At 45.4% G+C, this 121,896-nt stretch overlaps 2 protein-coding genes across 8 annotated transcripts; one reads left to right on the top strand and one right to left on the bottom strand.

The window, feature by feature from the left end:
* Nucleotides 1–710: 710 nt before the first annotated feature.
* On the top strand, nucleotides 711–56,716 carry LOC121552806 (kinase D-interacting substrate of 220 kDa B). 7 transcript variants are annotated; one of them, XM_041865857.2, is made up of 30 exons: nucleotides 711–929; nucleotides 11,658–11,822; nucleotides 12,151–12,249; nucleotides 12,436–12,534; nucleotides 12,772–12,870; nucleotides 13,032–13,133; nucleotides 13,269–13,367; nucleotides 13,710–13,907; nucleotides 14,082–14,180; nucleotides 14,500–14,598; nucleotides 14,722–14,820; nucleotides 20,424–20,601; nucleotides 22,688–22,852; nucleotides 25,924–26,103; nucleotides 26,707–26,872; nucleotides 27,316–27,467; nucleotides 28,217–28,506; nucleotides 28,801–28,941; nucleotides 31,566–31,803; nucleotides 32,477–32,565; nucleotides 39,543–39,687; nucleotides 40,825–40,987; nucleotides 42,078–42,256; nucleotides 42,748–42,983; nucleotides 43,557–43,682; nucleotides 46,441–46,470; nucleotides 47,879–48,016; nucleotides 49,579–49,677; nucleotides 49,938–50,168; nucleotides 53,100–56,716. In XM_041865857.2, exons 2-30 carry the CDS (start codon nucleotides 11,691–11,693, stop codon nucleotides 54,315–54,317), a joined length of 5,289 nt encoding a protein of 1,762 aa, XP_041721791.1. In that variant the 5' UTR covers nucleotides 711–929; nucleotides 11,658–11,690; the 3' UTR covers nucleotides 54,318–56,716. The 7 variants fall into 7 exon arrangements, with proteins under 7 accessions (XP_041721791.1, XP_041721789.1, XP_041721792.1 ...); XM_041865855.2 differs by having other exon boundaries at nucleotides 31,566–31,824; XM_041865856.2 differs by lacking the exon at nucleotides 711–929 and adding an exon at nucleotides 8,308–8,391 and having other exon boundaries at nucleotides 31,566–31,824.
* Nucleotides 56,717–57,285: 569 nt separating this feature from the next.
* Nucleotides 57,286–59,670, bottom strand: LOC121552361 (DNA-binding protein inhibitor ID-2). The gene is made up of 3 exons (XM_041865226.2): nucleotides 59,120–59,670; nucleotides 58,581–58,644; nucleotides 57,286–57,733 (listed from the first exon to the last, which is right to left on the bottom strand). Exons 1-2 carry the CDS (start codon nucleotides 59,516–59,518, stop codon nucleotides 58,600–58,602), a joined length of 444 nt encoding a protein of 147 aa, XP_041721160.1. The 5' UTR covers nucleotides 59,519–59,670; the 3' UTR covers nucleotides 57,286–57,733; nucleotides 58,581–58,599.
* Between the last annotated feature and the right edge of the window lie 62,226 nt (nucleotides 59,671–121,896).

Raw genomic sequence — 121,896 nt, 5'->3', positions numbered from 1 at the left:
GTTTAAACCCTGATAGCACTGTTTGAATGGCATAGAGTAGGCCAGTCCCTCCTCACATAGGCAACTGTAGAATACTTAATACTGCTGGCAGGTAAACTGTGAGTCAGAGTTTAGAAATGTGTTACCTTGGCTTCATACCCCGAGGGAGAGTAGGCCTATTGCTTTGCACCTGCCTCTGTGTCATATGCAGTGCAGATTATCAGATGGCATTGAATTTTTCTGGTGGCTATAGCAGCATAACAGCTCAGCACCTGCCCTTTATGCTCCTCATAAAATGTTGTACTTTGACCCACCATATAATAATTATTAGTCAGCCTGGTAAAAGGTTTTGAAACATTGTTTTCCTCAACACAACAGCAACTCCTTTGCAAATTAAGATATCGAGAATGAATGTGAAACCAAACAAGGGAATTTATAAATAAGAGCAATAACCTGAAATGTGGTAGGCTATAAAGCGCAATAAATCCACAACACACGAAGAAAGCTTTTACATAACTTTCACATTAAATATTTTCAAGTCAGGTAATAAAATATGATAATTATTGACGTTGCCGTTTTCGTCAATGGCAAATTCAATTTGTACATTAGTAGCCTAGTAAATGAGTGCCTCAGTTGGTAGAGCATGGCGCTTGCAACGCCAGGGTTGTGGGTTCGATTCTCACGGGAGACCAGTACGAAAATAAGAGCGTCTGCTAAAATGTAAATCCAGCATCTCAGAGCTCCATCACGTCACAGTTTGTAGGCGGGGAAGATGATTTTTGACGGACAGCGGGGAGGAAGCCACCCTAGTAAGTGCTGTGTTTTTCTGGACCACTAAAATGGCTGTTGTCGAGGATGGGGAATAGCCTGTGAGCACTACACGCATATAAGGGGAGGATTGAGAAGACTACACCGAAGTGTGGAACATTTATATTCGTTTTATTCTAAAGGTATGTCAATGTGAATTGCCGTTTCTCACGTATAAGCATCGAAATGTGTCCTCCTTTGATCGACGAAGTTTGATTGACAGCTTGAGTCCATCTGAATGTTCTCTTGTCTGACTCTGCTAGCTAACGATAGCAACTGCTGTCGTCTAGCAAATATCATATTCGCTATCAAACAGATGTTATCAACTAATTAGGATCGTTGCCATTTATTCAAAATACTGCAATCAATAATGGTCGCAGTCAGGCACGGAAATAAAAAAACAATTATTTCATAAGATGTTGTGATATCTCGTGCGCTCTAACGTTAAGCTAGCTAACAGTCGATGGTTTACTGAACATTCGATATGGCTAGCCAAGTGAAATAGCAGCTAGCAAGATATAAATGTTGTTGTAAATTGAAATGAGCTAGCTACCTTATTATTCACTAGCTAGCTAGTGTAACGGTACCAAGGTTGTCCGCTTATTACGGTGTAGCTCAATAGTGTGCAACTGCAGCCCGCAATTCGGGGCGTTCCCACTCGAGCCTCCCATTGGTTCCTCCCTCCATCCCCCCCTCTCCCCATAGCATTCCATTGGTTCCTGCATGAACTCTGTCGTTAACAGAACTGCAGGAAAACCGTGCCTGACAGGCGGGGGCGAAGGACACTGTCTACCGGTGTACAGCTAGCTACCGCCCTTTCTTCTATGGGGTTTATTGGCTGGCATCCAACGTTATTGTGTATTAAAGCCACCTACTGTACTGGAGTGCCCCCGCCTCCCACCTGTCCTAGATTGAGTCTTAGTTAAAAAATTGACCAATAGAAGTACACTATATATACAAAAGTATGTGGACACACCTTCAAATTAGTGGATTCGGCTATTTCAGCCACACACGTTGCTGACAGGTCGAGCACACAGCCACGTTGCTGACAAACACTGGCAGTATAATGGTCTTACTGAAGAGCTCAGTGACTTTCAACGTGGCACCGTTACCTTTCCAACCATTTTTTTTATTTTTGTTATTTCACCTTTATTTAACCAGGTAAGCCAGTTGAGAACAAGTTCTCATTTACAACTGCGACCTGGCCAAGATAAAGCAAAGCAGTGCGATAAAAACAACAACACAGAGTTGGGGTAAACAAAACATAAGTCAAAAAGACAAACAGAAAATATATATACAGTGTGTGCGAATGTAGTAAGTTATGGAGGTAAGGCAATAAATAGGCCATAGTGCAAAATAGTTACAATTTCGTATTAACACTGGAATGATAGATGTGCAAAAGATAAAGTCAGCTTGTCAAATTTCTGCCCAGCTAGAGCTGCCCCAGTCAACTGTAAGTGCTTTTATTGTGAAGTGGAAACGTCTAGGAGCAACAACGGCTCAGCTGCGAAGTGGTAGGCCACACAAGCTCACAGAACGGGACCGTCGAGTGCTGAACATTTTTTGTCTGTCCTCGGTTGCAACACTCACTACCGAGTTCCAAATTGCCTCTGGAAGCAACGTCAGCACAATAACTGTTCGTCTGGAGCTTCATGAAATGGGTTTCCATGGCCGAGCAGCCGCACACAAGCCAAAGATCACCATGCTCAATGCCAAGCGTCGGCTGGTGTGGTGTAAGGCTCGCCGCCATTGGACTCTGGAGCAGTGGAAACGTGTTCTTTGGAGTGATGATTCACGCTTCACCATCTGGCAGTCCGACGGACGAATCTGGGTTTTTGGTGGATGCCAGGAGAACGCTACCTGCCCCAATGCATAGTGTCAACTGTAAAGTTTGGTGGAGGAGGAATAATGGTTTGGGGCTGTTTATCATGGTACGGGCTAGGCCCTTTAGTTCCAGTGAAGGGAAATCTTAACGCTACAGCATACAATGACATTCTAGACGGTTATGTGCTTACAACTTTGTGGCAACTGTTTGGGGAAGGCCCTTTCCTGTTTCAGTATGACAATGCCCCCGTGCACAAAGCGAGGTCCATACAGAAATGGTTTGTCGAGATCAGTGTGGAAGAACTTGACTGGCCTGCACAGAGCCCTGACCTCAACCCCATGGAACACCTTTTGGATGAATTGGAATGCCGACTGCGAGCCAGGCTTTGTCGCCCAACATCAGTGCCCGACCTCACTAATGCTCTTGTGGCTGAATGGAAGCAAGTCCCTGCAGCAATTTTCCAACATCTAGTGGAAAGCCTTCCCAGAAGAATGGAGGCTGTTATAGCAGCAAAGGGGGGACCAACTCCATATTAATACCCATGATTTTGGAATGAGATGTTGATGAGCAGGTGTCCACACACTTTTGGTCATGTAGTGTTTAAAGAGGCGTTCCTGCAGATGCAGGAATGCCCACATACAGGAACGCCCTGAATTGCGGGCCGCAATTACAATCTTCTCTTGTAGGTAGCTAGTAGCAGCCAATGATTGGTAGCAGCCCCTATTGGTCGAACAAGTATTTTTTTTATACAGTGAGGGAAAAAAGTATTTGATCCCCTGCAGATTTTGTACGTTTGCCCACTGACAAAGACATGATCAGTCTATAATTTTAATGGTAGGTTTATTTGAACAGTGAGAGACAGAAAAACAACAAAAAAATCCAGAAAAACGCATGTCAAAAATGTTATGAATTGATTTGCATTTTAAAGAGGGAAATAAGTATTTGACCCCTCTGCAAAACATGATTTAGTACTTGGTGGCAAAACCCTTGTTGGCAATCACAGAAGTCAGACGTTTCTTGTAGTTGGCCACCAGGTTTGCACACATCTCAGGAGGGATTTTGTCCCACTCCTCTTTGCAGGTCTTCTCCAAATCATTAAGGTTTCGAGGCTGCCGTTTGGCAACTCAAACCTTCAGCTCTCTCCACAGATTTTCTATGAGATTAAGGTCTGGAGACTGGCTAGGTCATTCCAGGACCTTAATGTGCTTCTTCTTGAGCCACTCCTTTGTTGCCTTGGCCGTGTGTTTTGGGTCATTGTCATGCTGGAATACCAATCCACAACACATTTTCAATGCCCTGGCTGAGGGAAGGAGGTTCTCACCCAAGATTTGTCGGTACATGGCCCCGTCCATCGTCCCTTTGATGCGGTAAAGTTGTCCTGTCCCCTTAGCAGAAAAACACCCCCAAAGCATAATGTTTCCACCCCCATGTTTGACGGTGGGGATGGTGTTCTTGGGGTCATAGGCAGCATTCCTCCTCCTCCAAAAACGGCAAGTTGAGTTGATGCCAAAGAGCTCGATTTTGGTCTCATCTGACCACTACACTTTCACCCAGTTCTCCTCTGAATCATTCAGATGTTCATTGGCAAACTTCAGACGGGCCTGTATATGTGCTTTCTTGAGCAGGGGGACTTTGCGGGCGCTGCAGGATTTCAGTCCTTCACGGCGTAGTGTGTTACCAATTGTTTTCTTGGTTACTATGGTCCCAGCTGCCTTGAGATCATTGACAAGATCCTCCCGTGTAGTTCTGGGCTGGTTCCTCACCGTTTTCATGATCATTGCAACTCCACGAGGTGAGATCTTGCATGGAGCCCCAGGCCGAGGGAGATTGACAGTTATTTTGTGTTTCTTCCATTTGCGAATAATCGCACCAACTGTTGTCCCCTTCTCACCAAGCTGCTTGGCGATGGTCTTGTAGCCCATTCCAGCCTTGTGTAGGTCTACAATCTTGTCCCTGACATCCTTGGAGAGCTTTTTGGTCTTGGCCATGGTGGAGAGTTTGGAATCTGATTGATTGATTGCTTCTGTGGACAGGTGTCTTTTATACAGGTAACAAGCTGAGATTAGGAGCACTGCCTTTAAGAGTGTGCTCCTAATCTCAGCTCGTTACCTGTATAAAAGACACCTGGGAGCCAGAAATCTTTCTGACATTTTTGACATGCGTTTTTCTGGATTTTTTTGTTGTTATTCTGTCTCTCACTGTTCAAATTAACCTACCATTAAAATTATAGACTGATCATTTCTTTCTTTTTTTTGTGTCTTTTTTTTTGGGGGGGTTGTGGATCAGCTTAATATTGCAGATAGATTGTATCTTCTATCAATGTAATTGTCTGCATCACTTCCAATCCCCCATGTTTTTTATATATACACTCCCCTTTATTACTTTTCAACCCTGCCATCCTTTCCCTACTTGGAGTAAATTAGTGAACAACAATGCCCAGGCCTCTACTTCCGGTCTATACTTACTATCTACACCTTATGGACACAGTTAATTTTACAATAATTATATTATATATATATAATTATTATATTTTTTGCTCCTGAACTTCTTCTACTCTCAACCTCTCCAATCATTTTCATGATGTCCATCCGGTTTGCTTCTATATTCTACCTAGCTGTGCTCTTTCCCAAAAGCTCCCAACATACAACCTATATACTTATTATGGACACAGTATGCTTACATTATTAGCTATCTTTGTTATTATTTGTTGTTATTTGTTATTAGTCCCATCCTTCAACTCTATTCAATACCTCCCATCTATCTCTTAACACCATCCATATAGGATTTCTATTTGCCATATATATTTCAACCGTACTGTGATGTTTTACAAAAGTTCTGAACCTTTCTATTCTCATTGCTTCTACAGATTGTGAATTAAAAATAAACATTTTTGCTAAAAGTATTATTATATTATTGATCGATTGACTATGACTTTTCAGATCACCCAGTAATGCTATCTGCAAGGTTAGCCCCAGGTAAATATTGCAATCCTTTAGCCAAAAACAAGCTACAAATGGACAGAACCAAAACAAATGATCTAATTATTCTGTCTCTTCACAGCAAAATCTGCAGAGCTGGGAAGATTGTATCCCCCATATAAATAACATTCTATTGGTAGCAAGAATTTTATATAATAATTTAAATTGAAAGATTCAAATTTTTGAATCCGGTGTCGTTTTGCGTGTCAGTTCATAAACACTATGCCATGGGATCGGTATGTCAAAAATCTCTTCCCAACTATTTTGCAATCTATATGGGACGGCTGTCAATCCTTTGGTCCTTAAGTGAAACTGATATATTTTTTTATTTATCACAGTTTTCCTTAACCAATTATGTTCTTTAATGCAAGGCCGACAGACAAGTTCCTTACTTTCTCCCCCTTCCACTTTCCTCTTCCACTTTTGCGGTAAGGCTGCAATTATTTGGTTGTAATTTTGGGTAGAGCAGACATTTCCATATGTTTTTGTTAGCTGCATGTGCGACATAACTCCACCAGTCCTACCGATGATATTATTTACGAAGATTATACCTTTTTTAAACATTCTATCAAAAAATAAAGGTTTTTTGTCAATTAGTATATTTGAATTTAACCACAATATTTGTTGCATTATTTGTTCTGTCGTTTCTGGAGGATTAAATTGAAATTGCAACCAACTTTCTATGGCTTGTTTTAGAAATAGTGATATTTGGGAGATTATTTCCTTTTCAAATAACTGTAAATGAGTTGTTGTAATCTGAATAAAGGGAAAAAGGCCTTTCTTGAACATTGGTTGAGACAACCTTACTAATTTGCTTGAGAACCATTTCGGATTTAAGTATAACTTTTGTATGACTGAAGCTTTTAGTGATAGGTCTAATGCTTTAATATTTAATCATTTCTGTCCTCCGAATTCATATTCATTATATAAATATGCCCTTTTAATTTTGTCTGGCTTGCCGTTCCAAATAAAATAGAATATTTTTTTCTCATATAATTTAAAAAACTGTTCGCTAGGCGTAGGCAAGACCATAAGCAAATAGGTCAACTGGGATAATACTAAAGAGTTAATCAGGGTGATTTTTCCACAAATTGACAGGTATTTTCCTTTCCATGGTAGTAAGATATTATCTATTTTTGCTAACTTTCTATTAAAATGTATTGAAGTGAGATCATTTATTTCCTTTGGGATATGTATTTCGAGTATATCCACATCACCATCAGACCATTTTATTGGTAAACTACATGGTAATGTAAAAATTGTATTTTTTAGTGATCTAATACGTAATATAGTACATTTGTCATAATTTGGCTGTAATCCAGAGAGGTTAGAAAAGGTATCTAGATCCTCTATGAGGCTGTGGAGGGATTCTAGTTCATGTTAAAAGAAAACATGAATCATTAGCGTACAATGACACCTTTGTTTTTAAGCCCTGGATTTCTAATCCTCTGATATTATTATTGGATCTGATTTTAATAGCTAACATCTCGATGGCCACAATAAATAGATATGCCGATAGTGGACAACCTTGTTTCACTCCTCTTGACAGTTTAAAACTTTCTGAGAAATAGCCATTATTTACTATTTTACACCTAGGGTTACTATACATGATTTTGACCCATTTTATAAGAGATTCTCCAAAATTGAAATGCTCCAGGTATTTATATATAAACCCCAGTCGAACTTTATCAAATGCCTTTTCAAAGTCTGATCATTTCTTTGTCAGTGGGCAAACGTACAAAATCAGCAGGGGATCAAATACCTTTTTCCCTCACTGTACATCCTGATGGTGATAACTGATGATGATGATGGTGTAGCCTAATCTAATGCATCGTATCAAAGCAACAAGCGGTCACTGCATACACTGAGTATACATAAACTATGCATAATTTTGATGTAAATCCCACATTTAAAAACCTTGCATTATTATTTGAAGTGATTTTGAGGTCACCAATCAAGCTAGCCGATTAAACTCAACTCCACGATTTACGATGGAGTTGAGCGCCGACCAGTGTGTGCGGACTAGAGTTCCGACATCACACACAATTACGTTTTTATAAACAACTACTGATTTCAGCACCCAAAGAATAGCCCGCAATTACACACTACATTGTTGTAAAAACTTAATTTTATGTGACGTCGGAGCTCCAGTCTACCCACACTAGTTGCCGCTCAACAACATCGTAAATCGTGGAGTTGAGTTTAGTCAGCAACAACCAAGCTCGCGCAGATGTAATTTCTGTATGTTTAATTTTCAGTACTTTTGCTTTGGTACAGAGAAGCACAACACATACATAGATGTAGCCCAGTCTGAACAGACAGCAGAGAGTGGTTCCAGATTTTGACCTATAGCCTAGCCTACGTATCCCTTCTATATTCAATGCATACCACAGATACTGTACTATAGCTGTTCCATCTAGGCCTATATTTGTTGCACACCACAGATAGAAGGGAAGGTCTTAAAGGTTCAAACCCTCCTCATACTAGGCCTACATCATATGAATGATGTAATAAGAGCTTTATAAAATACATTTGATTGATTAATATTAGTCTCTAGGTCAGTGGTGCTGCTGGCCTATATTGGGCCTGTTTTTCTCCACTGTTCCTTGTCCTCTGAGCATGTGCCAGAGAGGCTGGGTGGTACCTCATCCTCATGCATAATTCAATATCAGCAGCCACAGCCAGGGGGAATAGCCTAGTCAATAGGGCTGGCCAGGACCGCTGTATGTGGAGGCATATATTACAGAGAGAAGAGACAGCAGGCAAAAACAACCCACAGAGAGAACAGTATTATTCCCATAGGTAAGATTGCTCAGTTGTATCAATGTAATAAGTGCGCCATGTCTTCTGTCTGTGTGCGACAGCCGACAGATTAATGGAATTGGCAGCAGTGCAGCACACGGCGATGTGTTTTGATGTTTAGCTGCCTTGCCTCGTGTGGTGGAATGCTGGATGGCGTGTGTGTGTCTGTCTGTCTGTGTGTGTGAATGCTGGATGGCGTGTGCTGCGCTCTGCTCTGTGGGGATGGAAGGAATGCTTTTAACTGGCAGTCAGCCTGCCGGTAGGACCAGGCTAGTTAATCTAGTCATTCTTTTCATGTCACACAGAAGGGGTTTGTTTTTGTGGCTTGACTGACCAACGCCCACACCCATGTTAAGGTCATAGGCTTGGCTGGCTGACTGAATTGTAAGCTTATATTGTCTGTGCTTGTATTGTGTTGGATAGGAATGTAGTTACTGCAATAAAACTGACCCGTTTTCTGGAGAAACACATTATCGCTGATGATTAATAAACTTGAGTTAATGCTTACAGGTAGACAAATCACTTAGCTACCTAGTCTATACATCTGGCTCAAAGAGCCTGTGTTAATAGTTGTAAATATGTGATTATAAACATACAGTACCAGTCAAAAGTTTGGACACACCTACTCATTCAAGGGTTTTTCTTTATTTTTACTATTTTCTACATTGTAAACACATTTATGAAATAACACATATGTAATCATTTAGTAACCAAAAAAGTGTCAAATAGCCACCATTTGCCTTGATGACAGCTTTGCACACTCTTGGCATTCTCTCAACCAGCTTCATGAGGTAGTCACCTGGAATGCTTTTCCAACAGTCTTGAAGGAGTTCCCACATATGCTGAGCACTTGTTGGCTGCTTTTGCTTCACTCTGCGGTCCAACTCATCCCAAACCATCTCAATTGGGTTGAGGTCGGGTGATTGTGGAGGCCAGGTCATCTAATGCAGCACTCCATCACTCTCCTTCTTGGTCAAATAGCCCTTACACAGCCTGGAGGTGTGTTTTGGGTCATTGTCATGTTGAAAAACAAATGATAGTCCCACTAAGCGCAAACCAGATGGGATGGCATATCGCTGCAGAATGCTGTGGTAGCTATGCTGGTTAAGTGTGCCTTGAATTCTAAATAAATCACAGACAGTGTCACCAGCAAAGCACCCCCACACCATCACACCTCCTCCTCCATGCTTCACGGTGGGAACCACACATGCAGATATCATCCGTTCACCTACTCTGCGTATACAAAGACACGGCGGTTGTAACGAAAAATCTCAAATTTGGACTCATCAGATTTACACCAGTCTAATGTCCATTGCTCGTGTTTCTTGGCCCAAGCAAGTCTCTTCTTCTTATTGGTGTCCTTTAGTAGTGGTTTCTTTGCAGCAATTAGACCATGAAGGCCTGATTCACGCAGTCTCCTCTGAACAGTTGATGTTGAGATGTGTCTGTTACTTGAACTCTGTGAAGCATTTATTTGGGCTGCAATCTGAGGTGCAGTTAGTTGCCGATTTCTGAGGCTGGTAACTCGAATGAACTTATCCTTTGCAGCAGAGGTAACTCTGGGTCTTCCTTTCCTGTGGTGGTCCTCATAAGAGCCAGTTTTATCATAGCGCTTGATGTTTTTTTTGACTGCACTTGAAGAAACGTTCAAAGTTCTTGAAATGTTCCGTATTGACTGACCTTCATGTCTTAAAGTAATGATGGACAGTCGTTTCTCTTTGCTTATTTGAGCTGTTCTTGCCATAATATGGACTTGGTCTTTTACCAAATAGGGCTATCTTCTGTATACCACCCCTACCTTGTTACAACACAACTGGCTCAAATGCATTAAGAAGGAAAGAAATTCCACAAATTAACTTTTAACAAGGCACACCTGTTAATTGAAATGCATTCCAGGTGACTACCTCATGAAGCTGGTTGAGAGAATGCCAAGAGTATGCAAAGCTGTCATCAAGGCAAAATGTGGCTACTTTGAAGAATCTAAAATCAAAAATATATTTTGATTTGTTTAACACTTTTTTGGTTACTACATCATTCCATATGTGTTATTTCATAGTTTTGATGTCTTCACTATTATTCTACAATGTAGAAAATAGTACAAATAAAGAAAAACCCTTGAATGAGTAGGTGTGTCCAAACTTGTGACTGGTACTGTATGCTGTTGGGTTTCTTTGCAATATATTTTTGGCTGTATTTATATGCCATCAGTGTTTACCTGTGAATTTATAATATGACATAGGCTAAAATCAAATGTTTAACTATGCCAAAAACAAATGGATAATTACAATGCAATAGCACTTTATATAGCCTAGTACCAATAACAGCAAAGCACATGCTTTGAGAAGTCTAAAAACCTAATTAGACTAACTGCCATTTTGTGTGCCCGTAAAATAGGAAGAAGACTGTGTGTACACGTGCATTGCCAAGCAGAGGCTATTCTCTTGAGTGAGAAAATAAATACTGTACATGTCAGACGATGATAGCAGCCAGGAGGACTTTAATAAACCAAGCAAATATTTATTTCAACTCTTGCTGCTGTGGCTGCCTGCCTGTGTCAAAATCCTTTCACCAAAGCAGTGAGTGAGTGGCCCATTGAAATCTGTCTCTGGCTTAATTCTCTGAGTCTGATGTTCTTTAAATGTCAGGCGATAGCTAGGCCTAGGCCCAGGCCCGCTGTGCTGCGGGAGCCAGATAGCACTAGAGTGAGTCGACCGACGCACGCACGCACACACACACACACACACACACACACACACACACACACACACACACACACACACACACACACACACACACACACACACACACACACACACACACACACACACACACACACACACAGTAGTCGACCCACTTGCTGGCTGCCAGGGTCAGATAACTAGGCTATGTCCCCTGTTCTAGCTCTTTCTCACACATTCACCAGACCCCCCACTGTTTCACACTGCTTTTTAATCAAACTCCAGATATAGCATAACCTAGCCTAAGTTAGCCTATAACTAGTGAGGGAAAAGCATGTTTTTTGCTGTTATTGGTGCAAAGCTAAATAAAGTGTTTATTTTACTGTTGTTAGCATCCCATGCCTTCCCACCAATGTTATCCCACCCTAACATCCCTACTGTCCTGTATCTCTCCCACAGAACTAGAACGAGTAGAACGGCATCCCCATTCAAGTCAATGATGCCATAATGTGTGGTTTGGCAGCCATTTTGAGTGTACTCATGCCATAGGATTAAAGCATTCTATTTCTATGATCTCTCCCCATGCAGGTGCCGTGGTGGTGAGGGGAAGTAGCTGCAGCCATGGACACCACCACCTCCATCAAGATGACCACTCTGGCCATCCAGAACCTCTTCAGCTACGTGGAGGAGGAGAACCTGACAGCGCTCAAGGCCCACCTGGACAAGTTCAAGGAGGTGGACGGCAGGAGTGACGTGAGTATCCTCATACTATCTATAGGTATTATATATAAATGGCTAAATGGCATATTATATATAGGGTGCGTCCCAAATGGCACCCTATCCCCTATATAGTGTCCTACTTTTGACCAGAGCCCAATGGGCCCTGGTCAAAAGTAGTGCCCTATATACAGAATAGGGTGCCATTTGGGACATACAGTCTAATAAAGGTAAAATATAGCTTAGAGAAGTGTCTGTTGAAGATAAATGGGAAGATTGGGTCTATTACTGTACAAAGAAATATCATTCATTGTGTTTCTAGTAGGTTTTTCTAAATGCATGCCTTTTTTCCCCTCCCTAACAGAATGGTCAGACGCCCTTGATGCTGGCTTCAGAGCAGGGCAGTATTGAGATTGTACAGGAGCTCATCAGGAGAGGAGCCAATGTTAACCTGGATGATGTGGTAAGAGAGATGGATCATTAACCCTCTCTGTCTTTGTTCCCATTCATTTCAAAGCCTATTATGAAGACATTGATAGTCATTGTGAATGTGCCAATCATTGTGAACTCTGCCTGATGGCTCCATGGTAACGGTAGTCACCGTTGTCTCCATGGTGACCGGTGTGATGTGCTATTCTCTCTCTCTCAGGACTGCTGGTCTGCTCTGATCTGTGCTGCTAAGGAAGGCCATGTAGAGGTGGTGAAGGAGCTGTTAGAAAGCAGTGCTTACATAGAGCACAGAGACATGGTGAGACACTCAATAATTTCAACTGGCCACAATCAGTAATAAGCTATAATGTTTTGGTGATTGTATGAACTTGATTTGTATGCTTGTCCCAGTCCACTTCAGTTAGTGCTTTCAATAAAAACGCAGAACTATTCAATGGACAGGCTATGCTTGTAATGTTTTTGCATGCAAAGCCCTGAAGGTACTGTAATGTGTGCAGGATTGTGTTTGTGTACAGTAATTAATGTTGTTCTGCAGGGAGGCTGGACGGCCCTCATGTGGGCTGCCTATAAAGGCCGTGTGGAGGTAACCAAGGTTCTCCTTGACAACGGAGCCAACCCCAACACTACTGGGCAGGTAATGACATTCAATCAAATACCTATTCATGACGTATTCCTTACACGGGTAATGATGTTCGTATACTTGTCATTCATAAACCCTCATGGCTAAGGAGATGCAGTACATCACAACCCCATGTATTGCATGTATGCAGCCTTACTCTCTGTCTTCCTCATCAGCAATACAGTGTATACCCCATCATCTGGGCAGCAGGCAGAGGTCATGCTGAGATCGTTCAGGTCTTGCTGGAGAACGGAGCCAAGGTCAACTGCTCTGACAAGGTGAGACAACCTATTGGGACGCATGGCTGGGCAATGCCAGCCTTTGGGTTAGTGGTGCCCCATTTTGGCCAGAAATAGGGACCTGTGCCAGTATGGATAACCCTGTGTGTGTGTGTGTGTCTTTCTCTCTCTCAGTATGGTACCACCCCTCTGATCTGGGCAGCCAGGAAGGGCCATTTTGACTGTGTGATGCACCTGCTGGAGAACGGCGCCGACGTCGACCAGGAGGGGGCAGTATGTCTCTACGCCATAGAAATAGAATAACATTCTAATGAACAGACATTCTAATGAACAGACATTCTAATGAACAGACATTCTAATGAACATTGTTGTTCTGCAGTCTACACCTCTCACTCTGATATCACCTGTCTAAAGTCATAGAGAATGGCTCTGTACATCAAACATAGTTCCTTTAGATGAATGTAATACCATTGTAATAACACTGCTCTCTGCACTCCTCTTCTCATTCTTTCCCTTGCTCCTGTCCTCTCGCTCTCTCTCTCGCTTCTCTCCCTTTGTTCTGTTCCTCTACATCTCCCTCCAATCTTCTCTCTCTCCCTCTCCCTCCCCCCGTAGAACTCGATGACAGCTCTGATCGTGGCAGTGAAGGGAGGTTTCCCTGAGGTGGTGAAGGAGCTTCTGAAGAGGAACCCTAACGTCAACATGACAGACAAGGACGGCAACACGGCCCTGATGATCGCTGCCAAGGAGGGCTACACTGAGATAGTCCAGGACTTGCTGGACGCTGGCACCTACGTCAACATACCAGACAGGGTGGGCAAGGGAGCGCAAGCATACACACACACACACACACACACACACACACACACACACACACACACACACACACACACACACACACACACAGATTCTGGATTATAAGTGCTGTATTGAAATGTGGATGTAAAGTAAGCTGTGTGCTGACCTGTGTGTGTGTGTGTTGTACAGAGTGGAGACACGGTGCTTATCGGAGCAGTGAGAGGAGGCCATGTGGAGATAGTGAGGGCTCTGCTGCACAAATACGCTGACATCGACATCAGAGGACAGGTAGGGAGTCTGACACCTGACTACTTATATATATGCCATTTAGCAGACGCTTTTATCCAAAGTGATTTACAGTCATGCGTGCATACATTTAATTGAACCCACTATCCTGGCGTTGCAAGCGTCATCCTCTTCCAACTGAGCGACAGAGACACATACTGTGCGTCCCAAAGGGCACTCTACTGCATGTATAGTGCACTACTTTTGACCAGGGCCCACAGGGATCTGGTCAAAATTAGTGCACTATATAGGGGATAGGGGCACAGACATTCAATACTACATTATTGATTGAAATAAATACAATCCACCTCACCTTCTACAGGACAACAAGACAGCCCTGTACTGGGCTGTGGAGAAAGGCAACGCCACCATGGTGAGAGATATCCTCCAGTGCAACCCCGACACAGAGACCTGCACCAAGGTAAGAGAAAACAACCACCTTACAGTAAATGTAACCATATCTCAACTATCAGCAGACTCACACACACAGCCACCTATTCTCTTTAAACGCTTTCTCACCTGTGTTTATGTGTCCTGGTGTCAGGATTTAGAAAGCCCTCTGATCAAAGCCACTAAGATGAGGAACATTGACATAGTGGAGCTTCTGCTGGACAAAGGAGCCAAGGTGTCTGCTGTGGACAAGGTACAAGTCTTTTAACTGTCTATACCCATATAAAACATAATATATACACTGAGTGTAGAAAACATGCTCTTTCCATGACTGACCAGGTGAATCCAGGTGAAAGCTGTGATCCCTTATTGATGTCACTTGTTGAATCCATTTCAATCAGTGTAGATGAAGGGGAGGAGACAGGTTAAAGAAGGATTTTTAAGCCTTGAGACAATTAAGACACGGATTGTGTATGTTTACCATTCAGAGGGTGAATGGGCAAGACAAAATATTTAAGTGTCTTTGAACGGGGTATTGTAGTAGGTGCCAGGCGCACTGGTTTGAGTTTGTCAAGAACTGCAACGCTGCTGGGTGTTTCATGCTCAACGGTTTCCAAATGTTGATCCATTTTGTTGCCAACTAACCAACCCCCATTAACCGGTTAACAAATGGTTAAATTCGTTCCAAACAGTAAAATGAAGTGACGAACAGAAAACAGACATTTTAACATACGCTCTTATCCAGAGCGACTAGGGTTAAGTGCCTTGCTTAAGGGCACATCGACAGATTTTTTTCACCTAGTCGGCTCGGGGATTAGAACCAGCGACCTTTCGGTAACTGGCACAACGCTCTTACCCACTAAGCTACCTGCCGCCTTTCAAGAGCTTAAAAAACATGTGACCATAGCAAGCTTATCCTCTCATATTATTGAACATGCAGCTAAATCAAATCAAATCTTATTTGTCACATGCGCCGAATACAACAGGTGTAGACCTTACTGTGAAATGTTTACTTACAAACTACTGTAATGAAGCAGAGAATGGAATTAATCATTTTCAAACATTTGCCAAAATGCAATTTGTGGGAAAACACTGTTCTAAAAGACACACCTGATGCAACCCCTCACGTGACAGAGATCAACCTCCTTTAGAAACAGAAAGAAGGAAAATGTAAATATGCCACAACTAGGATGGGTTCTACCTCTCCCACTGCGCCCTACAGCCTGTGTCTGTGAGTTGTCTAGCAATGAGTCTTCGCTGTGGCTTGCGAGCGGCCGACTAGAGACAGCCATATAGATGACGTAAGAAAGATACTCTCTAACTCTATAAACTCACTGTACATTACTATTTTCGGCAAAATAATAATTCCGGTCGACCAAGATACTGTACCGGTTTTATGACTGGCGATTTAGTTAAATTCTGACACCAGTTTAATTCCACTAAATTATGCAAATTAACCTATAGACTGATAAGCATGACCGGCAAATGTGTTTTCAGCTGCTAACCAACTAATGGTTAACCATTAACATTCCTATTTACCACCCAAAGGACATGTAACCAACTTGACACAGCTGTGGGAAGCATTGGAGTCAACATGGGCCAGAACCTTGTAGAGTCCATGCCCCGACAAAGGTGTTGTTAATGTTTTGTATACTCAGTGTATACATGGGTGAAAGTAGATTTCATTTCTTACTGGTACAGGTCACCTAAGTGCACGCACACATTTTTTTTTATATAGGCCTAATACAAAAATTACAGGGTAGCCTACTCTGCTGACTCACCGGGGATATGGCCGATGTTCTCCTCTGGTGCCAATAAGATGGGCAATTGTTTGCTCAATTAAGTTAAGAATATTGATAACTAAAAGACAAATTGGAGTCTTTTCATTGTCATCAATAGCCATTTGCTTTCCAAACAGTTTTTTGGCGATTGTATTTTTAAATATTGCAATATGCCTGGCTGGGTCTGCTTTTCACTGACAGTCGCAACTCAACAATCTATTTGGTATTTGCAGCGCGCATTGCCCGTTTTTTTTTTTTAGCTAATGATCCTCTGGCCAAATCATGCTTTCTGGTGTGGTAGCCTATTTTGAATGATTGTATTTATTTCCGTATATACAGGAGTAGGCTAATTAGGCTGTATAATTTTGGCAATTTAACTCAATGTACTTTAGGGACAGCTTCCCCTAGCCTTATGGGCATGCCGCCTACGCCTTCTAATGTGCCATTAATACAACCAGTCGTGATGTTTTCATCTGATTGTCAGACAATCACTTAACAATGGCGCTCCTGTAGCCTACCGGCGCACATTGGTTCACTCACAAAATCATTTCAGCATCCAAACCCCAACAGTGCAACCCGCAATTGGATGAATGGAAAGAGACGTCTGTTACAAAACACCTACGTGTATTGGAATGACATTCAGCGATTGTCATTAGGCCTACACTTGTAGCCTGAATTGATGCATCCACTTGTCTACGCGCTCGGTCACTCATTTCCGCCTTGACAAAATGTGTCACGACTCTCGTAGTACGGAGTAGACCAAGGCGTAGGCGGGATGAACGAACATATTTATTATCTTTAGTGATAATACAAAAACAACAAACGATACGTGCAGTCCTAAGGTTAACTCAAACACGGAACAAACCAAACGGAAACAAGATCCCACAAACACTAAGGGAAAACAGACGGTTTAAATATGGTTCCCAATCAGAGACAACCAGCCACAGCTGACACTCGTTGCCTCTGATTGAGAACCACACTGGCCAACATAGAAATACAATACTAGAACACGACATAGAAACACAAACACATAGAAACTACACACCCTGGCTCAAAATATAGAGTCCCCAGAGCCAGGGTGTGACAAAATGTAAGTGTTCTCCTCAAACCACTACGCAGTTTGGAGCGTATACTACCTGGTTTACAGTCAATTCGCAAATGTTTCATGCGGCAGACATGCAGTAATGTAAAATAATGCTGTAATAACCTATCGTTTTTTGGGAATGTTGTATTCATTGTGATAGCCTCATGTTTTACTGGTAGGGCGTACCCACACTATTTATTTTGCCGGGACTATACCACCTTACTTTCACACCAGTATATATGTATATATTTTTTATATATCATTTAAAAAAAGAGAGGGGTAAAAATTATTGGTACCCCTGGTTTCAATATTCTAGCACCCTCCCCTTGCGAGGATAATGACACTGAGCATTTTTCTAAAATGTTTTATGAGATTAGGCAACACATTGGGAGGGATCTTAGACCATTGCTCTATACAGCATATTTCCAGAGCTCTATTTTCATGTCATCTGACATAGCACCAGTTCCAATCCAAGTGCCAATGCTGTTTATCAAACTCCAGGCGGTGCTATGGTCAGATGACATGAAAATACAGCTCTTTGGCCACTTGGACAGAAGCATATGCAGAAAAGTATCTCATACCTACAGTAAAATATGGTGGTGGATCTTTGATGTAATGCGGCTATTTTGCTTTCACTGGTCCTGGGGCCCTTGTTAAGGTCAATGGCCACGGGGGGCCAGTATGAAAATGTATGCACTCACTAACTGTAAGTCGCTCTGGATAAGAGTGTCTGCTAAATGACAAATAATAATAATAATAATAATAATGGCATCATGAACTTTACCAAGTACCAGGACATTTTAGCCAAAACCTGGTTGCCTCTGGCAGGACGCAAGTGGATCTTCCGGCAAGACAATAATCCCAAGCACTAATCAAAATCCACAAAGAAATTGTTAATTGACCACAAAATCTACATTTTTCAATGGCAATTCACTGGACTTGATCCCCATTGAAAACTTGCGGTTTGAATTGAAGAGGGCAGTCCATATGAGCAGACAAAGTATATCAAGGATCTGGAAAGATTCTGTATGGAGGAATGGTCTAAGATCCCTCCCAACGTGTTCGCCAATCTCATAAAACATTTTAGAAAAAGGCTCAGTGTCGTTAACCTTGCAAGGGGAGGGTGCTAGATTATTGAAAACATGGGTCCTATATCTTTTTTAAAAATATTTATTTGTATTACTTGTTAAACAGAATTTCTCTGAGCAATTGTATTAGTATAAAATAATTAAATGTTTCCGTTTTTTGGAGCACATACAGTGGCTTGCGAAAGTATTCACCCCCTGGCATTTTTCCTATTTTGTTGCCTTACAACCTGGAATTAAAATGGAATTTTTGGGGGGGTTTGTATAATTTGATTTACACAACATGCCTACCACTTTGAAGATGCAAAATATTTTTGTGTGTGAAACAAACAAGAAATAAGACAAAAAAACAGAACTTGAGCGTGCATAACTATTCACCCCCCCCAAAGTCAATACTTTGTAGAGACACCTTTTGCAGCAGTTACAGCTGCAAGTCTCTTGGGGTATGTCTCTATAAGCTTGGCACATCTAGCCACTGGGATTTTTGCCCATTCTTCAAGGCAAAACTGCTCCAGCTCCTTCAAGTTGGATGGGTTCCCCTGGTGTACAGCAATCTTTAAGTCATACCACAGATTCTCAATTGGATTGAGGTCTGGGCATTGACTAGGCCATTCCAAGACATTTCAATGTTTCCCCTTAAACCACTCAAGTGTTGCTTTAGCAGTATGCTTAGGGTCATTGTCCTGCTGGAAGGTGAACCTCCGTCCCAGTCTCAAATCTCTGGAAGACTGAAACAGGTTTCTGTCAAGAATTTCCCTGTATTTAGCGCCATCCATCATTCCTTCAATTCTGACCAGTTTCCCAGTCCCTGCCGATGAAAAACATCCCCACAGCATGATGATGCCACCACCATGCTTCACTGTGGGGATGGTGTTCTCGGGGTGATGAGAGGTGTTGGGTTTGCGCCAGACATAGCATTTTCCTTGATGGCCAAAAAGCTCAATTGTAGTCTCATCTGACCAGAGTACCTTCTTCCATATGTTTGGGGAGTCTTCCACATGGCTTTTGGCGAACACCAAACGTGTTTGCTTATTTTTTTATTTAAGCAACAGCTTTTTTCTGGCCACTCTTCCATAAAGGCCATCTCTGTGGAGTGTACAGCTTAAAGTGGTCCTATGGACAGATACTCAAATCTCCACTGTGGAGCTTTGCAGCTCCTTCAGGGTTATCTTTGGTACCTTTGTTGCCTCTCTGATTAATGCTCTCCTTGCCTGGTCCGTGAGTATTGGTGGGCGGCCCTCTCTTGGCAGGTTTGTTGTGGTGCCATATTCTTTCCATTTTTTAATAATGGATTTAATGGTGCTCCGTGGGATGTTCAAAGTTTCTGATATTCTTTTATAACCCTGTACTTCTCCACAACGTTGTCCCTGACCTGTTTGGAGAGCTCCTTGGTCTACATGGTGCCGCTTGCTTGTTGGTGCCCCTTGCTTAGTGGTGTTGCAGACTCTGGGGCCTTTCAGAACAGGTGTATATATACTGAGATCATGTGACAGATCATGTGACACTTAGATTGCACGCAGGTGGACTTTATTTAACTAATTATGTGACTTCTGAAGGTAATTGGTTGCACCAGATCTTATTTAGGGGCTTCATAGCAAAGAGGGTAAATACATATGCACGCACCACTTTTCCGTAATTTATTTTTTAGAATTTTTTGAAACAAATAATTGTTTTGTCTATTTTGTGTATGTCCATTACATGAAATCCCCCAAAAAATCCATTTAAATTACAGGTTGTAATGCAACAAAATAGGAAAGACGCCAAGGGGGATGAATACTTTTGCAAGGCACTGTAATATACTCCAATAATTCCCCACTGTATATACACTGTACATGACATATACGTAAGCTGTGAAAGGCAAAAGAGTCAGTAGGTATACTATCTGATACCAACCGTGTCTCTCTAGAGAGGTGACACCCCCCTCCACATTGCCATCCGTGGGCGGAGCCGGAGACTGGCGGAGCTCCTCCTTCGTAACCCTAAAGATGGCCGCCTGCTCTACCGGCCCAACAAGGCTGGCGAGACACCCTACAACATCGACTGCAGCCACCAGAAGAGCATCCTCACCCAGATCTTTGGAGCCCGTAAGTTTCCTTACTCTCTGGCAGCTCAGTCACTTTCGCCAGTTAAATTAAAGGAAAATTCCACCCAAAAACGATTTGTTTCATTAGTCAATTGACATAGTCCCAAAATGTTTTGATTGTCAGCAATCATGTTTTCAAAATATGTAACTTTCAAAATAAAGAAATCATCCCCTTATTATGCATTTTTCAAGATATGTTACTTTCAAAATACAGATTTCTGTTGAAAGTTACATACACTGCAGGTCAAAAGTTTTAGAACACCTACTCATTCAAGGGTTTTTCTTTATTTTTACTATTTTCTACATTGTAGAATAATAGTGAAGACATCAAAACTATGAAATAACACATATGGAATCATGTAGTAACCAAAAAAGTGTTCAACAAATCAAAATATACTTTATATTTGAGATTCTTCAAATAGCCACCCTTTGCCTTGATGACAGCTTTGCACACTCTTTGCATTCTCTCAACCAGCTTCACCTGGAATGCCTTTCCAACAGTCTTGAAGGAGTTCCCACATATGCTGAGCACTTGTTGGCTGCTTTTCCTTCACTCTGCGGTCCGACTCATCCTAAACCATCTCAATTTGGTTGAGGTCAGGGGATTGTGGAGGCCAGGTCATCTGATGCAGCACTCCATCACTCTCCTTCTTGGTAAAATAGCCCTTACACAGCCTGGAGGTGTGTTGGGTCATTGTCCTGTTGAAAAACAAATGATAGTCCCACTAAGCCCAAACCAGATGGGATGGCGTATTGCTGCAGAATGCTGTGGAAGCCATGCTGGTTAAGTGTGCCTTGAATTCTACATAAATCACAGACAGTGTCACCAGCAAAGCACCCCCACACCATAACACCTCCTCCTCCATGCTTTATGGTGGGAAATAGACATGCGGAGATCATCCGTTGGAACCAAAAATCTCCAATTTGGACTCCAGACCAAAGGACACATTTCCACCGGTCTAACGTCCATTGTTCATGTTTCTTGGCCCAAGCAAGTCTCTTCTTCTTATTGATGTCCTTTAGTAGTGGTTTCTTTGCAGCAATTCGACCATGAAGGCCTGATTCACACAGTCTCCTCTGAACAGTTGATGTCGATGTGTCTGTTACTTGAACTCTGTGAAGCATTTATTTGGGCTGCAATTTCTGAGGCTGGTAACTCTAATGAACTTATCCTCCACAGCAGAGGTAACTCTGGGTCTTCCATTCCTGTGGCGGTCCTCATGAGAGCCAGTTTCATCATAGCGCTTGATGGTTATTGCGACTGCACTTGAAGAAACTTTCAAAGTTCTTGAAATGTTCCGTATTGACTGACCTTCATGTCTTAAAGTAATGATGGACTGTCGTTTCTCTTTGCTTATTTGAGCTGTTCTTGCCATAATATGGACTTGGTCTTTTACCAAATAGGGCTATCTTCTACCTTGTCACAACACAACTGATTGGCTCAAATGCATTAAGAAGGAAAGAAATTCCACAAATTAACGTTTAACAAGGCACACCTGTTAATTTAAATGCATTCCAGGTGACTACCTCATGAAGCTGGTTGAGAGAATGCCAAGAGTGTGCAAAGCTGTCATCAAGGCAAAGGGTGGCTATTTGAAGAATCTCAATTATAAAATATATTTTGATTTGTTTAACACTTTTTGGTTGCTACATGATTCCATATGTGTTATTTCATAGTTTTGATGTCTTCACTATTATTCTACAATGTAGAAAATAGTTTTAAAAAATAAGGAAAAGCCCTTGAATGAGTAGGTGTTCTAAAACCTTTGACCGGTAGTGTATCTTGAAAAATGCATCTTACGGGGATGATTTCATTATTTTGAAAGTTACATATCTTGAAAACTTGATTGCTGACAAGCAAAACATTTTGGGACTATGTCAACAATGGACTAATGAAACAAATTTCAAAAGATAGTTTTTGGGTGGAGTTTTCCTTTAATAGTCTAACTGGTATAACCTTTGTGGTGGACGATAGTGTGTACAAGATGTATAGAAATTGAAAAAAATGTGGTACACACAAATTAAATGTTCTCCATCTCGAACTGTGTTGACTAACCTCATCCTATCTTTCTATGTGTCCCTCCCAGGACATCTGTCCCCTACTGAGTCCGATGGGGACATGCTGGGTTATGACCTGTACAGCAGTGCCCTGGCTGACATTCTCAGTGAGCCCACCATGCAGCCGCCCATCTGTGTGGGCCTGTACGCCCAGTGGGGCAGCGGCAAGTCTTTCCTGCTCAAGAAACTGGAGGGTAAGGCACTAGGCAGTCTGCTTGTCAAGGCTTCACTCACTTCTTTTTATTTTTTATATATAATTTTTTTGTATTTACCCCCTTTTTCTCCCCAATTTCGTGGTATCCAAGTGGTAGTTACAGTCTTGTCCCATCGCTGCAACTCCCGTACGGACACAGGTCGAGAGTCGTGCGTCCTCCGAAACACAACCCAACCGAGCCGCACTGCTTCTTGACACAGTGCCCGCTTAACCCGGAAGCCAGCCGCACCAATGTGTCGGAGGAAACACTGTACACCTGGCGACCGAGTCAGCGTGCACTGCGCCCGGCCCGCCACAGGAGTCGCTAGTGCGCCACCCATGGGTCTCCCGGTCGCGGCCGTCTGCGACAGAGCCTGGACTCGAACCAGGATCTCTAGTGGCACAGTTAGCACTGAGATGGGCTTCACTCACTTCTATACAGGAGTCTGAGCGTTTATGATACTGCTCAAATAGAACAGAGTATTTAGTCAGCCACCAATTGTGCAAGTTTTCCCACTTAAAAAGATGAGAGAGGCCTGTAATTTTCATCATAGGTACACGTCAACTATGACAGACAAATTGAGATTTTTTTTTCCAGAAAATCACATTGTAGGATTTTTAATGAATTTATTTGCAAATTATGGTGGAAAATAATTATTTGGTCACCTACAAACAAGCAAGATTTCTGGCTTTCACAGACCTGTAACTTCTTCTTTAAGAGGCTCCTCTGTCCTCCACTCGTTACCTGTATTAATGGCACCTGTTTGAACTTGTTATCAGTATAAAAGACACCTGTCCACAACCTCAAACAGTCACACTCCAAACTCCACTATGGCCAAGACCAAAGAGCTGTCAAAGGACACCAGAAACAAAATTGTAGACCTGCACCAGGCTGGGAAGACTGAATCTGCAATAGGTAAGCAGCTTGGTATGAAGAAATCAACTGTGGGAGCAATTATTAGGAAATGGAAGACATACAAGACCACTGATAATCTCCCTCGATCTGGGGCGCAAGATCTCAACACGTGGGGTCAAAATGATCACAAGAACGGTGAGCAAAAATCCCAGAAACACACGGGGGGACCTAGTGAATGACCTGCAGAGAGCTGGGACCAAAGTAACAAAGCCTACCATCAGTAACACACTACGCCGCCAGGGACTCAAATCCTGCAGTTCCAGATGTGTCCCCCCTGCTTAAGCCAGTACATGTCCAGGCCCGTCTGAAGCTTGCTAGAGTGCATTTGGATGATCCAGAAGAGGATTGGGAGAATGTCATATGGTCAGATGAAACCAAAATAGAACTTTTAGGTAAAAACTCAATTCGTCGTGTTTGGAGGACAAAGAATGCTGAGTTGCATCCAAAGAACACCATACCTACTGTGAAGCATGGGGGTGGGAAACATCATGCTTTGGGGCTGTTTTTTCTGCAAAGGGACCAGGACGACTGATCCGTGTAAAGAAAAGAATGAATGGGGCCATGTATCGTGAGATTTTGAGTGAAAACCTCCTTCCATCAGCAAGGGCATTGAAGATGAAACGTGGCTGGGTCTTTCAGCATGACAATGATCCCAAACACACCGCCCGGGCAACGAAGGAGTGGCTTCGTAAGAAGCATTTCAAGGTCCTGGAGTGGCCTAGCCCGTCTCCAGATCTCAACCCCATAGAAAATCTTTGGAGGGAGTTGAAAGTCCGTGTTGCACAGCGACAGCCCCAAAACATCACTGCTCTAGAGGAGATCTGCATGGAGGAATGGGCCAAAATACCAGCAACAGTGTGTGAAAACCTTGTGAAGACTTACAGAAAATGTTTGACCTGTGTCATTGCCAACAAAGGGTATATAACAAAGTATTGAGAAACTTCTGTTATTGACCAAATACTTATTTTCCACCATAATTTGCAAATACATTCATTAAAAATCCTACAATGTGATTTTCTGGATTTTTTTTTCTCATTTTGTCTGTCATAGTTGACGTGTACCTATGATGAAAATTACAGGCCTCTCTCATCTTTTTAAGTGGGAGAACTTGCACAATTGGTGGCTGACTAAATACTTTTTTCCCCACTGTATGTTAAAAATATGTTATACATGTTAATAATAAGATAGCTGTTAAGGCCAGGCACCTCACCCTAATAGGGTAAAATGTTTTTGTGTTGGAGAACAAAACGTTCTCCAACACAATCACAAGACTAGATACATACATGTACGTTACATTCTGTACTTTAACAATGCAATAATACAACCAAACTTCACCAGCAATGCAAACAACACACAGATATAAGTTTTTTTTATATTACAATTTTTTTGAAATATTGTATACAAATATACAAATTAGGTGATATCTCATTAAATGTGCATATTTGCATATCACACAAATCAATTTTTCTGGACACTGGATGAAGTCAGCCTAATTTAAAATTGTTACAATTTGTTAAGACACTCCAGGACCGGACTTATACATAGCATATTGTGGATAAATACTTCTTTCTATCTGTAAAATACTAAAGAAAGGTACGTCAAATTCATTTTTGGCAGATTTTCATATATAATAAAAATGTGACAACATATCAACAATTCCCTATGTATAAGTCTGAAGAATAAGTTAAGGATAACCACGCAACATGCTTCTGAGGCTGAGAAAAATGAGTTGGCGTGTGGGTCTGATTTCCGGGAAATGGCAGTTAAAGACAAGTACACTGAATTTAGACTTCCAAATACCAAACAGCTATTTAGATCTCTTCAAAGTAAGTTACTACATATAGTCCTGTTTGTTACATTCTCCATGAAATGGGCTTTTAAATAATGTGTGATTCAATGTAGTGCTTTGAAATTATGGATGTATGTCATGAAATTTTATGACGTTAATATGATAAACTAACAAAAATATACATACTTTTTGACATTGTTTTTTTTCTTTTTGAAAAAACTAATATTAATGGAATAAAATTTCATTTTTGCCTGTGGTGCCTGGCCTTAATATTAACAGATTATTTTATGAGATACTTGATTGACCTACCGTCTCTTAAGTATCTCACTCCTCCTTTATCCTCCTTCCATCTCCTCCCTCTCTTCAGATGAGATGAAGACGTTTGCTGGCCAGCAGGTGGAGCCGTTGTTCCAGTTCTCCTGGCTGGTGGTGTTCATGTCCCTGCTGCTGTGTGGTTCTGTAGCTCTGGTCCTGGGCTTCACCGTCGACCCCAAGCTGGCCATCGCTGTCTCCCTCAGCCTGCTGGCCTTGCTCTATGTCTGTTTCGGTGAGACCATCACTCTGTCCTCCATTTTCTATGGTCCAGTAGTCTAGTAGTGCTATCTGTGATCTTTGGGACTTTGGGACTTCCCTACCCCATTTGACGTTGAAATGTAAAATGTTTAAGCAAAGGTAAGGGCTAAGGTTAGGTAAGGGTTATGGTTAAGGTTAAGGTTAGGGTAGGGGTTAAGGTTAGGGTTTCCCAAGGATCCCATAGTCTAGTAGCCTATGCTGCAGATGAGAAGTTATTTTCAAGTGACACACTAGAGGGAGGTATTATACCAGTAACAACATTGTAAGAGCTGGTAACACTGTAGTTATTGATAGCAGAGAGCTGAGAAAAATTATTAATACTTTTGACTGGACTTAATGCTTGAATAAACAGTATATTAACACACATAGCTTATGCACTATACTGACTGGTTTACCAAACACTGTTAATGATCCAGTTAAGAGATCATTCTAACTGTCTGTCTCTCTGTCTTTTCCAAACACTTTCAATGACACAGTAAGAGTTTGACACAGCAACTCTGTCTGTCTTCCTTTGTTTTGTAGTGGTGGTGGCTGTTAATGATCCAGTTAGGAGATAACTGTATCCCTCTCTGTGTAGTGGTGGTGTACTTCGGCAGTCGTCGTGAGGGTGAGAACTGGAACTGGGCTTGGGTGATCAGTACCCGTTTGGCCCAACACATTGGCTACCTGGAGCTGCTACTCAAACTGATGTTTGTCAACCCCCCTGACCTGCCAGAGCAGACCACCCGTGCCCTGCCCGTCAGGTACACACAAGCACACATACACACGTGACCACACTCACTCACACGCAAGCATGCACGCACACACACACCACCCGTGCCCTGCCCGTCAGGTACACACACGCACACATACACATGTGACCACACTCACTCACACGCAAGCATGCACGCACACACACACCACCTGTGTCCTGCCCGTCAGATACACCCCCCCTGCAAAACAATCACTACCAAACACTTCTCGGCAATGCCAGGAATCTACACTACAATCAAATGCCACATTTGGCAAAGTCCTGGGTGTAATGACACTAAATATAGTATGACTTGGTTTATCAATTATTTGTGAATTATTTATGTAGTGCTTATGGAGACTTTAGGAATGCCATATAAAGCATTTATAAGTTGTAGTTTGTGTTTGACCGATTATTTAATATCCACCCCTTCCCTTTACTGTTGCTGCCCTGCAGGTTCCTGTTCACGGACTACAACCGTCTGTCCAGTGTGGGAGGGGAGACCAGCCTGGCAGAGATGATAGCCACGCTGTCTGATGCCTGTGAGAGGGAGTTTGGCTTCATGGCCACCCGCCTCTTCAGGGTCTTCAAGACAGAGGAATCACAAGGTAACCAATGACCAGAAGAATCACTAGGTAATGACCAGAGGAATCACTAGGTAATGACCAGAGGAATCACTAGGTAATGACCAGAGGAATCATTAGGTAATGACCAGAGGAATCACTAGGTAATGACCAGAGGAATCACTAGGTAATGACCAGAGGAATCACTAGGTAATGACCAGAGGAATCATTAGGTAATGACCAGAGGAATCTCTAGGTAATGACCAGAGGAAATATTAGGTAATGACCAGAGGAATCACTAGGTAATGACCAGAGGAATCACTAGGTAATGACCAGGGGAATCATTAGGTAATGACCAGAGGAATCACTAGGTAATGACCAGAGGAATCACTAGGTGATGACCAGAGGAATCACTAGGTGATGACCAGAGGAATCACTAGGTGATGACCAGAGGAATCACTAGGTAATGACCAGAGGAATCACTAGGTAATGACCAGAAGAATCACAAGGTAATGACCAGAGGAATCACTAGGTAATGACCAGAGGAGGACAAATTAGTCAGGTCAGTTTTCTTGATTGAATCCCCTTGGGCAAATGTGTTTGACTTTAAATCACTGTCGGTCACTACATTCATAAATACATAAACCAGATACTCGGGTGGTTTTCAGTAAGAACTAGGAACAAAGGGCAATGGGAATAAATATTGTTATTACACAAGTTTAGTTAGTAGCCTGCCTCCTGCTTCCAAATGTTTTTATGCCTACTGTGTACTTTAAAAACATATTGTATTTTAGGGAAGAAGAAGTGGAAGAAGACTTGCTGCATTCCCTCCTTCGTCATCTTCGTCTTCATCCTGGGCTGCCTGATCACTGGCATGGCACTCCTCGCCGTCTTCAAGGTGGACGGGGCCAACCAGACGGTGAATGCCGTGCTGATCGCCATGGCCAGCGCGGTGGGCCTGGCACTGGTGCTCAACTGCCGGACCTGGTGGCAGGTGGCCGACTCGGTGCTCAACTCTCAGAGGAAGAGGCTGCACAGCGCCGCCAACAAGATGCACAAGCTCAAGAGCGAGGGCTTCATGAAGGTAGGGATGGAAGGCGAGTCGTATATATGCGCGCAATCACTTGGAAACACATACACACACACACACACACACACACACACACACACACACATACAGCTGTTTGATGTTTGATTCCTCCTCTCACCATATCACTGGCTTGTAAGGCTGGTATGGCCTTTCTCACACATCCTCCTCTCTCTCTCCCTCTCTCTCTCTCTCTCTCTCTCTCTCTCTCTCTCTCTCTCTCTCTCTCTCTCTCTCTCTCTCTCTCTCTCTCTCTCTCTCCCTCTCCCTCTCTCTCTCCTCCCTCCTCAGGTGTTGAAGAATGAGGTGGAGCTGATGGCGAGGATGGCTAAGACCATCGATGGCTTCACTCAGAACCAGACTCGTCTGGCTGTCATCATAGACGGTCTGGACTCCTGTGAACAGGACAAAGTACTGCAGATGCTGGATACGGTAAGACACAAACACACACACACACACACATGCAGCACGCGGGCACATACACACACAAATGAACACACACACACACACAGTCACAGGGTGATAGGGTATACAGTATCACTCTGAACAGGAACGTAATGGTTTTGACCAACTGTTTGGACCGTCTCACACTTTGTGTTGCAAATTTCCGAAGACGATCTTTCCCAAGAGAGCAAAGATGACCTAGTTATACAGTATGTAGTTATACATCAGTCACAAAGATTCCAGAAGCTGTCATGGTTTTTCTTATTATTTACAGTAATATAATTGTCTTTAATCTAGTATTTGAGGGGCATGGTCATCTGAACCAGCTGTTTCTTGTTTACTAATTACATCTTTGGTCTGAGGAAATAATGGATATTTTATGCATGATGTCTTTGTAATAATAAGCACCATCCCTCATACGTTTAGAGCAATTCTTCTAGACATTTGATAGCAGTCACAAAATCTAATATTTCAAGGTCTTTTGCACATTGGGATAATGGAGTTATTAGCTGACTGTGAGCTGTAGCGGAAAGAGTTTTAGAACAAACGAATATGCTGTATCCAGCACACACACACACACACACACACACACACACACACACTCTTTGTTTCCCACTCACCTCACCAGAACATACTAAGCAGGCTTCAGTCTGGCTTTAGATCAGGGCACAGCACCAAAACTGCAGCTATGTCAGTGGCAAATGACATCATAAATGCACTTGATAAAAAGCAACATTGTGCTGTTCTGTTTGTTGATTTATCAAAGGCATTTGATTCAGTTGACCATGAATTGTTGCTAGCTAGACTCAGTAACATTGGTCTCAGTGAAGGGGCAGTAAATTATTTTAGGAACTATCTTTCTGACAGAAAAGTCAGCTTTCTTGAAATTAATAGAGGTGTGCCCCAGGGTTCCATTTTAGCTCCTGTGTTGTTCTGAATTTTTATTAATGATTTGGGAAATGGGACGCAACCAGCAAAGTTGCATCTATATGCAGATAATACAGTCATATATTCATGTACTCCTTCTTCGTTCAGGCTGTTGAAAGAGCTCCAGACTGCTTTTCAGTCACTGCAGACCTCCCTTTATGGTCTCAAACTGGTCTTGAATGTACAAAAAAACAAAATTCATGACCTTTACCAGAGCTCCCACTCAGCCAGAGAAGGTTAGCATTGTCACATCTGGTGGCTTATCCATTGAAAAAGTGTCATCCTACAAATACCTAGGTATATGGTTGGATGGCAAGTTGTCCTTTAAAGTTTATGGATAATCTTGTGAGGAAGCTTAAAAAATATATATTTAATTTTTTCTCGTAATAAGGCTTGCTTCCCGCTTATGGCTAGAAAGAAGCTTGTTCTCTCTGTAATTGATTATGGTGACTTGTTGTATTCGCATGCAGCCTCCTCTGTCTTACAGGGACTGGACTCTGTTTATCATGCGTCCTTGTGCTTTATTACAAATGCCAAGTCACTCACCCACCATTGCACCTTGTACCAAATGGTGGGTTGGACCTCACTTTATATGCGCAGAAAGCTACATTTGTATGTGTTCATCTACAAAGTCATTTTTGGTAAACTCCCTCTTTACCTCTGTAGTCTGGTCTCCTTCACCACCAGCGGTTACCAGACCCGGTCTGCTAGGTGGTTGCTACTGTAGTCTGGTCTCCTTCACCACCAGCGGTTACCAGACCCGGTCTGCTAGGTGGTTGCTACTGTAGTCTGGTCTCCTTCACCACCAGCGGTTACCAGACCCGGTCTGCTAGGTGGTTGCTACTGTAGTCTGGTCTCCTTCACCACCAGCGGTTACCAGACCCGGTCTGCTAGGTGGTTGCTACTGTAGTCTGGTCTCCTTCACCACCAGCGGTTACCAGACCCGGTCTGCTAGGTGGTTGCTACTGTAGTCTGGTCTCCTTCACCACCAGCGGTTACCAGACCCGGTCTGCTAGGTGGTTGCTACTGTAGTCTGGTCTCCTTCACCACCAGCGGTTACCAGACCCGGTCTGCTAGGTGGTTGCTACTGTAGTCTGGTCTCCTTCACCACCAGCGGTTACCAGACCCGGTCTGCTAGGTGGTTGCTACTGTAGTCTGGTCTCCTTCACCACCAGCGGTTACCAGACCCGGTCTGCTAGGTGGTTGCTACTGTAGTCTGGTCTCCTTCACCACCAGCGGTTACCAGACCCGGTCTGCTAGGTGGTTGCTACTGTAGTCTGGTCTCCTTCACCACCAGCGGTTACCAGACCCGGTCTGCTAGGTGGTTGCTACTTAAAGTCCTCAGGACATTTACAGTATTAGGCAAGACTGCCTTCTCGTCTTGTGCACCAGGGGCATGGAATAGTCTACAACCCATGCTTCATCTAGATATGTTAATGCCACGGAATGAATTTAAAATGTTGATGGGAGACTCTGTTACAGAGGAGTGTAAATGCTTTTTTTAGGCTGGATCATGTTGTTGCGTTGTATTGTTGTATGTTTTATTCTGTAATGTATTGATTGTTGCTGCCTTCCGGGCCAGGTCTCCTTTGAAAAAGAGACTCTGGGTCTCAATGGGCTTTTCCTGGTTAAATAAAGGTAAAAATAAAATAAAATATGTACCCTGTTCTTCTCCTCTCCACCAGGTGAGAGTGCTCTTCTCCAAAGGCCCTTTCATCTCCATCTTCGCCAGCGACCCCCACATCATCATCAAGGCCATCAACCAGAACCTGAACAGCGTGCTCAGGGACTCCAACATCAACGGCCATGACTACATGAGAAACATCGTCCACCTGCCGGTCTTCCTCAACAGCCGGGGGTTGAGCAGCGCCAGAAAGATGTGTGTAGCAGCGCCTGCTAACGGAGACACCGGAAACTCAGACGGTAATCCATACCACTCAGACGGTAATCCATACCACTCAGACGGTAATCCATACCACTCAGACGGTAATCCATACCACTCAGACGGTAATCCATACCACTCAGACGGTAATCCATACCACTCAGACGGTAATCCATACCACTCAGACGGTAATCCATACCACTCAGACGGTAATGCATACCACTCAGACGGTAATCCATACCACTCAGACGGTAATCCATACCACTCAGACGGTAGTCCATACCACTCAGACGGTAATCCATACCACTCAGACGGTAATCCATACCACTCAGACGGTAATCCATACCACTCAGACGGTAATCCATACCACTCAGACGGTAATCCATACCACTCAGACGGTAATCCATACCACTCAGACGGTAATCCATACCACTCAGACGGTAAAGACGGACTCTCTCACACACACACACACGCGCCCTGTATGAAAGGAGACGTAAAAAATCTGAGACCACACACACACACAAACACATGGGCATGTACACACATGAACACACACATTCAGGCATACACACACACAAATGAACACACTCACATCCACCTTCGCATTCAGATATATGCATGTACACCGGCACACACTTAACTGAATGTGTCAAATCATTGGCTAATATTAGCTCTGGTTTCTCATCTCCTGTCTTTGTTGGTCTCTGTGTTCAGGCTGGCATGAGGAGCTGGACAGGAAGCTATCCCAGCACAGCATCGGAGAGATGACCAAGTTTGGCAGCAAGACAACCCTGAACCGCAGGGTAAGAGAGAGAAGAGTGTGTGTGTGTAGTGTGTGAGTGTGTGAGTGTGTGAGTGTGTGAGTGTGAGTATGTATGTGTATGTGTGTGAGTGTGAGTGTGAGTGTGTGGCCTGGTGCTTGACCCCAATCTGGTTGGTTCCCAAAGAGTACAGGCATATGGGTCAACACCGCCCGTCACCAACAGTATCGTCAAAGGACTTCAGAGGTGTCATCATTAAATCAATATAATAACCACACTTCTACACATTAACAGGCTGTCATATGCAGGTGCTTTGATCCATTCCCTTTATAGTGCACAGGTTTTTTTTTCTGGTCAAAAGTACTGCACTATAAAGTAAATAGGGCGCCATTTGGAATGCAGCCAGTAACAAGCCAATAGCTGGAAATACGCAATAGGGAATAACTACAACTTCTGAGTATTAGGAGCTTTTGACTCAATTGTGTTTTTAGACCCCAGTGTGACTGTCCAGCTAATGTGCTCACTGTGACTTTAATCCAATGAGGCTTAATCCAATCTACTGTCGTTTCTCCCCCAACAAGCCACATGATGTGCAGTTTAGTGTGAGTTTAGTGTGAGTGGAACCAGCCTGATTGCTGCGTTCACCATTCTATTCCACTTCACTCATCAGTCTGGCATTCCTCAACATTGAGACTGTTTGACCTTATGCTATGTCTGCTCAGCTATTGGAGAAAGGCCAGACTGATACGCGCAGTAAAACAGAATGGTGAACACAGCGATCAGGCTACTTCCACCCGTCTACTGCCAACACTCCACCTGTAACCTACCCTAACCTTAAAGGGGCCATCTGCAGTTGCTGCATCCATTTTTGAACGAAATAATTTAATGATATGTACCCATTGATTCTTAAAGAATATAACTTAGAAATGCCTCATGAGCTTAGTTCAACTGTCGTACCCCATCAGGACCCAAAATAACCCAAAAGTGTTTTTTTATGCCAATGTTTGTAAACAACGTAAATGGAAACAAACTCTGTATAGCCTCAAATCATGGTTAAAACTATAATTTTGATATCATGGATGGTCAGTCCTTGCATCCATAGCTCTCTCTGTCTATGCATTTGAGAGTGGTTACATTTCTCCAGCCCTATCCCTCAGCTTTTTACCAAAACAGTAGCGGGGTCACTGCTTTGTTAAATAACTGCAGATTGCTCCTTTAACCTTACCCCCCAAGCCCCTCTTATTCTAATGAGACCCCAGGTGTTGTGTACTCAAGGAGCTGTACCAAATCTCAGACCCAATTTATCAACTTTTTCTGTTATTTTCCCATTTTCTCTAAATGACCAATAGTATGTGGACACCTGCTCGTCAAACATCTCCTTCCAAAATCATGGGCATTAATATGGAGTTGGTCCCCACTTTGCTGCTATAATAGCCTCCACTCTTCTGGGAAGGCTTTCCACTAGATGTTGGAACATTGCTGCGGGGACTTGCTTCCATTCAGCCACAAGAGCATTTGTGAGGTCGGGCACTGATGTTGGGCGATTAGGCCTGGCTCGCAAGCGACATTGCAATTCATCCCAAAGGTGTTCGATGGGGTTGAGGTCAGGGCTCTGTGCAGGCCAGTCAAGTTCTTCCACACTGATCTCGACAAACCATTTCTGTATGGACCTCGCTTTGTGCCCCGGGGCATTGTCATGCTGAAACAGGAAAGGGCCTTCCCCAAACTATTGCCACAAAGTTGGAAGCACAGAATCGTCTAGAATGACTTTGTATGCTGTAGCGTTAAGATTTCCCTTCACTGGAACTAAGGGGACTAGCCCGAACCATGAAAAACAGCCCCAGACCATTATTCCTCCTCCACCAAACTTTACAGTTGGCACTACGCATCCGTCGGACTGCCATATGGTGAAGCGTGATTCATCCCTCCAGAGAACGCGTTTCCACTGCTCCAATGGCAGCTAGCTTTACACCACTCCAGCCGACACTTGGCATTGCACATGGTGATCTTAAGCTTGCATGCGGCTGCTCGGCCATGGAAACCCATTTCATGAAGCTCCCGACAAACAGTTATTGTGTTGATGTTCCTTCCAGAGGCAGTTTGGAACTCGGTAGTGAGTGTTGCAACAGAGGTCAGATGATTTTTACGCACTTCAGCACTCGGCGGTCCCGTTCTGTGAGCTTGTGTGACCTACCACTTCGAGGCTGAGCCGTTGTTGCTCCTAGACGTTTCCACTTCACAATAACAGCACTTACATTTGACCCGGCAGCTCTAGCAGGGCAGACATTTTACTAACTGACTTGTTGGAAAGGTGGCATCATATGACGGTGCCACGTTGAAAGTCACAAGCCTAAGATCACCATGCGCAATGCCTAAAAATTGTCAAAGACTCCAGCCACCCTAGTCACAGACTGTTCTCTCTGCTACCGCATGGCAAGCGGTACCGGAGCGCCAAGTCTAGGTCCAAAAGGCTTCTTAACAGCATCTACCCCCAAGCCATAAGACTCCTGAACAGCTAATCATGGCTACCCGGACTATTTGCATTGTCATCTATTTTTTACTTAACACTTATTTTTCTTAAAACTGCATTGTTGGTTAAGGGCTTGTAAGTAAGTATTTCACTGTAAGGTCTACACCTGTTGTATTCGGCACATGTGGCAAATACAATTTGATTTGATTTGAGCTCTTCAGTAAGGCCATTCTACTGCCAATGTTTGTCTATGGAGATTGCATGGCTGTGTGCTCGATTTTATACACCTGTCAGCAATAGGTGTGGCTGAAATAGCCAAATCCACTAATTTGAAGGGGTGTACAAATACTTTTGTATATATAGTGTATATATATACTGAACAAAAATATAAACGCAACATGCAATGATTTCAAAGATTTTACTGAGTTACAGTTCATATAAGCAAATCAGTCAATTGAAATCAATTCATTAGGCGCTAATCTATGGATTTCACAATACTGGGAATACAGATATGCATATGTTGGTCACCGATACCTTAAATGAAAAAGGTAGGGGTGTGGATCAGAAAACCAGTCAGTATCTGGTGTGACCACCATTTGCCTCATGCAGCGCGACACATCTTCGCATAGAGTTGATCAGGCTGTTGATTGTGGCCTGTGGAATGTTGTCCCACTCCTATTCAATGGCTGTGTGAAGTTGCTGGATATTGGCGGGAACTGGAACACATGGTTGTACACGTCAATCCAGAGCATCCCAAACTGATCAATGGGTGACATGTCTGGTTGTTATGCAGGCCATTTTCAGCTTCCAGGAATTGTGTACAAATTAATCAGCTTCTTGATATGCCACACCTGTAAGGTGGATGGATTATCTTGGCAGAGGCGAAATGCTCACTCGAAATGTTGTTTCTTGGTTACAACCTTGGCATACCTGTATTTGGGGAGTTTCTCACATTCTTCTCTGCAGATCCTCTCAAGCTCTGTCAGGTTGGATGAGGAGAGTAGCGGCACAGCTATTTTCAGGTCTCTCCAGAGATGTTTGATCGGGTTCAAGTCCTAGCTCTTGCTGGGCCACTCAAGGTCATTCAGAGACTTGTCCCAAAGCCACTCCTGCGTTGTCTTGGCTGTGTGCTTAGGGTCGTTGTCCTGTTGGAAGGTGAACCTTTGCCCCAGTCTGAGGTCCTGAGCGCTCTGGAGCAGGTTTTCATCAAGGATCTCTTTGTACTTTGCTCCATTCATCTTTGCCTCGATCCTGACTAGTCTCCCAGTCCCTGCCGCTGAAAAACATCCCCACAGCATGATGCTGCCACCAACATGCTTCACTGTAGGGATGGTGCCAGGTTTCCTCCAGACTTGTCGCTTGGCATTCAGGCCAAAGAGTTCAATCTTGGTTTAATCAGTGAGTCTTGTTTCTCATGTTCTGAGAGTCTTAGGGTGTCTTTTGGCAAACTCCAAGGGGGCTGTCATGTGCCTTTTACTGAGGAGTGGCTTCCATCTGGCCACTCTACCATAAAGGCCTGATTGGTAGAGTGCTGCAGAGATGGTTGTGCTTCTGGAAGTTTCTCCCATCTCCACAGAGGAACTCTAGAGCTCTGTCAGAGTGACCATCGGGTTCTTGGTCACCTCCATGACCAAGGCCCTTCTCCCCCAATTGCTCAGTTTGGCTGGGCTGTCAGCTCTAGGAAGAGTCTTGGTGGTTCCAAACTTCTTCCATTTAAAGAATGATGGAGGCCACTGTGTTCTTGGGGACCTTCAATGCTGCAGAAATGTTTTGGTACCCTTCCCCAGAACTGTGCCTCGACACAATCATGTCTCGGAGCTCTACGGACAATTCCTTCGACCTCCTGGCTTGGTTTTTGCTCTGACATGCACTGTCAACTGTGGGACCTTTATATAGACAGCTGTGTGCTTTTCCAAATCATGTCCAATCAATTGAATTTACCACAGTTGGACTCCAATCAAGTTCTAGAAACATCTCAAGGATGATCAATGGAAACAGGATGCACCTGAGCTCAATTTCGAGTCTCATAGTAAAGGGTCTGAATACTTATGTAAATACGTTTTCAAAAATTTCTAAAAAACTATTTTCGCATTGTCATTATGGGGTATTGTGTCAATCAATTTTAGAATAAGGCTGTAATGTAACAAAATTTGGAAAAAGTAAAGGGGTCTGAATACTTTCTGAAGGCACTGTATATATACACTGCTTTATCTTGGCCAGGTCGCAGTTGTAAATGAGAACTTGTTCTCAACTGGCTTACCTGGTTAAATATTTTTTTATTTTTTTATGTATATATACAGTACCAGTCAAAGGTTTGGACAAACCTACTCATTCCAGGGTTTTTCTTTATTTTATGTATTTTCTACATTGTAGAATAATAGTGAAGACATCAAAACTATGAAATAACACATATGGAATAATGTAGTAACCAAAAAAGTATATTTTATATTTGAGATTCTTCATATAGCCACCCTTTGCCTTGATGACAGCTTTGCACACTCTTGCTATTCTCCCGAGTGGCGCAGCGGTCTAAGGCATTGCATCTCAGTGCTTGAGGCGTCACTACAGACCCCCTGGTTCGATTCCAGGCTGTATAACAACCGGCTGTGATTGGGAATCCCATAGGGCGGCGCAAAATTGGCACAGCGTCGTCCGGGTTTGGCCGGTGTAGGCCGTCATTGTAAATAAGAATTTGTTCTTAACTGACTTGCCTAGTTAAATACAGGTAAAATAAAAACAATTAAATAAGGAATGCAATACATAGGAAATCATATGGTGCCATTTGGGACCCAGACATTAACATGTCAGATGTAAATCCAAAGCTATTCCAGCTGTGTGTTTGATGAGCCCATTCCTCCAATCCATTCCTACTGAGGTTAAACTCTGGTCACCCTGCTGAAGTGGAGAAATGAATGCAGAGACTGGAGAAAATATGACCTCCTTGATGATAAATCAGGGAAGTCCAATACACAAGCAAATAAAAAGCCAAAAGACAACCTCTTCAAAGCTGTGCAAAGAGAGATTTGTCTGATCATGGGGAGCCATTCACCTGAAGAAACTATCTGCATGGGAATCCACAGTAGATTTTGTGGTCATTTTCAGAAGTTTTTTATATTTAAGTGATCAATTCTCGCTCGACAGCTTCACCTGGAATGCTTTTCCAACAGTCTTGAAGGAGTTCCCACATATGCTGAGCACTTGTTAGCTGCTTTTCCTTCACTCTGCCATCCGACTCATCCCAAACCATCTCAATTTGGTTGAGTTTGGGGGATTGTGGAGGCCAGGTCATCTGATGCAGCACTCCATCACTCTCTTCTTGGTAAAATAGCCCTTACACAGCCTGAAGGTGTGTTGGGTCATTGTCCTGTTGAAAAACAAATGATAGTCCCACTAAGCCCAAACCAGATGGGATGGCGTATCGCTGCAGAATGCTGTGGTAGCCATGCTGGTTAAGTGTGCCTTGAATTCTAAATAAATCACAGACAGTGTCACCAGCAAAGCACCCCTACACCATAACACCTCCTTCTCCATGCTTTACGGTGGGAACTACACATGCAGAGATAATCCGTTCACCCACACCGCGTCTCACAAAGACACAGCGGTTGGAACCAAAAATCTCCAATTTGGACTCCAGACCAAAGGACAGATTTCCACCTGTCTAATGTCCATTGCTCGTGTTTCTTGGCCCAAGCAGGTCTCTTCTTCTTATTGGAGTCATTTAGTAGTGGTTTCTTTGAAGCAATTCGACCATGAAAGCCTGATTCACACAGTCCCCTCTGAACATTTGATGTTGAGATGTGTCTATGACTTGCTCTGTGAAGCATTTATTTTCTGAGGCAGGTAACTCTAATGAACTTAACCTCTGCAGCAGAGGTAACTCTGTGGCGGTTTTCATGAGAACCAGTTTCATCATAGCGCTTGATGGTTTTTGCGACTGCACTTAAAGAAACTTTAAAAGTTCTTGAAATGTTCCGTATTGACTGACCTTCATGTCTTAAAGTAATGATAGATTGTAATTTCTCTTTGCTTATTTGAGCTGAGTCTTTTACCAAATAGGGCTATCTTCTGTGTACAACCCAACTGATTTGCTCAAACGCTTTAAGAAGGAAAGAAATTCCACAAATGAACTTTTAAGAAGTCACACCTGTTAATTTGAATGCATTCCAGGGGACTACCTCATGAAGCTGGTTGAGAGAATGCCAAGAGTGTGCAAAGTTGTCATCAAGGCAAAGGGTGGCTATTTGAAGAACCTCAAATATAACATATATTTTGATTTGTTTAACACTTTTTTGGTTACTACATGATTCCATATGTGTTATTTCATAGTTTTGATGTCTTCACTATTATTCTACAATGTAAAAAATTAAGAAAAACCATTGAATGAGTAGGTGTTTCCAAACTTTTGACTGGTACTGTATATATTATACAAATTTTAAAAAATAGCGCCCCTTGTGTGCAGTTCCGGTAATACCGTATACCCCCGTATGGTACAGAAATGGTATGACGGTATGAAAATCTGGATACCACCCAACCGTATCTCTGTGCATAGGACACGTACCGGCGGCGTCAGATGCAGAGGACGGTGACACGGCAGATGTCCTTTGACCTGAGCAAGCTGCTGGTGACAGAAGACTGGTTCAGTGACATCAGCCCCCAGACCATGAGGAGGCTGCTCAACATCGTCTCTGTCACAGGTGGGTCACACACACACCCACGTTTACTCGCGCGTCACACACACACATATGGACACACCTACACATGCACAACCACGTGCGCCCATATACTCATGCACACGCGCACACACACACAGACACACACACACACTAGAGGTCTTCACAGATCTACCCGAACCCGATTACCCAAGATCCGAACAGGTCGGATCCAAAATTCTGTTGTTGACCCTCGGATCCCGTGTCGGATCACGCTCGGTGGCCATGGACCTCGAATTTGTCTGAAAATATGTGAAATATCAACCAGATCTGAAATTATATTTGAAGAAGAAAATATCCTGATGAAAATAAATATCCTCAATAAATCACATTTGCTATGCATGGCATTTGGTTCAGTCAATAGAATTCATCTTTCTCCGCCTGTCTGCGGCTCTCTGTCTGGCTTGTGCTCTTGTTATAGCGAACTTGCAACATTGTTTCAACTGGGCCCAAACTGTTTCCCAGACACAGCTGTTCAGGTAGCCTATTTTATGACTTTCCACTGGAGATATGGGATCAGCAATATGTTGCTATTTCACACCGAGGCGCGGAGGTTACTTAAGTCCATCGATAAGGAGAGTGTTGGAAAGATTTTTCTAATACAGTGAGGAACTATTGTCATTCGCAGTGGATGTACAACACTCTGTTGGCTTTCTGTGTGAGGTGACAAAAAAACACTTTGAGAAGCTCTGCAGTTCATAAGAAGTGGTGAGTTAAGACAATCATAAATAGGCTACTATCAGACATGCCCAAATGGGAACTTCTATAGGCCTACATTTGCGCACAGGCCAGGTACTTCTATGCATGCTCAAGCAAAATATATAAAACAATAGACATTAACAAACAATTCACACAATGAAACAATGAATGCGCACAAAGCACATTCTGGAGAGAGATGCGCCTATAGTGCGTTTTGCCACACACCCCTTCCCTTCTTGTATCGACATTTTAAATTAGAGATGTCATTTATGAAAACTCCTAAGCTAACACACACACGCTTTGTTTACCACAAGTTTACCCACTGAGTTTACAATGGGACCGTACAGATTATGGATGGATTTTGTTGAGGAATGCACATTAGTTCTGTCCAGTCTGACTTACACAATGCTGGTCTGTCTATAGGTCGTCTGCTGAGGGCAAATCAGATTACGTTTAACTGGGACCGCCTGGCATCGTGGATCAACCTTACTGAGACGTGGCCGTACAGGACCTCCTGGCTCATCTTGTTCCTAGAGGAGACTGACGGCATCCCTGACCAGGCCGCCCTCAAGACTATCTATGAGAGGTAATGTAGAGACCCTGTAAAACTACATCCAAGACCATCTAGCAGAGGTAATATACTGTAGTCCCCCTCTACCCACCTAAAACTGTGCCACCCTCAAGACCATCTACCAGAGGTAATGTAGGTTCCTAACCCCCTTTCCCGACCTTAAAAGGTCTTCTTAAAACACCTGTCCTAATTATAGAACATTGGAACTGTTTAGTTGCATGAGAGGGTTTTATTTAATTTTGAAGGATCTGTCTGAAAATGTGAGGCCAAAGAATAACTACATTTTCACAAAAAGACACAAGTGGAAAAGTTATTATTGAAGAAATAATAAATTAACTTAATCAACTCCCACTGATCCATTGAGAGAGGATTGTTTTGAATTACTAATCTTAAAACTAATAGTCTTAAAACTAACAGTTGAACGTTATTGAAGATGATTGTGTCCTTAATGGCACCCTATTCCCTATATAGTGCACTACTTTAGACCAGGACCAATACTATTCCCTATATAGTGCACTACTTTTGACCAAGGCCAATACTATTCCCTATATAGTGCACTACTTTTGACCAAGGCCCTTAGGGCACTGGTCAAAAGTAGTGCACTATATAGGGAACAGGGTGCCATTTGGACCACTATATAGGGAACAGGGTGCCATTTGGAACACAGACACAGACTCTGACGTGATGAAACAGTCTGATTAGTCACTGGGCAATAAGGATTAGTTTAATTGGTTGAATCCTCATTATAATTGCGTCCCATTGGTTGGGTTATTGTATTTTAATGTCAATTACATGACGTATGTTCTATTCACGTTTTTGTCCCTGAATGATTTAAATTTCCTTCATTGTCACTCCAAATACAATATTATGTCATTCAAAAGACTCCATGAAGCTCCCCGTTTTTGGATAAAGATATATTTTATGTTTTATATATCTTTTTGTTTTTAAATGTTTTTGTTGGTCAGCTGTGAAAAATGTCAAACTAAAGAAGCAACCTTTTAGTCTGGAAGAGCTATAGCTCTTTCCTCGCCTGTCTTCATTAGGCTTCAATCTTACAAAGATGGGTTTGTAATGGCTTTTTGAACTTTTATCTCTGGTGTTTTAGGATCTCCAAGAACATTCCCACCACTAAAGACGTGGAGCCCCTGTTGGAGATTGACGGGGACGTGCGTAGCTTCGAGGTGTTCCTCTCCTCCCGTACACCCGTCCTCAACGCGCGCGACATCAAAACCTTCCTACCCTGCACCGTCAACCTCGACCCCAAACTACGAGAGATCATTGCAGGTGAGGGAGAGCATATTTGTGTTTGTGTCTCCAAATAATCAGGGTTCCAATACGTTTTGGAAATATGCATCCATTCTCTTTCCAACTTGAATAACAACTTGCAGATTTTGGGATGTATAACGAATTTGTCAGATGGGTTAATGTCAATATTTTAGACGGAGTTAAACGACTGATTTCAACTATTTTTATTGAAACTCTTTCAATGTATCTATGTTTGCATTCCTCTCCCCAGCCGTGCATGCTGCAGGTCAGGGGGAGCATAGCTAGCTGTGTCTGTGTCAAATAAGTAGGGTTCCACACAAGTCAGTCCAAAACCTTTTGTCGATATGATGTAGGCAAGTACAACTGTTGGCTTTTGGATGTCATTACAGTTAAGTCATATGGTTTAATGTCCATACGTGCAGATCCAACTTTTCTTCCAGACTTATTTTTTTACTACCTTTAATGACAAATGTATCTTTGCCTGTCTGTCTCCCTCTTCTCTCCCCCAGATGTGCGGGCTGCCAGGGAGCAGATGAGCATCAGAGCGGGGACCTATCCCAGCCTGCCCCTGCAGGAAGCCGCTCCCCGCCCCACCTCAGTCTACAGCCAGCAGTCAGGCATGTCCGCCTGCCCTCCCTCCACCTCCTTCAACGGGCCCTTCAACCCCCCAGGGCTGCTGTCCCCACCGCCCCACAGCAGCAACTACAGTGGTATGGCTGGCCCCCAGCACCCCTTCTATAACAGGGTGAGTGTATTAGAAAGAACACCCTCATGTCGCCAAGAACATTGTTATTCCATTTAGGACTGAGAAGGGCCTAGCTCCAAACGTAAATCGTCTGGCTCTAGGTCTATATCGTGTCAGTTAACTCATTCAGTCGTATGCTGCCAGGTAAGCGATCACTGACGGCCTCTGCAACAAAACAAAGGGCTTTGAACCTCAACACGTTCCTTTGCCTACATTTACCACCACCCTTTCAGTCATTTTAATGTTATCGTCCCCCTTCTCACTTTGCTGGACACTTCTGGTTTATAATTTGCAGAGCTGTCCTGTTATTGATAGTTCCCATTTAAGTTGAAGTCTCTGCTGTAACATGATGAGGTGTTTGTACTGTGTGACCTCTTGTTTGTACGTAGATACATACATACTTACAGTGTATTTGACATGCTGTGACTGTTTGATTTGCTTCAGTCTCTATCTCATAATGTCTCATAATCAGGCACCTCACTCATTGTTACGCTGGTTTCATATTTAAGTGTTGTATTTATTTTACCCCATGTTAAACGTGTTTCCTTTCTCCTGCTATTCCCCTCCCTCCAGCCATATTTCCCCCATCATGTTTATCAGCTGCCACGCCATTACGTGGGCAGTTTCCCTGTTCATGCTCCTCCACCACGCCCATTCCCACTTAAAAGTGGCTATCCCTGGGATCCGAGCAGTGGACTCGTAAGTATTAGAGTATTAGACCTAGTGCGAGGTAGTGCATAGAGATAGTTAATCTAGAATGGATGTATAACCATGTTATAGATAGAGAAAGTATTGTCATTAGCTTATACAGTGGGGGAAAAAAGGATTTAGTCAGCCACCAATTGTGCAAGTTCTCCCACTTAAAAAGATGAGAGAGGCCTGTAATTTTCATCATAGGTAAACGTCAACTATGACAGACAAAATGAGAAAAAAAAATCCAGAAAATCACATTGTAGGATTTTTTATGAATTTATTTGCAAATTATGGTGGAAAATAAGTATTTGGTCAATAACAAAAGTTTCTCAATACTTAGTTATATACCCTTTGTTGGCAATGACACAGGTCAAACGTTTTCTGTAAGTCTTCACAAGGTTTTCACACACTGTTGCTGGTATTTTGGCCCATTCCTCCATGCAGATCTCCTCTAGAGCAGTGATGTTTTGGGGCTGTCGCTGGGCAACACGGACTTTCAACTCCCTCCAAAGATTTTCTATGGGGTTGAGATCTGGAGACTGGCTAGGCCACTCCAGGACCTTGAAATGCTTCTTACGAAGCCACTCCTTCGTTGCCCGGGCGGTGTGTTTGGGATCATTGTCATGCTGAAAGACCCAGCCACGTTTCATCTTCAATGCCCTTGCTGATGGAAGGAGGTTTTCACTCAAAATCTCACGATACATGGCCCCATTCATTCTTTCCTTTACACGGATCAGTCATCCTGGTCCCTTTGCAGAAAAAACAGCCCCAAAGCATGATGTTTCCACCCCCATGCTTCACAGTAGGTATGGTGTTCTTTGGATGCAACTCAGCATTCTTTGTCCTCCAAACACGACGAGTTGAGTTTTTACCAAAAAGTTCTATTTTGGTTTCATCTGACCATATGACATTCTCCCAATCCTCTTCTGGATCATCCAAATGCACTCTAGCAAACTTCAGACGGGCCTGGACATGTACTGGCTTAAGCAGGGGGACACGTCTTGCCACACCACACACACACACACACACACACAACACACACACAACACACACACACACACACAACACACACACAACACACACACACACACACACAGGGTTCTAATGTGCAACCTATTTGGTCTCATATCCGACAAAATATATTTCTGTGCGACCAGGAGTTTTATTTTGAAAGCACTGTGCGACTAGGAAACAAATCTCCCAGATAATAATTGTTGTAGTGATAAGGCTTCGCTGTACCGTTGTTTACGAGTGCCCTAGAGAAAAAAGCTGATTCGATAGGGTCATGGTTGCACCAATACTACAGCGAAAATGGTTTGCTTCTAGCTCAACAAGGTCAAAAGATCTGACCCATATTACCGACACGAGGTGAGATCTTGCATGGAGCCCCAGACCGAGGGTGATTGACCGTCATCTTGAACTTCTTCCATTTTCTAATAATTGCGCCAACAGTTGTTGACTTCTCATCAAGCTGGTTGCCTATTGTCCTGTAGCCCATCCCAGCCTTGTGCAGGTCTACAATTTCATCCCTGATATCCTTACACAGCTCTCTGGCCATTGTGGAGAGGTTGGAGTCTGTTTGATTGAGTGTGTGGACAGGTGTCTTTTATACAGGTAACGAGTTCAAACAGGTGCAGTTAATACAGGTAATGAGTGGAGAACAGGAGGGCTTCTTAAAGAAAAACTAACAGGTCTGTGAGATCCGGAATTCTTACTGGTTGGTAGGTGATCAAATACTAATTTGCAATAAAATGCAAATGAATTACTTAAAAATCATACAATATGATTTTCTGGATTTTTGTTTTAGATTCCGTCTCTCACAGTTGAAGTGTATCTATGATAAAAATTACAGACCTCTACATGCTTTGTAAGTAGGAAAACCTGCAAAATCGGCAGTGTATCAAATACTTGTTCTCCCCACTGTAGGCCCAACATAGGCTGTATCTCAATCAATTACAAATATTATTTCTGGTGCTCCTAGATTTCATGTGGTGCGCCTAACTTTTATAAATTGGGAGCACCAATGCTACCAATGAAAATTTTTCATTTAGAGCCCTACACACATACACACAAACAGAAACTAGAAACACAGAAACATTGACCCTGCTACTTCAGCATCCAACTGTCTTAAAAAACACTGAACGCTGCAGAGACGTCAAAAACATTATTCTCATCCTCACAATGAAGGCATGCCCTCTCTCTCTCTCCGCTCTCTCTCTCTCTCCGCTCTCTCTCTCACTCCCTCTCTCTCTCCACTCTCTCTACTCTCTCTCCACTCTATTTCTCTCTCTACTCTCTCTCTCGCTCTCTCTCCACTCTCCACTCTCTCTCCTCTATATCTCTCTCTCTACACTCTCTCCACTCTCTCCCTCTCTCTCTCCACTCTTTCTATCCACTCTCTCTCCCTCTACTCTCTCTCTTGCTCTCTCTCCACTCTCTCTCCACTCTCTCTCCTCTATCTCTCTCTCTCTCCACTCTCTGCACTCTCTCCACTCTCTCCCTCTCTCTCTCCACTCTCTCTCGCTCTACTCTCTCTCACTCTGCACTCTCTCTCTCTCTCTCTCTCTCTCTCTATTTCCTGTCTTGAAGAAATGTCTGTCTCCCTAATGTTTTTTTCTCCTCTAAGACGATGATGTTGTCATCTGTGTGTCTTTCTAATGTTCTCTCCTCACATCCCTCTCTGATGAAGACCTGCTGTAGCCACTCCCTCCTCACCTTTCCATCTGTTTCTTTTCACCTCTCATTCTCTCCTCCCTCCAAGCAGTTTAAGGTACCGTCTTTGAAAAAGAAGCAGGTACTGAACCCATTCTGATTTTGTTCCTAACTCCGGCTTTTTACTCCGGCCACTAATATTGCTTTCCTCCTAACTATAACCCCCTTCAGAAGTGATCTGACCTCTGTAATCCCAGCATGCACCTTGGGAACTCTAGCCCACTCTCTTGAATGGGAACTAGGAGTTACAGGCATGCTACACTGGAGTAATAACTTTTGCCGAGCGTGAGACGCTCCCATTCATGTCAATGAAAACTGGGCGTAAGTGGTGCGGCTCAGCGTAAAACTACGCTCTGGTTCTATTCATTTTTTATCACGTGCAGCTCACACCTGAGAACACTTGATAAAGTGTTCTGCTCACGCCGGCAAAAGCTATGCATCCAGTATAGTAGCTAAAAACTACAGTTTTAGTGACACTCTAGTGTAGCTTCCTCGTTAGGACAGGAAGTGATGTAGATACTAGATGCTACAAGGCCACTGACTAGTGAAATCTTTGATCTGCTCATCATAGTGCTTCTGTCATACTATTTAAGACCTATTTACAATTAGATGTTTTGCAACTTTGTAAGATACATTGTAGATTTGCAACACTTGTACAATACTCTATAAACATTTCCAACATTTGATTTTGTCTGGCCCTTCTAGCTGAACTCCTCTCCTTACCCAAACCCTCATACACTCCACCCTCTCTCACCTCATCAATTTTTTTTTTACCATACAGTATTATCTCATCCACTCACTGACAACGTTTGGTTTGGACCTAATGCCGTGACAACCTCTATTAACCCCATTATCATACTGTACTCACCCTTAGGATAGCTCCACTCTCATCATCAACCCATTGTAGATTAAATCATATTGTAGTTTTCTCATACCTACTGATGGATTATGTAACCTACGTTCTTTTCATGTTGCTCTCCCCTTTCACTGGGCCTTCCTGTCTTTTCATGTTGCTCTCCCCTTTCACTGGGCCTTCCTGTCTTTTCATGTTGCTCTCCCCTTTCACTGGGCCTTCCTGTCTTTTCATGTTGCTCTCCCCTTTCACTGGGCCTTCCTGTCTTTTCATGTTGCTCTCCCCTTTCACTGGGCCTTCCTGTCTTTTCATGTTGCTCTCCCCTTTCACTGGGCCTTCCTGTCTTTTCATGTTGCTCTCCCCTTTCACTGGGCCTTCCTGTATTACCTTTGCAGATTTCAACGGTGTTTCAGCATGGAATTCCAATTCTATTTTATTTTGTATCAATACATTTCTACTCAAAACGGCAGAGGTTACTATTGATGAATACTTTGAGAAATGTAATCTTGACCTCCATTAAATGTAGCCATACTGTATTAACCAATAAGCCATGTTTTTCCTGTTGGTTGAATCCTCTATCTGGTCATTGACGGTGTGTTCTGGACCTGGTTGTGTGTTGTGTGTGTGTGTGTGTCAGGGTTCAGCCTCTGTGGTGTCGGGCACCCCAGCCATCCTCCTGAGCTCCATGAACACAGACGCAGTGTGTGAACGTGTCAAACAGATCGAGGGTATCGACCAGAGCATGCTGACCCAGTACACTGCCACCATTAAGAAGGTGAGCTGAGAGAGAGAGATCTCTATCATTAACCTCCTCTGTCTCTATCATTAACCTCCTCTGTCTCTACCATTAACCTCCTCTCTCTCTATCATTAACCTCCTCTCTCTCTATCATTAACCTCCTCTGTCTCTATCATTAACCTCCTCTCTCTCTATCATTAACCTCCTCTCTCTCTATCATTAACCTCCGCTCGCTACCATTAACCTCCTCTCTGTCTCTACCATTAACCTCCTCTCTGTCTCTACCATTAACCTCCTCTCGCTCTCTCTACCATTAACCTCCTCTCTGTCTCTACCATTAACCTCTCTCGCTACCATTAACCTCCTCTCTGTCTCTACCATTAACCTCCTCTCGCTCTCTCTACCATTAACCTCCTCTCTGTCTCTACCATTAACCTCTCTCGCTACCATTAATCTCCTCTCTCTCTATCATTAACCTCCTCTCTCTATCATTAACCTCCTCTCTGTCTCTACCATTAATCTCCTCTCTGTCTCTACCATTAACCTCCTCTCTGTCTCTATCATTAACCTCCTCTCTGTCTACCATTGTCACGTTCGTTCAATGACGGGTCGGACCAAGGCGCAGCGTGATATGCATACATGTTTATTTTAACTTATAAACAACGACAAAACAATAAACCAACGAAACGTGACATCCAAAGGTAACACACAACAAACCTCACACGGAACAAGATCCCACAACCCACTAGTGCCAATAGGCTACCTAAGTATGGTCCCCAATCAGAGACAACGAGCGACAGCTGCCTCTGATTGGGAACCACACCGGCCAACATAGATCTAGACATACTAGATAGAAAACATAGAACTACACATCATAGAATATACACACCCTGACTCAACAAATAAACGTCCCCTGAGTCAGGGCGTGACAACCATTAACCTCCTCTCTGTCTCTATCATTAACCTCTCTCTATCATTAACCTCTGTCTCTACCATTAACCTCTGTCTCTACCATTAACCTCCTCTCTGTCTCTATCATTAACCTCCTCTCTATCATTAACCTCTCTCTACCATTAACCTCCTCTCTGTCTCTACCATTAACATCCTCTCTGTCTCTATCATTAACCTCTGTCTCTACCATTAACCTCCTCTCTGTCTCTACCATTAACCTCCTCTCTGTCTCTATCATTAACCTCTCTCTATCATTAACCTCTGTCTCTACCATTAACCTCCTCTCTCTATCATTAACCTCCTCTCTATCATTAACCTCTCTCTATCATTAACCTCCTCTCTCTCTCTACCATTAACCTCCCCCCTCTCTCTCTCTCTCTCTCCCTCTCTCTCTCTCTCTCTCTCTCACTCTCTCTCTCTCTCTTGCTCTCTCTTTACCATTAACCTCTCTCGCTACCATTAACCTCCTCTCGCTCTCTCTACCATTAACCTCCTCTCTGTCTCTACCATTAACCTCCTCTCTGTCTCTACCATTAACCTCCTCTCTGTCTCTACCATTAACCTCCTCTCTGTCTCTACCATTAACCTCCTCTCTCTCTACCATTAACCTCCTCTTCCTTGTCTCTCGTGCTCCTCTCTGTCTCTCAGGCTAATGTGAATGGCAGAGTTCTGACCCAGTGCAACATTGATGAGCTGAAGAATGAGATGAAAATGAACTTTGGAGACTGGCAGCTCTTCAGAGGAACCGTGAGTTTAACCCTAACCTTGCCTCTTGCAAGTTTATTTTGTAGTGGATTTACCAGTAGCTTTAACACTGGACGCTGCTGTTATCAATCACTTCTTAACACATTAATTACTCATTAGCCCAGCCGTATTTAGTGCATTGTTCCTTTCTCTTCTTCTTTCTCTGCCTCTTTCTCCTCCTTTTCCTCTCCTTCTTCCTCTCCTCTCCCTCCCTCTTCTTCTTCCTTTCCCTCCTCTTCCTCCTCTTCCTCCCCTTCCTCTAGGTGTTGGAGATGCGTCAGGTGGAGAGCCAGGTGCTTCATGAGGAGGCTCCCAGCGAGGTGGACAGCAGTATGGTGGGCCACGGGGAACCGAGGCGCCAGGTCGCCCCGCCCCACGCCGGCGCTGCCAACCTCGACGCCAACTCACCCATGTACAGCTTCAACCTGAGCTTTGAGGAACTGAGCAACGTGGGACTGGACGAGCCTCCCAGGCACAGCAACAACACATGGATGGTGAGTGACTGGTGATCTCTTCCATTGTAGGGAGGTCTACGTTGCATCATTATATTACGTTGACAGAAAGACTGGAATTGTATAGCTATTCAGACCCCTTGACTTTTTCCACATTTTGTTACGTTACAGCCTTATTCTAAAATGGATTCAATTGATTTTTCCCCTCATCAATCTACACACAATACCCCATAATGACCAAGCAAAAATAGGTTAAAAAAATATATAATATTTACATAAGTATTCAGACCCTTTACTCAGTACTTTGTTGAAGCACCTTTGGCAGCGATTACAGCCTTGAGTCTTCTTGGGTATGACGCTACAAGCTTGGCACACCTGTATTTGGGGAGTTTCTCCCGTTCTTCGCTGCAGATCCTCTCAAGCGCTGTCAGGTTGGATGGGGAGCGTCGCTGCACAGCTACTTTCAGGTCTCTCCAGAGATGTTAGATCGGGTTCAAGTCCGGGCTCTGGCTGGGCCACTCAAGGACATTCAGAGACTTGTTCCGAAGACACTCCTGAGTTGTCTTGGCTGTGTGCTTAGGGTCGTTGTCCTGTTGGAAGGTAAACCTTCGCCCCAGTCTGAGGTCTTGAGCGCTCTGGAGCAGGTTTTCATCAAGGATCTTTCTGTACTTTGCTCCGTTCAGCTTTCCCTCGATCCTGACTAGTCTCTCAGTCCCTGCCGCTAAAAAACATTCCTACAGCATGATACTGCCACCAACATGCTTTACCGTAGGGATGGTGCCAGGTTTCCTCCAGACGTGACGCTTGGCATTCAGGCCAAAGAGTTCAATTTTGGTTTCATCAGACCAGATAATCTTGTTTCTCATGGTCTGAGTCCTTTAGGTGCCTTTTGGCAAATTCCAAGCAGGCTGTCATGTGCCTTTTACTGAGGAGTGGCTTCCGTCTGGCCACTCTGCCATAAAGGCCTGATTGGTGGAGTGCTGCAGAGATGGTTGTCCTTCTGGACGGTTCTCCCATCTCCACAGAGGAACACTGGAGCTTTGTCAGTGACCATTGGGTTCTTGGTCACTTCCCTGACCAAGGCCCATCTTCTCCGATTGCTCAGTTTGGCCGGGCGGCCAGCTCTAGGAAGAGTCTTGGTGGTTCCAAACTTTTTCAATTTAAGAAAGATGGCCACTGTGTTCTTGGGGACCTTCAATGCTGCAGACATTTTTTGGTACCCTTCCCCAGATCTTTGCCTCGACACAATCCTGTCTCGGAGCTCTACGGACAAGAGACAGGTGTGTGCCTTTCCAAATCATGTCCAATTAATTGAATTTACCACAGTTGGACTACAATCAAGTTGTAGAAACATCTCAAGGATGATCAATGGAAACAAGATGCACCTGAGCTCAATTTCGAGTCTCTTAGCAAAGGGTCTGAATACTTATGTAAATAAGGTATATACACTACCGTTCAAAAGTTTGCCCATTAAAATAACATCAGATTGATCAGAAATACAGTGTAGACATTGTTAATGTTGTAAATGGCTATTGTAGCTGGAAACTGATGATTTTTAAAGGAATATCTACATAGGCGTACAGAGGCCCATTATCAGCAACCATCAGTCCTGTGTTCCAATGGCACGTTGTGTTTGCTAATCCAAGTTTATCATTTTAAAATGCTAATTGATCATTAGAAAACCCTTTTGCAATTATGTTAGCACAGCTGAAAACTGTTGTGCTGATTTAAAGAAGCAATAAAACTGGCCTTCTTGAGACTAGTTGAGTATCTGGAGCATCAGCAATTGTGGGTTCGATTACAGGCTCAAAATGGCCCATCTTAATCTTTTCTTTTATTGGCCAGTCTGAGATTTCTTTGCAACTGCCTAGAAGGTCAGCATCCCAGAGTCGCCTCTTCACTGTTGACGTTGAGACTGGTGTTTTGCGGGTAATATGTAATGAAGCTGCAAATTGAGGACCTGTGAGGCGTCTGTTTCTCAAACTAGACACTCTAATGTATTTGTCCTCTTGCTCAGTTGTGCACCGGGGCCTCCCACTCCTCTTTCTATTCTGGTTAGAGCCAGTTTGCGCTGTTCTGTGAAGGGAGTAGTACACAGCGTTGTACGAGATCTTCAGTTTCTTGGCAATTTCTCACATGGAATAGCCTTCATTTCTCAGAACAAGAATAGACTGACGAGTTTCAGAAGAAACGTATTTGTTTCTGGCCATTTTGAGCCTGTAATCGAACGCAATTGCTGATGCTCCAGATACTCAACTAGTCTCAAGAAGGCCAGTTTTATTGCTTCTTTAATCAGCACATCAGTTTTCAGCTGTGCTAACATAATTGCAAAAGGGTTTTCTAATGATCAATTAGCCTTTTCAAATAAAAAACTTGGATTAGCAAACACAACGTGCCATTGGAACACAGGACTGATGGTTGCTGATAATGGGCCTCTGTATGCCTATGTAGATATTCCATAAAAAAACAGCCGTTTCCAGCTACAATAGCCATTTACAACATTAACAATGTCTACACTGTATTTCTGATCAATTTGATGTTATTTGAATGGACCAAAAAATTGCTTTTCTTTCGAAAAAAAGGACATGTCTAAGTGACCCCAAACTTTTGAACGGTAGTGTATGTTTTATGTTTTTTTAAAATACATTTGCAAACATAAAAAAACAACTGTTTTTGCTTTGTCATTATGGGGTATTGTGTGTATATTGATGAGGGAAAAAACGAATTTAATCAATTTTAGAATAAGGCTGTAACGTAACAAAATGTGGAGAAGGGGTCTGAATACTTTCCGAATGCACTGTATGTATACGTACAGAACCATGAATTAAGCCATTGACCTGTATGTAAACCAAATGATAGCCTTCATATGTACTTAGACCACAGATCTAGGTCTTCCTCAGTCTTTCAATTTCTTACTGTATGAGATCCATGTATATGTTCCATGTCCTCCCCCTCTCCTCTCCTCCTCCCTAGGCCCCCACCCACCGCACCCCCAGCATGTCCAGCCTCAACTCCCAGGAGTCGTCCAACGACATCGTCAAGCTGACGGAAAAGCAGCAGTCCGAGTATCGCAACGCCTATCAGGAGTACATCGCCCAGATGGCCACGCTGGAGGTAGGCGGAGGCGGGGGAGAGAAGCCCGTCCAGCCCCACCCCAACCAATTCATGACCTCCTCCAGCTCCGAGGACAAAACCAAGGACAAGGCTACCACCAAGAGAAGCACCACCAAGCCTCCCGCCGTGGACGCCCCGGACTTCACCACCGCCGAAGCCCCCCTGGACCCCATCACAGAGGAGGACGAGAAGCAGGACCCCCACGGCTCCTCCAAGACCCTGCTTGGACGCAAGGTGCCCGGGTCCAGTGACCGGGGGAGCGGCATGTTCCAGGGAGCAGCCGACCTCAAGATGAAGACCGGCGGGCTGCGCTACCAGAAGCTCACCAGCGACGACGAGGATTCAGAGAACTCTGACGCTCCTCTCCTGGGGGACGTGAAGAAGCCAGGTGACTTAAAAGCATCCTCCGGCAGCAGCTCCCTGGCCCTGGCTAAGGGGAAAGAATATCCATCTGACTCCATGCTGGATAAGAAGGATTCGTCTGACTCCGGCATGCGCTCCAACGAGAGCTCGCCCAACCACTCCCTGCAGGATGAGGAGGCTGACCTGTCCCAGTTGGAGCGGGCCAACCTGATCGAGCTGGACCAGGAGGACAGCCAGAGCCGGGCAGCCAGTAAGAGGGGTCTGCCCAGCAGCCTGAGTGGTCTCCAGGACCCAGCCGTGGCCCGCATGTCCATCTGCTCCGAGGACCAGTGCAGCCTGCTGGCCAGCAGCCCCGAAGAGAGCTGGCCCTCGTCCAAGAGCTACAACCTCAACCGCACGCCCAGCAACACCACCCTCAACAACAACACCAACGCCCATCAGCAGGGGAACCAGCAGCAGCGTTCCCAGGGGCAGAGAGCTCCGGTGGGGTCCACCAGCACAACCTGTTCCACCCCTACCTCCTCCTCCATCAGCGAGGTCATCATCTCCACGGGTTCCGGCACCACCAGTACCACCACCAAGCCCGGCCCGCACAACGAGAACGTGCGCGTGGTGCACCTGAAGAGGGGGCTGAACCCCGGGGATCCTCCGGAGATCACCACCGTGTCCTCCGACACCGTCACTTTCGGAGAGGAGCGCGAGAGCATCCTGTGAGCCTCCCGCCCACCTCGTACTCAGGCGGCAGACCCCTGGAGAGCACTTAGTCAGATGTTTGGTGTGGTAGTCTGACAATGCATGCGTAGCAAGGTACCATAGCTAGCTAAATGGGTAAATAGATTATGTTAGTGCTAGGTGTGCACTAAGTAGATAGCCTTGTTAAACCAGCCTGCTCACGTTCTGTTACAGGAGAGCGCAGCGGTCAGTCTGGTTTCACCAGGCTACTATGTAGAGGCAGCTCACTGAGATGTTGTACTGTGTATTTGTGTTGTCTGAAGTGAAGTGAAATGACCCCTACTAACCATCTTGATATTCTCCTGTGGAAGTGAAGGTAGCTAGCTATGGACACTGTAAAAAATTGCTCTTTGGATCAACCTAATTTTCTCCACCTCTGGTCACAAGTAAAAACAAGAACATTATTATGACAAATATATGATTCAATGCCAACTGTTATATTTAATTCACCTATATTTCAAGTTGTAACATATTTCTTTCAACACTCATCCTACTTTTCCCCTTTGGTTAAACTTAATATAACAAATAGAAACAAATATTTAATGTCAATACAACCAATTTTTTCATCTTGTTCCTAGTTCACTTTTTACTTTGGAATTACCTATCCAAATGTCTTCAATTGGGTTACAAGCAATGAAATGAACAACCTGTAAAATAAGAAATTAAGGTAACTTGAAATAATGTTTCCAAACTTAAGACCTTCACATTTAGTAACCATAATATCATAACCAAGCAATGGCTATCTTAACATAGAAACCTTATCTGGCGCTTTAGTATCACGTGCAAGTATCATTACAGTTGCTGGCAGTGTACACATTTGTTTGGATAACAAATACAATAGACCGCATTAACTGGAATGACATTCATTCTCACGGGTGGGTAAAAATAACCAATTGAAAGCCACACCTCTAACTCTTCTGATAGGCTGCTCTTATCCAGAGCCACTTACAGTTTAGTGAGTGCATACATTTTCATACTGGCCCCCCGTGGGAATCGAACCCACAACCCTGGCGTTGCAAACGCCATGCTCTACCAACTGAGCTACACTGGACCTATTCATGAGGTGTTGAAAGCAATTTAGAAGCTTTCATTCAAATAAAAAAATCACATTGATCTGACGAATTCGTTATTTGATTTCAGACAAATCGATAGAACAGGTTGAATGAACCAAAGCGTAAATTTCGATCATTCCAATCAGTAAAAGTGCTTAAAAGCGCCGTCCCACTTTTTACAGTGCAGTATAATTTACAACTAACTACATACAGTGACTGACTAACTATCTGTTTATTGTTTTGCACTACAACAAGCATGGTAGCCTGAGTGTCAGTCTGTTTGTGCCATCACGCCAACTCCTTGTCACTCGTTGTCATGCCAATGGCTTGACAATGAGCAATGGAGTTGGCAAGAGCACAAGCAGTTGTGGGACCAGGCTACACGCACGCCTCAACAGTATTAATATTATCTGCTGCTGCCTATGTGTGTCAACAAGTGATGTATTGAGCTTGTGGGTGGGTAAAATAGAAGAGACCTGGTATAGATGAAGAATGAATGCGTATGAACACGTGAGCCAAATGAACAAAATTGTGTGTAGGATCTGTCTTTGACGTGTCTCAGCAAATGACATGGAGGAGAGTCAACTGAACTATTCGTCTCATTGCAAAAGCCACAGGGCTTTTAAATATTTTACCTCCCTGTGGGCCCTGGTCAAAAGTAGTGCGCTATCGGTGGAATAGGGTGCCATTTGGGACACATCTCTTTCCAACACTAACAAACATTTTAGGATAAAAAGGAGGGACGTTGACACTAATATGTGACAATAATAGCAGTTTAACAAGAAATTGAGAACGAGAAGTATCTTCAGAAAAGTTATTGTTCACTGCAAAATTCAGTTGCTGACTCTTCGCCATATGATAAATGGGAGTGTATGTACGCTGCTTTGTAATGAACAGTGGTTGTAAAGTTATCTGGTTTATTACATGTTGTCATGGCCTGTCTCATCCTGGAACAGTAGTAGAGGCCAATAAAGATAGCCCCATTTCTGAATCCGATGCCATTAAATGTACATTTGAATTAAGCAGATATAAAATGTACATTAAATGTTGTCCGATTCACACATCTGGCTACAGTAAAGATTGGTGTTGCATGCGTACATAATGACCTGTACAATGCATGCGCAAATTAGTTTGCAAATATCTGTGCAAATGTCAAAGAGTGCTCTCCTATGTATTGCATGCATGGTGATGTTGTATGTTGTCTTCACCAGTCAGATGATAACCATGTGGGAGAAGAAAAGAAATGATATTCTATCTATGAAGGGAAAGAAGTGAATGGTGCCGTCAGACATTATCTGACTGAAAAATAAAACCTGGATGTTGATCTTCTACAGTCTAGCCTCTTGTATGTTCTCACAAAGAAATTAGAAATTAGAAGTATGAACCACTAAGCATTCTCATACTTTCATATAGCAGTTCCTTCTTAAAGTCGGCCAGCAGGGGGCGTGCTCCCCCATGCAAAAATAGTAGTAAGTGCCATAATATGTAGTAATATAATATGTGCCATTTTGCAGACGCTTTTATCCAAAGCGACTTAAGAGTCATGTGTGCATAAATAGCTTTACGTATGGTTGGTCCCAGGAATCAAACCCACTATCCTAGTGTTGCAAGTGCCATGCTCTATCAACTGAGCTACAGAGAACCACCAGTGAGTGACTAGATGGGCACACCAGTACACCATCCTGGATAACTGGATAAGATTAGTAACTGCAATGCATTGAGCCTTAAGATATTGTCTTCCTAATTAATCTAATCTGACTCTATTCAGATATATTTAAAAGCAAGTTAAAGGGAATGCAGTTCCACCATCCTTCGTTGTAAGAGAAAGTACAGTGACAGTAATTTAAAAGATTGAAAAAGGTCAGGTATTATAAAGTAATATGGATATTAACATAATGCACAGTATAAGGAATATACTTTATTATTGTATAAAAGTGCAATTTACAACATTTCTTTGAAAGCCGCAGCACAATAAAATGCATCTTTATATTCTCTGCAACAAATCTGCTACTATACAGGCATGATGTTGTCTTAACATTTACAGACATTGAGTGTCCATTAGTCTCTGTAGTAATGCGCCACTTTCCCAAGAAAAGGCAGTCTCCTCTTGTGGAAAGATATCTCGTTTCAATACTGTAATTTCAGTCAGTCTGTCGTTGTGTTCCCATTGTTGTTGAGGTATCATTCTTCAGTTGGAAGAAAATATATCAGGCCAGGCCAGTAGATAAAAAAAAAACTAAAAACAACAACAACACATATCTCCTTTTTAGGAAAAAAAGAAGTTAAATCAAGCGGGAAAACCAGCCAGCCATTGGAGGGGAACATGAGGTCCTATTTAAAACACACCTGTAAGAGATTCGGAACAGAAAAGAGGGTCATGTTTAGAGAGAAGCAAGGCTAAAGGACAGACAGGGAACTGGACAGTCAGACTGGCGCCTGAGAGGAAGCCACAGTTATTTTTCTACTTTAACCAAACACTGAAATACTGGTGAGCGTCTGTCTCATATGGCACCCTATTCCCTATGTAGTGCACTACTTTTAACCAGGGCCCATAGGGCTCTACATAGAGAATATGGTGCTATTTGGGACGCACACACTGAAATACAGGGCAATCCCTGAGCACCAGATGGAGGCGTCGACTCAGTCGGAGGAATAAGCAACATCCTGACAACCTCTAAGTACAACGTGGGAATGGATCTATACTACAGCTATAATGATGCTGGCGCCTGCTTTTCCTCACTGCAAATGATCTACAGACCGGTAGTTTTCAGAACCCTCAACCACTGACTGGAGTAGCCAGTCTGTCTATTATGTAGCCAGAGACTATTATTTCATGATAGGTTATTCCATCTACAGTGATGTCATATCTTAGTCAAGTCAACAATTTAACAGCTCATATAGACTACCCTTTTCAAAGAGCAACTTATACCAAGTATCCATGTCCTTATACACTCTTAGAAAAAAAGGTGCTATCTAGAATCTAAAAGGGTTCTTCGGCTGTCCCCATAGGAGAACCCTGTGAAGAACCCTTTTTGGTTCCGGGTAGAACCCTTTCCACAGAGGATTCTACATGGAACCCAAAAGGATTCTCTTATGGGGACAGTGTAGTTTGGACTTGTTTTTTCCTAATGAACAAAATGACTATTCCAAATGGAAATGATGGATGCAATATTGGCAGAAAATAAACACTTACCCAGTCAGTGAAGGAGAGTTTAGCTGTCATTAGTCTCTGTCTCTTTGGGGAAGTGGTCACTTGACTGTAAAAACATACAAGACAACCACTGTTAAATATCACCATTTACAGATAGAGGCTACTGGCATTGCTGAGTTAGTACAGTGGCAGTGGTCTGGACTCTATTGGGCTGATGCTACATTAATTCACCACCAAGCTGTCACGTGTACAATAACCAACAGTGGCACATAGTCAACTGCAAAAGCTTTATGCGAAGCAAAATAGGCGGGCTGCTTTGGAAAGAATGTAAAAATAATAATAATAGATATATTCGAAAAGCCTAGTAAGCATATAAGCATATAGACATATATTACCTAGGCCACATTAATACTGTTCATGTCATAGGATTTAGGGGATCCATTAAAATATAGGAATTCCAACTGAACACGCTAGATTCTGTGTAGCCTACTATGTTTACGTTAGACTATTTATTTTTCTGAACCACTCCAAAACAGAAGTCCTCTTATTGGAAAAATAAAGCTATTCGATTCTATTTTTACCTGAAAGGTGATGAGGCTGATGTCTGAGTTGATGGTTGCTAGGGGATTCCTGGGTGATGCTGCCTGTCCCTGTCCCAGCTGCTGCTGCTGATGTTGGCAGCTGGAGAGGGACGAGCTAGAGTCCAGTGCAATCTGAAGGTCCAAGATATAGTCTATAACATGCTGCAATATCTCCATTTTACTGACGTTCCTGTTCTGTGGGAGGCTGGGCACCAGTTCCTTCAGCATGGTGTAGCAGTCGTTCATATTGTATAGCAGACTCAGAGGGTCATCCATCGGGCTCTTGCTCCGGGAGATGCCGAGGGTATGTTCCGACGAGTTGGAGATGTTGCTCCTCATAGACCTCACCGGGCTTATTGCTTTCATGACGACAGTTGAGTGCGATAAGATATGACGCATGAAAGAAACCGGTATCTTAGTCCAGACTTCGCCGTATACAATCAGTCAGCACGCTGTCAATTGTTTTTATAAAGGCTCGTGAACGGGGCTTGTCGCGCATCAGGTCGAACTGCACGTAGATTGGCTACCTAGAAGTGTCAATCACTGTCCCAAGCAACGGTATTTGTTCAAATGCGGTAGATCTTTTTCATCCCTCCCATATTTTCCGCATTCTTGAGCAAGTTATGTGAAGGCGCGCACTGAAGTGACGCTCTTCTCTGTTACCTGTGAGATGAGGCTGGCGGGCCCTTGTGAAAATCTGTTTCGAAGTCATCTGAGTCTGTATTTCTGACTGTACAGGTGATCTAAATTAAGGCACATCCGTGTGCCAAATGTAGACTACCTCCTAATTACGCAGAGACAATTAAGTTTGATGTTTTACCATCTATTACATTTCCAAGTTCCAGCTATTTTTAGCCTATATTATTTTCCATTGAGGGAAATTGCAGTGTTTCGTGGCCACTAGCTCATCTGGAGTGAGTTTACTTCACAATGCGTTTACTTCCCAATAATTTTCCACTGTACCAAGTTGAACCCAATCGGATGATGGCTTGGCACCACAGAGCTCAACACACACTGCAGTAGCTGTAGCGAGTTGCCTGCATCGCCGCAAGCTCCCACTTCTACCGACTCCTTGGCGCCAGCGCTGTGACGACATCCAATTCACAGCAGCCCTCGAAGCCAGTCCGCTCGGCGCCGCTCAGGCGGCTGCTATGACGACGGCAGCTGTAAGTCAGCGCGCCGGCTCTTTAGCTGACTTAAGATGGAGCTCCTCCCGGTGTCTGTCCTTGAGTGCCCGGAGCCATACACCTGCACTGGTGGTTTGCATTTCTCAACACGACAGATCTACTGTTTCATATCTGTATACTGTCTTATTTCACTAGATGTCCTAGATGCCACGGCTTGTTGTGAGAAAATAGTGTGTGCATCCCAAATGGCTAAGGGCCCTGGTCAAAAGTAGTGCACTATAGGTAATAGGGTACCATTTGGTATGTACAGAGCTTATGTCACTTGAGTCCAGTCGTTTTCAGGTACAGATTTATGTGCTACTGTAATGTGTCAAAATCATGAAAGTACCTTTCAGGGTTAAGACAATAGAAAATGGACATTCGAAACCCAGAGATAAACAGTGTAAAACACAAGAGTCATTGATCATCAACAGATAAGATCAATACCAAAATGGGTCAGTCACCTGACTCAATCCTTCTCTCTTGCAAGGTAACATGTCAGCATCATGACTCAGTTCTCTGTGGAGGATTCTTATTTTCTCCTACTCATTTCAAAGTACCCTGTCACTCAATGACGGCGTCCTAAATGGCACCCTATTCCCTATACAGTGCACTAAAATATAGGGAATAGGGTGACATTTTGGTTTAGTACACAATATAGGGAATAGGGTGACATTTTGGACGTACCCAATGCTTCATTATGTATTTTCCATGGTCACTCTTGGAAAAGAGTGATCCAGCCACTGGATGGATGCAGAATGTACCCACATTCCCCTCGGTTTCATATCAATGATGCAAACAAACAAAAAAACTAAACCATAGTCTCTTAAAAAGTTAGGGGGAAAATAATACACTGATGTTTTCATGATATTCAAACTGGGTAGCAAGAAGAGACCTGGAGCAGTTGTGAAAATACTATGTATTTCCAGCACTCATACATAAGAGAGTGAATGTGTTCATTTTAACCTTCTGAATTAAGAATGACAGGAACATTTGATGGGAAGAAATACGTATGTATTTACATGGCTGTGACCAACTGCCAACCTAGATTTATCATATTAACTAAACGTCTCACGTTGTGGTATTTTCCTCCCTGCTCATCAATGTTGCACATTATCCAACAGGTGTAGTATTACAGGACTTATGTTCTATCCTAGGATATTTTCTCTGGACAGCATGCTTGTTGAAGCTGGGACAACATTTACATCACATTTCAGAGCAACTATTAATCCTCTATCATATGAACTCAGGGACTCCCTGACTTTTAGATGGAAAAAGTTTTCCTGTACACTCTTAGAAAAAAGGGTACCAAAAGGGTTCGTCGGCTGTCCCCATAGGATAACCCTTGTTGGTTCCAGGTAAAACCCTTTTTGGTTCCAGGTAGAACCATTTTGGGTTCCATGTAGAACCCTCTGTGGAAAGGGTTCTACATGGAACCCAAAACAGTTCTACTTGGAAGCAAAAGAGTTCTACCTGGAACCAACAAGGGTTCTTCAAAGGGTTCTTCTATGGGGACAGCAGAATAACCCTTTTAGGTTCTAGATAGCACCTTTATTTCTAAGAGTGTAGAGCAATCGTTAGTTATCTAGCTTTGAGTTCCACTGATTTATCTCTCAGTTTCTCTATTGCTTTTACGTGTCATATTTGTTGACTTGTTCGTTGACATGTTCGTTGACATACAGTATATTTGCTCTGTGGGAAGAATAGCAGCATCCCGTATTCAACCCATTTATGTGCAAAGCAAAAAAAGGCACGTTTGGGTCTCGTCTTCTGAATGACTCCTGTGGAAATGGGTGCTGGCAGGCCTCTGTTAATGGCTCTTTATGCATCCCAAATGGCACCCTATTCCCTATATAGTGCACTATGTTTAATCAGATGTTTGTGGAATGTTAAGTTGTGCATTGTCTAAAAACCAAAATAAAAGTACTGAGAATGAGACCTCAAATGGTTGCAGCCAAAAGCCCTTACCATTGTGATAGTGGGTGTTCCAAACGGCACCCTATTCCCAATAGGACACTATAGGACCCAAAATACAGAAATCAAATCAAATCAAACGTTATTTGCCACGTGTCGAATACAACAGGTGTAGACCTTACAATGAAATGCTTACTAACAAGCCCTTAACCAACAATGCAGTTTTAAGAAAAAAAAGTGTTAAGTAAAAAACAGATAAGTAAAAAATTAAAAAATAAAGAATTAAAGAGCAGCAGTAAAATAAAATAACAGTAGGGAGGCTATATACAGGGGGTACCGGTACAGAGTCAATGTACGGGGGCACTGGTTAGTCGAGGTAATTGAGGTAATATGTACATGTGGGTAGAGTTAAAGTTACTATGCATAGATAATAAACAGAGTAGCAGCAGCGTAAAAGAGGGGGTGGGGTGGGGGGGACAATGCAAATAATCCGGGTAGCCATGATTAGCTGTTCAGGAGTCTTATGGCTTGGGGCCATTTTTAGGGCCTTCCTTTGACGCCGCCTGGTATAGAGGTCCTGGATGGCAGGAAGCTTGGCCCCAGTGATGTACAGGGCCGTACGCACTACCCTCTGTAGTGCCTTGCGGTTGGAGGCCGAGCAGTTGCCATACCAGGCGGTGATGCAACCAGTCAGGATGCTCTCGATGGTGCAGCTGTAGAGCTTTTTGAGGATCTGAGGACCCATGCCAAATCTTTTCAGTCTCCTGAGGTGGAATAGGCTTTGCCGTGCCCTCTTCAAGACAATCTTTAGTGTGTTTGGACCATGATAGTTTGTTGGTGATGTGGACACCAAGGAACTTGAAGCTCTCAACCTGTTCCACTACAGCCCCGTCGATGAGAATTGGGGCGTGCTCTGTCCTCTTTTTTCCCCTGTAGTCCACAATCATCTCCTTTGTATTGATCAAGTTGAGTGAGCGGTTGTTATCCTGGCACCACACGGCCAGGTCTCTGACCTCCTCCCTATAGGCTATCTCATCGTTGTCGGTGATCAGGCCTACCACTGTTGTGTCGTTGGCAAACTTAATGATGGTGTTGGAGTCGTGCCTGGCCATGCAGTCATGGGTGAACAGGGAGTACAGGAGGGGACTGAGCACGCACCCCTGAGGGGCCCCCGTGTTGAGGATCAGCGTGGTAGATGTGCTGTTACCTACCCTTACCACCTGGGGGCGGCCCGTCAGGAAGTCCAGGATCCAGTTGTAGAGGGAGGTGTTTAGTCCCAGGGTCCTTAGCTTAGTGATGAGCTTTGAGGGCACTATGTTGTTGAACACTGAGCTGTAGTCAATGAATAGCATTCTCACATAGGTGTTCCTCTTGTCCAGGTGGGAAAGGGCAGTGTGGAGTGCAATAGAGATTGCATCATCTGTGGATCTGTTGGGGTGGTATGCAAATTGGAGTGGGTCTAGGGTTTCTGGGATAATGGTGTTGATGTGAGCCATGACCAGCCTTTCAAAAGTCTTCATGGCTACAGACGTGAGTGCTACGGGTTGGTAGTCATTTAGGTAGGTTATCTTAGTGTTCTTGGGCACAGGGACTATGGTGGTCTGCTTGAAACATGTTGGTATTACAGACTAGTCAGGGACATGTTGAAAATGTCAGTGAAGACACTTGCCAGTTGGTCAGCGCATGCTCGGAGTAAACGTCCTGGTAATCCATCTGGCCCTGCGGCCTTGTGAATGTTGACTCACATCGGCTACGGAGAGCGTGATCACATAGTCATCCGGAACAGCTGATGCTCTCATGCATGCTTCAGTGTTGCTTGTCTCGAAGCGAGCATAGAAGTGATTTAGCTCGTCTGGTAGGCTCGTGTCACTGGGCAGCTCGCGGCTGTGCTTCCCTTTGTAGTCTGTAATAGTTTGCAAGCCCTGCCACATCCGACAAGCATCAGAGCCGGTCTAGTACGATTCAATCTTAGTCCTGTATTGACTCTTTGCCTGTTTGATGGTTCGTCTGAGGGCATAGCGGGATTTCTTATAAGCGTCCGGGTTAGAGTCCCGCTCCTTGAAAGCGGCAGCTCTACCCTTTAGCTCAGTGTGGTATGTACGTACGGTCACTGTGGGGATGACGTCATCGATGCACTTATTGATGAAGCCAGTGACTGATGTGGTGTACTCCTCAATGCCATCGGAAGAATCCTGGAACATATTCCAGTCTGTGAGATCAAAACAGTCCTGTAGCTGGTGCTTCCTGCTTTAGTTTTTGCTTATAAGCAGGAATCAGGAGGATAGAATTATGGTCAGATTTGCCAAATGGCGGGCGAGGGAGAGCTTTGTATGCATCTCTGTGTGTGGAGTAAAGGTGGTCTAGAGTTTTTTTTCCCTCTGGTTGCACATTTAACATGCTGGTAGAAATTAGGTAGAACGGATTTAAGTTTCCCTGCATTAAAGTCCCCGGCCACTAGGAGCGCTGCCTCTGGATGAGCGTTTTCCTGTTTACTTATGGCCTTATACAGCTCATTGAGTGCAATCTTAGTGCCAGCATCAGTTTGTGGTGGTAAATAGACAGCTACTCTTGGTAAATAGTGTGGTCTACAGCTTATCATGAGATACTCTACCTCAGGCGAGCAAAACCTTGATACTTCCTTAGTTTTAGATTTCGTGCACCAGCTGTTGTTTACAAATATACACAGACCGACAGCCCTTGTCTTATTAGAGTCAGCCGTTCTATCCTGCCGATGTAGCATATATCCCGCCAGCTGTATGTTATCCATGTCGTCGTTCAGCCACGACTCGGTGAAACATAAGATATTACAGTTTATAATGTCCCGTTGGTAGGATAACCGTAATCTTAGGTCGTCCAATTTGTTTTCCAATGATTGTACATTGGCTAATAGGACTGATGGAAGAGGCAGATTACTCGCTCACCGTCGGATCCTTACAAGGCACCCCGACCTACGTCCACGATATCTCCGTCTGTTTCTCATGCGAATGATGGGGATTTGGGCCTTGTCGGGTGTCTGTAGAATGTCCTTCACGTCCGACTCGTTGAATAAAAAATCTTTGTCCAATACGAGGTGATTAATTGCTGTCCTGATATCCAGAAGCTCTTTTTGGTCATAAGAGACAGTGGCAGAAACATTATGTACAGAATAAATTACAAATAACGCGAAATAACACACATTATAGCACAATTGGCCATAAAACCCCCGTATTATGCATTTTTCATCATATAATGCAAAACGCAACATCATATGATGCATACGGGAAGACTTATGATTGTGAAAGTTCTCATATCTTAAAAACATGATGCTGAGCCTGTAATCATCATTTGGAACTACGTCAACTAATGGACTAATGAAACAAATACCAAAATATTTTGTGGATTTTCCTTTGAATAGATCCACTTAAAGCAACATGACTTGGCTGGCAAAACCTTCAAATATAGTAAAGAGGACAGAAGATCTCAACTCAGACGTACAGTACATACATTTCTAGCAAACATCATGTCACACTTTCTCTGACGCCACAGCCCACCGTGTTCATACCCATCCTGTCGTCTCCAATACTCCTTTGGCCCATTTCTCATCTTTTAAGATCTCCTCTAGAGCTTGTAATACTTTTGCGGCTGGCTTCAAATTGCACTTTTGTTTCTCTCTATAGCCCACATTTCTTCAATATTTAGATAATAATGCATTTGATTCATCCACTGTCTTAACGATGGAGGATCATTTGATTTCCGTTTTTTAGGTAAACGTTCTTTCTTAATGATTGATGAGAAAAGTATGGTCCAACCCATTGGGTATCTCACCGCACCCTCATATGCCATGTCTCAAAATAAGATAGACGGATTAAAAGTAAACTTCCATTGTTAAACTTCTGACAGCCAGCTTTCTAACGCCGCACATAACCTTTTGTCTTTACAACATTCCCAGAAGGCATGAATTATTGAGTCATTGTTAGTTTTACTCTTAAGACATGACTGCCATTGTGCTGTAGAATTTGTGAATTTTGTCTCTTGTATAATAAATTATGTACATTAGTTTGTACTGGATTAAGCGTACATTTTCGTTAACTGTATTTGCGTTAGTTATATTCCAACACTCCCTCCATCTTGTGCCAATATCAGTTCTTGTTTCCAATAGTTTCAATTTCTTTCTAAGAGGTTGTCAGTTGGATATGCTCTCTGCAAGATTTTGTATATCTTACCAATCATATGAGTGTCTTTTTCTGGCACAAATAGAATTCCCTCAAGATTGCTCTGCTGTCCAAAATATGTCGTGATATAAAAATTTAAGTTGCATGTGAAGGGGCCCCTTTTCAAACTTACCAAGAATATAGCAGATCTTTTGAGGACATGTTTTATAAGAAGGGTGAAGTGACCAAAGTGAAACTGATGTTTAGAAGAGTTGTTTTCCTCAGGGGAGTCATTTGAATATCCCTATAATTTGGTGTTAGCCATTCCACACAATTACACTGTCTGTCTGCATCTCTGCTTACACAGGGCCTTGACCAGGGTTGAGCCCTTCACGTTCACATTGTTCCTCTGTCCTTGGGAGTCAATCATTATCTAGCCCAGGCTTCTTATCCTATACCCATTATGTTGAAGCTCCTGAGCAGAGGTCAGGTGATGGGTAACCGTAGCAAATGGCAACCTATTCCCTATGTAGTGCACTACTTTTGATGAGGGCCCTGGTCAATTTTGGACGCACGCAATCTGACATATTTTCTCCTCAGGATTACAGTAATTTTGTCTTGCATAATGTTTCTGTAATCAGTGCTTTCGTTAGCAGTTCTCAGTTCTGTTCTGTCAGTTCAATGCGATCACACAATCATGTTATGATTTCACCTGGGGAACCACTTTTACATGAAGTCTTATTGCTCACAGTGCACTCTATACTCCTCTGTAAACTGGTCATCTCTGTATACCCGTCGCAAGACCCACTGGTTGATGCTTATTTACAAACCCTCTTAGGCCTCACTCCCCCCTATCTGAGATACCTACTGCAGCCTTCATCCTCCACATACAACACCCGTTCTGCCAGTCACATTCTGTTAAAAGTCCCCAAAGCATACACATCCCTGGGTCGCTCCTCTTTCCAGTTCGCTGCAGCTAGCGACTGGAACGAGCTGCAAAAAACACTCAAACTGGACAGTTTTATCTCCATCTCTTCATTCAAAGACTCAATCATGGACACTCTTACTGACAGTTGTGGCTGCTTCGTGTGATGTATTGTTGTCTCTACGTTCTTGCCCTTTGTGCTGTTGTCTGTGCCCAATAATATTTGTGCCCAATCCTCTTTCCTGTCCTCTCCAATAGAGTGTAATGTCTTCTTTCTCTATACGTTACCTCTATGCGGTTGCCTTCCTTTCCTCAACAATGACAGTGATGTGTTGCTGTACCTCTGTGCGCTGGTCCCTCTCTGTTGTGTGTGTATACAGGTCAGTGGAGCATGGCTGCATGGCTGCATGGTGGGGGCCAGGCTATGGGACCAGACTACAGAGCCAGGCCAGGTGAGGAGTGTCTTTGCCTGGGTCAGTGAGCACTGTGCTGTGGGAGAGACCCACAGGGAGAACACCTGCCTGGTACTGCCCATCCTCTCCCTACTCCCCTCCTCCTTTGCTCTCTCTCTCTCTCTCTCTCTCTCTCTCTCTCTCTCTCTCTCTCTCTCTCTCTCTCTCTCTCTCTCTCTCTCTCTCTCTCTCTCTCTCTCTCTCTCTCTCTCTCTCTCTCTCTCCCCCCCTCCCCTCCCCTCCCCCCCTCTCCCTTCCTCTCCCCTACCCCCCTCCTCCACTCCTCTCCTGCTCCACCTGTTTCAGCTGCGCCAGGCGGACATCTGCCCACCTCTGGGTAATGGAGTTGTCACTAATGTAGTCCGTTTATGCCTTGCTCTCATTTATGTCTCTCTCTCTCTCTCTCTCTCTCTCTCTCTCTCTCTCTCTCTCTCTCTCTCTCTCTCTCTCTCTCTCTCTCTCTCTCTCTCTCTCTCCTCCTCTCTTCCCCTCACACTTCACTCCCTCCTTCCATCCCTCTGAGCGCTGCTTGCCTCTCAAGAACTGTAGAACTGCTGTAATTATGTCAAACTTTTCTCACCCTCCTCTCACTGCCCCTGTGACTGCCCCTGTGACTGCCCCTGTGACTGCCCTCGTGACTGCCCCTGTGACTGCACCTGTGTGACGCTAATTAAGATAGTTCTAACTTAGGCACTGTGAACACCTTGAGATATTCTGCAAGAATCTCAACTGCATACTCCTCACATCCTCTCTCCTCTCCAAACCCATTGGAGGAGAAGGTCAGAGGGGAGGGGCATCTGGCTTTCACATCCAATGGGTTTTGAGAAGGAGGCGAGGAGAGAGGAGAGAGAACGTGAGGAGTATGCAATTGAGATTCTCCCCACCTTCAGTTTTATGTTTTATGTTATGCTATCGTTTTTTTATTCAATACTGATGATAAACAAAGACTTTCAATGAGTGACAGCCAGGGGGAATCAATGTGCACTATAAAGGGAATAGGGTGCCTCTTTGGGGTTTTAAGCTGGGTATCTGTAAAGCACTTTGACAACTGCTGATGTAAAAAGGGCTTTATAAAATACATTTGATTGATTGATTGATGGATTGATTGATTGATTGATTGATTGATTGTGTTACAGTAGCTGCCCTGTCCTGCTGTGAACTGGAGTGTTCCATTGGTTTTCACATCGATCTATAATTAAAGAAACAACTCGAAAACAACATAGCTCTAATATAAAGATGTAGGATCTTAATTTGAGCCAGTTTGCTACAGCAGGAAAATAATCCTGCAGCAACAGGACATTTTAATTATTATGTGGATTATTATGAATGGACATTAAGGGTGATCAAATTAAGATCCTAGATCTGTAGGATGTACAAACAGTAGGTATCCACTTACAGCTGGACAAAGCTGCACATCATACAATGAGATGTGACAATATAAAAACTGTGGCCCTGTGAGTATGACTACTAATCAATGATCCTGTGAGAGTCATTCATTACACTGGAGGGCTCTTCAAGAGGGACAGCAGGCTCTCCTTCACACCAAGGCCATGGCAGCCATTGTCATGCACTCTGTATTCTCACATATAGGCCTGGGAGACATTGAACCATTGTATCTTCACTGTTGTGGTTGTTTTGTCCTCAGTAAAGTGTCATATTATTATTGTTATTATGAATGATAACAACTATTTGGATTATCCAGTATGTATTCAAAATGAAACGGGAGAGTTTGTGGAATTAATTAAGTGTTGTGTTAACTATTGTGGAGATGGATGATGGGTGCGGAAAGAGGAGAGGAGTGGAGAGAGGAGTGGAGAGTGGAGTGGAGAGAGGAGAGGAGAGGAGAGAGGAGCGGAGAGAGGAGCGGAGAGAGGAGAGGAGAGAGGAGAGGAGAGAGGAGAGGAGTGGAGAGAGGAGAGGAGAGGAGAGGAGAGAGGAGCGGAGAGAGGAGCGGAGAGTGGAGAGGAGAGAGGAGATGAGTGGAGAGAGGAGTTGAGTGGAGAGAGGAGTGGAGAGAGGAGTGGAGAGAGGAGTGGAGAGAGGTGCGGAGAGAGGAGAGGAGTGGAGAAAGGAGCGGAGAAAGGAGAGGAGTGGAGAGAGGAGCGGAGAGAGGAGAGGAGTGGAGAAAGGAGCGGAGAAAGGAGAGGAGTGGAGAAAGGAGCGGAGAAAGGAGAGGAGTGGAGAGAGGTGCGGAGAGAGGAGAGGAGTGGAGAAAGGAGCGGAGAAAGGAGAGGAGTGGAGAGAGGAGCGGAGAGAGGAGAGGAGTGGAGAAAGGTGCGGAGAAAGGAGAGGAGTGGAGTGGAGAGAGGAGTTGGGGATCTGGTAATAATGATGCTGGTAATAAAAACCGACTTTAAAGGTAATGAGTAAATTGCATGTTTCATGGAGTGCTGTATAATATGATAATTGCTGTAGCACAGTGGCGAGATGCCAGATCAGGAGGGACCAAACAGTAATCAAGCCAAGATGATATGGAGGATGGAATGGGATGGGACCAGGCAGTGGCATGAGGATAGCCACAAGGAACCATCAAACTCTCCCTGCTTTACAAGCTCACTCTGACTAACAAACAACCCTTTTGTCATGCCTCCTCTATCCTCCGCTGTTTTGTTTTATTTTGTTGTTCATTACTCCAACAGTGGCATAAAATAAGTTAGGGGCTGGGTGAGTGTTATGGATTATTGCCTACTGAGAGCCAAACCAATGGCTGCTGAGGGGCTCAATATTATATTTTATTGTTTCCAGCTGCTGGGATGATGAGTGAGTGTCAGAGGAGAGATGTTACATATCCTTTGGAGTTTGACACTAATTGCATCTTCCACCCATAATCATTCCAGAGAAACAACCCAACATGCTCCCATAGAGGGTATATGGCGGTGTCCCAAATGGCATCCTGTTCCCTATATAGTGCACTACTTTTGTCCAGAGTCCTGGGGAATAGGGTGCCATTTGGGACGTAGCCTAATCTCTCAACCTCTTCATTTTATTCCATTCCCCACAAAACATATTACGGTGGAAACAATGTTGTGTCTGTCGCTGTCTGAGCCAATGAGTGTCTTTATATCTCTACATCAATATATTGCACAACTAGAACTACATCTCAATTACTTCCACTTTGTTCATACTGTATTCAGCTCCAATCTACAATACTTGATATTATTCAAAGGCATACACTGGTGTGTGAAATCATCTTCCTCCCTTTACCAGCTCACAGACAGACAGACAGGCAGGCAGGCAAGCAGGCAGGCAGGCAGACAGACAAGCAGGCAGGCAGGCAGACAGGTAGGCTGGCAGGCAGACCTACAGGCAGACAGACAGGCAGACAGACAGGTGATTATTATCCTCCTGATTCCGAGAGAAGGAACCCTGATATAATGTATATTTAACTTTCATGTCAGCTATTCTACCACTACCACTTATGTAATCTTGTTTCCGTGTCAATGGTAGGCTGGTGGTACAGTAGTTCAGTGAGTCACTGTGGAATTTCTCCATTGTTTTCATTTCCAAGATAGTGTCCTCCCAGGCAGGCATGCAGGCGTGGGCGGACCGGTGTGTGTCCACTTCCATGGGTGAGGACATCCGTGTCCGTGCCACTACTGTATCTCGTCCCAAATGGCACCCTTTTATCTATATAGTGCACTACTTTTAACCAGCGCCCTATGGGCCCTGGTCAAAAATAGTGCACTATATAGGGAATAGGGTGCCATTTGGGATGCAGCCTGTATCGCCTTTTCTGCTGGAGTACAGAGCACAAAGGCTACTGTGCAGGCCGGACTCTGATTACAATCCAGGAAAGATACATTGTTTGCGTCACAATGGCACCCTATTCCCTCTTTGGTGCACTACTTTTGTACAGGCCCTGGTCAAAAGTACTGTTCATAGGGCTCTGGTAAAAAGTAGTGCACTATACAGTAGGGAATAGGGTGCCGTTAGGCAGTTATCTGTGTTCAGACAGTTCCCTTTCTGCTGCCAAACCCTATGTTTGTCTTCAGTTTCTCAGGCTGATAGTTGAGGTAGTCTTCAGTATCTCAGGCTGAAAGTTGAGGTAGTTTCTTGCACGCTTCTTGGCTCATGATTTTGTCTCTAAAGTACTGTATGATTGAGAGGAGTGGTTAAATTGAGCAGGATCTGTGGACATGAAGTTAGGGTTCTCATCACTGAGTGCAGCCTATGAACAGTGTTTGATAGGGTGTTACAGAGTGAGGAAAAGGAAATGGAAGTGGATAAGACACGTCCTTTTGTGATTCTAGGAACCTGTCTCTTCTAGGAAACTGTCTCTCTCTCTCTCTCTCTCTCTCTCTCTCTCTCTCTCTCTCTCTCTCTCTCTCTCTCTCTCTCTCTCTCTCTCTCTCTCTCTCTCTCTCTCTCTCTCTCTCTCTCTCTCTCTCTCTCTCTCTCTCTATTTCAATTTAAGGGGCTTTATTGGCTTGGGAAACATATGTTTACATTGCCAAAGCAAGTGAAATAGATAATAAACAAAAGTGAAATAAACAATAAAAATTAACAGTAAACATTACACTCACAAAAGTTCCAAAGGAATAGAGACATTTCGAATGTCATATTATGTCTATATACAGTGTTGTAACAATGTGCAAATAGTTAAAGTACAAAAGGGAAAATAAATAAACATAAATATGGGTTGTATTTACAACAGTCTGCTGTTCCCACATGCTTCAAGATGGCCACCATTGTTCCTGTACCCAAGAAAGCAAAGGTAACTGAACTAAAATCGCCCTGTAGCACTCCCCTCTGTCATCATGAAGTGCTTTGAGAGACTAGTTAAGGATCATATCACCTCTACCTTACCTGTCACCCTAGACCCACTCCAATTTGCTTACCGCCCCAATAGATCCACAGACGATGCAATCGCCATCACACTGCAAACTGCCCTATCCCATCTGGACAAGAGGAATACCTATGTAAGAATGCTGTTCATTGACTATAGCTCAGCATTCAACACCATAGTACCCTCCAAGCTCATCATTAAGCTCGAGGCCCTGGGTCTGAACCCCGCCCTGTGCAACTGGGTCCTGGACTTCCTGATGGGCCGCCCCCAGGTGGTGAAGGTAGGAAACAACATCTCCACTTCGCTGATCCTCAACACTGGGGCCCCACAAGGGTGCGTGCTCAGCCCCCTCCTGTACTCCCTGTTCACCCATGACTGCGTGGCCAAGCACGCCTACAACTCAATCATCAAGTTTGCAGACGACACAACTGTAGTAGGCTTGATGACCAACAAGGACGAGACCGCCTACAGGGAGGAGGTGAGGACTCTGGGAGTGTGGTGCCACGAAAATAACCTCTCACTCAACATTAACAAAACAAAGGAGATGATCGTGGACTTCAGGAAACTGCAGAGGGTGCACCCCCCTATCCTCATCGACGGGACCGCAGTGGAGAGGGTGGAAAGCTTCAAGTTCCTTGGCGTACACATCACCAACAAACTGAAATGGTCCACCCACGCAGACAGTGTGGTGAAGAAGGCGCAACAGAGCCTCTTCAACCTCAGGAGGCTGAAGAAATTCGGCTTAGCACCTAAAACCCTCACAGACTTTTACAGATGCACAATTGAGAGCATCCTGTCGGGCTGTATCACCGCCTGGTACGGCAACTGCACCGCCCGCAACCGCAGGGCTCTCCAGTGGGTGGTGCGGTCTGCCGAACGCATTACCGGGGGCAAACTACCCGCCCTCCAAGACACATACAGCACCCGATGTCACAGGAAGGCCAAAAAGATCATCAAGGACATCAACCACCCGAGCCACTGCCTGTTCACCCCGCTATCATCCAGAAGGCGAGGTCAGTACAGGTGCATCAAAGCTGGGACCGAGAGAATGAAAAACAGCTTCTATCTCAAGGCCATCAGACTGTTAAATAGCCAACACTAGCACATTAGAGGCTGCTGCTGCCTATTGAAATCACTGGCCACATTAAGAAATGGAACGCTAGTCACTTTAATAATGTTTATATATCTTGCACTACTCATTTCATATGTATATACTGCATTCTATTCTATAATATTCTACTGTTTCTTAGTCCATGCCGCTCTGTCATTGCTTGTCCACATATGTATATATTCTTAAATCCCATTCCTTACTAGTTTTGTGTGTTTTAGGTATATGTTGTGAAATTGTTAGATATTACTTGTTAGATATTACTGCACTGTCGGAGCTAGAAGCACAAGCATTTCGCTACACCCGCTATAACATCTGCTAAACACGTGTATGTGACAAATACAATTTGATTTGATTCTATTTGATTCTTCACTGGTTGCCCTTTTCTTGTGGCAAAAGGTCACAAATGTTTGCTGCTGTGCTTGCACACTGTGGTATTTCACCCAATAGATATGGGAGTTTATCAAAATTGGATTTGTTTTAGAATTCTTTGTGGGTCTGTGTAATCTGAGGGAAGTATGTGTCTCTAATATGGTCAAACATTTGGCAGGAGGTTAGGAAGTGCAGCTCAGTTTCCACCTCATTCTGTGGGCAGTGTGCACATAGCCTGTCTTCTCTTGAGAGCCAGGTCTGCCTACGGCGGACTTTATCAATAGCAAGGCTATGCTCACTGAGTCTGTACATAGTCAAAGCTTTCCTTAATTTTGGGTCAGTCACAGTGGTCAGGTATTCTGCCACTGTGTAATCTCTGTTTAGGGTCAAATAGCATTCTAGTTTGTTCAGTTTTTTTGTTAATTCATTCCAATGTGTCAAGTAATTATCTTTTTGTTTTCTCATGATTTGGTTGGGTCTAATTGTGTTGCTGTCCTGAGACTCTGTGGGGTCTGTTTGTGTTTGTGAACAGAGCCCCCCAGGACCAGCTTGCTTAGGGGAATCTTCTCCAGATTAATTTCTCTGTAGGTGATAGCTTTGTTATGGAAGGTTTTGGAATCGCTTCCTTTTAGGTGGTTGTAGAATTTAACGGCTCTTTTCTGGATTTTGATAATTAGCGGGTATCGGCCTAATTCTGCTCTGCATGCATTATTTGGTGTTTTACACAGAGGATATTTTTGCAGAATTCTTTGTCCCATTTTGTGAATTCTTGGTTGGTGAGCGGGCCCCAGACCTCACAACCATAAAGGGCAATGGGTTCTATAACTGATTCAAGTATTTTTAGCCAGATCCTAATTGGTATGTCGAATTTTATGTTCCTTTTGATGGCATAGAAGGCCCTTCTTGCCTTGTCTCTCAGATCGTTCACAGCTTTGTGGAAGTTACCTGTGGCGCTGATGTTTAGGCTGAGGTATTTATAGTTTGTTGTGTACTCGAGGGCAACGGTGTCTAGATGGAATTTGTCTGAGAAGACTTTGCCTTTGTTTTGTTTTGTTTGCTTTTTAATTAGGGTGTGCAGGGTGAATACGTGGTCTGTCGTACGATAATTTGGTAAAAAGCCAATTTGACATTTGCTCAGTACATTATTTTCATTGAGGAAATGTACGAGTCTGCTGTTAATGATAATGCAGAGGATTTTCCCAAGGTTGCTGTTGACGCATATTCCACGGTAGTTATTGGGGTCAAATTTGTCTCCATTTTTGTGGATTGTGGTTATCAGTCCTTGGTTCCAAATATTTGGGAAGATGCCAGAGCTAAGGATGATGTTAAAGAGTTTAAGTATAGCCAATTGGCATTTGTGGTCTGTATATTTTATCATTACATTTAGGGTACCATCACACCACAGGCCTTTTTGGGTTAGAGGGTTTGTATTTTGTCCTGTAGTTCATTCAGTGTAATTGGAGAATCCAGTGGGTTCTGGTAGTCTTTAATAGTTGATTCTAAGATTTGTATTTGATCATGTATATGTTTTTGCTGTTTGTTCTTTGTTATAGGGCCAAAAAGATTGGAGAAGTGGTTTATCCATACATCTCCGTTTTGGATAGATAACTCTTTGTGTTGTTGTTTGTTTAGTGTTTTCCAATTTCCCCAGAAGTGTTTAGATTCTATGGATTCTTCAATTACATTGAGCTGATTTCTGATGTGCTGTTCCTTATTTTTCCGTAGTGTATTTCTGTATTGTTTTAGTGATTCGCTATAGTGAAGGCGTAGGCTCAGGTTTTCTGGGTCTCTATGTTTTTGGTTGGATAGGTTTCTCAATTTCTTTCTTTGGTTTTTGCATTCTTCATCAAAACATTTGTCATTGTTGTTAATTTTCTTAGGTTGTCTGCTTACAAGCTGAGAGGTCAAATACTGTTTAGGTTTTCTACTGCCAAGTTTACACCTTCACTATTACAGTGAAACATTTTGTCCAATAAGTTGTCTAAAAGGGATTGAATTTGTTGTTGCCTAATAGTTTTTTGGAAGGTTTCCACACTACTTCCCTCCCATCTATAGCATTTCTTAATATTATTCAGTTCCTTTGGCTTTGATGCCTCATGATTGAGTATTGCTCTGTTTAAGTAGACTGTGATTTTGCTGTGATCTGATAGGGGTGTCAGTGGGCTGACTGTGAACGCTCTGAGATACTCTGAGTTGAGGTCAGTGATAAAGTAGTTTACAGTACTACTGCCAAGGGATGAGCTATAGGTGTACCTACCATAGGAGCCCCCTCGAAGCCTACGATTGACTATGTACATACCCAGTGTGCGTGTCAGAATGCGACGTGAATGCGGTAGGCAAAGTCAAACGCAGGACACCGAGCTACTGGAAACGATACTTTACTAACAAAGTAACCAGAAAACAAAACAACCTCCAAACAGGGAGGGGAATACCCGCACACTAGCAACTGCCGAAAAATGACGAAAACAATCACACACAACACACAATGAACGACAGAGGGTTAAATAGGGAATACAATACAACATAATAGGAAACAGGTGTACACAATCAAGACAAAACAAGTCAAACACAGAAACATAGATCGGTGGCAGCTAGTACTCCGGGGACGACGAACGCCTAACCCTGCCCGAGCAAGGAGGAGGAGCAGCCTCGGCTGATTCCGTGACAGTACCCCCCCCCTTGACGCGCGGCCCCAGCTGTGCGCCGACCCCGGCCTCTGGGACAGCCAGGAGGACGCAGAGCAGGGCGAGTCGGATGACTCCGGTGGAAGTCCCTCAACATGGAGGGATCTAGGATGTCCCTCCTGGGGACCCAGCACCGTTCCTCCGGACCGTACCCCTCCCACTCCACGAGATACTGCAGGCCCCCAGTCCGACAGCTCGAATCCAAGATGGAACGGACTGAGTACGCCGGAGCCCCCTCGATGTCCAACGGGGGCGGAGGAGCCTCTCGTACCTCACTCTCCTGGAGTGGACCAGCCACCACCGGCCTGAGGAGAGACACATGGAACGAGGGGTTAATGCGGTAATTAATGGGCAGTTGTAACCTATAGCATATCTCGTTCAGTCTCCTCAGGACTTTAAATGGCCCCACAAACTGCCGACCCAGCATCCGGCAGGGCAGGCGAAGGGGCAGGTTTCGGGTCGAGAGCCAGACCCGATCTCCCGGTGCATACACCGGAGCCTCACTGCGGTGGCGATCGGCGCTCGCCTTTTGTCGCCTGATAGCCCGCTGCAGATGGACATGCGCAGCGTTCCAAGTTTCTTCCGAGCGCCGAAACCACTCGTCCACCGCAGGGGCTTCGGTCTGGCTCTGATGCCAAGGTGCTAGAACCGGCTGATAACCTAGCACACACTGGAAAGGCGTAAGGATAGTGGACGAATGGCGGAGTGAGTTTTGGGCTATCTCTGCCCAGGGAATATATCCCGACCACTCCTCTTGCCGGTCCTGGCAATACGACCTCAGAAACCTACCCACATCCTGGTTCACTCTCTCCACCTGCCCATTACTCTCGGGGTGAAAACCTGAGGTAAGGCTAATCGAGACCCCCAGACGTTCCATAAACGCCCTCCAGACTCTAGAGGTGAACTGGGGACCCCGATCAGACACTATATCCTCAGGCACCCCATAGTGCCGGAAGACGTGTGTAAACAGGGCCTCAGTAGTTTGTAGGGCAGTAGGGAGACCTGGCAGGGGAATGAGATGGCAGGCTTTAGAAAACCGATCCACAACGACCAAGATCGTAGTGTTCCCCTGGGAGGGGGGAAGGTCCGTGACAAAATCCACCGATAGGTGAGACCACGGCCGTTGTGGAACGGGTAGGGGTTGTAACTTCCCCCTGGGCAGGTGTCTAGGTGCCTTACACTGGGCGCACACCGAGCTGGAGGAAACATAAACCCTCACGTCCTTCGCTAAAGTGGGCCACCAGTACTTCCCACTAAGGCAGTGCACTGTCCGACCAATACCCGGATGACCAGAGGAGGGTGACGTGTGAGCCCAGTATATCAAACGATCGCGAACCTCGAGCGGCACGTACCTCCGACCCTCTGGACACTGTGGAGGAGTAGGATCGGAACGTAACGTCGGCTCGATTTCCGCATCAACCTCCCACACCACCGGTGCCACCAGACAAGACTCCGGGAGTATGGGAGTGGGCTCAATGGACCTCTCCTCTGTGTCATATAGTCGGGACAGGGCGTCTGCCTTAGCGTTTTGGGACCCTGGTCTATAGGTGAGCTTAAATACAAAGCGGGAGAGAAACATAGCCCACCTTGCCTGGCGAGGATTCAGCCTCCTCACTGCCCGGATGTACTCCAGGTTACGATGGTCAGTCAGAATGAGAAAAGGGTCAATGTCTCCACACCTTCAGGGCTTGAACCACAGCTAGCAGCTCCCTGTCCCCCACGTCATAATTGCGCTCCGCCGGACTGAGCTTCTTAGAATAGAAAGCACAGGGGCGGAGTTTAGGTGGCGTACCCGAGCGCTGAGACAGCACAGCGGCGATCCCAGCCTCGGAAGTGTCCACCTCCACCTGGAATGCCAAAGAGGGATCCGGATGCGCCAGCACCGGAGCCGAGGTAAATAGGTCCTTCAGACGTTTAAACGCCCTGTCCGCCTCAGCTGACCACTGCAGGTGCACCGGACCCCCCTTTAGCAGAGAGGTAATGGGAGCTGCTACCTGTCCAAAGCCCCGGATAAACCTCCGGTAGTAATTGGCAAAACCCAAGAAGCGCTGCACCTCCTTTACCGTGGTTGGAGTCTGCCAATTACGCACGGCAGAAACGCGGTCAATCTCCATCTCTACCCCTGACGCGGACAACCGATGTCCCAGGAAGGAGATGGACTCCTGGAAGAACAGACATTTCTCCGCCTTCGCATACAGGTCATGCTCCAACAGTCTACCAAGCACTCGACGCACCAGGGACACATGCTCGGCTCATGTAGCGGAGTATATTAGAATGTCATCAATATATACCACAACACCCTGTCCATGCAAGTCCCGGAAAATCTCGTCCACAAATGATTGGAAGACTGAAGGAGCATTCATTAAACCGTATGGCATGACGAGGTACTCATAGTGACCCGAGGTGGTACTGAGTGCTGTCTTCCTCTCATCTCCCTCCCTAATGCGCAACAGGTTGTACGCGCTCCTGAGATCCAATTTTGTGAAGAATCGCGCCCCGTGTAATGACTCCGTCATACTAGCAATCAGAGGGAGAGGATAGCTGTATTTGATTGTGATCTGATTTAGACCACGGTAATCAATACACGGGCGTAAACCCCCATCCTTCTTCTTCACAAAAAAGAAACTTGAGGACGCAGGGGAAGTGGACGGCCGTATGTAACCCTGTCTCAGAGATTCGGTGACGTAGGTCTCCATAGCGGCCGTCTCCTCCTGAGACAGAGGATACACGTGACTACGTGGAAGCGCAGCGCCTACTTGGAGGTCTATCGCACAATCCACCTGTCGATGAGGTGGTAATTGAGTCGCCTTCTTCTTACTGAAGGCGAGTGCCAAATCGGCATACTCAGGTGGAATGTGCAAGGTGGGAACTTGGTTCGGCCTTTCCACCGTCGTTGCCCCTACGGAAACGCCTACACACCGCCCAGTACACTGATCAGACCATCCCTTGAGAGCTCTCTGCTGCCATGAAATGTTGGGGTCATGAGATATTAACCAGGGAAGCCCCAACACCACGGGAAACGCAGGAGAATCAATCAAATACAAACGTAATATCTCCTCATGGCCTCCTGCGTTTTCATCCGGAGAGGCGCGTGACCTCCCTAATCAATCCTGACCCCAAAGGGCGGCTATCTAGGGCATGAATAGGGAAGGGCACATCAACAGGTACGATAGGAATCCCTAACTTATAGGTGAACTGGCGATCGATAAAATTCCCAGCTGCGCCTGAATCTACTAGCGCCTTATGCTGGGAGTGAAGAGAAACCTCGGGAAACACCACTTTAATACACATATGATCAACAGAGAGCTCTGGGTGAGTTGGGTGCCTACTCACCTGGAATGACTCATCAGTGCGTCGTCCACTGCCTCGATTCCTAGGAGACCCTCCCCAGCACCGACCAGCAGTGTGTCCTCTGCGGCCACAGTTGGTGCAGGGGACGGCCTCCCTCCTGGTCTCCCTCCTGGTCTCCCTCCTGGTCTCCCTAGCACCAGCACCCCCGAGCTCCATAGGGGTCAGCTCGGAAGTGCTGGGGGATGGAATGGACGGCCCCGAATCCGGACGTCCGCGGGTAGCCAACAGGGTATCCAGGCGAATCGACATGTCCACCAGTTGATCAAAGCTGAGGTTGGTGTCCCTGCAGGCCAATTCCCGATGCACGTCCTCCCTCCGGCTACATTTATAGTGGTCGATGAGGGCCCTCTCATTCCATCCCGCGTTGGCAGCCAGCATCCGGAAGTCCAGCGCGAACTTCTGCGCGCTCCTCCTCCCCTGTCTAAGGTGGAATAGACGCCCACCCGCCACTTTACCCTCTGGTGGATGATCGAATACTGGGTGAACTCCGCATAGCTGACATTAGCAGCGTCTATCCCACCCCACTCGGCATTGGCCCACTCCAGCGCCTTGCCGGACAGACAGGAGATGAGGGCGGACACACTCTCGTATCCCGAGGGCGCCGGGTGAATGGTTGCTAGGTAGAGTTCAACCTGGAGTAGGAAACCCTGGCACCCGGCCGCTGTGCCATCATAAGCCCTCGGGAGCGAGAGCCGAATCCCACTGGACCCCGGAGGTGAAACGATGGGCATCGCCGATGGTGGTGGTATCGTTGGAGGGGGTATAGGTAGACCCCCTCTTTCCCATCGCTCAATGGTGTTCACCACCCGTTCCATGGCGGTGCCGAGCGCCTGGATCATGGCCGCTTGGTGTTCAACGCGTGCCTCCATAGATCCAGCTGGCACCGCCTCTCCTGCTGACTCCATGAGTCCGTGTGTGATTCTGTCAGAATGCGACGTGAATGCGGTAGGCGAAGTCAAACGCAGGACACCGAGCTACTGGAAACGATACTTTACTAACAAAGTAACCAGAAACAAAACAACCTCCAAACAGGGAGGGGAATACCCACACACTAGCAACTGCCGAAAATGACGAAAACAATCACACACAACACACAATGAACGACAGAGGGTTAAATAGGGAATACAATACAACATAATAGGAAACAGGTGTACACAATCAAGACAAAACAATTCAAACACAGAAACATAGATCGGTGGCAGCTAGTGCTCCGGGGACGACGAACGCCGAAGCCTGCCCGAGCAAGGAGGAGGAGCAGCCTCGGCTGATTCCGTGACAGTGCGACAGAGCTGCAGGAGTTGTGACCCGTTTTGTTGGTTATGTTGTTGTAGTTGTGCCTAGGGGGGCATATGGTGGAGGGAATGCTGTCACCTCCAGGTAGGTGTTTGTCCCCCTGTGTGCTGAGGGTGTCAGGTTCTTGTCCAGTTCTAGCATTTAGATGGCCACAGACTAGTACATGTCCCTGGGCCTGGAAATGATTAATTTCCCCCTCCAGGATGGAGAAGCTGTCTTCATTAAAGTATGGAGATTATAGTGGGGGCATATAGGTAGCACTTTCTCTCTATCTGTCTCTCTCTCTCTCTCTCTCTCTCTCTCTCGCTCTCTTTCTCTCTCTCAATTCAATTCAATTCAATTTAAATTTAAGGGCTTTATTGGCATGGGAAACATATGTTTACACTGCCAAAGCAAGTGAAGTAGATAGTAAACAAAAGTGCAAATAGTTAAAGTACAAATGGGAAAATAAATAAACATAAATATGGGTTGTATTTACAATGGTGTTTGTTCTTCACTGGTTGCCCTTTTCTTGTGGCAACAGGTCACAAATCTTGCTGCTGTGAAGGCACACTATTGTAAATACAACAGTAGATAAGGGAGTTTATCAAAATTGGGTTTGTTTTCGAATTCTTTGTAGATCTGTGTAATCTGAGGGAAATATGTGTCTCTAACATGGTCATACATTTGGCAGGAGGTTAGGAAGTGCAGCTCAGTTTCCACCTCATTTTGTGGGCAGTGTGCACATAGCCTGTCTTCTCCCTCTCTCTCTCTCTCTCTCTCTCTCTCTCTCTCTCTCTCTCTCTCTCTCTCTCTCTCTCTCTCTCTCTCTCTCTCTCTCTCTCTCTCTCTCTCTCTCTCTCTCTCTCTGTCTCTCTCTCTCTCTCTCTCTCTCTCTCTCTCTCTCTCTCTCTCTCTCTCTCTCTCTCGCTGTCTCTCTCTCTCTCTCTCTCTCTCTCTCTCTCTCGCTGTCTCTCTCTCTCTCTCTCTCTCTCTCTCTCTCTCTCTCTCTCTCTCTCTCTCTCTCTCTCTCTCTCTCTCTCTCTCTCTCTCTCTCTCTCTCTCTCTCTCTCTCTCTCTCTCTCTCTCTCTCTCTCTCTCTCTCTCTCTCTCTCTCTCTCTCTCTCTAGGGGTAAGTGGCAGCTCAACGACTTGCTGCTGCATAATCATCATGTCTGTATCCCAAAGTGCGCCCTATTCCGTATATAGTGCACTACTTTTTGGGATGTAATACACTATATAGGGAATAGGGTGCCATTTGGGATGCACCCTGGGCACCACTGTGGGTAATAGGCACCTATATTTACTGCCTGAATGGTGTCTAGACACATGAATTAAGGACTGATCTAAAATGGCTGTCTTCACGGCTCTCTTGGAAGGGAGCACACAGTCAATGTATTGTAAGGTGATCTTGTCTCAACTCTATCAGTCAGCCTTTTGACCGTCTCCCACAGCAAGTAAGAATGCTCTGTTTGTCCGTTACTTTGCTGGCTTATTTTGTACCATTTTTGCAGAGAGGACATTGTGATTTCCCCACTGTAAATGAATCCTTTTTCGTTTTAGAGTATACTATCTACATCTACAATATTGTGTTGGTGCCAACAATTGTACTATCTTGCCAAAATGTACCTTCTTGTGCCTCAAAGGCATACAGATGTAGGATCTTAATTTGATAACTATTTTGTTGCTGAGAATTTTCCTGCACCGCAGGAAATGTAGATGAGCTTCGTGATTTACATACTGTAAATTCACTGAAAACCCACACTAACACACGGTTATATGAACAGTATTGCACTTTTCATGTAGCCTACTTTCACAGGAGGCTGCTGAGGGGAGGACGGCTCATAGTAATGGCTGAAATGGAGTGAGTGGAATGGTATCAACCACATGGAAATGTGTTCAATACCATTCCATTTATTCAGTTCCAGCCATTACTATGAGCCCGTCCTCCCCAATTAAGGTGCCGCCGGCCGCCTGTTCCTACTTTTGGCCAGCTAACAGCCTAACCACTGATCAAGCAACATTATGTACTAAACGTTCAAATCTTGTTGCTGCAGGATTATTTTGCTGTGACAATATAGGTCAAATTAAGATCCCACATCTGTAGGCATAAAGCTCAAGACAATTACGAAGACACTCTCTAGTGGAGAATCTCTACTTTGTTTCATCTCTGACTGAGAGAATTAGGCCTATGTCATTTTCCTCTGAAATATAACCTGTATGTGCTGTGCTGAGTTGAATATCCTCAGGCTTGGAAAATAAGGTGTACTAAGGTCTGCATTTTGATTCTCTCTAGTAATGGCCGACGACCACTTTCCACTGTCACCATTTCAGCCTTTTCCATTGGCCAGAATGGGTGAGGATTTGCAGAGGGCGCAATGTCAGTCTGGAGCTATATATTCCCTCAGTCCTCCTAGGGACAGGTTGAGAAGCCACCTCACTCAGTAATAACACCCCAAGTACCTATGGAACTATAGCCTGAGCAGCTATGGGTGCGAAAGAGAGAGAGAGAGAGAGCAAGAGAGCTAGAGAGAGAGAGAGAGAGAGAGAGAGAGAGAGAGAGAGAGAGAGAGAGAGAGAGAGAGAGAGAGAGAGAGAGAGAGAGAGGATACAGAGACAGAGAGCGAGAGAAAGAGAGAGGTGGAGAGAGAGAGAGAGCGAGAGAGAGAGTGCTATACAGTTAATGGCTGATGGGTTGGATGGGGTGATTCCGGGGATGGATGGGGGAGGGAGGAGAGGGGGATGGGTCTGATGGAGTGATGCTCAGCTGGGGGATGTGATGAGGTCTCAAATGGGGAAGTTTCTCTCTCAGGCAGCGTGGGTCATACATCCTCCAGGGAAATAGAGAGAGAGAGGAGGAATTCTAATCCGATAGGAGGAAAGAAAGGTGGAGGGAAGGATGGAGGGGGGAGGTATGCAGGAGGGAAGGACACAGGAAGGAAGAACGCAGGAGGGAAGGATGGAGGAGGGAATCCCGGAGGAGAGAAGGATGGAGGAGGGAAAGATGGAGGAGGGAGGGATGCAGGTGGGTAGGACGCAGGAGGGTAGGATGGAGGAGGGAGGGACACAGGAGCCCAGTTGTGTTAGGCTGTGTTTTCCTGTCTTCTCACCTTCCTTTGGTCTGAATAGTGTTTGTAGCCTTGTGGGCTTTTCCAACTACCAAATCAAATCACATTTTATTGGTCACAAACACATATTTAGCAGATGTTATTGTGGGTGTAGCAAAATGTTTGTGTTCCTAGCTCCAACAGTGCAGTAGTATCTAACTATTCACAACAATACACAAATCTAAAAGTAAAAGAATGGAATTAAGAAATATATAAATATTAGGACAAGCAATGTCGGAGTGGCATTGACTAAATACAGTAGAATACATATGAGATGAGAAAAGCAGTATGTAAACATCATTAAAGTGGCCAGTGATTCCATGTCTATGTATATAGGGCAGCAGCCTCTAAGGTGCAGGGTTTTAGGGGCCAAGCCGAATTTCTTCATCCTCCTGAGGTTGAAGAAGCGCTTTTGCGCCTTCTTCACCACACTGTCTGTGTGGGTGGACCATTTCAGATTGTCAGTGATGTGTACGCCGAGGAACTTGAAGCTTTCCACCTTCTCCACTGCGGTCCCGTCGATGTGGATAGAGGTGTGCTCCCTCTGCTGTTTCCTGATGTCCTCGATCAGCTCCTTCGTTTTGTTGACGTTGAGGGAGAGGTTATTTTCCTGGCACCACTCCGCCAGGGCCCTCACCTCCTCCCTGTAGGCTGTCTCGTAATTGTTGGTAATAAGGCCTACTACTGTTGTGTTGTCTGCAAACTTGATGATTGAGTTGGAGGCGTGCTTGGCCATGCAGTCATGGGTGAACAGGGAGTACAGGAGGGGGCTGAGCACGCACCCTTGTGGGGCCCCTGTGTTGAGGATCAGCAAAGTGGAGGTGTTGTTTCCTACCTTCACCACCTGGGGGGCGGCCCGTCAGGAAGTCCAGGACCCAGTTGCACAGGGCGGGGTTCAGACCCAGGGCCCCGAGCTTAATGATGAGCTTGGAGGGTACTATGGTGTTGAAGGCTGAGCTATAGTCAATGAACAGCATTCTGACGTAGATATTCCTCTTCCTCCCAGATGGGATAGGACAGTGTGCAGTGCGATGGCGATTGCGTCTGTGGATCTATTGGGGCGGTAAGCAAATTGAAATGGGTCTAGGATGTCAGGTAAGGTAGGTGATATGATCCTTAACTAGCCTCTCAAAGCACTTCATGATGACAGAAGTCATTTAGCAGACGCTCTTATCCAGAGCGACTTACAGTTAGTGAGTGCATAAATTTTTCATACTGGCCCCCCGTGGGAAACGAACACACAACCCTGGCGTTGCAAACGTCATGATCTACCAACTGAGCTACACGGGGCCAATACACTTGCTTCAATGGTGGACATCTTGAAGCAAGTGGGGACAGCAGACTGGGATAGGGAAATATTTAATATGTCCGTAAACACTCCAGCCAGCTGGTCTGCGCATGCTCTGAGGACGCGGCAAGGGATGCCGTCTGGGCCGGCAGCCTTGCAAGGGTTAACACGCTTAAATGTCTTACTCACGTCGGCCACGGAGAACGAGAGCCCACAGTCCTTGGGAGCGGGTGGCGTCGTTGGCACTGTGTTATCCTCTGTACTGACGTGTATGTCTGTACTGATGTTTTGCCTGTTTGATTGACTTACGAAGGGAATAACTACACTGTTTGTATTTTACCATATTCCCAGTCACCTTGCCATGGTTAAATGCGGTGGTTCGCGCTTTCAGTTTTGCGCGAATGCTGCCATCTATCCACGGTTTCTGGTTTGGGTAGGTTTTAATAGTCACCGTGGGAACAACATCCCCTATACACTTCCAGTATTGTATTTGGTATTTGGTATTCATTAGGATCCCCATTAGCCGCTGCAAAAGCATCAGCTACTCTTCTTGGGGTCCACATGAAACATGACATAATACATAGTACAGAACATTATTAGTCAAGGACTGAAATACATACATTTAAAACGTCACACATAGCCTACATATCAGCACATACACACAATATCTAGGTCTACTACATAGTACAGTGCAAATTACAATAGAATATATATAAAATGTCTGTGTCTCTTCACAGTCCCCTTTGTGCACTAAGGTGTTTGTTTATCTGTTTTTTGAAACTGGTTTTATTGCTAGCTTGAGTTACCTGGGGTGGCAGTGAGTTCCATGTAGTCATGGCTCTATTTAATAGTGTGCGTTTCCCAGCCTCTGTTCTGGACCAAGGGACTGTGAAGAGACCTCTGGTTGCATGTCTTATGTTGTACCGATTAGTGTCCGAACTGTGTGCCAACTGAACAGACAGTTCGGTACCTTCAACACATCAATACCTCGCACAAAGACCAAAAGTGATCCAGTCAATCTCTCCTCAACTTTGAGCCAGGAGAGACTGACATGGATGTTACTGACACTTTCCCTCCGTGTACATCTAAGTGCGATACGTGCTGCTTTGTTCTGGACCAACTGCAATTTAGCTATGTCCTTCTTTGCCGCACATGACCACATAGCTGGGCAGTAGTCCCGGTGCGACAAAACTAGGGCCTGTAAGACCTGTGGTCGACTGAGATGTCAAGAAGGCAGAGCAACACCCTATCATGGACAGACCTCTTCCCATTTTAGCAACCATTGAGTCTATATATTTTGACTATGACAGCTTGCTATTTAGGGTTACACCCAGCAGTTTAGTCTCCTCAACTTGCTCAATAGCCACATTATTCAATAATAGATCTAAACAAGGTTTAGTGTTGAGCGAGTGATATGTCCCAAAAATGATGCTTTTCGTTTTTGAGATATTTAGCACCAGCCTATTGGTAGTTACCCATTCTAAAACTTACTGGAGCTCTATGTTAAGGGTGTCAGTTATTTATTTTACTGTTGCAGCCGACGTGTATACTGTTGAGTCGTCAGTGTACATAGACACACAGTATTTGATCAAACACCATTTTTTCTACAAGTTTGCTAAGCACTTGTAACAGGCTGATTGGTCGGCTGTTTGAACCATTAAAGGGTGTCCGCAATTCTTGGGTAGCGAAATTACCTTTGCCTCCCTCCATGTCTGAGGGCACACACCGTCTTCTAGTCTTAAATTGAAGATGTAGAAACAGGAGTCACAATGTATTCCGCTACCAACCTCAGCAATTTACCATCCAGGTTGTCGGTACCAGGTGGTTTGTCCTTATTTATAGATAGCAAAAATGTTTTACCTCTTCCACACCCACTTTGTGGAACTCAAAACTAAAGTGTTTGTCTGTCATTATTTGGTCCGTGTAACACCCTGGCTCTGGGACTCTATATGTTGAGCCAGGGTGTGTTCTTTCTATGTGTTATATTTCTATGTTGGGAGTTCTAGTTGTGTTTATTTCTATGTTGGCTAGAGTGACTCCCAATCAGAGGCAACGACTGTCAGCTGGGGCTGGTTGTCTCTGATTGGGAGCCATATTTAAACTGTCTGTTTTCCCTTTGTGGTTGTGGGTTCTTGTTCCGTGTTGGTCTATGTTACCTAGGACGTTACGAGTCGTTTGTTGTTTTTGTTTACTGTCCGTGTTTATCGCTAATGATAAATAAACATGTTCGTTCATCACGCTGCGCCTTGGTCCTCCTCTCTTGACGACGATCGTGACAGAAGAACCCACCATACAAGGACCAAGCAGCGTGTCCAGGAGCAGGCAGACTGGACATGGGAGGAAGCGCCGGGAAAGGAGATGGAGAGGTTGGCGATGGCCCAGGTGGGCAAATCGTGGTCCTGGGAGGACATGCTCGGGGGCAAAGGGCCATGGGCTAGGATTAAGGCCCTGGCGAGAGAGGAGCAGCGGCGTCAGCAGTGTCATCGTCGGACGGACGAGAGGCAACCCCAAAAAAATTTTTTGGGGGGGCACACGGCATGGGCGGCTGGGCAGCAGGAGGCTGCCACAGGGCGATTTGGAGAGGAGGCCACCGGGTTTTGGGGGCCAGAAGGCAGGTTGGCGGAGCCTGGATGGAGAGCAGAGCCAACTCCCCGTACTCAGGCATGGCAGCATGAGACTGGGCAGGTTCCGCGGTATGCAGAGCTGCGCACTGTGCCACGAGTGGTCCGGCATAGTCCGGTACGTCCTGTGCGAGCACCCTGCACGTGTTGTGCGAAGGTGGGCATGCAGCCAGGACGGAGTGTGCCGGCTCAGCGCTCGTGGCCTCCAGTGCCTCTCCTCGGTCCCGGATATCCTGCGCCAGTGTCACGTGCTGTTATGCCAGTACGGGTACACAGCCCTGTACGTCCTGTGCTGATGCCTCACACAGAGTGTGTGAAGGTAGGCATTCAGCCAGGACGGGTTGTGGCAGCTCTTCACTCCAGGTCTCCTATCCGTCTCCACAGCCCGGTCCGGCCTGTCCCTGCTCCACGCACCAAGCCTACGGTGTGCGTCGCCAGCCCGGTCCGGCCTGTCCCTGCTCCTCGCACCAAGCCTACGGGGTGCGTCGCCAGCCCGGTCCGGCCTGTCCCTGCTCCTCGCACCAAGCCTACGGTGTGCGTCGCCAGCCCGGTCCGGCCTGTCCCTGCTCCTCGCACCAAGCCTACGGTGTGCGTCGCCAGCCCGGTCCGGCCTGTCCCTGCTCCTCGCACCAAGCCTACGGTGTGCGTCGCCAGTCCGGTCCGGCCTGTCCCTGCTCCACGCACCAGGCCAGGGGTGCGCATCGTCGCCCGGTCCGCCCGCTGCTCCACGCACCAGCAGGGGTGCGACGCAGCCCGGCCGCCCAAGCCAGGGTGCGCATCGTCAGCCCGGTCGGCCCGTTCCTACTCCACGCACCAAGCCAGGGGTGCGCATCGCCAGCCCGGTCCGGCCCGTTCCTACTCACGCACCAAGCCAGGGGCGCGCCACGCACCGGCCAGGGGTGCGTCGTCAGTCCCGCACAACCCGTGCCTGGGTCACCGGTGCCTGGTAAGGTACCGGTCAACTGCTCCACTACGGAGCTGAAGCTAACCGCTCCTGCTAAGTCCAGTTCAGCTCCAGCCAGCGGGGCCAGACCGGACCAGGGGCGCTATGGGGGGTTTATTGGAGGGTGGTGGGCAAGACCGGAGCCAGAACCGCCGCCGAGGAGGAATGCTCACCCAGCCCTCCCCTGTTTTGCTCTAGTTGAGGCACGGTCGCAGTCCGCGCCTTTAGGGGGGGGGGTACTGTAACACCCTGGCTCTGGGACTCTATATGTTGAGCCAGGGTGTGTTCTTTCTATGTGTTATATTTCTATGTTGGGAGTTCTAGTTGTGTTTATTTCTATGTTGGCTAGAGTGACTCCCAATCAGAGGCAACGACTGTCAGCTGGGGCTGGTTGTCTCTGATTGGGAGCCATATTTAAACTGTCTGTTTTCCCTTTGTGGTTGTGGGTTCTTGTTCCGTGTTGGTCTATGTTACCTAGGACGTTACGAGTCGTTTGTTGTTTTTGTTTACTGTCCGTGTTTATCGCTAATGATAAATAAACATGTTCGTTCATCACCCTGCGCCTTGGTCCTCCTCTCTTGACGACGATCGTGACAGTCCGTTATGCATGAATATGAAGGCTCAGCATTTTTTTTTTTTATGTCATTACTAAGTTTGCTAATCTTGTCAACAAAAAAGTTCTTAAAGTGGTTGGCAATATCAAAGGGTTTTGTTATGAACAAGCCATCTCCCTCAATGAAGGATGGAGCCGAGTTTGCTTTTTTGCCTAGAATGTCATTTAAAGTACTCCAGAGCTTTTTACTATCATTCTTTATATCATTTATCTTTGTTCCATAGTATAGTTTATTCTTCTTTTTGTTTAGTTTAGTTACGTGATTTCTCAGTTTACTGTATGGTTGCCAGTCTGCTGTGTTGTCAGACTTATTTGCTATTCCCTTTGCCTCGTCCCTCTCAGCCATACAGTTTTTCAATTCATCATCTGTCCATGGGGATTTAGCAGTTCTAACAGTCCTTTTCTTGATGGGCGCATGCCTATCAGTAACTGGAAGAAGCAGTTTCATAAATGCTTCAAGTGTGCAGCATCAGGATGTTCCTCATTACACACATCAGACCAACACATATTTTTCCCATCTTCGACGTAGGAATCATTGCAAAACCTCTTGTGTGATTGTTTATACAACATTTTAGGTCCAGCTTTGGAACTTAGTTTTTTCTAGATATGGCTATTTTACTGTGATCACTACAGCCGAAGGGTGTTGATACTGTTTCAGAGCAGATTTCTGCAACATTAGTAAAGATGTGATCAATACACGTGGATTATTTAGTTCCTGTTCTGTTTGTAAATACCCTGGTAGGTTGACTGATGACTTGAACCAGATTGCAGGCACTGGTTACAGCTTGGAGCTTATTTTTGAGTGGACAGCTTGATGACAACCAGTCAATATTTATGTACCAGGCCACTACACTATTGCAATGATCAGACCCACTGTCCAACAGCCTCCATTTTGTAGATTACATAACACAACACTGCACTGTGCTGCTATATTTAAATTGTTTTGTCAACCACAATGAGAGAAGATATTGAGAAAGCAGGAAGACATGGCCTAGTAGTTCTGGGACTGGAGAGTGGTAGTGGATACTGAAGGTAGTTAAAGTACTGGGACTGGAGAGTGGTAGTGGACACTGAAGGTAGTTAAAGTACTGGGACTGGAGAGTGGTAGTGGATACTGAAGGTAGATAAAGTACTGGGACTGGAGAGTGGTAGTGGATACTGAAGGTAGTTAAAGTTCTGGGACTGGAGAGTGGTAGTGGATACTGAAGGTAGTTAAAGTACTGGGACTGGAGAGTGGTAGTGGATACTGAAGGTAGTTAAAGTTCTGGGACTGGAGAGTGGTAGTGGATACTGAAGGTAGTTAAAGTTCTGGGACTGGAGAGTGGTAGTGGATACTGAAGGTAGTTAAAGTACTGGGACTGGAGAGTGGTAGTGGATACTGAAGGTAGATAAAGTATTATTTATACTGAAGGTAGTTAAAGTACTGGGACTGGAGAGTGGTAGTGGATACTGATGAGTTCTGGGACTGGAGAGTGGTAGTGGATACTGAAGGTAGTTAAAGTACTGGGACTGGAGAGTGGTAGTGGACACTGAAGGTAGTTAAAGTACTGGGACTGGAGAGTGGTAGTGGACACTGAAGGTAGTTAAAGTACTGGGACTGGAGAGTGGTAGTGGATACTGAAGGTAGATAAAGTACTGGGACTGGAGAGTGGTAGTGGATACTGAAGGTAGTTAAAGTACTGGGACTGGAGAGTGGTAGTGGATACTGAAGGTAGTTAAAGTTCTGGGACTGGAGAGTGGTAGTGGATACTGAAGGTAGTTAAAGGTCTGGGACTGGAGAGTGGTAGTGGATACTGAAAGCAGCTAAAGCCCACTAATTATCCGAAGCATTGACGGATTTGACAAATGGCCCTGTGCCACTGTGGCCCTCTCACAACATTGACTTGACCCAGCAACAGCACAGAGCAGTGGGATACTCTCACTCAGACTCTCAGCATCTCCAAGTAAATGGCTGCTACCTGACAACTGTCTGTCCATTAAATTGGGATGAAAAATAGTAATACATAAAGGCAATACAAACTGTTGATGCTCTCTCTGCTGTTACTGCACATGAGATAATGACAGAAAATATGTTCACATCTGGGTGAATTTATCATGAATAGCAGCTGTTGATCTCTGAAAAAAAAAGTTAGATATGTACACTCTATATGACTTATACAGTGGGGGAAAAAAGTATTTAGTCAGCCACCAATTGTGCAAGTTCTCCCACTTAAAAAGATGAGAGAGGCCTGTAATTTTCATCATAGGTAAACGTCAACTATGACAGACAAAATGAGAAAATGTTTTCCAGAAAATCACATTGTAGGATTTTTAATGAATTTATTTGCAAATTATGGTGGAAAATAAGTATTTGGTCAATAACAAAAGTTTCTCAATACTTTGTTATATACCCTTTGTTGGCAATGACACAGGTCAAACGTTTTCTGTAAGTCTTCAAAAGGTTTTCACACACCGTTGCTGGTATTTTGGCCCATTCCTCCATGCAGATCTCCTCTAGAGCAGTGATGTTTTGGGGCTGTCGCTGGGCAACACGAATTTTCAACTCCCTCCAAAGATTTTCTATGGGGTTGAGATCTGGAGACTGGCTAGGCCACTCCAGGACCTTGAAATGCTTCTTACGAAGCCACTCCTTCATTGCCCGGGCGGTGTGTTTGGGATCATTGTCATGCTGAAAGACCCAGCCACGTTTCATCTTCAATGCCCTTGCTGATGGAAGGAGGTTTTCACTCAACATCTAACGATACATGGCTCCATTCATTCTTTCCTTTACACGGATCAGTCGTCCTGGTCCCTTTGCAGAAAAACAGCCCCAAAGCATGATGTTTCCACCCCCATGCTTCACAGTAGGTATGGTGTTCTTTGGATGCAACTCAGCATTCTTTGTCCTCCAAACACGACGAGTTGAGTTTTTACCAAAAAGTTCTATTTTGGTTTCATCTGACCATATGACATTCTCCCAATCATCTTCTGGATCATCCAAATGCACTCTAGCAAACTTCAGACGGGCCTGGACATGTACTGGCTTAAGCAGGGGGACACGTCTGGCACTGCAGGATTTGAGTCCCTGGCGGCGTAGTGTGTTACTGATGGTAGGTTTTGTTACTTTGGTCCCAGCTCTCTGCAGGTCATTCACTAGGTCCCCCCGTGTGGTTCTGGGATTTTTGCTCACCGTTCTTGTGATCATTTTGACCCCACGGGGGTGAGATCTTGCGTGGAGCCCCAGATCGAGGGAGATTATCAGTGGTCTTGTATGTCTTCCATTTCCTAATAATTGCTCGCACAGTTGATTTCTTCAAACCAAGCTGCTTACCTATTGCAGATTCAGTCTTCCCAGCCTGGTGCAGGTCTACAATTTTGTTTCTGGTGTCCATTGACAGCTCTTTGGTCTTGGCCATAGTGGAGTTTGGAGTGTGACTGTTTGAGGTTGTGGACAGGTGTCTTTTATACTGATAACAAGTTCAAACAGGTGCCATTAATACAGGTAATGAGTGGACGACAGAGGAGCCTCTTAAAGAAGAAGTTACAGGTCTGTGAGAGCCAAAAATCTTGCTTGTTTGTAGGTGACCAAATACTTATTTTCCACCATAATTTGCAAATAAATTCATAAAAAATCCTACAATGTGATTTTCTGGATTTTCTTTTCTCATTTTGTCTGTCATAGTTGACGTGTACCTATGATGAAAATTACAGGCCTCTCTCATCTTTTTAAGTGGGAGAACTTGCACAATTGGTGGCTGACTAAATACTTTTTTCCCCCACTGTATATGACCACCTGGGTTTCTCACTTGCTGAATGTTGTTCTAGTCTGTTTTGCAATGTTGCAGTGTCTTCTTCCATGGGGTTGGTGGACTGCAGCATGGGAAGGATAGGTTTTTCAGGAAGGTATAGCTAGGATGTGTCCCAAATGGCACCCGATTCTTTATATAGTGCACTATGGACCCTGGTCAAAATTAGTGCACTTTATAGGGAACAGGGTGTCATTTGGGAGGCACCCTAGAGCACTTAATGCAATTCCCTGCAGGGCAATAGCCAATGACAGGCCGGGCTGCTGGCTGCTGTGAAATATGATGGTAGTAAGACTGCTGCATTTAAAATCAGATGAGTCAGGGTTGTGGGAGAATGATCTCTCTCTCTCTCTCTCTCTCTCTCTCTCTCTCTCTCTCTCTCTCTCTCTCTCTCTCTCTCTCTCTCTCTCTCTCTCTCTCTCTCTCTCTCTCTCTCTCTCTCTCTCTCTCTCTCTCTCTCTCTCTCTCTCTCTCTCTCTCTCTCTCTCTCTCTCTCTCTCTCTCTCTCTAATTTACTTTAATAACTTTATTGGAATGGGAAATGTATGTTAACATTGCCAAAGCAAGTGAAGTAGATAGTAAACAAAAGTGAAATAAACAATAAATATTAACAGTAAACATTACACTCAGAAGTTCCAAAAGAATAAAGACATTTCAAATGTCATATTATGTATATATACAGTGTTGTAACAATGTGCAAATAGTTAAAGTACAAATGGGAAAATAAATAAACATAAATATGGGTTGTATTTACAATGGTGTTTGTTCTTCACTGGTTGCTCTCTCTCTCTCTCTCTCTCGCTCTCTCTCGCTCTCTCTCGCACTCTCTCTCGCACTCTCTCTCTCTCTCTCTCTCTCTCTCTCTCTCTCTCTCTCTCTCTCTCTCTCTCTCTCTCTCTCTCTCTCTCTCTCTCTCTCTCTCTCTCTCTCTCTCTCTCTCTCTCTCTCTCTCTCTCTCTCTCTCTCTCTCTCTCTCTCTCTCTCTCTCTCTCTCTCTCTCTCTCTCTCTCTCTCTCTCTCTCTCTCTGGGCTGGGGGAGAATGGGCAGTTCTCTCCAGCCTCTGTACTGCAGCATGGCTCATAAATCAGCCATGGGAAGCTGGGGACGTACTGCATACACCAGTCATTGGTATGGCTCCTAATATAATCTGGATATTCTCAATGGAGTAAATTTCTTATTCTATGGTTAAAACAATTTCTACAGTGCCTTGCAAAAGTATTCTTCCCCCTTGGCGTTTTTCCTATTTTGTTGCATTGCATTTTATTTGGATTTCATGTAATGGACATACACAAAATAGTCCAAATTGGTGAAGTGAAATGAAAAAAAGAACTTGTTAAAAAAATTTTTTGGGTATCTATAACGGAAAAGTGGTGGCTCCGCACGTAGGCGAAAACACAAGCGCACAAACAGGTGCGACAAAATACTCCAAAACTAAGGAGCAAAATAGCTCAACCGAGCAAAAGTAATATTCCAGCCTACCGGCACGACAGTAAAACAATCACACACAACACTAGACAAACACAACGAGAACTTATAGGACACTAATTACACTAAACGATAACAGGTGTACAACAATCAGACAAAAGCAAACGGACATAGAAACATACAACGGTGGCAGCTAGTATTCCGGAGACGACGAACGCCGAAGCCTGCCCGAGCAAGGGAGAGAGGCAGCCTCGGCCGAAACCGTGACAGTACCCCCCCCTTGACGCGCGGCTCCAGACGTGCGCCGATTCCGGCCTCGGGGACGACCAGGAGGACGCGGGGCAGGGTGCGTCGGGTGCCCACGATGGAATTCCGTCAGGAGAGACGGGTCCAAAATGTCTCTCCTCGGCACCCAGCACCGCTCCTCCGGGCCGTACCCCTCCCACTCCACTAGATATTGGAGACCCCCCATCCGACGTCTCGAATCCAAGATGGACCGTACGGAGTACGCCGGTGCCCCTCGATGTCCAATGGGGGCGGAGGAGTCTCCCTGATCTCACTTTCTTGGAGTGGGCCAGCTACCACCGGCCTGAGAAGAGACACATGGAACGAGGGGTTAATACTCTTATACTCAACAGGTAGTTGTAATTTGTAACACACCTCGTTCAACCTTCTCAGGACTTTAAATGGCCCTACAAACCGCCGACCCAGTTTCCGACAGGGCAGGCGGAGGGGCAGGTTTCTGGTAGAGAGCCAGACTCGATCACCAGGTGCGTACACCGGTCCCTCACTGCGGTGGAGATCGGCGCTCGCCTTATGACGTCGGAGGGCCCGCTGCAGGTGGACGTGTGCAGTGTTCCATGTCTCCTCCGAGCGCCGCGCCCACTCATCCACCGCAGGAGCCTCGATCTGGCTCTGCTGCCAAGGTGCCAGAACCGGCTGGTAGCCTAACACACATTGAAAAGGGGTTAGGTTAGTGGAGGAATGGCGTAGGGAATTCTGGGCCATCTCGGCCCAGGGAACGTACCTTGCCCACTCCTCCGGCCGGTCCTGGCAGTATGTTCTAAGAAACCTACCCACATCCTGGTTCACGCGTTCCACCTGCCCATTACTCTCCGGGTGGTAACCCGAGGTGAGGCTCACCGAGACCCCCAACCGCTCCATAAAAGCTCTCCAGACTCTGGAGGTAAATTGGGGACCTCGATCAGACACAATATCCTCGGGTACCCCGTAGTGCCGGAACACATGGGTGAATAGTGCTTCGGCGGTTTGCAGGGCAGTAGGAAGGCCCGGCATAGGGAGCAAACGACAGGCCTTAGAAAACCGGTCCACAACGACCAGTATAGTGGTATTCCCCTGTGAAGGAGGAAGGTCAGTGAGGAAATCCACCGAGAGGTGAGACCATGGTCGTTGTGGAACGGGCAGGGGTAGTAACTTACCCCTAGGCAGATGTCTAGGCGCCTTACACTGGGCGCACACCGAGCAGGAGGAAACATAAACCCTCACATCCCTCGCCAACGTGGGCCACCAGTACTTGGTACTAAGACAGTGCACTGTCCGGCCGATACCAGGGTGTCCAGAGGAGGGTGACGTGTGAGCCCAATAGATCAAACAATCCCGAACCTCGAGCGAAACGTACTTCCGACCCTCCGGGCATTGAGGTGGACTAGGGTCGGTGCGTAACGCCCGCTCGAGTTCGGCATCGACCTCCCACACTACCGGTGCCACCAGACAAGACTCCGGCAGTATGGGAGTGGACTCCACGGACCTCTCCTCCGTGTCATACCGCCGAGACAGTGCGTCTGCCTTACCGTTCTGTGACCCAGGGATGTACGTGATCTTAAATGTGAAACGGGTCAAAAACATATTCCACCTCGCCTGGCGAGGGTTCAGCCTCCTCGCTGCCCGGATGTACTCCAGGTTACGGTGGTCCGTCAAAATGAGGAAAGGGTGTTGAGCCCCCTCAAGCCAGTGCCTCCACACCTTTAGGGCCTGTACCACGGCTAACAACTCCCTGTCCCCCACGTCATAGTTTCGCTCCGCCGGACTGAGCTTCTTGGAATAAAAGGCACAGGGGCGGAGCTTAGGTGGCGCGCCGGACCGTTGCGACAGCACGGCTCCTATACCGGCCTCTGACGCGTCCACCTCTACCTGAAATCGTCCACCTCTACCTGAAATGGCAAAGAGGGATCCGGATGCGCCAGCACCGGAGCCGAGGTAAACAGGTCCTTCAGCCTCCCAAACGCCCTGTCCGCCTCGGCTGACCACTGCAGACGCACCGGACCCCCCTTCAAAAGAGACGTTATGGGAGCTGCCACCTGTCCAAAATCCCGGATAAACCTCCGGTAATAATTCGCAAACCCCAAAAACTGCTGCACCTCCTTCACAGTAGTTGGCGTTTGCCAATTACGCACGGCTGACACCCGGTCTACCTCCATCTTCACCCCTGACGCAGACAACTGATAACCCAAAAAGGAGACCGACTCCTGGAAGAACAGACACTTCTCTGCCTTGACATACAGGTCGTGCTCCAACAGTCTCCGCAACACTCGGCGCACCAGGGCCACATGCTCGACTCGGGTAGGTGAGTACACGAGAATGTCATCGATGTACACGACCACCCCCTGCCCCTGCATGTCCCTGAAGATCTCATCCACGAATGATTGGAAAACTGAAGGAGCGTTCATCAACCCGTATGGCATGACAAGATACTCGTAATGGCCCGAGGTGGTACTAAAGGCTGTCTTCCATTCTTCGCCCCCCCTAATGCGCACCAAGTTGTACGCGCTCCTGAGATCTAATTTAGTGAAGAAACGCGCCCCGTGCAATGACTCCGTCATGGTCGCAATCAGCGGGAGTGGATAACTGTACTTCACCGTGATCTGATTGAGACCACGGTAATCAATGCACGGGCGTAATCCTCCATCCTTTTTCTTCACAAAAAAGAAACTCGAGGACGCAGGGGAAGTGGAAGGCCGTATGTATCCTTGTCTCAGAGATTCGTCTATGTACGTCTCCATAGCTCTCTTCTCCTCCTGAGACAGAGGATACACATGGCTCCGTGGGAGCACAGCTCCTGCCTGGAGGTCTATCGCACAATCTCCCTGCCTATGGGGGAGGCAACTGCGTCGCCCTCGACTTACTGAACACAATAGCCAAATCCCCATACTCAGGGGGAACGTGCAATGCGGGCACCTGGTTTGGACTCTCCACCGAGGTAGCCCCTATGGAAACGCCTAAACATCGACCCACACACTGGGCAGACCACTCCATCAGAGCCCTCTCCTGCCACGAAATCGATGGGTTATGGGTACTCAACCAGGGCATGCCCAGCACCACCGGATACGCAGGCGAGTCGATCAGAAATAGCTGGATCATCTCCTGATGACCCCCCTGCGCACACATCCTAAGTGGCGCAGTGACCTCCCTGATCAAGCCCGCACCCAACGGACGGCTATCTAGGGCATGAACGGGGAAGGGAACGTCCACAGGGAGAAGGGGAATCCCTAAGGCTAAACAAAACTTCTTATCAACAAAATTCCCAGCCGCGCCTGAATCTACCAGCGCCTTATGCTGGGAATGAGGTGCTACCTGTGGAAAACGCACAGATATACAGAAATGTGCAACAGAGAGCTCTGGGTGAGTGGGGCGCCTACTCACCTGGAAGGACTCCCCAGTGCGGGACCTGTCGTCCTCTCCCCGAGGAGGCCATCCCCAGCACCTAGCCGCGGTGTGTCCTCCCCCGACCACAGTTGGTGCAGGAGATGGACCCCCTCGTAAGCCGACCCCTCCTCTCTCTAGCGCCAGCGCCCCGAGCTCCATGGGGCACGGCTCGGAGGCGCTGGAGGGTGAAATGGACGGACCCCCTCGGAACGTCCGCGGGTAGCTAGCAGGGTATCCAGCCTGATGGACATGTCGACCAACTGGTCGAACGAGAGGCTGGTGTCCCTACAGGCCAGCTCCCTACGGACGTCCTCGCGTAGACTACATCTTTAGTGATCAATGAGAGCCCGCTCATTCCACCCTGCATCCGCCGCTAGGGTACGGAACTCCAAGGCGAACTCCTGGGCACTCCTCTTCCCCTGCCTGAGGCCGACCAGACGCTCCCCCGCCGCTTTCCCCTCCGGGGGATGGTCAAACACCGCCCTGAAGCGGCGGGAGAACTCGTCGTAGGTGATGGTGTTAGTGTCGATCCTCCTCCACTCTGCGTTGGCCCATTCCAACGCCTTCCCGGAAAGGCAGGAGATCAGGGTGGACACACTCTCGTGTCCCGAGGGCGCCGGGTGCACGGTGGCCAGGTAAAGCTCCACCTGGAGAAGGAATCCCTGACACCCGGCCGCGGTCCCATCGTAGGCCCTCGGGAGTGAGAGTCGAACTCCTCTGGGTTCCGGAGCGGGAATGGGCTGAGTGGCCGATGGTGCGGGCAGGGAGGATGGCGGTGGAGGAGTCCCTCGGGTCTCCCAGCCTCGGATGGTGGTGATCTCCTCCTGCAGTGCGGACCCCATCCGCAGGATCTGGTCATTCTGCTCACGGACCCTGTCCTCCAACGTCGCCTGTGCTGCTGCGGCTCCTGCTGATTCCATCGAGTATGGTGTGTGATTCTGTCAAGGTAGATGTAGGTGGGTGTGGGTGGAATCAGGCGCAGGACGCAGTACGTTAGTCCAACAGACTTTAGTGATGCACAGCAAAACAAACACGAAATAACTGCCCTGAGGCAAAAGCTCCGCACGTAGGCGAAAACACAAGCGCACAAACAGGTGCGACAAAATACTCCAAAACTAAGGAGCAAAATAGCTCAACCGAGCAAAAGTAATATTCCAGCCTACCGGCACGACAGTAAAACAATCACACACAACACTAGACAAACACAACGAGAACTTATAGGACACTAATTACACTAAACGATAACAGGTGTACAACAATCAGACAAAAGCAAACGAACATAGAAACATACAACGGTGGCAGCTAGTATTCCAGAGACGACGAACGCCGAAGCCTGCCCGAGCAAGGGAGAGAGGCAGCCTCGGCCGAAACCGTGACATGTGGAGAAGAACAGATCAGGTTTGGGTTATAAAAAAATATCAGAAACTTTGAACATCCCACAGAGCACCATTAAATCCATTATTAAAAAATGGAAAGAATATGGCACCACAACAAACCTGCCAAGAGAGGGCCGCCCACCAAAACTCACAGACCAGGCAAGGAGGGCATTAATCAGAGAGGCAACAAAGAGACCAAAGATAACCTTGAAGGAGCTGCAAAGCTCCACAGTGGAGATTGGAGTATCTGTCCATAGGACCACTTTAAGCCGTACACTCCACAGAGCTGGGCTTTATGGAAGAGTGGCCAGAAAAAAGCCATTGCTTAAAGAAAAAAATAAGCAAACACGTTTGGTGTTCGCCAAAAGGCATGTGGGAGACTCCCTAAACAAATGGAAGAACGTACTCTGGTCAGATGAGACTAAAATTGAGCTTTTTGGCCATCAAGGAAAACGCTATGTCTGGCACAAACCCAACACCTCTCATCACCCCGAGAACACTATCCCCACAGTGAAGCATGGTGGTGGCAGCATCATGCTGTGGGGATGTTTTTCATCGGCAGGGACTGGGAAACTGGTCAGAATTGAAGGAATGATGGATGGTGCTAAATACAGGGAAATTCTTGATTGAAACCTGTTTCAGTCTTCCAGATATTTGAGACTGGGACGGAGGTTCACCTTCCAGCAGGACAATAACCCTAAGCATACTGCTAAAGCAACACTCGATTGGTGTAAGGGGAAACATTTAAATGTCTTGGAATGGCCTAGTCAAAGCCCAGATCTCAATCCAATTGAGAATCTGTGGTATGACTTAAAGATTGCTGTACACCAGCAGAACCCATCCAACTTGAAGGAGCTGGAGCAGTTTTGCCTTGAAGAATGGGCAAAAATCCCAGTGGCTAGATGTGGCAAGCTTATAGAAACATACCCCAAGAGACTTGCAGCTGTAATTGCTGCAAAAGGTGTCTCTGAATACTTTCGCAAGCCACTGTATGTACATTTAAAAACAATTTAAAACTTAAAAGAACCGCAGAGGATGGCACATGAAAGCACTATAAACCTTTTATGAGGTCTTCATAGCTTCAAATGCAGCATCGTGTTTGCATCCTCAATGAGGTTTCTTGGGCACATCTTTTCAAATCTTGTCATTTTTCTTTGTGGTCATGGAACAACAATATAAAATCCAATCACAAGGAATGTTATGGTATCCAATTACTTCACATAATATTACATCTCGAAACGGATGAATAATTCCATAACGGCAAAGCATTCAACGGGGAACGTAATGAAGGACAAATGAATAATGAATAAGGACACATTTAATACCACTCAAATCCCATTTCATGGATGCAATTATGCCAAGACCCTGAGTGGTAAATGAGGTCAGTCAGTACGTTGGTTGGTAGCCTATCTGACATGGGTTGCTGCTCTACTCTATGGTTACATTGATCAACAGAGGTAAATGGTAGAGTGGGAATAGACTGTTCTGAAGAGAATGGGCTGTGTGAGAGGAACGAAGGCTAAACATTGAAACATTGATTTGAAAAGAAGATCATGTTTTTACCTTTAATATAAAGTAGTTTGTTTCACCAGATGGAGACAGTGAAGGCAATAGGAATTATTTATGCATACACTGTTAAAAGCTTACGATTACTGTATTGTACATGGTTTTCAGACTGGATGAATGGTTTTCAGACTGCTAATTGGCAAAAAGAATGGTATTAAAATCAAGAAAGCTTTTCTGTATTCATTCTACATGGAATTGTTTAATTGCATTTACCATACACTAAGATGGTGTTTTTTGAGTGACTTGTTAAATTAATGCTTGATTCCCATTAATCTCCTGTGTAGCATGGGTTCCATTTGCTTACTGTTGGGGAACATGTTCTGCATGTAAAAGCATCTCCGCCAGAGCAAAGTACAATGTCATTATGATAACTGAGGGTTTTTGAGCACTAGATGACACATAAGTTCAGGCTTTTATTCATTGTTTTGACTCTGCTTGTTGTCAAGGCCTCTGGCACTGAGAGATAATGTATTCTGTTCAGATACGGAATTATGTTTAATTATAAAAACTGCACTCTATAACCAAACCAATGACCATAACTATTAACAAGGAAAACAACAACAACAACAACATGGAGTCTCAACAACATGATGAATAGCTAGGAAAGTGTCTGTCTGAAAATGTCTAAATTGCCCCTGAGAAAGTGGCATCAGTCATTCAGTTGAGGCGTTTCTGCTATGAGGCCCTGAGGAGCTGTCTTGGTCTTGTTATCAGCTTTAAAATAATACAAGACAAGTGGGGCCCATGATCGGGGCGGGAGAGAGAGGGAGAGAGAGAGGGAGAGCGAGAGATAGAGAGAGAGAGAGAGAGAGAGAGAGAGCGAGAGAGACGGAGAGAGAGCGAGAGAGAGGGAGTTCAAGAGGGAGAGCGAGAGAGACAGGAACAACATGTCTGTGTTTCTTACGATAAGTGGCACCAGAGAAAATGTTGTTTTTACATGGCTTAAGGAACTAGAGAAACAACTCTTGTTTTCACAGAGCATGTTTTCAACAGCACAGTTTATGGTATAAGATGCTCAACAGAGCATGTCAAATCCTGTTGTATGTCAGGAGTGGTTCATCTTCTCAAAGATTGTGTGTTATGAGTTTCCTCTTTGAATCTGTCGCTCGGCATGACGGTAATGTATACTTTTCGTGACCTTTGTCCATAAAGGTCCCACATTTGCAAGACAAACAACAAAGCGGTTTTGCATCCGTAACCGATACGTTGTCTCTGTTCCAAATGGACCCTATTCCCAATATAGTCCCCATGGGCCCTGGTCAAAAGCAGTGCACTACATAGGGAATAGGCTGCCATTTGGGACACACCCAGAATAAGAAAATCCCTTTGTGACCCACCCCTGTTCACATCACAAACATTTGAATACACTCCTAACAGCGTGAAAATCCATGGAAGCAGCTGTAAAACGGTGAGCTGTAGGCTGAAGTGTTTTGCATGTGTTAATACTGGTTACCCATGGCAGTACTGGCTAGCTGAAAGGACAGACAGATCCATAGCAGGATAAGATGCAAAGTCTCTGAGTTAATCCCGCTGTGGCTATTGTTGTGCAGCTGTGGTAGATCTATGTAGGTAAATGTCACCGCTCCTTTGATTAAGGCCATGGGAGCAGGGAGAGGGACACCTGTCAGCTAGGACACACCTGAGGTGACGAACTCCCTGGCCTGGACCCGAGGGACAAGACACAGAAGGGCAGCATCGTTAGTGAACGTACAGTTTAGCTTGTAGCCACTTATTTAAGAGCATAGCGGAACGTCTGCTAAATGACTAAAATATAAAATGTAAAGACGTTGTGTGGAAAATCTAATAGAATAGTTATAGTAATTGTCTTCTGAGGCCGAAATGCTTCTGTCATCATCCAGTAGAAAAGGTTAATGAAGTGTTTCACCTTCCACCAAAATATTAACCAATGCCCCATTGTAGGTAATAGCTAATTGATGAAAGACGAAATGACAGTCTGACTTTGAGGGTCTGAAAGGTTGTCTTGATTGTTTTTTTATTTATATGGATATCAATTAAACCCCATCTGTTGTAATAGTATCTTCTTTGTCCTCTACGGTAACAGCAGATCTCTCTTTTTAAAATGACTTTTTGTTAAGACAGACATCGTTGCGGACTTAATGGTTTATGAAAAAAAAACAACTCGTAAGCAGCAGCAGTCTTTTGGAGTCTGAGAGCTGTAGAAAGGGCTGGTCCATTGATTGAGGCTGTGCTAGAAAAGTGAAGCTGTCATACGTAACGGGGGTGGTTCAGTGAACATGATGAGTAACCTGAGGTATTGTGTTAGCTCCCCAAGCGAATGCCTAGGCTTTAGCTCAGAGGGCTAACACAGTTCTGTGGCGTGTAGGTGTGCCGGGTTTGAACCCAGCCGATCACATATACAGGCTGTAGCAGCAGTCTCTCTCTGTCCTCTATGTAGACCTCTTCCCCACCTGCCTGGCTAGTAACAGGTCCTCTCTCAGAGCTGGGTCGTATTCATTAGTGCGCGCCATTGTAAAACATTTTGCAATAGAAAATGGTTGTTTCTTATTGGACATGTTCAGGTAGATCCCTTCCTGTTCAGTCTGTTTTCTTCCGTTTGGTGCTTAATGAATACGACCCTGTTCAGGCTTGTGTCTAAAGTCTATCTTCTGCCATTAACTGTGTCTGTGTTATGGCTGTCTACTGGGACTCTCCTGTTTCTCCCCAGTCTAATTATGTCACATGTTAATAGGCAGGGACCCGTGAAGAGAATCTCTCTCTCTCTCTGCCGCAGACGCAATTACTATGGCTCCTCTGAAAAAAAAAAATCTATCAGATCACAACTGATTGTGCTGAAGAATAGGGTTACTTTAGTTTCGCGTCAGAGTGCCTTTATTCATCGGGAGGGTTTAAGTGGAATTTAAAGCACAGTGTTGAAATGAATCATGATATTAGGGGACAGTAAAAGAGTGTGAACATGACAAATGTAACATTTCTGATGAATGATCAATGCTTAGAAGTCTGCATAACCTTGGTGTCAGTCAAGCTCTTTCCCTGAAATGATGACTTAATCTAGGGAGGACGGAGGAGAGAGAGGTGGAAGGGAAGAGAGAGAGAGAGGTGGAAAGAAGGAGAAAGAGATGTAGAAAGGGGGAGAGATAGAGGTGGAAGGGAGGAGAGAGAGAGAGGTGGAAGGGAGGAGAGAGAGGGGAGTATGATGGCACCAGTGTGGCCTCATCTCCTCTCCAGATGCTGGCTAGACTGAGTGGAGCCGTTGCCTCTCCTCTGGCTCCGCTGGCACGGTGAGCTCCAGGTGTGAAGCCCCCCCCCCCCACACACACACACTGTGGGCCTTATTCAAATACCATGCGCCCCTGAGCGACAGACACAGCCTCCCTCCCTCCCTTCTCACCTCTGGTTCATGTGTTGCCCACCCACCCCAGCCAAACATGAGCCTGGCCAAGGACAAGCCAACATGGCATAGGGAGAGCAGAACCACCCAACCCTGGCCAGGGACAAGCCAACATGGCATAGGGAGAGCAGAACCACCCAACCCTGGCCAGGGACAAGCCAACATGGCATAGGGAGAGCAGAACCACCCAACCCTGGCCAGGGACAAGCCAACATGGCATAGGGAGAGCAGAACCACCCAACCCTGGCCAGGGACAAGCCAACATGGCATAGGGAGAGCAGAACCACCCAACCCTGCCTGTCTATACTCTTCAGTCTTCACTGAGGGCTGCCACCTAGAGAACGCAACAGTTTCTACATCCCAAATTGCACCCCATTCCCTATGTAGTGCACTACTTTTGACCAGGGCCCATACATAGGCAATGCAGTGTTATTTGGACCCAGATAGGGTATTTTCTCCTCTGCCAGCACGCCTGTTTCCTCCTGCCTCCCACTCTCCCACGCTGCCACGGTACTCAGATTGTATCTGATTGGGCTATATGCAGTATAGTTGTTATTAATGGAATGTAATCTTTGGCAGCACGGTCATAAAGCATTTCACACTTGTCATGTTTCGACTCCAGGGTCGGTTTTGGGTCAGAGAGAGGGGAGAGAGAGGAGAGAGAGAGGGGAGAGAGGGGGGAGAGAGGGAGAGGGGAGAGAGGAGAGGGGAGAAAGAGGAGAGAGGGAGTGGAGAGAGGAGAGAGAGGAGAGAGAGAGGGGAGAGAGGAGAGCGAGAGGGAGAGGGGAGAGAGAGGAGAGAGAGAGGAGAGAGAGGAGAGTTGCAAGATGAGAGGGAGAGAGGGGAGAGACAGGAGAGAGGAGTTGCAAGATGAGAGGGAGAGAGAGAGGTGCAGCGCGAGAAGAAACAAGAGCTTAATTTGCTAAAGTGCCATTTCCTGCTGCTTAGCGTTGAGTCTGTTTCCATTAGCTTAACGAGAACATAAATATCTCTCTTCTTTTTCTCTTTAAGGAAGCAGTTGGCTGGCACAAGGAGGCCCCCTTTTCAGAGTCTGCAGGATCTGCATGTGACTGCGATGTTCCATGGCAACAACCAGAGGACTTTTTCCTTGAGGTGACAGAGTAGCTGTTGTGTGTGAGGTTTTTCTGTCAGTTTTACAGGCAGTGCAGTTAATGTCCAATGATCTATGGGGCCGATTCCGACCCAAGTTAAGAGCGCGTAAATGGAACATAATTCCCTTTTTATGCACTTTTCTCTCAATGTGTATTCTGACCTTGAACATAACCATGAGAATAGCATGCTATTCACCCACGATTTGTTCAAGGTGGAGATCTAAGAAATGAAGGTATGGCTACAGCAGTGGAGGCTGCTGAGGGGAGGACGGCTCATAATAATGGCTGAAATGTAGTGAATGGAATGGTATCAAACACATCATGTGTTTGATACCATTCCATTCACTCCATTCCAGCCATAATACTCAGTTCCAGCCATTATTATGAGCCGTTCTCCCCTCAGCAGCTTCCACTGGTCTACAGATACACCATATTCTGACCTTGACTTTATTCCCTCATAGTTCCACCACCTTTACGCGTGGTATTTTACAATTTGTATCATGTTAAATATTAGCCACTATCGGGAGCAATCATCAGTAATACCCACATACATTTATAACTGTCACTTTAGGGTTAGTTTTCTTCAATTTGTAGCTTACATTTTGCATCATTCCATTCCGTTTCCCTTTCTTTCCTCTGTCACGTCCGTGTAAACTGTTCCTGAGGGTTGCTAGCGTTAGTGGATCATGTTAGGCTAACGTTGTGCAATCATTTGGGACAACTACTGAACACTTTGGGTTGACGTTTTCAATATAAGTCCAGTCCATTGATACCAACATCATTAAACAATGGAATTTATTTTAGATGGGCTAAATCACAAATTTTATTTTACAAACATATGCTGATGATGGTTGGCTTGGCTTCATTAATCAAATGAAAGTAAATACGTTCTTGAATCGGAATCCCTAACTCTGGATTTAATTTGGAATAAAGTTCTGACATTCCTGTCTCTTGCTGGAATGACTCAGTTGTGGGTCAGTAGATCTGTGGTGCTGCAGCAACAGTCTTTGGTGCTGAGAAAACAAACTGTGACGATATCCAACACAGAGACAGCATATCCCAGAGGAAGGCTCTCTCTGTGTTGGCTGGGACAGTCTTGGGCTGCACGTCTGGAAAGACACCCTATTCACTATATAGTGTTCTATATATAGGGCATAGGGTGCCATTTCAGACGCACCTTTTGGTAATACACTGGAATACAAACAATGAATGTGATTCTATAATTCTATGATTTTATGATTCTACGATTGTGGATTCTTATGGACGTTCAATGCAGTTCTATGTGTTTTTAGAGGACTTACTGTATAGAGCGAGGGAGAATAATTACGCTGATATATCACCATTTCCTGTAGACAGGACTAAATTATTTCCAGCCGTAACCTCAACAAGATCGTCCATACAGTCATTGGGAGCCAGCCTACTGCTAGAATGAGTGGCCTGTGGCTTTTGGACACCAAGGTTTGTAACCCTTTCACAGGAATACCGTCAACACTGTAGACACACTGCACAAATCCTCCATATACTATCAATAAATAGGAACATAACCTCTAACAAACATCTGGAACCCCCATGGCAATTTCTTAAAACAACTAGATCAGAATAGATAAAGAATTAACAATATCGTATTAGACTTTTTATTCAATAATGGACCTCGTAAAAGTCGACTAGCATGTTAGTAATCCTGTCATTTATGATGTGACTGCATGAAACATCTAATGAATTATGCAATCTTTGTATTATCTTGAATTGATCTTATTTGATTTTCAAATAAATAATTGGCTACATTCTCCAGGTAATTAGTCTGTGACGATGAGATGGTATATCATGGTCAGGGAAAATAACATGGAACCACATTTAGAGCAACCAAAATCAGTTAGGCCTTCTCCTTACAACAATACAGACCTAAACTGAAAATGCAGGGAGAAAGACAGACAGGCAGACAGGCGGGTTAACAGACAGACAGGCAGGCAGGCAGGCAGACTGGCAGCCAGGATGGCAGGCAGGTAGACAGACAGACAGACAGACAGACAGACAGACAGACAGACATGCAGACAGGCAGACAGGCAGGCAGGCAGGCAGGCAGGCACCAGACAGACAGACAGGCAGGCAGGGCTATGGGCTGCAGATCAAACAGGCCTGGGAGAGAGGGCAGATGTTACAGCAGGATGGCTGTGCGGCAGGCTAGGTAGGCCCCGGGCAAGAAGCAGCCCCAGCTGGGGAGAGCAGAGCTGAGTAGAGCCGAGCAGAGCCCAGGAACTAGCTGGCTGGCTGGTTGGCTGCAGTAGTTAGTTCTCCTTTGGCTGGGATGTCTCCAGGGCCCCTTGGCCTCGCATCACCCAGCCCAGGTACCCAGTCATCTCGCTTGGGGATGGAAGGGGGGTACGGAGAGATGAAAGGCAGCTCCACAGATGTCCACCCTGCTGGGGTTGACTGGCCCAGCCAGAAAATGTAATGTTCGGCATCTGGTGAGCACCGACTACACTGCTGCACAGCCCCCCCCCACCCTCTACCCCCTTTCTGTGTCCTTCCCCAAAACACAGTCCAACAGACTCACTTGTAAATAATATATAATATGATAACACAGACACTATCTGACATACCTAACACATGTCGTTTTTCATTCGTTTTTCAGCCATTAACACAGGCTCGTGGTAATGGCTGGAGCGAAATCAGTGGAATGGTATCAAATACACCAAACACATGGTTTCCATGTGTTTGATGCCATTCCATTAACTCCGTTCCAGCCATTATTATGAGCCGTCCTCCCCTCAGCAGCCTCCTGTGTTATGCATGTATCCCAATGGCTGATCATGGCTTGAGTCGCTATCAATGGAGTCACCCGTAAGTGCACGGAGTGCCATATAGTGAGAAAATGAAATGTCCTCAAATACAGTGAAATGAAACTAAAATCCAGAAACATTGCTTTGACATGGTGATGTGCGTGGTGTGTCTCAGTGAAGTTGTTAGAGAGGAGTTTGCTGTGTGGTGTAAAGATTTGTGTCATAGAGAGAACACCTGTTTAGCAACTGCCACTTTATTAAAGCCGTTAGATGCAGTTTATCACAGCGCACTGTGCTTTATTACAGGCGACAATTTTAGTGCTCATCACTGCATTCTCCACCAGAAAGTTGGATGGCCCTCTTTGATGTCACGTAGGTTGATACATTGCTATGTTTTCATTTTTAAAGCCCTTTTGCAGAAAGTCCCACTGTACCTAACATCTTCACTAAACTTTAGATATACGAGTTACCACACCCGGTCTCAGGGATAATTAACTCTGGAAATTCCTTTGGTTTCACCTGTGTTAGGTAAATCAGCTTTTAGTTTTCTTGCACCTTATTTGTGGAACAATCTTCAATATGTTCTTAAACGTGATGTTTTGGTGCCTCTGGGGCAATTCTGAAATGTGAGGACCTTATTACTGATGAATGTGTTTGTTTTTATGACACTGTTTTTCTTTCTACTTGCATTTTGTGTTTATTTTGATGTGTGTATTTTCTGTAATTTATGTAAATCAGGACTCATCTGTAAAAGAGACCTTGGTCTCAGTATAACTCCCTGATAAAATAAAGTTTTTAGCAGTATCATGATGTACGTGTATGAGTAGTGTACTGTAACGTAGCGTAGCAAAGTGTAACCTAATGTAGTGTAGCCTAATGTAGTGTAGCCTAATGTAGTGTAGTCGAATGTAGTGTATTGTAATGTAGCGTAGCAAAGTGTAGACTAATGTAGTGTAGCCTAATGTAGTGTAGTGCATTGTAATGTAGCCAAATGTAGTGTAACCTAATGTAGTGTAGCCTAATGTAGTGTAGCCTAATGTAGTGTAACCTAATGTAGTGTAGTCGAATGTAGTGTAGTTGAATGTAGTGTATTGTAATGTAGCGTAGCAAAGTGTAGACTAATGTAGTGTAGCCTAATGTAGTGTAGTGTAGCGTAGTGTAGTGTAATGTAGTGTATTGTAATGTAGCCAAATGTAGTGTAGTGTAATGTAGTGTAGCGCAATGTAGTGTAATGTAATGTAATGTAATGTAATGTAATGTAGTGTAGTGTAGTGTAGTGTAGTGTAGTGTAGTGTAGTGTAGTGTAGTGTAGTGTAGTGTAGTGTAGTGTAGTGTAATGTAGTGTAGTGTAGTGTAGTGTAGTGTAATGTAATGTAGTGTAGTGTAGTATAATGTAGTGTAATGTAATGTAGGGTAGTGTAATGTAATGTAATGTAATGTAGTGTAGTGTAGTATAATGTAGTGTAATGTAGTGTAGCCGTATGTAGCACAGCATTGAGTAGGATATTGTAGGTTGTTAAGGAGAAGCAGGGCTCATCATTAGGGTGGCAGCTGCTCAGGCCAGATTCTCCACCGTGCATCTCACCCACAGGGAGAGAGAGAGACAGCATCTGTCTGCCTTTCCCCACGGACACAACCCTCCTGCTGCTGTACGAGTCCTACCAGCCAGGCCAATTCAGCCTGAAATGGTAACAAGGTCACCTCTAGCATCACCCCCACCACCGCCCCCTCACCCATGTACTCCCCCACTCCAACCCCTTCAGTCTATTGCTATTGCCTGAATCTGCTATTGCTATGTAGAGCAGCAAGTGTTATGGAGGAAATAGGTAAAATGTTGAGTGAGTTAATTTATCATGAGCGGTTTGTATTTTGGAACTAGTCTACAGTAAGAATAGCCCTATTGTTGCGTTTCTCAAAGTATTGAACACGCTGGTGACAAACAAACATATTTCTTTTACAGGTGCATATCAAATGATTTTTACTTGACACAAAACATTTTTTTACTTTTAATACAGTACTTTTATTATTTTATTCTGCATATTACATTCTGTCGCTTCCTCTCTCTGACTCTGACAGATTGATGGGGTGTTCGAGGATGTTTTGTCTTTGATACTCAGCTCTTTACTGTGTCTGTGTTCCGTGCAGTATTGCTACTCTGAAGCAGACAGCATCAGAAATGAGAAGCGTATCTCTCTCTCTCCTCTGAGTCTCCTCTGAGTCCCAATCTGTGAGTGACACAGAGGCACCAGCCACCAGCCGGCATAGCATTCAGACAGAGGAGATAGAGAGACAGCTGGACTCAGGAACTAAACTCTTTCATGTTAGCTGCTGCTCAAGTAGTGGTAGAGTCACACACGTCTAAAACATTACCCATTTCCAACAGTGAAGAATTGCTTTGCAAAAAAACAAAGGACAATCCAAGTGAATAATGCGGATGTGAAATATTTACACAATATTCAACTGTCAATCTCAGAATTAAGTATTAGTTGGGGGCCATACTGTAGCCAGTGTGCACAGAAGCACACAGTGTGGGCTGGAAGGCACGGTGCAGCACAGAGAGGCCCGCGGTGGGCAGAGGGGATGACGGGATGAGGAGGGGAGGATGGAAGCCGAAGAGACCAGTGAGGCTGCATGGCTCCATCTGGAGCCTGGCTGGTAATTATGGGTAAGAGAAGCACCCTCAGCCTGGTACCATCTGCCAGGGGGGCGGCTAGAGGAGGCTAGGGAGGCAGGTGGAGACTGGGGGAGGCTAGGGGGAGGCAGGTGGAGACTGGGGGAGGCTGGGGGAAACTAGGGGAGACTGGGGAGGCTGGGGGAGACTGGAACTGGGGGAAACTAGGGGAGACTGGGGAGGCTGGAGACTGGGGAGACTGGGGGAAACTAGGGGAGACTGTGGAGGCTGGGGGAGACTGGGGAGACTGGGGGATGCTGGGGAGGCTGGGGGAGACTGGGGAGCCTGGGGGAGCCTGGGGGAGACTGGGGGAGGCTGGGGGAGACTGGGGGAGGCTGGGGGAGACTGGGGGAGACTGGGGAGGCTGGGGGAGTGGGAGAGGCTGGGGAGACTGGGGGAGGCTAGGGGGAGACTAGGGGAGGCAGGTGGAGACTAAGGGAGGTTGGGGAGACTGGGGGAGGCTGGGGGAGACTGGGGGACACTGGGGGAGACTGGGGAGACTGGGGGAGGCTGGGGGAGACTGTGGGAGGCTGGGGGAGACTGGGGGAGGCTGGGGGAGACTGGGGGAGACTGGGGAGGCTGGGGGAGACTGGGGGAGACTGGGGGAGACTGGGGAGACTGGGGGAGGCTGGGGGAGACTGGGGGAGTCTGTATCGTGTCACTGGGGCTCTGAGGAGAGCGAGGCCGGGGCTCTGATAGAATGACCAGCACATGCCTCCACCAGCAGCCTGAATAGTGGCTGCCACACAGTGTGGAGGTAAGACCGTGCAACACTGAACACTATACACTGAGTTATTCAAAATAACAACATGTATGAATAAAGAAGAGACCTGCTTCGCAGAGAGCTTTTCAACACGGGTTTGACTGCCTATCTGTTCATGTCAAGCTATACATGTATTTGTTAAGCCTAATTTACATCTTATGTATGTACACAGCGCAAGAATGCAATAAGTTACGCAAAATTTCAATCCAGCATACTCGCGCCAAATGTATAATTGCGGGACTGCACGTGTTGCAGGATCGACATTTTGTGTAGCTTATTTTTGTTATTGCGTTGCATACGGTATAGGGTGTAAATCAGGCTTGAAATAAACCAACAGTAAGGTAATTTAATTGACAACCTATCATTTCATCAGTACTACATAACTACATCTAAAGGCTGACACGGTACTAGAGAACCACTTCCACAGCATGACTTTGTGAAAGTGTTGTTTAGTATTGTTTAGTATGTGTTTTGTGTTGTTTAGTATTGTTTAGTATGTGTTTTGTGTTGTTTAGTATTGTTTAGTATGTGTTTTGTGTTGTTTAGTATTGTTTAGTATGTGTTTTGTGTTGTTTAGTATTGTTTAGTATGTGTTTTGTGTTGTTTAGTATTGTTTAGTATTGTTTAGTATGTGTTTTGTGTTGTTTAGTATTGTTTAGTGTTGTTTAATATTGTTTAGTGTTGTTTAGTATGTGTTTAGTGTTGTTTAGTATTTGGTTTGTGTTGTTTAGCATGTGTTTCGTGTTGTTTAATATCTGTTTTGTGTTGTTTAGTATGTGTTTCGTGTTGTTTAATATGTGTTTAGTATTGTTTAGTATGTGTTTAGTATTGTTTAGTATGTGTCATTCTGTCGCAGCTATTTGTTCCCTAAGACCAACCCTGCCTCCATCTCTGCCCACCCAGGTTTTCTAATCCGGCTGGTTCAACAGATTGGCAGAATACAAAATGTAGTGAGGGTCTCTGTAATGGAGATAAAATGCTCTGCTTTGATCCCTGTTCACTTTGTTCCCCCCCGTCCCTCCCCCGTCCCCCGCCCCCCGTCCCCCCTCTGGCACATGTGCTTGTCAGAGTCTATGACAGTCAATGGCCCAGTTGTACCTCTGGCTGCTTGAACTCAGGCCAAGCCAGGGAGGGCTGTAATGGTAGGCTGTCCAGAGGCTCCAGCAGCTCGCCTGGGGATATGAAGTCCCTCAGGTCCAGCTCTCTGCTCTCTGCTCTCTGCTCTTCGCTCACTCCTGCTGTTCTGCTGTGAATGTTGTGAAGGTTTTGATTGGAGGATATTCTGCACATGGATGAACGAATAAAAGGGAGAGGGGTATTCTGTGAGCGGGATTTTAGTGAAAAACAGAGAGTAAACAGGGAACGTTATACAGTCACAAAGTTAGCGGACCATGTGAGCAATTGGGCACAGTATTAGAGGAGGTGTTATGTAACAAAATCCAAACTAAGGATGCCCTCTTGTGGCTGTAAAACAGTATTTCAGCTTCCTACATCCAACTTCCACTCTCAATATTTCAGTCAGTAGATTGAAATCAAGATGCAGTAAACAGACCACTCCTTTGTACCAGCATTGTCTTCCATCAGCTCAAGTTAGATAACAACATGTGATCTAGCCTCTGATGGTGAGTTCTGTCGTTCTGTGTGCACCGGAGTGTACATCACAGTGCTGCTGTGTTCCTGTGTGGTGTGTAGCCCAGGCCCGGACAGATGGCAGAGGTAGCTGGTGGAGAGGCACATTAATTGATTAGGTTTGGTGTTGAACTGTTGCCATGGGAGGCAGCTGCCCACCTGCCCCTGCGGGTCCCCGTGCCAGGCCATGCGTGGTCCAGGGACGCAGAACCAGATGCCCGGATTAGACCACACACACCAGATGTTGCAGTCCCACCACCTCCTGTCTTGGGCTGGGGGAGCCTGTTCGTATCAAGAGGTCCGGAGCGTGTTAGGTCTCCTCTTCAAATGACTGACTGTAGAAGGGCAGAGGACGGCTGTCTGTCTATGTACTGAGTTTTCAATGTGGTTATTTCTCAGGGATAATCAGCAATACTTTACGTATTAGAGTGGTGACATTGTAGTTTTCATAAAGAGTGTATTAAAACATCTATGTTACCTTAACGTTTGTGTAATAAACTCTAACTGTACATTCTTTGTAGTCCCACTGTATATTGTGCTACCCCACTCTATTGATGATAGTAGAGAGTACTGCATTGAAACATCTGATATTCCTTTCCCTCTGCAGTTCTTTGTTTTAATTTCAACAACTTTCTACTTGTGATGTGCAAGACGCCTTGCACAAGATTGACGTAAAACTAATTGATGTGCTTGATCCTTTCTTGCTGCAGCTTTCTGCTCCTCTGACTGCAGAATCTTTAAAACATATTTTTTACTTTACAATTATTTCTGGTACCAAATCCAGGGTCTGGAAGGAGGCCCATATACTCCCCCTTCACAAAGGTGGTGACACGTGTGACCTGAATAATTATCGCCCCATTCTAGAATCCTTGGTAAATACTCAATTTAGATGGTTTTAAATTATGTTCTTAATTGTTTGGATTAGAAGAAAGACTATGCAGCCCTTTTTATTGACCTGTCTAAAGAAACTCATGACTTATTCAGAAGCTTTAATCTAGCCTGGATCAGGCTATGTGTAGCTGGTTTGGAAAGAATTTTAAGGACAGAACACAGTGTGTATTTACTGATGGTGTTAAATCATGTTTTCTGGACATAACAATGGGTGTCCCACAGGGATCCATTCTTGGTCCGGTTCTTTTCACTATTTACATTAAAATTTTTGGTTTAACTGTAAAACATTTTTTTACTTTCACCTCTATGCAGACGACACTGTGGTGTATATGGAAAATGTATGCACTCACTAACTGTAAGTCGCTCTGGATAAGAGCATCTGCTAAATGACTAAATGTAAATGTATATGATTGGCCCCTGACTGGGATCTGTCAGAGCTTTAATCTGCCTTTATTGCCCTGCAGAAAGCGTTTGTTGAACTGAAATTGATACTTAATGCAGGTAAAACCAAGTATATGTTATTTTCCAAATCACGTAGAAATGTTTCTGATGATTTATGCATGCGTACTTTGGATGATGCCCTCATTGACCGTGTCACCTCTTATAAATATCTGGGCATCTGTCACGTACGTTCATAGACGGGTCAGACCAAGGCGCAGCGTGATATGCATACATGTTTATTTTAAACTTAATAAACAACGACAAAACAATAAACCAACAAAACGTGACAGAAGATCCCACCAAACAAGGACCAAGCAGCGTGCACAGAAGGAGCAAACGCCGGGGATTCAACGGGAGGTAACTTTAGTAGATGTCCTCCTCGGTTGGGGGAGAATTACTGAGGAGGAGGCCGTCCGTTATCGGGAGGCGATGAAGGTTGATGCCCAGGTAGGAGAGGAGAAACGGCGCCAACCGTGCCGACGACGGAGACCCGAGAGGCAACCTCAAGAAAATGTTGGGGGGGGGGGGCACACAGGGTGGATGACGAGGCGGCACACAGGGTGGATGACGAGGCAGAAGGAGGCCGTGGAAGGGCGAATCTGCAGGTTAGGAGAGGAGGCCACCATGTTACGGGGGCTATTGGTTCAGAGGGAGCAGGAGTTATTCGGCCAGAGGGAGGCGCTACAGGAGGCTAAAAGGGAGAAGGAAAGTGTAGAGGCACGGCGAGAGGAGCTGGTTAGGCAGCAGAAGGAGCGGAGGTTAATAAAGGAACCCAGTCCCTCTCCTCGCACCAAGCAAGTGGTGCGTGTCGCCAGTCCGGTCCGGCCCGTTCCTGCTCCCCGCACTAAGCCAGTGGTGCGTGTTCCCAGCCCGGCCCGGCCTGTTCCTGCTCCTCGCACCAAGCCAGTGGTGCGCGTCGCCAGCCCGGCCCGGCCCGTTCCTGCTCCTCGCACCAAGCCAGTGGTGCGCGTCGCCAGTCCGGCCCTGCCCGTTCCTGCTCCTCGCACCAAGCCAGTGGTGCGCGTCGCCAACCCGGCCCGGCCTGTTCCTGCTCCTCGCACCAAGCCAGTGGTGCGCGTCGCCAGCCCGGCCCGGCCTGTACCTGCTCCTCGCACCAAGACAGTGGTGCGCGTCGCCAGCCCGGCCCGGCCTGTTCCTGCTCCTCGCACCAAGCCAGTGGTGCGCGTCGCCAGCCCGGCCCGGCCTGTTCCTGCTCCTCGCACCAAGCCAGTGGTGCGCGTCGCCGGCCCGGCCTGTACCTGCTCCTCGCACCAAGACAGTGGTGCGCGTCGCCAGCCCGGCCCGGCCTGTTCCTGCTCCTCGCACCAAGCCAGTGGTGCGCGTCGCCAGCCCGGCCCGGCCTGTTCCTGCTCCTCGCACCAAGCCAGTGGTGCGTGTTGCCAGCCCGGCCCGGCCTGTACCTGCTCCTCGCACCAAGTCAGTGGTGCGCGTCGCCAGCCCGGCCCGGCCTGTTCCTGCTCTTCGCACCAAGCCAGTGGTGCGCGTCGCCAGCACGGCCCGGCCTGTTCCTGCTCCTCGCACCAAACCAGTGTTGCGCGTCGCCAGTCCGGTCCGGCCCGTGCCTGCTCCTCGCACCAGACCAGTGGTGCGTTTGTCCAGTCCGGCACGGCCCGTGCCCGTTCCACCGGTACCTGGTCCGGCACCGGTCAGCTGCTCCACTCCGGAGCCAGAGCAGTCCGCTCCACCGGTGCCTGATCCAGTTCCGGTCAGCTGTTCCCCTCCGGAGCCAGAGCAGTCTGCTCCGCCGGTGCCTGATCCAGCTCCGGTCAGCTGCTCCACTCCGGAGCCAGAGCAGTCCGCTCCACCGGTGCCTGATCCAGCTCCGGTCAGCTGCGCCACTCCGGAGCCAGAGCAGTCCGCTCCACCTGGGTCCAATCCAGCTCCGGTCAACGGCTCCACTTCGGAGCCAGAGTAGTCCGCTCCACCGGTGCCTGATCCAGCTCCGGTCAGCGGCTCCACTCCGGAGCCAGAGTAGTCCGCTCCACCGGTGCCCAGTCCAGCTCCGGTCAGCGGCTCCAGTCCAGACCATGACGTCAGCCCCTCTCCAGGTTCGGGGTCTCCCACACCAGGGTCCAGATTGGGCCTGGCGTATCGTGGGAGGAAGGAGAGGGGAAGCAACGCGGCGAGGTCTAGACCAGACCAGGGGCGCAACAGGGAGGCGGAGAGTGAGAGGTCGTCACGCCCTGAGCAGGATCCGCCTCCGAGGCGGAATGCCCACCCGGCCCCTACCCTGTTATGTTTATGTTACGGGGGGGGGGTTACTGTCACGCCCTGACTCAGGGGACGCTTATATGTTGAGTCAGGGTGTGTATATTCCTTGTTGTGCTTGGTCTATGTTATAGGATCTAGTAGGTCTAGATCTATGTTGGCCGGTGTGGTTCCCAATCAGAGGCAGCTGTCGCTCATTGTCTCTGATTGGGGACCATACTTAGGCAGCCTATTGGCACTAGTGGGTTGTGGGATCTTGTTCCGTATGAGGTATGTTGTTTGTGTCTACCTTGGACTTCACGTTTCGTGTCGAGTGTTTATTAAGTTTAAACAAACATGTATGCATATCACGCTGCGCCTTGGTCCGTCCCGTCTATGAACGAACGTGACAGCATCTGGATTGACGAAAAGCTATCTTTCAAAAAGCATGTTGATGAGTTAGTTAAGAAATTAAGAATTAAAATAGGCTTCTTCTATAGGAACAGGTACTGTCTTTCGTTAAATAGCAGAAAACAAATCATTCAGTCAACATTCATTCCGGTTATTGACTATGGCGATATCGTCTATATGAATGCAGCTGACACTGTATTGAAGCAATTGTTTATCATAGCGCATTGAGCTTTATTACGGGGGATAGGTTCAGTGAACATCATTGCATTTTGTATCAGAAAGTAGGCTGGCCCTACTTGAAGTCTCGTAGATCGATGCATTGTGTTCTTTTTGTATATAAAGCCCTCTTGCATAAACTTCCGCCATACAGTACCTTACCTCATTGTTAACCTTCAGACGTATAAATGACCAGACCCGGACTCAGGGATGGCTAACCCTAGAGATCCCTTCAATCTCCATCGAGTTAGGTAAATCTGCTTTTAGTTCTTTTGCGCCTCTCATGATCTCCAAAAGTCCTTACACACTCAAACACACTACACTGACACTCCAACACACACAGACACGCACACAGTTGGTGCCTCTAGGGCAGGGGTTGGCAACAGGCGGCCCGTGGGCCTAAACCAGCCCGCGAGTTCATGTTTTTTGGTCAGAAAAGACTAAAATTACCAGGAATTCAGCTAAAATGAGTTTAATTTAGGAAATCTATTCCCAAGTATTCTCACAAATAATTATGTTTACATGGATCGTGTCTCAATGTAATCAAGGTATGAAATTATTATATTTGAAACAAATCTATTTTTGGCTTAGTTGTGGTCAATCTACAGTGTACAAATTATTATAATTAGGTTCCGGCTCCCCGACCATTCGCTCGGACAAAGATCGGCCAGCGGCTGAATGTAGTTGTCTACCGCTGCTCTAGGGCAATTCAGGCGGATGTTAGAGGGCCTTTTCACTGAAGAACGTGTATGTTTCATATGATTGTGTTTTGCTCTTCACCTTTTGTGTTTGCTTTTCATGTATTATGTAATTTATGTGTATATCGATACAGTATGTATAGCGTAATTGATGTGTATATAGATATGTATAGTGTAATTGTTGTTCATTGATGTGTTTGACAGGTCGTCATTGTAAATAAGTACATATGAAAAGAGACTGATGAAAAACCCCACCCTCTGAGTTGTGCAGGTACAGTACATGGTGGGGTTATCAGAATCTGCTACTTCCCACACATTCACTGATCTCAGCGGAGAGTTAAATATTTCATCAAATAAAGCCTCCAAGCCTAACTTCTCCTCATTAACACCCCTCAGTAGATTGGTTTTTAGGCCTACACACACCATACTGCATCTCAAATGGCACTCTATTCCCTATATAGTGCACTCACTACTTTTGACCAGAGCCCATAGTAAAAAGTAGTGCACTATAAAGGGAATAGGGTGCCATTTGGGACTTATCACAAGGTGTGTGAGCTGGGAGAACTAACTTCACATTAATATTAATCCCATCGTAAGTGACTTTACAGTGGGGAGAACAAGTATTTGATACACTGCCGATTTTGCAGGTTTTCCTACTTACAAAGCATGTAGAGGTCTGTAATTTTTATCATAGGTACACTTCAACTGTGAGAGACGGAATCTAAAACAAAAATCCAGAACATCACATTGTATGATTTTTAAATAATTAATTTGCATTTTATTGCATGACATAAGTATTTGATCACCTACCAACCAGTAAGAATTCCAGGTCTCACAGACCTGTTCATTTTTCTTTAAGAAGCCCTCCTGTTCTCCACTCATTACCTGTATTAACTGCACCTGTTTGAACTTGTTACCTGTATAAAAGACCCCTGTCCACACACTCAATCAAACAGACTCCAACCTCTCCACAATGGCCAAGACCAGAGAGCTGTGTAAGGACATCAGGGATAAAATTGTAGACCAGCACAAGGCTGGGATGGGCTACAGGACAATAGGCAAGCAGCTTGGTGAGAAGGCAACAACTGTTGGCGCAATTATTAGAAAATGGAAGAAGTTCAAGATGACGGTCAACCACCCTCGGTCTGGGGCTCCATGCAAGATCTCACCTCGTGGGGCATCAATGATCATGAGGAAGGTGAGGGATCAGCCCAGAACTACACGGCAGGACCTGGTCAATGACCTGAAGACAGCTGGGACCACAGTCTCAAAGAAAACCATTAGTAACACACTACGCCGTCATGGATTAAAATCCTGCAGCGCACGCAAGGTCCCCCTGCTCAAGCCAGCGCATGTCCAGGCCCGTCTGAAGTTTGCCAATGACCATCTGGATGATCCAGAGGAGAAATGGGAGAAGGTCATGTGGTCTGATGAGACAAAAATAGAGTTTTTTGGTCTAAACTCCACTCGCCATGTTTGGAGGAAGAAGAAGGATGAGTACAACCCCAAGAACACCATCCCAACCGTGAAGCATGGAGGTGGAAACATCATTCTTTGGGGATGCTTTTCTGCAAAGGGGACAGGACGACTGCACCGTATTGAGGGGAGGATGGATGGGGCCAACAACCTCCTTCCCTCAGTAAGAGCATTGAAGATGGGTCGTGGCTGGGTCTTCCAGCATGACAACGACCCGGAACACACAGCCAGGGCAACTAAGGAGTGGCTCCGTAAGAAGCATCTCAAGGTCCTGGAGTGCCCTAGCCAGTCTCCAGACCTGAACCCAATAGAAAATCTTTGGAGGGAGCTGAAAGTCCGTATTGCCCAGCGACAGCCCCGAAACCTGAAGGATCTGGAGAAGGTCTGTATGGAGGAGTGGGCCAAAATCCCTGCTGCAGTGTGTGCAAATCTGGTCAAGAACTACAGGAAACGTATGATCTCTGTAATTGCAAACAAAGGTTTCTGTACCAAATATTAAGTTCTGCTTTTCTGATGTATCAAATACTTATGTCATGCAATAAAATGCAAATGAATTACTTAAAAATCATACAATGTGATTTTCTGGATTTTTGTTTTAGATTCCGTCTCTCACAGTTGATGTGTACCTATGATAAAACTTACAGACCTCTACATGCTTTGTAAGTACGAAAACCTGCAAAATCGGCAGTGTATCAAATACTTGTTCTCCCCACTGTATGCATTTGTACCGGAGCGCCAAGTCTGGAACCAAAAGGCTCCTGAACAGCTTCTATCTCCAAGCCATAAGACTGCTGAACAGTTACTCAAATATCTACCCAGATGATTTGCATTGACCCCCTTTTTTTGTTGTTGCACTGACTCTGTTGCAATGGCTCTATGAACACCCACTGGACTCTACCTACACACACACTACACTAACACTCCAACACACATGCACACACACACACCGTCCATACGCTCTCTCACACACACACACCCACCGTCCCTACACTCTCTCTCACACACACACACTCTCACACTCTTTCAGACTCTTACGCTGCTGCTACTCTGTTTATTATCTATCCTGATTGCCTAGTCACTTTTACCCCTACCTACATATTATCTCAACTACCTCCTACCCCTGCACATTGACTCGTTACCGGTACTTTTTATATATAGCCTCGTTATTGTTATTATTTTATTGTATTGCTATTACCTTTAAAAAAAATGTTTGCTTTTTTTTTTTACTCTGCATTGTTGGGAAATGGCTTGTAAGTAAGCATTTCATGGTAAAGTCCACACCTGTTGCATTCGGCACATGTGACAGATAAAATTTGATTTCATTCACTCAAAGCACATAATCAAGAATACCTGCTACCAGAACAAGCTAAATGTGCTTTTTATCTATAATACGTGGTGTTACAAACAAATGTACAGTATGTAAACATCTGAACAGGAACTTAAATGGATATTTCGGGATTTTGGCAATGCTAACTAGCATTAGCGCAATAACTGGAAGTCTATGGTATCTGCTAGCATGCATGGCATTAACGCTAGTTAGCAATTGCGCTAGCGCTAGTTAGC

This window comes from Coregonus clupeaformis, unplaced genomic scaffold (genome assembly GCF_020615455.1).
Source record: "Coregonus clupeaformis isolate EN_2021a unplaced genomic scaffold, ASM2061545v1 scaf0041, whole genome shotgun sequence".
NCBI lineage: Eukaryota > Metazoa > Chordata > Actinopteri > Salmoniformes > Salmonidae > Coregonus > Coregonus clupeaformis.
Note: the sequence above shows the minus strand (reverse complement) of the source record. Positions and strands in the feature narration are given on the sequence as shown.

Bases quoted from the DNA above. Each gene is read 5' to 3' on its own strand.
- LOC121552806 (XM_041865855.2), top strand. From the start codon at position 11,691: ATGGACACCACCACCTCCATCAAGATGACCACTCTGGCCATCCAGAAC. The intron at 12,871-13,031 runs GTAATGACATTC...CTTCCTCATCAG, and splicing joins ACCCCAACACTACTGGGCAG to CAATACAGTGTATACCCCAT. The intron at 32,566-39,542 runs GTAAGAGAGAGA...CTCTGTGCATAG, and splicing joins AGACAACCCTGAACCGCAGG to GACACGTACCGGCGGCGTCA.
- LOC121552361 (XM_041865226.2), bottom strand. From the start codon at position 59,518: ATGCGTCATATCTTATCGCACTCAACTGTCGTCATGAAAGCAATAAGC. The intron at 58,645-59,119 runs GTAAAAATAGAA...ATGTTTTTACAG, and splicing joins TCAGCCTCATCACCTTTCAG to TCAAGTGACCACTTCCCCAA.